Raw genomic sequence first — 134530 nt, 5'->3', positions numbered from 1 at the left:
AGTGGCTAGTGGCAGAGACATTTTTGGGTCCTCGCCAAAATTTAAAACAGAAGAGATGGATCTGGGGAATCCTGGTTGTAGGTGTATTTACCATTATTCCACTACATAATTTTCAAAAGATCGATTTCCAAAGTATTATTTATTGATTCATTCATTCATTCATTTTTTTAAAGAAACAAAAGTGTTTTGATGATTAAAAACATGCATCAGTCTCTTCAAATACTACTCTGTGAAAAATAATTGATTTAACATGACAGTTGTATCTATTTGTTGCCCACTTGAATATAAATATGTTGTAACACATATACTACTGACGTTTTAACAATGATGCAGTAATGAGAAGAGACAATTGTGAGCTGCAGAAAGTACAGTGACCTCTACCCACTGACCATGATCATATTTGTTATGGCTTGCAGAGCGGAATTGCAAAGTGACTTCCAAAACATATTAATGATACACAGCTCCATATGTTTATACAACTCCATTTTTAAAATGGAAGGTTTTTTTTTCTCGAAAGGTTCGGTTAACTAGTCGTCCATGCATCAGTAGTTTATCATGTCTACGATGAAAATAAAGTAACGAAATACTGAATACGGAATTCAACTTGCCTGGTTTTAAGAAGATGAATACAATAGTGATTTTTTTTTAAGTGTGCATAGTTACCAAGTGATTTTTTTGTCATCCTTTTTTCAAATTACTTTGCTCACTCATGCATTAATGAAGAGCATTTTAAGTTTCACCAGACTGAAAGAGGAGATTCCAAGCTTTATATCGATAGGCCATGTATCTCTTTTTTGTGAAAAAGTTATGATAAATCGACGATAATTCTCAGTTTTGTTAATTCTGGGACGCAATGTATATTCACATATGTTCTCATGAAAGAAAATATATATATATATTATTTGAAGTACAACTTTGAGAAAATATTTTTTTTGGCCCGGTATTTTTGCAATGGAGCAAATGAAAGAGTTGTTGGCAACCATTATGGCATACTGTATGGCCAATTCGAAGTCTCCTTATGTATAGTGATTACAACTTTTTACAAGTTTTACAAATTTATCAACTTTCTTAATTTTTTATCCGATGTTGTTCAAACTTTCAGCTCCCTACGTTTTTTTTTCACCCCCTGTAGGCCTATAAAAAACTTTTTATTTTGGTTGGATTACCCTCGAAACATATAATGATGTCGTTATGTGAATGAGCGTCAAGTGTGAGTCAGATACTTTAGTGCAAAGGCGGCGCCATGATATTTTGAGAGGGTGTTGGGTGCAAGAAAATGATGGCTTTTTTGTTGATAGAATAAAAATGGGAAAAGAGGCGGAGACTTCGCAATTTGGCAGTCTCCATTCTCTCTTATTTTTTCTTCCTCTTTATTTTCCTCTTCGTTTTCTCTCTTTTTTTATATTTGAAAAATAACAAGGTCACCTCTGCCCCATTGGCACTGCACTCCCCTGCACCGGTGACTATCTGTGTTTCTTAAGACATAGCTTATTCATTTATTTCTGCATAATGTCTGATTTTTAAAATCTATTTTCCAATTATTATTATTCCCCTCTGCTAATTTAATTCACTCCTCTTTTCCTCTTATTTCTCTTCTTCTTTTCCTCTTATTTATCTTCTTCTTTTCCATCTCTCTTTCTCCTCCTTTTTCTTCTCCTCGTAGCACAAAGTTCGCGATGGGTATAGGTACCAGGGACAAAAGGCCTCCGAAAGCTTCAGAAATTTGAATCTTCAAGTTGGGAACTTAGTACTAAAACTTATTTATATGAAATGAGCATCCTAAAGCTTATCCATGTTGCATCTATACTTTTCCTCTCCTTTCAACCGCTCTCTGGACGGTAACAATGCTCACAAATTTTGGGCATGCCCCCCTTTTAAAATCTCCCTTATTCATGTTGCATCGATACTTTTTTTCCCTCTCTTTCAACCGCACTCTGGACGGTAAATGCTCACAAATTTCGGGCATGCCCCCCCCCCCCTTTGAAAATCTCCCTGTCATTTTACAACATTGCTCGACCTATTGTTGTCCTTCAGACTTTGCTTCCGGTCCGGACGTTTACACGATATGGCCGGAATCCCCACCTTGTGAATTCCAGCCGATAAGTTGACAGGAACAATATTTTGCATTGGAAATGAGAAACGCCCTATTGTTCGTCTTGAGGTTATGAATTGGAATGACTTTGCCGTGTTGGTCATGGCCATGATGGCGTCGAACTTTTTTTAAACCCGCATTTTGGAAGGTTTGACGTCGTTTCTGTAAAATATCTGGTTCACAATTGTTTTCACATATGCACTTTTACTTCCGAATGAAGGTCGACATGATGACCATGGTAGTGTATATGGTCTGCATGAACAGAACCTGATTAAAATTTATATCAACAAGTGGGTCTTCCCACAAGACTAGCACAGTCATGTTGTTGGTTAACTTCCTCATTGAGGGTGACAAAATGACGAAAATTTCATAATTATGACGATATTGAATTATAAGATTGGGCAACATATTTATAAAAAAAAAAAGGTTATTTACCATCGTATATTCAAGATATGTGCTAAAATCTATTTATCAAATATTGATATATGTTTTGGTTTTCCAAGCAAGTTCCAATATATTTAAAATACAATAATTTTATTTTCAAAGTATACTTCATCATTTTTTTCAGAGCAAGAGATCCAATCTTTTTGACCAGCTGCTTGGGATTTTTCTGGGCTATAGTATAAGTGTTCAGGAGCTTTCCATTAGCTTTTTGCACACACCATCTCCAGACTTTGGTGAGCACACATCATTGTGCAGTTTTCTCGAGCCAGCCAGAAGAGAGTTTATTACATTATAATTACATGTTGAAAGCTTAATTTACTTCCGATCAGCTTTATTTTTCCTGATTTTGAGCTGCTAAACATTACTACCTGCATGAGGTCAGAATACAGGGGAGCATTTCATCAACATTTTTGTCCGACAAGTTGTCAGATCTGACATCTTTCCTTGATTCTGATTGGCCGAGAGCCACTGTTACTATGGTAACTGTCGGATAAAACAGGACTTGTCGGATAAAACGTCTGACAAGTCCTTCATGAAACACTCCCCATGTCTTTTAAAATCAATTTTAAGCCCGTTTTGCTGAAGTCATCGATGGTACCGAGGTGGGACGTGTTTACCCGAAGACTAATGGCCACTGGAGCCGAGAGTAGTCGAAAGTCGCCGAAGGACACCGAGATTCGCCGCTAGTCACCGAGAGTAACCGAACCCAAGTTCGCAAGATACGGTCGGCTATGTTGACGTATACGCTATGTCTGATTGTTTGATGTAGAACAATAAACGCTGAAAAGATTCTGATGGACAAATAGTTCAGCGATTTAGATACTGATTTTTTTGTGTATACAATGAGTTATCAAAAAAAAGTTTACACTTCGAAAAAATCTTGTAAAATTATACATTTGTAATATCCTGAAGATTTTTCCACATTTTAACATTGGTACAGATCCATTTAGGCAAATGACGATATAACTGTCGAAAAATATTTACGCTTGAGTGAGCACCAATTACTTTTGAAAAGTTAGTGAAAAATGATTTGTGCAGAACTTTGAAATAGTTATGCGAATAAAAGTAGACCTTAATCATGAAGAACACGTGGAATTTAGCTAGTAAAACTGATTTGAAGATATATTTTACCTTTTTTAACTTGTTTCCTTGCCCAAAACACTTCAAAGAGTGCGTTGCGCCCCACCCCACTACCCACACACCGAGGCCATCGTGACGGTATTTGCTTTACACTGAGCTGTGATTTACATGAAATGTCTTAGATTTGATTTTTATTTTGTTAATCATTGTCAAGCTTGGAAAAAGTGTGGTGAAACAAGAATTAAATGAAAAATGAAATGTAAACCCACTTTAAATGATAAAACTTAGTGAAAAAATGCTGGAGATGTCTGAGATTAACCTTTGTTCAGATTCAGTTGTCCTCAGATCCAGCTGGCACAAAAAGGGTAAAGGTTGTGCTTACTAAATGTTGAAATTTCAATTGGGTTGCAAAATTGTTACAAAATGCTTGTATGTATCTGTTTTATTTCAATTGGCTAAAAGTGCAAGGGAAATGTATGAGAAATGTTTCACAGGGTAAGTTTGATTTCGCCCTTTCCCCTTGACACAGCGTGAAAACGAGCATTTCTGCGCAAACAGATTTCTGCGAGCTTTACAAAAATGGACAGTGCTCACAAGTGTAACATTCTGTCAAAACTTTTACTTTCATTGGATAGATGAGACCCAAACCCAAGATTATATGTGAAAAAATTACCCACATGTTGTATATGTTTTAATTCCCAGGGCTTTTTCAAAATGTAAACTTTTTTTGATACGCACTGTATAGTGAGAAATTTCAATTGATATTGTTTGGTTTGTTTTAGTCCTTGACTGTTGTTGAATATTGACAGTTGATTTTAATTTTGGATGATGGATCAGTACAGATCCTCAGTTGATGTTAGTTTTGAAATGAGTTCAATGATGAGAAAGATAAACAATAAGAAAGAAAAGAAAATACTTTTAGGAAGACGTTGACGATACAAGAAGTGTAATTGAAGTTATATTTGGAGTTATGGTGTTCGATTGTAAAAAAGGAAACTGGATTATGCAGAGTTAAAGTGAAAATGAAATGATATGTGGTTATAGTGTCGAAGAATTTCATGAGATATTCTGAATAATGATTATGTTATATTTCAATGCGATTTAGTTGGTTACGAGCGGATCAGTAAAGGGTCCTTCATACGGAAGAAGTAATAGTCTGGTAGGGAGATAGGGTTCCCATGCACCCCATTGATACATTTTTGTAATCCTTAAGATGTCTAGTGAATGAATTTTGATGTTCCCAAAATGAAATATTGTCCCATGGGGTTCAAATCCAAGATGGCGTCCAAAATGGCCGCCATATTCATGGAATTTGGATTTTCATAGATAGATTCCGACACAAACATTCATTTGCCACAAAATTAGTGTCATATGAAAGATAAATAAATCTTCTACAAGTTGATACTATTCTTAGGTGATGAAAAGGTAATTCGACTGAGATTTTAATAAGAAAAGTGCAATTTTGGAATTTTTTTCCAAAAAATAGAAAATTTCCGAAATACATGATTTACCATAAATCTAAGGAAAATGAAGCAATTGCCTTGAAAATTCCTAGAAAACTTTTCTAATATAAAATTATTAAGTGGACGAAATTCCAAATCGATGTCATTTTTCTTTACAAACTTATAATGTCTCAAACTTGAAAATTCAATTTTCAAAAATTTAGCTTCTTTACTGCATATCGCAGACTTGGATATACTAATGTATATTGTCACATTTTCAACCCAGAAAATGAAAATAGGCCTTAATAAATTGTGAAATTATATATTATTTTGTTGGTAGAATTTTACTACAATCCCTTTATTCTTCAATTTAAAGTCGGTTGATATATTTTTTGAAAGAATTAAGACTTTTGGCCAAAATTTGTATGTTTTTCGTAAAAAAATTGCACATGCACTGATATTGATCAGATTTATTATGAATAGCAGTAATAAATGCACAATCTCAACATTCAATATATAAGAGGATGTATCAACGAGAATATTGGCAGGCTTCATGCCACCATAAGTATCTTCATTTGCTTAGATAGAAGGAAAATATGCTGAATGTATTAACCGATTTTTCGCTAAAATGAGGCCAAAAAGCAACCTTAGTGTGGCAGTCACACCCATGAAAACGATTGCAAAGTGATTACTGGTATGTCATTCAAATAATACAATATCTTTGATCAGTCTCTCGCATCGATTTTGTTGGTATGACTAACACACCGTAATGTACAGTATGTAATGTGCATGGTAATAGAAATGTATCTGATTCAGAAGGATGTAAAGACAAAAAAGGTTTTCTGTTACATCATAAACAAATTTATTTAATGAAGTCTCTTGGAAACAGTTATAAGATACACTAGCACTGCAGGTAATAGATATGAGGTTCTGACACATCAATACACAACCCAAACTGGAACATGTCAAAGCTACCCCCCCCCCCCCCCACCTTATCTGTATTTTGAATCGATGGCCTGTATTCCAAAATCAGGTTTATTTTCGAACACGGTCTAACTCTTCTAAATTTATGAAGAGCCAAAATTTAAAAATTCTGTTTATATTGTATATCTCTTATGTTTTCTACCAGTGGCGGACCGTGACCCGGAGGAGACAAAGCATTGATGGGCACTGTATTGTTTGTGAACAATGCTGTGCCCCTCCAATGCTTTGTCTCCTCCGGCCGGGTCCGGTCCGCCACTGTTTACTACTCTGTTCCTTTTGCTTTCATAATGAAGGAAAAAACTCAATTATTATTCTCAGAAAATTATGAACAATTTGGGTGTCAATAAATGGAATTGGCTCTCCACAGTGAGAGGTCATTGGGCGAAATTCTGTCGTCAATCAAAAAGTGATCATAGTCGAAAACCATATCATAGTTCAGATGACCGAAGATCTGACATGGTATCTGATGATCGTTAACAACAACAAAGAAATCACAATCAAAATCAAAAGGTCGAAAGAACTTACCGATCAGCGAAATGGACACATCACAGGATCTATCACAGATCATGATCATTATCAGTCTAAAGGCAGTCCATCCAACTAAGTTTGCATAATTTGACACGATACACACCAATGGGCCACACACAGTTGTAAATTCAGAAGGTACAGTAGCATTTGCTAACATTGACATAATAAGCCCAGAGTCGGTCAACATACGCTCTACCTAAGAGTTGACTCAGGTGCAAGTGCTAACACTATCACAGTACGTACCGCCAATGCAATATAAAGTTCAAAGTGGGAATCATTAGTGAAACAAACACCAGCAAAAAACTTGTAGCTTATGGTGAGATTCCAATTAAATGTAAATGTACACTACACATAAGTCCAAAATGGTCAACACAGACATTCTATGTAGCAGATGTCAAGGTTTCAGCTATCCTAGGGTTGTTAGGTTGCACTGACCTTGGAATTCACTCAATGCACAATTATGACACACCTACATCTAAACCTAAACCTAAACAAACACCTATCACAGATAATAAGGATCTCAAACAAGCATTTCCAGAGCAACTCGATGCTATTGGTAGTTTCAAAGGAAAAGCGATGCTTCGATGTCAAGGACATCACTTAACCTACCATAGAAGCACCACGCAAGTGCAGCACACTTGAAGGACAAGATCAAGGCTGAACTTGACGAGATGGAGCAGCAAGAAGTCACCAGGAAAATCGAGTTCCAACCGATTGGTGCAGCTCTATGACCACTGTTGTGAAGAAAGACGGTTCAATCAGAATTTGTCTTGACCCAAGGAGGATAAACAGCGCCTTGAAGAGTTGCCTACACAAGATTCAACCTTAGAGGAGGTCCAACCTATCTTTGCAGGACCCCAGTACTTCTCCAAGTTAGACACAAAGACTGGTTACTGGTCAGTTCACCTGGCTGAGGAATGCCAAGACCTCACCACATTCCGAACACCATCTGGAAGGTCCTGCTTCCAAAGATTACCATTTGGTCTATGCACTAGCCAAGACATATTCCAGCAGCACATGGATAGGATTGTGCAGAATGTGCCAACTAGGCTGCATATGCATTGCATATGACATAGCTATTGTAGGGAGAACGGAGGAGGAACACAACAAGAATCTGTACTTGTGGAGTACAGCAAAGCAAGAAGGCTTAGTGTTCAACAGCTCCAAGTGCACAATCAAGAAAGAAGCTATCAACTTCTTTGGCTCCAAGCGCACTAGATCATATATCTACCCAGATCCTAGCAAGGTAGAAGCCAACACGTTACCCAAGTACTATTACCCAAGGACAAAGAGGATGTTCAGAAATGCCTAATATTGTTCAAATACCTAGCAGCATACATTCCTAATTTCTAGGAGAAGTCAGCACCACTTCGATAACTTCTTCACAAGGAAGTACCGTTCATCTGGGACGATGATCATGAACATTCCTTGAACAGCCTGAAATGTGCAGTATCATCAGGTGCATGTCTACAATTCTATGACCCAGAGAAAGAGACAACTGTCGAGGTAGATGCATCAATGAAAGATCTAGGAGCATGCCTGCTTCAGGAAGGTAACCTGTTGCGTTTGCATCTAAGTCTTTCCACTGCACAGTCCAACTACTCAAACATAGAGAGGGAAATCTTAGTCCTAGTGCTTGGTATCAAACGCTTCCATGCATATCTGTTCGGGAAGGAATTCACAGTCATAACCAATCACAGACCACTGGAAATAATGTGGAAGAAACCTCTTAGAAGTGCACCACCGCATCTACAGCGATCGCTTATCAAAGTCCAAGGAAACAGGTGCCAAGTCAATTACCGACCTGGAAAAGACATGATCTTCCGATACATTGAGTCGACTTCCTAATCCCAAGGAAGCATGCGATGTACCGCTAGATGTCATAGTTATATCCATCTGCTCTGAGGTTAAAGATTCGCATATACGATCGACTTATTACTCTTCGGACAACACAAGAGGACAGAACTTCAGAGAGAAACGGCTAATGATCTAATTCCCAGATCATAATGGCAGATAGTTACTCAGGGTTGGCCTGAAACAATCCAAGAGTTACCGAAATCCCTTAGGCAGTATTGGTCTTACAGCTCTAGATAACATCGGATTATCACATGGAGTACTCTTCAAGGGAAGTCAAGTCATCATACCGAAGTCACTGAAGAATGATATCCTTAGACAGCTTCACCTAGGACACATGGGAATCGAAAGTACCAGACGACTTGCTCGTGAGACAGTGTTCTTGCCAAACATCAACAAGGACATCGACCAGTTGATAAAGCAGTGTGAAACATGCCACAAAACATCAAGCAATGCAGCAGAAGAAAAGAAGTGGAATATCAAGCACATTACTTCTTCTCCACACTATCCAAGATCAAATGGATTAGCTCAGAGGATGGTTCGTACAGTCAAGAATCTGCTGACAAAATGTTCTCAGACTGGCCAAGAAAGTCAAATAGCAATGATGAACCTGAGAGCAACACCAGGCGAAAGTAACCTGAGATCGCCAGCAGAAATGCTAATTGGTAGACTCATCAGAACCACATTGCATGTCACTATTTCTCGAGAGATTCTACTACCACTGATTTTCTCTTCAATAGGCAAGACAAGATTAAGGAAGTGCATTATCGACATGCAAGTTGTGATCTACCACCTCTGCATGTAGGACAGCCAGTGAGAGTTCTACATCCAAGAGACCACACTTGGATACCAGCCAAAGTATCCAAAGTCTGTGAGGAACCCAGGTCTTACAAAGTATCAAAGCCAAACGGAGGAATCTTGAGAAGGAACAGATCACACGTGAGGGAAATTCCATCCACCATCCCCACTCCAAAGCAGGGCTCGAAATTAGCAGTTGCCCGGGTGACATTGGCAACCACAACTCCAAGAAAATTCCGGATATTTTTTTTTTTATCTCAAAGAGATTAGAATTCTCCTGAATTTTGCGGCAAGCATAAATGCTTTTCCAGTCCAAAGTTTACAACTTCTGGGTCAGGAATATATCTTTCAAGATCACATTGGCAAAAAGTTTTAGCTCCAAAAGATCGCCCAAATCTAACACATGAGCCTGCCAATTAGTTCTAAGATTGACTGCCTGTCTGTCAAAGTTTTCCTAAGTCCTTCCTAAGAACCATAAAGCTTATATTTTGACATGATATAAGTGGGTTGTTGCAAGTTGTAAAATGCAATTTGCCCTTTTCCGTGGTACTGATTCGTCACATTTTCTACTGTTGCGTTTTGGCATGGTTAATATGCTCTTGCTCGTTCACCAACACAAGTTTAAATCTACAATCTTGCACCTAAAAGTGAAAATAGTATAAAAAAAAAATAGTAACACAACCATACACATCTGAATGTACCAAAAAGACCTTCCCTTTCTTTACATTGGTCAACAGAAAGAGGTTTTTTGTCATTTTTGGCACTTTAATCATGTTAATGTATCAAAATTGTTTAATTTAAATCGTAAAGAATAAAGATAACCCGCTCAATCAATATCTTATACTCAGAATCCCCTCAAAACATTTATAATTTGTTTTTCTATGATATCGAATTTGACTTTTTCGTGAGAATCCAAGATGGCCGTCAAGGTGGCGGAGGCTGGCCAGGGGACAATATTTAAGTTTTCAGAACATCAAAATAAATTCATTCAGTATACAACTCCAGGATTAAAATGGTGTAGGTTAGAAAAACTTATCAACAGGGTGAAAAGGGTTGGTAAAGATAATGACAATATAGTACATTTAAGTCTGCAAAATGCAGTAAAAAAGCAAAATTTCTTAATAATTGTATATCAGGAAAGTTTTATAGAAAGTTTCAAGGCAATTCCTTTATTGTCCTTAGATTTATGGTAAAAAAAGTATTTTGCAAATTTTCATTTCTTAGGAAACAATTAAAAAATGCTCTTTTCTTATCAAAATCTCAGCCGAATTACCTTTTCATCACCTATGAATAATATCAACTTGTAGAAAATTTATTTATCTTTCATATGACACTAATTTGTGTTCGAAGATAAACCTGATTTTGGAATACAGGCCATAGATTCAATATGCAGATAAAGTGGGGGTAGCTTCCACATGTTCCTTTGAGTTGTGTATTGATGTGTCAGAACCTCATCTCTATTACCTGCAGTGCTAGTGTATCTTATAACTGTTTCCAAGAGACTTCATTAAATAAGTTTGTTTATGATGTAACAGAACACCTTTTTTGTCTTTACATCCTTCTGAATCATATACATTTCTATTACCATGCACATTACATACTGTACATTACGGTATGTTAGTCATACCAACAAAATCGATGCGAGAGGCTGATCAAAGCTATTGTATTATTTGAATGACATACCATTCATCACTTTGCAATCGTTTTCCTGGGTGTGACTGTCACACTGAGGTTGCATTTTGGCCTCATTTTAGCGCAAAATCGGTTAATACATTCAGCATATTTTCCTTCTTTCTAGGCATATGAAGATACTTATGGTGGCATTAAGCCTGCCAATATTCTCGTTAATACATCCTCTTTCATATCGAATGTTGAAATTGTGCATTTATTATTGCTATTTGTAATAAATCTGATCAATTTCAGTGCATGTGCAATCTTTTTACCAAAAACATACGAATTTTGGCCAAAATTCTTACTTCTTTCAAAAACTATATCAACCGACTTTAAATTGAAGAATAAAGGGATTGTAGTAAATTCTACCAACAAAATAATAGATAATTTCACAATTTATTAAGGCCTATTTCCATTTTCTGGGTTGAAATGTGACAATATACATTAGTATATCCAAGTCTGCGATATATGCAGTAAAGAAGCTAAATTTCTGAAAATTGAATTTTCAAGTTTGAGACATTATAAGTTTGTAAAGAAAAATGATATCAATTTGGAATTTCGTCCACTTAATAATTGTATATTAGAAAAGTTTTCTAGAAATTTTCAAGGCAATTGCTTCATTTTCTTTAGATTTATGGTAAATCATGTATTTCGCAAATTTTCAATTTTTTGTAAAAAATCTCAAAATTGCACTTCTTTTATTAAAATCTCAGCCGAATTACCTTTTCATCACCTGAGAATAGTATCAACTTTAGAATTTATTTATCTTTCAAATGACACTAATTTTGTGGCAAATGAATGTTTGTGTTGGAATCTATCTATGAAAATCCAAAGTCCATGAATATGGCGGCCATTTTGGACGCCATCTTGGATTTGAACCCCATGGGACAATATTTTATTTTGGGTACATCAAAATTCATTCACTAGACATCTTAAGGATTACAAAAATGTTGGTTAAAAAATAAATCAATAGGGTGCATGGGAACCCTATCTCTCTCCCCTACTAAAGTAATATATGGAAAAACAAACCTAGATTTGTTAATGTAGTGGAAAGAGAAAAATGAGACATTGACATAGGCTGGTCAAAGGATCATTCAGTTGTCAAGAATTATATTTATTTTGGGTGTCTCGAGACAAGATTAATTTGAAGTTGGAACGAGTAATAGTGTTGTTAGAATTTACAATATATTTTGTTTTCTCATGGTTTTCATTGGAAAGGAATTTTTTTTCTAATTTTGTAAACAAATCAAATTCCACTGAAAAAAATTGTAAATAGTTTGATATTAAAGGGGAATCCAACCCAAATAAAAACTTGTTTTTATAAGGAAAAGAAAAATCAGACAAATTGATAGGTGAAAGTTTGAACAATATTGGACAAAGAACAAGAAAGTTATGAATTTTTAAAAGTTGTAAATATTGGTAATCACTATACCCATGGAGACTTCAAATTGGCCGCACCATAGTATGGGATGTCATAGTGATGTAAGGCAAGGACTACTCTTCCATGTACTCCAATACATATTATGGCTAAAATGTCATTTTTCCCAAAAGTTTTATTTCAAATTATATTTTTCTTTCATGAGGACATAAAACGATATACTACCTGGGTTATAATTTAGATTACTGCCCCAGGGGAATTTATACTTAGGAGAAAACCACAAATCCCTGATAATAAAGTACATGGCCTATGGGAAAGTTGTCCTTGCCCTTTGTCATAATTTACTTACCCAGTTGCCAATTTGAAATCTACATAGTATTAGTGATCTCAATTTTAAAGCAGCTATAACTTTCTTATTGCTTGTTCGATTTCTTTCAAACTTTCACCATTCTGTTTAATTTATTTTTCTCCTTCCCAACACAACATTTTACGGGCAAGGCTGGATTCCCCTTTAAATGGCACAAGTTTGGCTGAGGATTTTGATTATTTCCATGTGACAATGCAGATGATACTGCTCTTTTCTGTCGGAGGTTAAAAAGATCTGCAAAGTGATTTTGATGTTATCTGTAACTGGCTCAACCTTAATGGTATGCATTGGCATCCAATAAAGACAACAGTCATGGCTTTTGGTCATAGGAAAAGATTAAAAATTATGCTTTAATGATAAAATATAGAAATGAACCCATATAAAATGTAAATATAATCAAATTCTTGGGTGTAACACTTGACTCTGGTATGACGTGGTGAGAACATGTATCTAATACCATTGTTAAAATATCTCGTAGTATGATAGGTTGTATAAAGAGAATCAAACACCGGGATCAAACAATTCCTTCCGCCTAGGATTCTTAAGAATTTACATTTTGCAATGATTTTACCTTACATTGATCATTATATTGCTGTATATCTCGGGGAAGCTGTGCAAAAACCAAAAAAAATAAGATACAAAAACTGCAGAATAAATATGCCCGAATGATTTTTAATAAGGACTATCTAACTCCCCAACATGAATTGTTGTCTACACTCACTATGGCATACAGTGGAGGAACGTATCAAATATCAGTATAGTGTTCTTGCTTTCAATATACATTATACAAAACGATTTAGCCCAAGCCTATTTGAGACCTATTATCTGCAAACGTAATGTAACTTATAAAACACGGTATCCTAAACAATGTCACCTCCCCAATGATATGTGAACACAATAGTAATTCCACGTGTTCTTTGAGGAATAAAACTTTTTATAAAGGACAATGAGGAGAAAATTATAATATTTCATATACCATGTAATAAAATACAAAATAAATAGTGAGTGACGTCATCAGTCCCCTCAGTAGTATACCATATTAACTTATAAGAGACGAGAAACCCTACGAAAACGATGCAAAAATTAGATGTTGACACCTACTTTATTCCCAAGTCTGTGAAAAGCTGAAAAGCACCTTGTCTGGAAAAGTAGAAATTCCGTTTTTATTGTATTTCAGAGGAAGTATATAGACATTTCCTTTAATTGCAGAAATTGCACTTTTGGAGAAGAATCTGACACTTAGCCACTTATCTGATAAGCCAAACCAATGGAGTTATTACAAGTCAAAAACAGTAATATAAATTACAAATACGATGTGATAAAGTACAATATAGGGACCAACTTCTAAACTTCAATATTTATCATTCGAATATTGATATAAATAAATTGATAAATGAGTCCAGATAGAAATAATTGAAACTGCCCTTGCTTTGATGTGTAATCTGCAAGGGGAATGGCCACATTATCTATTATTGCATTATAAGCCCCTATATAACACTTATTCCGAATCAAGCAGAATTGGCCGGAATGAAAGGACTATTGTTCGACCACCAGTTTGTCATTTAAATGTACTTCGAACACATTTCGAAAATACCCCTCGAATGTTTAGAACATGACCAAAACCTTCGGGACGGCCAAAAGAAATGACAGAAATATTTCGAATGCACTCAGAATGCAGTCAGAATATTTAGAATGCGCCAAGAATGTCCAAGAATGTAGAACGAATTATCAATCTGACTCCATTGCGGTTCATTTTGACTAGTGTATGGTGATTCACCTGGTCAATTTACTGAATTTCAACTCCAGTTTGGTGAATTCATAAGTTCCTCCCAAAAATGTCTAGACTTTTAAAATATTTGTTTCGTTCCAGCTTCTGCTTGATTCCTGCTGATTCCGAATAAGTGTGATGGGGGCTTTAAAAAAACAGACCCAAAACTTTTAGTTCAGCTTCTTTAAATTATTCACCAAATAACTTACTTGCATTGATGATCAAAAGCAGTACATCTCATAAATCCAAATGAAAAGTGTGACACCTGTGCAATTCTTTATTTAATCGCTATTCATTTTAAAACAATAGTGTGTATTCCTGTCGCATACGTAAAACAAAACAAGATATAATTATAATCTGAGGTTATTACTCGTATGGAGATTGCACATGCTGACCTGACAATCGGACATTCTCCAACTGTACTAACGATTCATGCAAAGAGAAACTAAAAGAGAAACTAAAGTGCATCTAACTGAAATCCCTCCTCCCTGATTGGACTGTGCTGACAGCCAGTGACCGGTGTTTTCGTTCAACCAATAGCATAGATTGAAGTTAGAAACGTCTAGCCTCTGCACTGCACTTCCTGTAAAAACAAATAAATAAATAAACACATCAAACAATTTTTATACAGCGTGTCCCACAAAAATTTTAATGTATTCTAAATAATAATGATGTAGAACTTACTTGATCATATTGGCCCGAATTCGCAAAGGTGGACTAAAGTTATACGGGGTTAACTTTAGCCATGGGTTAACTAAATACCCGGGTATAAAGTTAGTCCACCGCGCTATTCACAAACGGTGGACTAAACTAATACATGGACTAACTTTAGCACCCGGGGTTAAATTTAACACATGGCTGAGTTAACCCGGTGCTAACTTTAGTCCATGGATTAAAATGACGTCAAATGACGCGTTTTATACCCCGGATATAACTTTAGTCCACCTTTGTGAATTCTTCTTTTGCTCTTTTTGTATTTCCCTTTTTAGATTTGAATCAATATAGAATAATCAAACAAGAATAACGCAGAAAAAAATTCATCGAAATCGGATGTAAAATAAGAAAGTTATGACGATATTCTAAAATTTAAATTTTTCCACAAAACTGTTACTAACATGCACAGCTAAGTGATATGCAAATGAGAGATGTCTCTGTCACTATTTTTTATTATTGTTTCAATTATAAAACATTTTATTTTTTTACAGATTTGACTATAATGACCAACTAGAAAGAACTGCGAAATGTTAAAAACATGTTATTCAACATGTTCTGGGAAGAATGAAAATTGCTTCACATGAAAATGAGGAGAAAATGGAAATATTTCATATTTCACATAATAAAATAAAAAAGAAATAGCGAGTGGGTCATCAGTTCCCTTGTTTGCATGCCGATCGGTATGTGAAGATATATTTAATTGATTTGTGAAATTAAGCGAAATTTTAAAAAGTCATAACTTTCTTACCTCACATCCGATTTTGATGAAATTTTCAGAGTTATACATGTTGGATTTTTCTCTTTTTATTCAAATCTATTTTCTTTTTGCTGTAGTGGATTTGTCCTTTAAATGGGTACGCCGTTCCGAAAATACATTTATATAAGTAAATAAAGAAAAACAGATTAACAGGAATGCACGTCGTCATGAATATTCATTAGGTGGACTGACGATGTCAAATCCTCACTTTCATTCTTCTTATGTTATCTACATGAAATCATGATTATTTCATGTTTTCACAATGCTTGTGTGATATATTTTGCTTCTATAAAAGAAGATGCAACAATAATTATCTTACACATTAATTTAGTTGTCAATCCAATCTTTTCATTCTCGGTGGACAAAATTCGAATAACTATAATTTCATGTAATTAGATACAAAAGAATAAGAGGGGATATGACATCATTTGCTTGTTAAATGCTTTTTCATGAAGTTACACATATATAGAACTGTTTCACTGAAATGACATAAAATTTTAAAATGTCATATCTTTCATATCCCTTTTCCGATTTTGATGAAACTTTCAATATTTTGTACATCCGATTTTACCCTGTCTCTTCAAACATTGTCTTGTCTGTAAGAACAAGACTAAGATGTACTTAAAACTTCAGTCTTTAGTTATGACCGCCCCTTAAAGACAAGAAAAAAAAACTTTTAGAGGTTTATCGAGGAAAATGTGGCTGATTTTTGTTTCTCAATCCCTCGACCCCCCCCCCCCTAATGGTGAGAGCGGGATCGGCCCCTGTGTGGCAAACATGTCCATACTAACAAGGAAGACCTTGTCAAACTTATATGAATAATTTTGCCTTAAAGGATGATAATCCTTCTACTCTTTTCACCATAGCATGAACACTCACTTTATAATATAAAGTGAAATGACTTCCAGGCCAGTGACTTACACTGCAACTCACAGTTATCATCGAAACATTTGTTATCAATCTCTTCAGTTTTTGTATTCTGTTCTATTACATTGTCTTTTTACTTTTTACATCCTAATTTGTGTACTACTACGAAATTTGCCTGTTTTACTCATATTTTGTCACCTCTTGGTTCAAATTTGCATAGTATACCGTTTGCTAGTTTTAAGCATTTTGTTCATTTCAACTTTTCTATTCTAAGTGTTTATTTGTAAAATGTTTGTAAATCCCTTACCTATTGATACTGACACAATGTTACATTTACAGTATGCTGACGACAGCAACAATTCCTCTGAATCTTGTTACTATACTCCAAACCAGTTTAATAATTGTAATATCCTTAAAAATGAAGATCCTAAGAATATGTTTTCTCTTTTACACGTTAATTGTCGGAGTGTTCCAAAGAACTTTGAAAACTTATTAGTATTTCTCAATAGTATTGACCTTGAATTTACAATCATTGGCCTTTCTGAGACATGGCTCAAACCTAATTCACATATACCTCTTTATTACTTGGAGAATTATGATATGTTAACGAATAATCGAATATGTAAACAGGGAGGTGGAGTTGCAGTATATATTAATAAATCTCTAGCATATAAACAGAGACCAGACTTAACGTACATGTTTGAATCTCTAGAAACCATATTTATAGAGGTTAAACCAAACAATAACTCACGCTCTTGGTATATTATTGGTATAATTTATAGACCTCCCTCAGGAAATGTAGATGATTTTATTTGTAAAATGAATTGTATTCTGAGTATTGTCAATAACGAGCACAAAAAATGTTATTTGCTTGGTGATTACAACATAGATCTCAATGATATGAATGCTTCTCAAACCACCAAGAACTTCTCTGATTGTATTAATACCAATTCTTTAACGCCGCTAATAACTGTACCCACACGTATTACTGGTCACACTGCAACCCTCCTATAGACAATATATTAACGAATGATGAAAATAACTTAATGAATGGAGTGTTTGTTTCCGATGTAAGTGAACACTTACCTGTTTTTATCATCACTGAAATCCCTTCCTCAATAGATAGTCTTAGCAATGCTTATTCTAAACGGTCCATTTCAGACACTTCCATTGCAACCTTTTACCATAAACTCTCTTCCGTCAACTGGCCTATTAATGATGATGATCCAAATAGTAGTTATGATAGATTTCTATCAATATTCCTTAAATTATACAATTAATGTTTTCCTATTATATCTGCTAAACATAAAAGCTCTTCAAATAAACCTTGGTTCAATAAACATTTAAAATGCCTGTCAAAGAAGAAACTAAAATTGTATCGTAACTACCTTAAAAACCCTTCCGATAGCAATAGAGAGAAATATAGGTCTTTGAGAAACATTTTTACTAAAGAACTACGCAAAACAAAGAAAAAATACTATGATCAGCTTTTCAAAGACACCAAAGGTAACTCATCTAAAACATGGAAAATATTGAATAATATGTTGGGTAAAACTAAAAGGTCAAATCATACAACTTTTGAAAATAATGGAATCACCCTTGAAGATGCAGAGGTTGCAACTCAATTCAATGACTATTTTATTAATGTGGCTCCTCTTTTAATATCAGAAAACATAGGATCAACTGATCATAATTATTGCCCTCCTCTACCAAAGAACCCATATTCTATATTTTGTACTCCAATTAAATACTCTGAAATAATTGACATAACCAGCAAACTAAAGAATGGAATTAGTCCTGGATTTGACAGTGCAGATATTTTTGTCTTAATATTGCTACCCACTCTCACCAAACTCGTAGACAATTTGATTTTCACATGCCCTCCGTCCGTACTACTTTTACCCAAAAAACTATAATGTATTCAGGTCCCAAATTATGGAACTCTCTCCCCCCCCCTACCCTTAAAAATAGTTTATCCATTAATAGTTTTCAACGTCAGTACAAAGAAATTCTGTTAACAACGTTCGCATCCAATAACTAAGTAATTGTAACATGACTATAATTTCTGTGTTTGCCTTTCTCCTACACTTATTCTCCCTAATTTCACCTGTCGATTTTCTGTGACCCTCCACATACGCTAGTCCTTTACCTTTTTTCTATCATTTTCCTCGAAAGGCAAACACTTCATTTTAACTTTATGAATGTTTGTTTTCCCTTGTATTATTTTGTCTTTGTATGTTCTATTTTGTATCCCTTCTTTTTCTTTCTTTACTGGGCTGGAACTTCTAAGATCTAACAGATCTTTAATGCCAGTCCACACTCGAAGCCTGCTCTGTACACTATTTACTGTATTATAACTTTTGTTATTTTGTTTTGTTCTTGCCATTATGTAATTCTTATTTACCTGTATGTATGTTATTTTTATCGAGTGAAATAAATGAATTGAATAAATGAATTGAATTGAATTGAATTACGGCAATCCGTTAGAAGACTGTGACATCGGCTTTTTGGTTAATATTTTTTGTTTAGGAGATAGGAAAATGCGGTTCCATGACAATTGCTCCGGCGACAATTGTTCTGCTGTAAATTCCAAAAAACTAATGGAATTACTAACTTCAACCCTAACACTAAACCCTATCCTAAACCTAAACCTGAAATAAAGCCCTATTGCAACCCTAACCCTATATATCTTAGACGAAATAAAGCCCGGAGCAATTGTCGCAGGAGCAAATGTCGTGTCACCGGAAAATGTTATGAAGGAAAGAAAACAAGTCATTCACGTTAAAAATAATCACAACCATACTCCTTGACCATATGAAGAATTTTGTTCCAACAGGCGCTAGATCCACTTTTGGTGTTTTTCTGTAAATCGAGGTTTTTTAATTCACCACTTTTCCTTAGCCACTGCTGCTTTATTTTGATATATACGATAGTACTATCATCTTAGAATAATTAAATATCGATTTCAAAAATCTAGCATTCATTATCAATTTTTAAACAATTTTGGAAATTTTATTTTTCATGGATTTAGCTCCTTTTGGAACAAAACTGAGTAGAATGTCAATTTTAGCCAATTTAAACATGTTTGATATTGGAAATTGAACACGAAACACGTGAATATGGCTAGCAGAGTACATTCCACATCTTTCCCGATGTTTGTCCACTGAAAATTACAAAAATAAAAAAACGATATTTTGTCATCTTTTCTAAGGACGGTAACTTTTCGATATAAAAGGAGCTAAATCCAAAAATATTCAAAAAAAAATTGTAAAACTGTTATTTTCACCAAAATTTGCACTGATGGTGCGAACTTGTATCCACAACATGTACCTAAAAATTGAATGCATAACTTAATGTAAAATAGGAAAGATAACCATACAGTGGATTTAGCTCTTTTTGGAACAAAACTGTTTTGGATTTAGCTCCTTTTGGAACAAAACTCAAATTTGCAATCATTTTTTACCAACCTTTCAAATTTTTTTCCAAATGCGATATGTTGCATTTGATTCCCACGTCTAAGATACATATATTTCTATTTTAAAAAAATCAATTTTGGTCAAAAGTGGATTTAGCCCCTTTTGGAATCAAGCTCTTCATATATTTATTTTCGTCAAGAATGACAGATTAAAATAGTAAACTATAATGAGATTGGGATACCATTGTGATAGGGGATTATCAGATCCCATAAATCTAGGCATAATAATAAAAAGATGAAAGCATATTTTGTTAAAAGTTTGAATTGATGAAAAAACCAAACAATAGCCCGGGTTTAAGAAGTTACAAACTTTTTCTGATTGTAGGAATGTGCCGTTGAGGCAAATGAAAATGCTGTTGAAAAGTATACACTCTAAATTCCAAGGATTTAAAATAAATCCAGATCGGATGTGAATAGTGGCTAGCCGAATATTGAATTTATTTTAAATCTTAAGGATTAACTTTTAAATCTCAAAAGATTTAAATTCAAAAGTTTTAGATTAATATTTAAATCAACAAAGTTTAAATCTAATATTCGGCTGGTCAGTAGATTCACAGTCGATCTGGATTTATTGGAAAGGCGGGCTCATTGGAAGCCACCCCAATTTATCCAGAAAATACCAGCCTATACTAGATCAGAGTGATAAGAAAGTTTAGTAAAATGGACTCGGATGATGAGTGCATCAAACAATAAAGAGAGCAAGAACAAACTTTAATCATCTTGCCCATCTTGCTCAAACCTGAAATACAGTAGTATTTTTAAATAAAGAGTCAGAGGGTTCCTTTAATGTTGTGCTTATATATTTTCGCCGGGTAAATAAAAGAAAAAGGCTACTGAGGTCAGCATGATCATACCAGCAATATTGAATTGAATTAATGAGTGGATTGGTGTGATCATGGAGCGTTGTGGCCCAGTGGATAAGTCTTCTGACTTTGAAACAGAGGGTCGTGGGTTCGAATCCCAGCCATGGCGTAATTTCCTTCAGCAAGAAAATCATCCACATTGTGCTGCACTCGACCCAGGTGAGGTGAATGGGTACCCGGCAGGATTAATTCCTTGAATGCATGAGCGCTGAAAGGCAGCTCGAGCTAAAGCCGGGGTAATAATAATAATAACAACGCGCCTCGGAATAGAATGTTTCTAGATAGATGGCGCTATACAAATGCCTATTATTATTATTATTATCATTATTCGTGAGAAGGGGTGGTCCTATTGGCTATATATGTATAAAGATTACACTGCTCAGAATGTTGCAATATGGGTTAGAAACATACGGGCTTTTCATAAAGCTTTGGGTAAGTTAATTAAGAGCGACTTTAAAGGTCAAGTCCACCCCAGAAAAATGTTGATTTGAATAAATAGAGAAAATTCAAACTAGCAAAACACTAAAAATTTCATCAAAATCGGATGCAAAATAAGAAAGTTATGACATTTTTAAATTTTGCTTAATCTCACAAAATAGTTACATGCACAACCCGGTCATTATGCAAATGAGGGAACTGATGACATCACTCACTATTTCTGTTGTATTTTATTAAATTAAATATGATATATTCTAATTTTCTCCTCATTGTCCTGTGAAACCAAGTTTTATTTTGCCCTGAACATGTGGAATTACCATTGTTTAACATTGTGTAGTTCAGTCAAGTTGGCCCTCTTTTTCAAATCTGTAAAAAATGAAATATTGTATAATTCAAACAATAAAAAAAGAAAAAGTGAGTGATGGACATCATCGACTGTCTCGCCTGCATGTCACTGAGTTGTGCATATATAACTTTTTTTTCTTTTTCTTTTGTATCCTTTTCCCTTTTTCTCTTATTTCTCTTCTCAACTTCATTATCTTCTCCCTCCTTTCCTTCACCTACTTTTCTCCTCCATCTACATGCATATACTTTGTTATCCTTTTCTGAATTCATATATTTAAAAAAAAAACTGAACTCGTATTATACTTCTAAATTGTGTTTAAAATGTATTCCCTTTTTATGAAATTACGAATATATGATTATGTGATATATTTTTAAACTAATATTTCAATTTACTTTTTTTGTATTATGATGTTTATATAATGGCTCTGTACCTCTGTAAACTCATCGCAATTCGACTTTGTCGCAATGATGTTTTTTATCAATAAACCAGTTATCTATCTAAGTGAAATTTTAAAATATCATAACTTTCTTATTTTACATCCGATTTTGATGAAATTTTCAGCGTTATGCTAGTTTGATTTTTTCTCTATTTATTCAAATCAGCATTATTCTGGGTTGAACTTGACCTTTAAAAAAGAAGAGGGAATAACCATGTGATTGAACACTTTTAAAATAACTGTGTTTAGCGATTTTGATTGAAATTCTAGCCTAAGATATTTGTTTAAAATCGTCCCACAACGACTCCTTTTTCATTCGATTTCACAGCCCTCCACTATTACACTCGCCAACTTGCAGTATAACCCATTACCCAACGTGACCAATGAGACAAAACTCGAGCCAAGAATTTGGTAATATTTCATATTTAATACTTCACAGATTTTGCATTTTCAGAATAAAATACAAAATATCGGCACACGCAGGAGGTTCATATTCCCCTCCGTCGCCTGTTAGAACTCTCTTTGTAAGTATGGAACACTATTATCACAACAATGTTAAAATACTCCATTCATAATATTCAAAATGCTTCTCTGGTGTTCACATACTAAATGTAAATATAAAACAATAGCGGTTGGGCTAATAAATACAAGTGCAAATTACATGTGTACATAAAACAATGTCCTAATCTAATATATACTCTGGCTATAACTTAAATTTCCAATGTTTATTCGATCACTAAAACGTCTTTCCAGGAACGAGGAGAGAATGAGAGTGTGGTCCTTCAAAACAAATGTCTGGAGAGAAGATGGGGAAATCGATATGAAAGTGATCGGCAGCTTGCTTGAATGAAAATATTAAAAAAATTGAAATGCGATGAAGCTGTATAAAGCTTGGCAAAATAAGCCACGGAAAATATTACTGCTCCAAAATAAAATCTAAAAATAGACAAATTCATAACTGAAATAGCGCATAACTTAGTGATATTGATTGTGGGTGATAAATGTGATTTGTCCATTAGGTTCAGGCGTTCTACGCTTAACATTAATCATGTGATCTATTAGAATGTAATAAACATAGGAATGCCAAGTAGTGCCTTTAGGTCATAAATCTCATATATGTAATATAAAAACCCCCATTAATCTGGGAATCCAGTTAAAACAAGTATACTGGCATTAAATGAACATAAATTATCTTGCATAATAACAGATCAAGCTCTTGTTCAGAGGTACACAACAAATGGAATATCATACATCAATATATTACATTCTCCGTTCCAAGTAAAACACGGCGAGAAGTTGTAATCTCAGGCAACGTATAATACAAAATAATATAAATAAGTTGAAACTATTTGTTAAGAAACTGTATAAGAGGTTAATACAATATCAATTACAACACAAAAGATGATTTGGGTATTATCATTGGAGGAGGGGGTATTGGGAAAATGGAAACAAAAATAATAGAAATCATAAAAAGCACAAAGTAAAAATAAATGAAAAGGAATATACTACACGAGCACCATAATGGTCTACAAATGTACATATCATGAGAATACAAGAAAGATATGGAAAGAGGGATATTACGATAATAAATCTACAGAGAGAGAGAGAGAGAGAGAAATATATTGTAGGATTTTACAGCAGGTAAAGATATCAAAAGGAAATGTTTATTTACTTTAAAAAATGAATTCAGAGTATAAGGGGTAATAGAATTGTAAATAAAAATAAAATTGTGTAACTTTAAATTCAGGTGCAAAATATAAGTGATGATAGATTATGCAAGCGCTTTTTAATATGAGGGGGGGGGGGTAGAGAGAGAGAGAGAGAGTAAAAAAGAAAATTTGATTTAAAAATTGACTGCTGATGTAGGGCACAGTTTTTTTTTAGATGACTGGATTGGCAAGTAAAAAAAAACAATAGCAAAAGGATATACACATCCAAATTATACACTGTACAACACAAAATACATATTACAGTTCTCTCATAATATAAGGTTATGCCTTTCATTTGCTAGAATAATTTGGAGATCTTAAATGTTACCTGTTTTATCATAAATATGCAAGTTAAAAAGAAAATGAATAGAGCAGTTTACATTGAACCATTTTTTATATAGGCCCTTGTTAATTCTATTTTTTTCCTAATAATGTTATTATCATTATGGGGTAAAATCTGGCTGTAAAAAGGCAAGCACTGTAAATGTAAATATCATGATCAAAGCTTATACTATGTTCAACATATCTATTCATAACATCAAATAGTATGGTATGGAGTATTTTAATTATTGATTGAACATTTGAAATGCTTGATCAATGTTTCTTATTGAATACTGTAAATTATGATACTCAATCCGTCTATAGGGTATCCAAATGCATCTTGAAGACAGAACATTTTTTGTCATCATTTTAAGTACCCTAGATGGTGAAAGTGAGTGTGACATTTCATGCCCCTATAAAATCCTAAATGCATGGTACGAGCACTATGAAAATGTGATGTTATGCACTGGTGTAAACCACACTTCGACATCTTTGTGCATTGATTGTTTCTTGAATGGAATGGTTCACACTACGCCATTCTCTCAAGAATGATCTCTAATACATGTGGTAAGTGTATGAGTTAAAATGGAGTAATCTATCGGTGAGACGTGTGTGAAAAAAGACCTGATAAAACAATACAATGATATGGAAGTACAAGCTAAAAATAATGGCAAAACCTTTTTTTTCTGTACAGATATACTATAAATTCTTAAAATGCCAAAGTTGCAAGTGGGCCCCCTCATTACACACAAGCCCCACACAGCTGCGCTTTTTCTGGCATGTTAAGAATTTATTGACAATATGAATAAGGAGTCCTCTTCCGATTAAGAAGAACAATTCCTCCTGTTAAAATATGAAATTCATTTCTTGTATTAATCGGCTAGTGTAAATATATATGCATTCCATTCATCAACACCTACCGGTACAGTTATGTAGGTTTCACATTTTCAAACATTCTTTGTTGATATACAAAAATATCTTCACAATCTGTACAGGAATCTAGTATGCGATGTTAAAAACAATTTTACACCTACATGGCATCTACAAGACATTTGTAAAATTCTGGCTAAAAATTCAAAGTAAATGCACAGTGCATCTTATTGAGACATCGGCAACAGTGATTTGTTTGTACAATAAAATCAGTACAGATAACATGTTTTTCTTTAAATATGAAAAGGCATCAGGTTCAAAAGATTTAGAGATACAACATCAAAACGTCAGACAGTATTCCCTTGGAAATTACTGTTTACTTGGATCAAAAGAAATAAATGATATTCTTCATAGAATTGCAAAAAATATTACAATACATGACACATTATCAATTAATCACATTAAAGCTCTCTCCTTCAATTCATTTTACCATACAATTCATCCTCCTTTTTTTCTCCAATGCAATACATAATCACAGAACCAAAAGTTACATAATCAAAACAAGATATCAACATTGTTTGTTTGTTCACTGACATAAAGATGTCATAATTCTGGTTAGGTGAGAGATTATGACACCTTTTTCACAGCTTAACAATCATTGTCAACTTTGATTAAGTCATAAGTAGTTTGACCGTTGAAGAAATAAAAATGAAAACACAAATTTATGTGACCACAGCATTGATTGAATAAATCTTTGTCCTTACAAGCAATTTTGACTGGGAGTGAATACTTTTTTTTGAGGGGGGGGGGAATGGGGGAGGAGCTTCTTTATAATCATCCTGAAGATAGACTTTATAAGAATCTTTTTTTTTTTTTACTGTCAATTTCTGATCAAAGGCGGACGTCAATCGTGTATTTTCATACAATCACTGAGAGTATAAATGCATTGTAGTTTCGCCACTACTAGTCTTCTTCCAATTAATACATTTGATCAAATCATTAATTACATGCACATGAATTGAATTCCCCTCTCATTCCAAAGACAATCAATTGGTCCCAAAATTTCACCCTTCCTGATCTTTGGAATTCAAAATACAGATCAGAAGTGATCACACTTGACCTGAGCGCTCTCATCTCAACTTTTCAAGTGAAAAAAAGTGAATAAATAATAATGAAAATGCATAATTCTTTTTTTTATATAAGAGTCTACACATAATATACATAAATCATCACTTTATAGGTGAATATCACTTCATAATATCACTTAATTTAATAGAAAAGAAAACGAAATATGATCTCTTGGCAGTAATTTTGGTGAATATTGTTTTCCATTTCAGAATTATTTACAACATTGTCATTATCAACGTCTGACTGGTGATCACATGGCAGGCAGTTTCAGTGACAATAATTAAGGTTTTGGGTTGTTTTTCTTTCTTCATAACTTCATTTGCTTGAAAGAAACCAAACCATTCAAAATCAGTCAGCAGTTGTACCTCGGCAACCTTGCAGACTCTGATAAAAAGCTCCTAGAGTTGATCTCCGCTGATAAGAAATTCCACAGATACACACAATACGGAGATCTGATCCATTCCTTTAAAAAGTTGGTTAAAATATTTTAAAATTTTCAAAATGATAAATCCAGGAGATGAGATTAAAATGGCATATCGACGAAAATTGTTAAAAGCTTGGTGATGGTGAGCAACACTTCTGGCTTTCGTCTTGTCCAAGTTGATTGCCCATCATAGCACCAAGCAGAGAATTATCTCCTTTACTAGCACGCGACTTCTGCACGTCACAACCACGAGGGGGCGCTCTCCATCCCAGCACCTTTGCAAGGCAATGTTTGCAATAAAAATGTTTTGATGGGGAAAGATAAAAAGAGAGAGGCATTGGCCAATCACTGGCACCGATTCTAACACAAACAGCTCAATGGCTTTCTTCGACCAATCACAAAGGTTGTAGCATCGCTGTTTAAATCGTAGTGACAAGCTTTGACCTCTCAGGACCTCCGTTATAATGATCAAGGTCCCGCTAAATCAGTGTCCATTTCACGACGTGTGAGACATCTACGGATCACAGTAATCCCTGCATGAACTTCTCTCTAATCTGTTACCAAAAAAAAATAGTAACAATAATAAATACATGTAATGAAAGCATGCATACATGAAATTCTACTTCAAAATACACCATGAGAGTACCTTGCTTTCTCGTAGCACTATAAAATCAAATTATCACAAAACGACCAGATAATCAAATTCACAACAACACTGAACATGCAGCACAACATAAAACAAAACAGCAAAAATACAATGACTGCACAAAATGCGGCACTTTGCTCTCCTATGCGAAACTCCTTGGGCAAATAATAGCCTTATTGAAAGTGGATACGAAGTTGAAAAACATAGACAATTTTCTCTAGTTTTTTTTGTTTTTGTTTAATTCTATTACCAAGACTAGGAACCATCCTCAGACAAATATCAAGAAATTTATTATGCATATCTGAAAGGTCTTGTAATAACATCAATTATTAAATATTTGACAGTTTTAAATTCATTCTTGTAATATCAATTCAAATTGTTTGCTAAAAAACAAATGTACTTGTAAAGAGACTCTAAAACATTAACTACAATTTATTACAGTAGAATACATTTAGAGTTGTAAAAACCATGGCATTGGTTTTATTTCCAGGTCAGATCATGTTTATTCTTTGCATGCAAGGAGGGATTTATTCTACCATTGGGAAATCTTTGGCCTTTCGAGATAACATGCTTCTTAGCTGTTAGAGATATATCTTCTGTTCCGTTAAGGATGCTAAATTTCTGAAAGTTTAATTTTTCTTTCTTTTTTTGCATTTTTTTTCCTTTTTCTTCAGAACAATTTTTCTCCTCTGTAAATGAATCTTGTTACAAGTGATCGCTAAAAAAAAAGATCTAAATACCACAAGACCGAGAAAAATAATATTCCTTCAAAACAAATGACCACACACAAATCGATATACAAAAACATGCAAAAATAGGGAAAGGATTTCTGGGGTAAAATCTGAACAGTTCTCGTGCCTGAATCATGCAAAAGGAAACTGGCCCGTCAAAACATGCATCATTAACATCAAGAAATTATCTCAAACCAGTGTTTGAGAAGGAGTGGTCTGGGAGTTGACACTCAAATGCAGGATTTTGGGTGTGTTGTTTCGACTTTTTTTCTTCTTTTTTTTTTTGGGGGGGGGGGTGTTAGTGTTTTCAATTAATCTAAAAGGGAGGCAGAAATGTCGGTAAATTGCGGGTGGTGGGCGGGGGGGTGGGGGCAAAGGTTAAGAGTTGGCCTGGATCAAACCCACATCATGGTTTCTACGTACACACTGCTGTACCTTCGTCGCCTTCATCCATAAACTGGATCTCGTCCAGGCTATTAAGACCACCTGCCGATATCTGTGATTGGGGGAAGGGTGACGACGGGAGAAGACTTTGAGGTCAAAGGTCAGAGGTCAATCGGTTAATATCGACTGGAGCATGGAAAGCTCCGATGATGTTAGTGGAAGTGATTATTTTGATGACGGAGTTATGGTTAAAGGCTGATGACGGTGACATGTGGTCAGTGAAGGGTGATGGAATATAAGTATTGTTTCCTTTTCTAATTCATATGAATTTTTATCAATTTGGTTTACCAAAGCAACGCAGCCAGCGAGAGATCGAGAAGTGGGTCAATACGAAAGGAGAAATTTTAGCAGTAGCTTTGCTGTTAGAAGCGAGCTTGTATTGGCTCTAAATTACTTGAATCTGTTGCTGAGGAAACTTCTTTACAGGGACAAGAAACTATTTCTGAGATAGTTTTTTTTTTCATAGTAATGTTCAAAAGGGGAAATGGTTAACTAGCTGTATACATGTATCATTTTCACGCTAACCGATAAACCCTTCAAAATATAATAATTATATTTTATAATAATTATATTACTTTTCTTGTTTTGGGAGGTTGTAATTTCATGCCAAATTCAAGGATATATTTTTTCCAATGCAAGAAAGGTGACGAGGGATGGAAAAATTAAATGAGAGAATTTTTTTTAACAATGCAAACTGAAAGAACTAAAAGTAAACCAAAAGATACTTTAGCAGAAAAGATGATGAAAATGAATAAATTTGCAAATTATCTTCAAGATAATTTAGCAAGCATTTTTACCAGAGTGAGCAAGCATGCTGAATGTATGAAAGATGTAAATATTATAAAGATTTATAGGAAAAAATGCTACATTTATAAATAAAATGAATGTGACAGTGGATAGATGTATCAATTAAAGAAAAATAAAATTATGAGCATGCAAAATGAAAAAAAAAGCAAACATTTATTTTAATATACAATGTACCAACAGTGTTTGAATGATAGTTAAAATTAAAAGGAACAAAAATCTTGTCTAATTCCAGTAATCAATAAAGGATGTGATTTTTCCATTCAATTACCAAAGAATTAATGAAATTGCATAACATGTGTATTTCTGGTACACTTGTGGGACATTTATGTGCAGATTCATATGGTGTGCCCAATATCAACCTGAATTTGCTCCATCTTTTTTTTTCTTTTTCTTGTACTGTGATTCCCTCTATCTAAAAAAAAAATTAACATCTACATTTTCAAACACTGTTGGTGTTTATTTATTAACTGAAATATTAGTGATAAGAAAAGGCATGGATAATTGACACAGAACAGAAAACAGTAATACAAAAAATATACAAAATATCGATAACCAAAGAAAATTCTGATTATAGAGTATTGACTCTACATTCACAAAAATCATAACTACATTGTACATAATAAAGACAACTTGACAAATCTTAAACCAACTGACAAAGTTTGCAATTATTTTTATTCTAACTCTTACAGGATCAAATCATCTTTTTAAAAATTGTCTTTTGTTTATATTGTATAATACATCAACTAGATATGTCTCCATTCACTCATCACAGTATAATGCCTATATTTACACTTCCATCTTAAAATTATCAGAGCCCCGTCTTACAAAGAGTTACGATTGATCAAATCAATCGTAACCTTATGGAAATCCATCAGTGTCATAATTTTTTCAACAAAAAAAATTAGCACTATGTCCTTTGTAAACAAAAAGGACAGTGAATTTTCAAGAAAAACAATGAATGCATGAATAAACATCATAGTAAGAAAATATTTTGAACAAGCATTCATAATAGATGTTGACATGACTGGCCGTCCATAGTTGTGATTGATAGGATCAATCGCAACTCTTTGTAAGACAGGGCCCAGATATTACATCAAATTCTCATTGCACATCATGTTCACAAAGGGATTGTAAATCAAAAAAGGGTCTTCCTACCGTTAACCCTGACTTGTTTTCACCATTTTCCTTAGGTTTTGATTCTGTGAAATTGAAACAGAGAGGGAGAAAGGAATTGATTCAGAATGTAAAATGTGCAAGATAAACCTGAAAAACATAGAATACATAATAATCAATGTTCATTTGTATCAAATTTGTAAGCTAAATCTTGTACATATATATATAAAATAATGCAAATCTGTAAAATTCAATGACTTCGTTATTTGTTATCCGATTTTGATCAAATTTTTAGCATTTTGTTCTGTGAATTATACTCTATTTATTGAAATATAAATATCTTCTGCTCGGACCATCCCTTTGAGTGCAGATAAAATAAATTCGGGTAGGTCAGGGTTGGATCTAAATACTTCATGAAATTGCCCTAATAATTGTGATTACTAAAGTCCAGGGCCCGTATTCCATAAACGAGATAAGCTTTTTGCTTAAGTCTTAGCAATTTGTCTTAGCATTTTGCTTGTCTAAGAAATCTTCCCTAACGATATTCTATAAACTTTAAGACATTTGTCTCAAGTCAGACGATATGGCTAAGCCAAAGTCTCAAAGTCAAATTCTATGACCTTCTAAACTGCTGCAGGGGTGACTGCAACAAAATAGCAAAAATGTCATTGAAGTTGTTTTTTCTTAACAAGTTTGATTTTATTGAAACTAATTACAACTATTGTAGTAAAAGAAGAGCATTCATCACCCATATATGGTAAGAATTCTTTATTCAGATTATTTTATATTTTGTTAATTACCAAAACATTTCAATCCCAAACCGAGTGACTTGCACAGTTTTTTATGTATCAGTCCCATTCATTACTTTTCATGTATTGTTTGTCAAAATCTCAATGGAATAGGGTAGATTCCTCTCGACATCTTTATTCTACTTCAGTTGAAGTAGACCTAGGGTCTAAGGGAAAACATTTGTAACTTTTGAGACTAGTCTTGGGTCTAACATTAGGCCTAGATCTAGCCTAGGCCCAAGATCTACAACTAATATCCGTCTGTTTGGAGGAGAATTGAACATTGTTTTTACTTTTTACTTTCCTGAAGGCTGAAGCAAAACGTAACTTTGTTAGTCTAGTGCCGGAGTGGAGCAACTGAGACTGAAGCTACATAGGCCTAGATCTAACGATAGACCTAGGGCCTATATTAGTATTGGTCTAGGCCTAGAACATGCAGGACTTAGCCTGGCTTAGCCTTAAGACAGAGATAGATCTATCTAGATCTACTTGTAGGTCTAGAAATAGATCTGACTTAGACCAAAAGCTTCAGTCTCCGACTGTATTTTGGTTGTTCCGCTATTTTAGTATTACGAGTACGACACTAAAGTCTAAACAGTCTAACGTTACGTTGGCCTAGTCTCACCAATGTGATATGACAGTAAATGTCAGAAACTTTTAAATAAATCCCCAGAAACGACGGTTATTCCTGTCAACAGTGCTAACGTTAGATATATCGCTATGCATTGCTTGCCAACTATGCCTAAAGTTAGATCTAGTCCTAGTAGTAGTAGTCTAGACATCTATCTAGATCTACTCCTGCTTTAGGTCCATCTGTTTGTTTGGAGTTTTTATTTTATACATTTTGAGGACTTGTTTAGATCTAGGTTTCCAGGACTAGAAAACAGGCCTAAACCTAGACCAACACTGGCAACAGCTCAGTCTAGACTAGGGCCTAGATTTATATAAGAATTTAGATCTAGGGCCTAGGCGGCCTAGCCTGTGCTTTCTTCTATTCATTCTAGATTTTATTTCTAGCCTATCCGGTAGCCCTAACGTTAGGACTTGCTGATCTATTCTACTGTTTGATCTAGAAATCTCTAACCTAGGCCTAGATCTAGACTAAATGACTTACTCACTTAGACTAAAAGTTAGACCCTATCTAGATCTAGAACTATACCAATCTAGGTGTACATAGGGTCATAGTAATAGGTCTAGATCTAGAGACTTGTAGACTCTTATCTCAATGTAGATTCTAGATCTAAAAATAGTAAATGTAGGCTAGATCTAGTCTAGTTCTACTCATCTAACGTTAGGCCTGAGAAAGGAAGTAGGCTAGGGATCTAGCATTGGATTATTTCTAGGACTAAAGAATCTTGATCTAGGCTTAGATCTAAACTAGGGGCTGTAGTTCGAAATCTTGAGGTCTAGCCCCCCCCCCCCAAAAAAAAAAAAAAAAAAAAATAGAACTAAGCCCTCAGCTACATGTAGTTCTCTATGTAGCCAAACAAATATTAGCATTGACCATTGTCTTAATCTTTTTTGGCGTATACATGTAGTTATCACACAAACACATATTTTGATGAATGAGAAAATGTGTCTTGCAGATTATTTTAGCTCAAAACCTACATTTCATGGACATATAGGCCAATGTCATAAAATGAAGAAGTAGTTCAATACACATCATGCTGTTTACACATTTATTGACCTGATATGCTGTTACCATGGCAACAAATTTTCAAATATATGTCTTGCAGATCTACACCTCAAAATCAATGTGTGAGCCAACTTTTATAAGAATTGGTAAAACTAATAAAGGGATTCAAACCACAAGATTTTCACCTAATTTCTTTATATAATATGTTGTTACCATAGCAACACGAATTCTGATACAGGCAAAAGTATATCTTAGACATCTTCAACTCAAGACTATTGTGTGCGCCAACATTTTAGGAGAATTGACCAGTTGAAAACTGATAAAGTAATTCAAATTACAAGATTTTCATCTAGTTTTTGTTATTTTATTTGTTGCCATGGCAACGCAATTTTGTATAAAGGCATAAAATATACTTTGCACATCTTCACATCAAGACTAACGTTTGTGCCACATTTCATGATAATTGATTAAAAACTGAAGAAGTCGTTGGAACTGCAAGATTTTTACATAATTTTTGCCCTAATATGCAGTTACCATGGCAACACAATTTCCGACACATGCGAAAATGTGTCTTGCACATCTTTACCTCAAGACTTATGTCTGTGGCAAACATCATGAGAAGTGGTTGAAATATTGTAAACTTGTTAAAACCACAAATTTTTCACCTAATTTTCATTATTTAATATGTTGTTACCATGGCAACACAATTTTTGTATATAGGCATAAAATATGTTTTGCACATCTTCACATCAAGACTAATGTTTGTGCCACATTTCATGAGAATTGGTTAAAAACTGAGGAAGTAGTTGGAATAGCAAGATTTATACATAATTTTTGCCATAATATACTGTTACCATGGCAACACAATTTCCGACACATGCAAAATTGTGTCTTGCACATCTTTTCCTCAAATCCAATGTGTGAGCCAACTTTCATGAGAATTGGTAGAAAACCGATGAAGTAATCTAAATTTTAAATTTTGGCCATAATATACTGTTACCATGGCAACACAATTTCTGAAAAAGCAAAAAAAAAATTCTTACACCTCCTTACCTTAAGACCAATGTGTGTTCCAAATTTCATGAAAATCGGTTAAAAACTGAGGAAGTAGCTCGAAATGCAATATAGGTATAAATTCTAAAAAAAAAATGGCCATGATTTGTTGGATTTAAACGTTGTCTTAAAGCAATTAAGACAACTCACAACTGTCTTAAAGTTAGGGCAAAATTCTTAGCCATGTAGAATTTATGAAATACAGACTCTGCATATTTAAGAAAAGTTACTTAGCCATTCATCCTAAATCTGTCTTAGTCGCGCAAAAATTCTTAGCCAAATTCTTAGACAAAATTCTTAGCCATTTCTTTATGGAATACGCGTTTTGGCTAAGAATTTTGTCTTAGACAGAAAACTAAGACAAAATGCTTAGATTTTTGACTTAAGCATGCTTATCTCGTTTATGGAATACGGGCCCAGGAGATCTGATTCCTGGTAAAGATAAAAAGGTGCTTTTATCTCAAACTGATAGTGATATAACCAGCTATAAGGTAATTTTCATTGGCTAAAGGACATTGCTATATCAAGAAAGTTGTTAAATCGATTATGTACTGGTCTAGAACAACCCACAAAACGAACAAACTAAAACTACTTTAAGAACAAACTGAAATTGGCATACCTTGTGATTCTGGTGATTTCAGTTTGTTGATTTCTTGTGTTTTATGAAGCACCCTTTCAGCTTGTAATGCATCGTCTTCTAGCGCTTTTATCCTAAGGAAAAACAGACAAAGAATCATTGGCTCATCCCTATACCGTATTCATACAAATATATTTTTGTGCAATCATGAACTTCATAATATTTAGATAAACGAAACGGAGATAAGTAGAATAAAATGAAAAGTAAGGAAAAGTGAGATGAGCAATTCAAACATGATGGGGGGATAAGACTTCTATGGAATGCTAAGATTCATATCCATTTTCAATATTCATGTCAAAGACATTGGACCAAATAACCCATTGAAATATTTGAACACTGTATTATCATTTCCTTCTTATTTCATTCGAAAATTAAGCTTTGGACCGAGTTTTCACACCAGGATTAATTTTTTTTTTTAAACAAAAATTCATAGGATAATGTCCATTTCTCAGCAATTACAAACTCTTTTTCAGAATATCTATTTACTCATAAATGAAACCATTTTGGTAGTCATTGTGGATCCTGTTCAAACTCATTTTCAGATTGCTTAAACTGGCAATTATGTTTAAACCTGATGTTAACTCAGTCGTCATTATTGTCATACCAACCCCATGTTTCTTCAACTAACCTTGCAGCTCTTAACAATGCTTTCACGTCAGCTTCTCTTGACCTGAGCTCCGATGCTGTTAATTCAGAGTTGTTATCTTTCTTTGCACCAATGGGACTAATTGATATACTGTATAGGAGAAAAGATTAATTTCCTGATCATTATCAACACACTGACATATAATTATGATTGCACCAGCATCATCATCATTATCATCCACCACCACCACCACCATCATCGTCATCATCATCGTCGTCATCATCACCGTCACCATTATCATCATCATCAATATCATCACCATCGTCATCATCATCTATTATTCTTCTTCATCATCATCATCATCATCATCATCATCATCAATATCATCACCATCGTCATCATCATCTATTATTCTTCTTCTTCATCATCATCATCATCATCATCATCATCATCACCATCATCATCATCGCCATCACCATCATCATCATCATCGTCGTCATCATCACCGTCACCATCATCACCACAACCACCACCACCAAATATCACCATCATCATCATCATCAACACCACCACCATCACTACACAAAAATAAACACCAAAGCATACACCAATGAATAAACATATAGATATAAAGAAAACACCTGAGAATACACCTTGATACACCAATAGAACACCTACCTGGCATTGAATGTATTATTCTCATCTAGGCCACCCTGTGAGTAGTTCAGAAGATCATCAGGTGACATCGTTGATACCTTACGTATATATATATACATGTAACTATATATATATATATATATATATATATACATCAAAGAAAACACCTGATCATAAACCAAGGAATACACCTTGATACACCAATGGAAGCACCTACCTGGCATTGAATGTATTATTCTCATCTAGGCCACCCTGTGAGTAGTTCAGAAGATCATCAGGTGACATCGTTGATACCTTACGTATATATATACATGTAACTATATATATATATATATATATATATATATATATATATATATATATATATATATATATATATATATACATCAAAGAAAACACCTGATCATAAACCAAGGAATACACCTTGATACACCAATGGAAGCACCTACCTGGCATTGAATGTATTATTCTCATCTAGGCCACCCTGTGAGTAGTTCAGAAGATCATCAGGTGACATCGTTGATACCTTCTTCTGTTCATCCTCTTTGATCTTCTGAAGGTCTTGATCACTGACTAGAGATACTTTCTTGGTATCTGGATAAAAACAAGGCAACAATAATAAAGAAAGGTCACAATTAGAGGTATCCCTGGAGATGAATAATACCCTCAATGCATCAGAATAGACACATGAGGTATTCAACTTATTTTTGCCATCCCATGACAAAAGGAAGCAACCCTGATTTTTTTTTAATTCTGTATATTTCCACTTAATACAATGACACATTTTCCTCATTTACTAAGAAACTCATTCCACAGATTTAATTCATGTAAAGGCAGTTTTGGCCAGACTAAGGCAAGCTCTAATAAAAACTACTATGAATATTAATATAAACATGATAAATTTTACTCTAATGGTAACATTTTCATGCAGTGGTAACTACCATGGTAGCAATGTTCAATTAGCCAATCAAACCAAATATTCTAGAGAAGTTTTCATTGGATAGCAAAGTTACAATAATACATTTTAATGCCATGGGATCAAGTTCACTTTTTTATATTATTGAAGAAATCCCTGAATTTCATGGTTGGAGTTCTCTATGAAGAGATACACGTTAAGACTCTGGATAAGTCGACCTTCCAGAAATCAAATAATGACCAAACTTGAAGCATTATTTCATGCAAGAATATGCAAAAAATGTGTTGATGACATCTTCAAAGTCAAATTTTTGCCTCCGTCAAATGAATTGGTATGGTCCCAAGAAATTTGACTCCGGCAGAATCATCTGTAGACATCAATTCTGTGATGAGGAATGAATTCAGACTCTCCTTGAACTTACTTGTCTTAGGTGTAGAATGCGACTGCTCATCGATCTGTTGTTCAAACCGTTTCCACTTGTCTTTGAAGGCTAGTTTTGAGGGCTCTGGACCGTCCGACGCAGGCTATCAAGAGGAAAGAAAACGTAAAACAAAGCGTTATTCACAGCATACATCAAGCACAGAGTGAACACTTGATTCCTGTGATCGTGGGGGGGGGGGTGAGCTAGCTAGCATGCAGGAGTCCCAGTACTCTATGCGCGACATCGCTTTGATAAATCATGTACTCCCAAACTGAACTTTGGTGGCCAGTGTGGCCTTTAAGGGAACTTTCAACCACTGCCAATTGCATACCCAAATACCGGTACGTGAGGAAGAAGTACATCAATTAATGAATAAGATGTGCTGAGATATTCTATACAGCTCATATTGAAGTTCTCACAAGCACATTGCAGTGCCATTCAAAACCAAAGCTTGCATGTTTGTTGTGTCATATTATGCGCACAGAATCTACGCAATATAACGACAAAGGCTATTGCATACGAGTAATGTTCCTTAACTTACATTAATAATATACAATCAAAGAAAAGTTTAACTTGATGGCTCTTTGCATGAACCCTCCTTGCAGTTTTATCATGATGCCAAATGATACATGTTAAATGCAGAGCAAATGCATATGGTGATTCATTCCTAGCTTGATGCATGTAACAGCCGCTCCGAATAAGTGTGCACATCATACAAGTGAACCGGCAAGGCACTGCAGTTGTAATAACAGACTAGTAATTTGTGAAAAGATGATTGTGAAGATGATATTGGCAAGCGCATTATGATGTGAGTGTCAACTAATATACATACATACGTACCACTCGTACAATTCAAAATGGTATAAAATTGATTGTTTATAGCAATGTGAGGCATTCTTAGTTCTTGGTGCATTCGATGATAAAATCTTGCTTAAGCCCCCATCACACTTATTCCGAATCAAGCAGAATTGGCCTGAATGAAAGGACTATTGTTTGACCACCAGTTGGTCATTTAAATCTACTTCGAACACCGTTCGAAAATATCCCTCGAATGTTTTGAACATGACCAAAACCTTCGGGACGGCCAAAAGAAATGACAAAAATATTTCGAATGCACTCAGAATGCAGTCAGGATATTTAGAATGCCCCTAGAATGTCCGAGAACGTAGCACGAATTATCAATCTGACTCCATTGCGGTTCATTTTGACTAGTGTATGATGATACACATGGTCAATTTACTGAATTTTAACTCCAGTTTGGTGAATTCATAAGTTCCTCCCAAATTTTTTTAGATTTTTTGAATATTTTATTCTTTCAGGCTTCTGCTTGATTCCTGCTGATTCCGAATAAGTGTGATGGGGGCATTATAAATGCTCAGAGTAGCAGGTCACGTGTAGCTATCAAATAATAAACTGGGCCCTGTATCATAATGCCTAGCGATTAATTGTAGAGCTGACTTTTATGATTGAATGTATGTAATAATCAATGCAATCAATCGTAGAAATAAACTCTCACAAACAATCACTAAGCTTCATGCTACAGGGATATGGTGACTCAAGTGTAACTAGTTTTAAAGCGTAATAATGCATTTCTTGTGTTTTATTCTAGCCTTGAGATACTCCTAAAATTCTCATGTCATATTGGTTCATCATTTAAAAAAATCCTTGCATGCAAAGTATGTGATTGAATTCAATGGTGAAAATAATGACAAAATGATATTTCCACTGTTTAATGTGTTGGATATAAATCAACAAGATGGACAGGTTCAATAAGTTCTAAAAGGTAGTAACTCCAATATTAATGTGAAATCGCACTGGACTTCAGCAAATAGGTAATGAAATACCCACTCTATCGACTCTTCCCCTCATACAAATTCTGAACAATTTTCTTACCCAATATAAACTTTTTCAACTGAATAATTCTTTTTCCCAACATACAAGGGAAAACCTGATTTTTTTTTTAATTTCTACATGGCCATAGTACCTTTTCATCTTCTGGAGGTGTGGGCTTGTAAATCAAATTTTGACAAAGAAAGACAAATTCATTTCAAATGAAAATAAACAAAAGAAGTTACATGCTATACATCAAATGTAGCATACACTAATACACACAAAAAGAATGTGGTTTCTTTTTTAAACATATATATTTTTCATATAGACATCAGGTTGGAATTGTAGTTGAAAGGGGTCAAAATTATAGAATTTAAATGATGTTGAATATTCACAAAAATTTTGAATACAAATAAAACCAGAATTCTTAATTTTTGAAAATACACCCTATAGTAAAAATACTAAAGTAGGATGAAGATATATTTTTGTATTGAACTAAAATCATGCTACTGCAATTCCACAGTGGATAAACCACTTTCAAATATCCAATAAAGAAGAGATTTGCTATACAAAGATTTACAAGTCAACAAGCTTTGAACAATTTCATGAATATTCATTCATACTAGGAATTCAAGTTGAAGGTACAGTATATACTGTAGGTATCAAATAAAAGTAAAGAGTTGAACACAACTGACTGGATAGTACATTGTCACAGGAAAAAGATAAAAGACTATAGAAGTAAAACTTGGTATACACGATCACAAGGATTGACACAAAAAGACTTTATATTACAAAGTCAAACTTAGTTCCATACACATCAAAAATGTAAGAAATCAAGAAGCCAAGTTTGCACAAAGGAGATACAAGTGTATTGAAGAAAAAATTGCATTTAATTTTAATGAAATGTGTGTAAATCAACAGTAAAGTACAATGAAATGAGAATTGGTGGCATCATACTATGATACACTGATAATGCATTCATCTATTTCAGCAAGCCAATAGCTATTATAAGATGCAAATTCGGGCAATTTTGTATTTTAAATAAAGTCATGATGTTATAGTAAGGCCCACTGTCATTTTTCATTTATTTATTATTATCATTATTATTTTTATTTAGGGGGGGGGGCAAAGTGACCTCAATTGTGCAAATAAGGCCACTGCATAAAAAGAATTGGAAAGATGTAGAGGTAAAAGCCTAGAATATCACTTGTCACAAATTCACTATGATTTACACTCAAATGAAATATCACATCAATTTGTGGGGGAAAAAGTAGAGACATAGTTTGAGGTGCATACTAGAAAGTGAAAAAAGGGTTATTGAGAGGAATGTCACTGTCAAATCATTGGTAAAATATTCCATAGGTGTCATATTGGGTTTTATATAACAGTCTTCTATATTAGACTGACATATATTCACAAGAGTGTTCCGAGTTCAACCAGACTGGGGTTTTAAAACCAGTGGCTTAGGGATCTGCAGCCAAATGTCATAAATTTACCATTATTTCTGGAATTCTGTAACAGACACAACCATTTATATCCCAATTTGTTTTCAGAGTTTGAGTTTACAGGAACGATGCTGGATGGAATAATACTGTAAGAAAATGATTTTGCCACATTTGGCTTTCCATAATCAAACCACTCATTTCGAACCATGATTTGTCTTGAAATACCTTTGTGAATATAAGGTAAGGATGGTATCATCATAGTTGTGCAGTTACTCCAGGGAAATTATGTAAAATGTGGCTTGTTCGACAAAACCTTTGTCCCTTAATTTCATTCAAAATTTAAAAAAAATATAGGTAAAAAGCCACTTGATAGGGTCAGAATACCACCAACCAGAAACAAGTGGAATGCCTCTGGCCGTCTCACCTGCATCACGCGATTCAATATAGCAGCAGTGCTGATTTTGAAAACTACTATAACTCGCACAAGATGTTCAGTGATACTTGGTTACTCTTATTTCCACGTTTTATGAACTAGACCAATACACTTATAGAGATATGATGGCAATTCAACAAATACCCCCAACGTGGCCAAAGTTCTTTGACCTTACATGACCTTTGACCTTGATCATGTGACCTGAAACTCGCACAGGATGTTCAGTGATACTTGATTACTATTATGTCCAAGTTTTATGAACTAGACCAACACACTTTCAAATTTATGGCTGTAATTCAACAAAAAACCCAATTTGGCCAAAGTTCATTGACCCTAAATGACCTTTGACCTTGATCATGTGACCTGAAACTTGCACAGGATGTTCAGTAATACTTGATTACTATTATGTCCAAGTTTCATGAATCAGATCCATAAACTTTCAAAGTTATGATGGTAATTCAACAGATACCCCCAATTCGGCCAAAGTTCATTGACCCTAAATGACCTTTGACCTTGGTCATGTGACGTGAAACTCATGCAGGATGTTCAGTGATACTTGATTAACCTTATGTATAAGTTTCATGAACTAGGTCCATATATTTTCTAAGTTATGATGACATTTCAAAAACTTAACCTTAGGTTAAGATTTTGATGTTGATTCCCCCAACATGGTCTAAGTTCATTGACCCTAAATGACCTTTGACCTTGGTCATGTGACATGAAACTCAGGCAGGATGTTCAGTAATACTTGATTAACCTTATGGCCAAGTTTCATGAACTAGGTCCATATACTTTCTAAGTTATGCTGTCATTTCAAAAACTTAACCTCAGGTTAAGATTTGGTGTTGACGCCGCCGTCGCCGCCGCCGTCGCCGCCGCCGTCGCCGTCGCCGTCGGAAAAGCGGCGCCTATAGTCTCACTCTGCTATGCAGGTGAGACAAAAATCAATTTGCAATGTTCATCTTAATCTTGGATCACACAAATTTATTCCTTGAATAAATTTTTGAACAGAACAAATTTCACTAAATTGCCCTTCAGAAAAACGATGCAACACAATAAGGAATGAACAGAAACGTTGATGAAAAATGATGAAGGTGATGATGATAGGAATAGGGGTAATGATGATACAATGAAGGTTATGAACTAGTAATAAATAGAAATTAAAGTAATTCAATGAAACAAGAATGACACAATCTCGTCAAACAGGGGTCAGGTAGTTACACTGAAGGTTATGAATGAACTAGTAATAAATAAAAATTAAAGTAATTCTGACAATGAAACAGAAATTACACAATCTTGTCAAACAAGGGTTAGGTAGAATCACTGTGATAAACAAATGTGATAAGGTAACTCAAGATCAGGTGCAGTCTACTAGCAATATAGAAAGATTACTTAAATGAGTGAACTTGACATCAACAGAGTGTGCTGGTATGATTTATGAGGGAACTATCTCAGAAAAGTGAAAGAAAACTAAGAGGCAGTGTGTGCTCATAACAAAAAGTGCTGGTATAGTGTAAAAGGTCAGGGTATCATCTAATTGAAGTAGAAAGGCTTCCAGATATGTAATTTTTTGACAGAGTCAAAACCCTTTCAACTTCTAATATATGATTTAAAAAATTAATTGCAGAAAACATATCAAAATGAAAATGAAATATCAATTGCTTTTGTGGAACCAAAATGCCTCTTCCAAAATGATTTGCACAAAAGTGAAGGATGCCAAGGAAAAATTGTTAATTTTATGGATGATATCAAGTATTTGAGTACTTGAAGATATCCCTGGTTTTGAGAGAACTTTCCATACATTGAATGAGGCATGTTTGTTATCCACAGAAGCAGGAAATGAAAAGAACTGAACTATCAGAAGGGATAGATACTGTTTTGTTCACAAGGTCAAATAATTTAACCAATTACATTCACATGTCACAACTAGACAGAAGATTAAATCATACGAGTTCAGACTATATGGTTCTATGGAAGAATGAAAAATAAAATGACAATCTGTGAATGGGTGAACTGAACATGTGGAGGACCTCAACTGGGCCCATGGTTACAGCACAAGAGCTATATAGAAGAGTCTGGATGATGATATCAAAAGCAAGCAAATACTGAGGATGAATAAAGGAGTCGGAGTGTAGGGTTACACTGAGAAGAGGAAAGGCATGATGCTGTCGAGACAAGACTCACTGATGATGTCAATGTGGTCTCTGGATTTATATAGGATACCTCAGGTGAGAGGGGAGACTTTACAGGGCTGAAGGAAGGCGGTGAGCTCGAGATGGGTGGCGGAGGTGACGCAACTTTGGCCTTTGAAACAACCTTCTGGGAAGACAGCAGCTGTGTCAGGGTTTTTGTCTTCACTTCAGGAGCAGTTGGCTTTTGTTGCTGCTGCTGCTGAAAGAATGGATTGGCTTGGAAGCGGCTGGTGTCGCGACCCTTAACCCTATTAAATTTGAGGACTTCTGACCGAGCTTCTAAACTTGCTTTAGCCTTTGCTATTTCCTCATCATCTGAAGAATGTTCCGAACTAGGGGATTTCGGGGAAAGTGGACGACGCTTTGGGGGAATGTCAGGGTACTGCTTCGGTTTTGGAGATGTAACAGGACTTTTAATGGGAGAAGTGATTGGTTTGTACTTAGGTCGCGTGTCTGTATAGGAGACAGGACTTGTAGAGTCCCTGAATGGATTAGGCTTTCCAGCAGGATTAAGGAATGGGTTGGGCTTGTCAAACGGGCCTGGGGATTTCACATGGTGAGGACTGGAACTTGCTTGTGTTTCCTCTTCTTTTGGATGAGGGTTTTCTATTCCTTGTGACTTAGGACCATGGTCTTTGGGATTTCCAGGATTGTGGTCTTTAGGGCTTCCAGGGTTGTGGCCTTTAGGGCTTCTGGGATTGTGGCCTTTGGGGCTTCCGGGATTGTGGTCTTTGGGATTTCCAGGATTGTGGACTGTGGGACTTCCAGGATTGTGTTTCATGGGATGGTCAGGATTTTCAGGATTATGGCCAACTGGAGTTTGAGGGAGGTTGTCTTTAGGACTTCCAGGATTGTGACAGCTAGTATTTCCAGGATTATGTCTACTGGGATTGCCAGGGTTGTGGCCATCAGGGTTTCCAGGATTATGACTACTGGGATTTCCAGGGTTATGACCATCAGGATTTCCAGGATTATGACTGCTAGGATTTCTAGGACTATGGCCACTGGGGTTTCCAGGATTGTGACCACTGGGATTTCCAGGATTGTGGCCACTGGGATTTTCAGGATTGTGGCCACTGGGATTTCCAGGATTGTGGCCACTGGGATTTCCAGGATTGTGGCCACTGGGATTTCCAGGATTGTGGCCACTGGGATTTCCAGGATTGTGGCCACTGGGATTTCCAGGATTGTGGCCACTGGGATTTCCAGGATTGCAATCTTCATGACTGACTGGATTATGCTGGACTTGGGGCAAAGGGTTCTGTTGCGGATGGGGATTTTCTTTTCCTGACCCTTGAAGGAGATGCTCTGGACTGTGCTCAGGGGTACCAGGGTTTTGTTGACTAGGATTCTCAAGAGAAGGCCCGGGATTGTGGTAGGAAGGGTGAGGGTTTCCTCCTCCTTTCACAAGAGAGTTATCACTTTCGTCCTCTTGATGCAACTTCTCTCTAAAAGGACTCGGTGCAAATGTTTCCAAAAGTGAATGATCATCACTAGTTCCTTTAGACATAGGACTACAGCTGACACCCTCTATGAGTGTCTGAGAAATCCGAAAGCTGCTTGTAACGTAAGAACTTGGCTCCTTCTACAAGGATCCAGAAGGGGAGTTACAGGAAGCATTGTAAAGAGATGAGGTACCAGGATTAAATGGAGATTATCCACACCAGGTGGCAGATTTTACAGTAAGTTGTCAACATCATAGGATTAACAGTCGGCCATTGACCGGTTCAAGGGATGGAAAAAGGGATGAAGAAAGGGAAGGAAAATGGGAGAGAGGGAGAGAAATTAATCCATGAAATGTATTAGTGATGTTAAAAAATGATTCTACATGTTTGAAGTTAATGCATAGAAAACCATGGTAACCAGTGACTCTAGTAAGGAGATTGTTAGGCCAAAACGATAAAATGTGAAATCTCTGGAGTTGAAAATTGTTAAAATGCAAAATGGACTTTCCAGAAGAAAAATTCAGTTTTGAATGGTGTCATTATTAAACAACATCTAAAAATTCCATGTGTGTGCAGGAACATCTTAATAAAGACTGGTGAAGACACTGCATACATCAATACCCTTAGTTCATTTCAACAAGTAATATCATATGCCGGTAAAAATACATAATACTGACAGATATAAGATACTGGATACATGATACACATTTCTCATGATATTGTAGAAAAGACAAATCGTAGTTGTGACATACATCTGCTGCATCCCATTTCGAAAAAAGGTATAAAATCGAAAAAATTATTCTCACCCATCCCAAGAGATCCAGGGAAAGGGTCATAAACATGTCTAACAAACACTTCCCCACTGTCTATTGTAAATGATATAACCTGAGGAACTGATCATGGGGATGTGACATTAATGTGACATTACAGCAGGTGATAATTCAATACCTAAATATGAAATATTGTACAGCCCTGGGGGGGGGGGGGGGGTGTTTCACAAAGATTTAAGTATGACTTGAGTCGCACTTAAATGCCGATGCATACAGGATATGCAACGCGGGAGCTTACCGATAGCTACACAGTAGTGCGCGTTCTCATGACACGATCATCTGACCAATGCGGTCAAGCCTTTCATACCGTACGCAACTCGGTATTTCAGTGCGACTCTAGGTCATGCTTAAATCTTTGTGAAACACCCCCCCCCCCCAGTCACATCAACTACAAATACATGTCATTTGTAATAAGTTATAACTAAAAGAAAAATGATCATTTTCAAAGAAATGGAAGAGGTTTACAGTTATGCACCCCCTCGCACTCTCTGCAGAAAACATAGCTTACAGCATCATCATACTGAACCAATATCAACTTTTTAAATGTCAAGTCTACCCCAGAAAAATGTTGATTTGAATCAATAGAGAAAAATCAAACAAGAATAACGTTGAAATTTTCTTCAAAATCGGATGTAAAATAAGAAAGTTATGACATTTTAAAGTTTCGCTTATTTTTCACAAAAGTTATATGCACAACTCGGCAACACGCAAATGAGAGTCGGTGATGTCCTCCACTCACTATTTCTTTTGTTTTTTATTGTTTGAATTATACAATATTTCCATTTTTACCGATTTGACAATAAGGACCAGTTTTACTGAACCATAAAATGTTAGAACAATTGTAATTCCCCATGTTCATGAGGAAAAAAACTTATTTCCCCTTCCAATGAGGAGAAAATTAAGATATTTCATATAATAGAATGCAAAAGAAATAGTGAGTGACGTCATCAGTCCCCTCATTTGCATACCGACCAGGATGTGCATATAACTGTTTTGTGAAATTTAGCAAAACTTTAAAATGTCATAACTTTACTATTTTACATCCGATTTTGATGAAATTTTCAGTGTTATGCTTCTTGGATTTTTTTCTATTTGTTCAAATCAACTTTCTGTTGGGGTGGACTTGTCCTTTAATAGTATTTGCCAAAACATTAACAAAAAACCCATTAGGCAGAAGTGGTTCATGGTACACCATGTGCAAAGTCCCGGGGCCCATTGCAGAAAGAGTTGCGATCAAACACAACTCAAAATATCTTGCGTGATTGATTTTCAGCCAATGAAGCACGCGTATTCGGGACTTGCGCTTGATATTTTGACTTGCGTTTAAACGCAACTCTTTCTGCAACAGGCCCCGGGAAAAGGACAAAGAGAAAGTGGATAGAGGTAGAGGTGAGAAAGGCGAGAAAGCGGAGGTTAGAAAGGAAAGTATCTTTTGGAATGGAATGTGGTCCTCTGAAGGAATGTAACCAGAAAGTGTAGAAAAGATTTGGTAGTAAAAACCCACTTGTTATGAAAACAAGAAACACCATCAATTCATTATGGGTGTAAATAATTCCAGTGTGTCCGTGCAATGATGAAAATCAAATGCATTGTTCATCATAAAAATATTTTAAAAAAGTAGAAGACAAACAGTGCATAAAATCAGTAATTATAATGATGTATAATGATTATCACAGATTCTATTTGTTTACATGATGATATAAACATTTGAAAAAAAATAATTCCACAGACTTTCATCAATCCTTCACAAATTTCTTTTCTCTTAATTTTTATGTTTTATTAAAACCAGAACTTCCCCTCCCCAGTTTTGAAATCGATAGAAGATGAAAAAGGCATACAAATTCATAAATAACTATCAGAAACATTAAAATGCAAAGTGAAATTGCAAAAACGTAGGGCGGGATGCATGTAAGTTGGTCATTACCAAAATGCAGCAGGCAACATTCATGTATCCCAGTGTAATATTATGCAAACAAAGTGAAATTTATATTAAAAGAAACATGTTTCTACAAGTAATGTACCTAATTGATGACACATTACCCAATAAAAATGATTAATTATTTTAGAAAATAAAACAGCTGATTTTGAAAGTTTATACAATTTACAAAGGGAGGGAACATATACCAATACTTAAAGTGTGGGAGGATAACCACGTCAAATAATTTAATTCCAGATTATCAGAATCCTAAATCATATAAGTTTTAAATAATCTTTGTAGTCTTTCAAGTTATAGATTGATTAAAAATGAGTAAATTAATTTACATCAGACTGAGTACTTATTACAATTTTATTAGATGGTTCTCATTTAGGATGGCTAGAAACTGCAAACATAAAAATTGACTACACAGCTTTACACAAAACATTTTAATCAAAAAAGGTTAGCACCTCTAGAAACCTAAAAACAAGTTAAAGGTTTATGACTGCCAAAGCTAAAAACCTCAATTACATATAGGTTAGAATATTGCTGTGCGATTTCAAATTTTTTAAACAAATATTTTAATTGTTATAGTTTAATTGGGCAATTCCTCAGGGAATTACATTTAAATACATTTTAGGATTAGTGTTAAAACTACTAGGAATATCAACAGATTTGTAAGGGCGAATATGTTTCTTTTTCAATACAGTGAATAAGCTATAGGTTGCTATTAGGTTAAATGCTTGACAAGCGCAATGACATGCAACATTCTATGTTAAAATACAAAGTCAGGCATTTAAAATACACCACACAAAACAAAACACACGGGACCATGCCAGACAGAGTGTAGTGTAAAAAGGGTGAAACTCAAGCTGCAAGGTATGAGGGATGGGGGCGGGGTACTCTACCTCAGGAGACCCGGGCGGGGTTGAAACACTGGAGGATCGGGAGGCCGTGCTGCTCGTACTCGAGTTTCGAATGCCACGGAAGGCGTTTCGGGGCCTGGGGGCCACCGGGGGCGGCGCCTTTTTCCTTGGCTGCTTGGGAGATCGGTGGCAAGTTAAGTGAGGAGGTTATCAGGGAGGCAGAATTCAAAGTAATTACGGGGAAGAAAAGGGGGTGGGGCTTCATCTATATCTATGCATGAATATATTTCTGTTCTAATTTTGATGGGTAGTAAAAACTTGATTTGTTTAAATGTATATTCATGCAGATACTGATTTAACACCATGGCTTCAATGATTAAAATAAGATATTTCAGTTATTCATCAAAGCTGATTTAGTTTATGTCTGATTATCTATTGAGAAAATTCAATGTAATTGGTCTGCAAAAAGTCATTCCCAATATTTCATCTAAAATATAAACACTGGTTTTGTTCTCTTTTTCAATCATCCGTCTTTTAACTTTTCTTTTGCAGTCTTTTTTTTTATAATGATCCTTTTAAGAAAAATGATAATATCAACCATATATTTCATAATTTACAAAGCTTTCTTTGACAAGGATTTTGAGAGCTATTTTAATGGGGGCAGTTATAATTTACTTCATGCCAATTTAATTGGTTTCAATAATTTGTTTATAATTAATATCCATGCAAATAATAGCTTGTTATAGCAAGAACACATTAAATATAGGATAATATCTAATATCTCGCAGCTATTTACTAAAAAGCACAGCAAAAATGAAGAGATGAGAGCAAAAGAATGGCTAATTTTCATTCAATCAGCTGGACATGCACAGAATAGATGGGACATGCAAGTGTGAATATAAACATAACTATTCAAAATCAGTTTTAATGGTTGCTATTTTTATTTCAACCCCAAGTCTGTTCCTTTCTTTTTTTCAATCTTAATACTTGTTCTCTATAAATAGGAAATATAAGGGTCTCTATTGAATCTATTCCATACTTGAACTAAAAAGCAATGTATATGCAAAACGCTGTGAGATGAAAAGGAAAATCCTTTTGCAACTAGGGATTTAAACTTCACCACGACAATGTTCAGTTCCCATATTTTTCTAAAAAGCTTCAGGTGTAATTTTTTTAATTTCTTTATTCTTATGCTCAAAATAAAATTGAAATTTGTGTGATGTGCTCTGCCAAATAATAATAAAATCCAGCTTGAATGTGTTCATTGCAAACTAAATGACTTGATAGACTTTAGAGCAGAAAATAAAATTGATGGCTTAAATTTTCAGTCCAAATGAAAATAGAATGGCTGCAGCTGCTAATGTCTTACAAATGCATATTGATATAGTGTACTGCCATTCTTGAAAATACTATATCTATTCTATGGCTACCGTACCCATAACGGTGAACATAATTATACAATCATATAATAAAAAAGGTCACTTTATTATTCATTGAGTTGTAATCAGGATTCATGAATCAATTGAAAACCAAAGCAGTAAACCTGTGTACATAGGGTTCCGTGTATCTACATGTACAAATAGACCTTTAAAAGTAAGGCAATGTCACGTACAAACTACATACATGTATGTGCTTGGGACTAAAATGACCCCTTTTCACCAAACTTGTTACCTATGGCAACTGCTTCTCAAATCTGCTCTAAGCATATGAACAAGTCTGTTTTCAACAGATCACAGTGAAAGCTTACAACCCGTATTTATCAAACAGGACAAGTGTGTATACTTTTGAAGATACATCTCTATCCACCTCGGAATGAGGGAACTCTTTTGGAGAATGTCCTACCTTTGCCTGTGGGAGAGGAAGATCGTCATCATCATCTGCCGTTCCGTTTTCTGTTGTTTTGGTTTGTTGATTGGACTAAAATGAAGCAGGGCAAATATGAAAATATGAGTAAAGACATGCATAAAAAAGATTTGACAAAACTGGGGTATTAAAAGAATTCTGTCAGTGAATACATTGTATAGAATGGTGTACTTATACACAAGGTAGCATCAATTGAAATTAGCATATAGTTAGTAAGAATTAATGATGCTAAATAATTTATTATATAAAAGAATTAATTATGCCAATGTTCTGTCAAAATATAACACAGAAAAGTTGTGCTAAATCAAAATAGTGTAATGTTTCATTAAAAAGTACTTGAGCAAAATTCTGAATAGGAATGTTCCTATAGTTGACTTTAAAAAAAAATTTTGATCCATCGGGTGATGTATGAGTGGGTACACATTAAAGGCAAAATGGCAATTTTTAATTAAATTACCAAAATAATTTGTTCTCAATTTCTTTTTTTAATGGTGGATGTTGAATTACTGTCAGTGATGGCTTATCATTAATCCATAGTTCCATCATACTTACTGACACTTTTTGAGTTTTCAACAGGTTGATGAACTCAATTTTAGGGGGGAATCACTAATTTCTTCTTCTTTTTTTTGACTGCTAAATATTTTCAACCTTTACTAAAACAAACACTACCAGACGGTGCAGTCAAAGTGCTGTCAATTGTTGGATAAACGCAAAGGAGTAATTAATTGAGTGTGCAGATGACGATATCAGTTACCCCAAAATGCTATAATTCACTCTTAATATGGTGTAAAAATATCTCCTGCAATTATTGTGAAGTAATAATTTTGCCTCTATTGTGTGCGCATTCTTGCACGAATGGATCAATCACTTTGATTTTCACAGAGAAGTTACTCAAGAAATGAAGGAACTACAATATTATTTTGCTCAAACATCTCCAATAAACATTTACACTGTTTTGATCTAGCGGGAACTTTGTTTAGCGTAATAGTACATTATTGTCATACGCCGTCTCTTACTTTTTGACCTACCATCCAGATCAATGACCTTTTTGTTCATAGTCTATTCTTATGATTGATATCAAACATTGACTCAACTTTGTCATATGTGCATATGATATGAAGAATGACATACTGGCTGCTGTAACACAAAGAGTAGAGACTGATCATATAACTGATATTTACGATTGATTGTACATTGTAGTCTATGCAATCAATCACAAAAAATTGTACTACAATCGATTGCTAAGTTTTGTGTTACAGGATCCAGATGTGGATCAAGATTCCACTCACTGATACAGAAAAACACAAACAAGATCAGGGGCCTGTTGCACAAAGAGTTGCAATCAATCGCAACTCTAACAATCAATCGCAACTCTAAAAATCATGCGCAACTTGATTTTCAACCAATCAACAGCGCGCATTTGGGACTTGCGATTGATTTTTTGGCTTGCGTTTAAATGCAACTCTTTCTGCAACGGGCCCCAGGTGGGTGTTTCATAAAGCTGTTTGTAAGTTACGAGCGACTTTATGAAGTCCTGGTTATCCTTTCTTGCGGCAACTGATGCACACCAGATTTATATGGGTGCTTATTTCATTCCAAAGAAAGGCTCACCAGTCGACCGTAAAGTCGCTCGTAGGTTACAAATACGAAACACCCACCGGAATTCTAAACTAGATTGGTAGTGAGACCACGACGATCGAACTAGTATGTTTTGAAACCAGGTCTTTGGTTCATATGGCAGAACATGAATGACAGAGCTAACGTGTACAACACACAGTATCTGACTAGATGTTAGCTTGAAAATGTGTTAAAAGATGTTATAAAGTGAGAGTCAGTTCACGTGCTATCTACAATCTAAATTCTATGAGGCCATTCCATTAGATGAAGAATGAAGTTTGTTAGAAAGAGAGATTAAAAAGGGGCAAGTGATGTTCAATGGGAGATGATATTTAATTTGTTGTGCTAATACACCAGGATATATCTTATTTTCTTAAATATATATCTCTTTCTTTAAGAAAACTCATCACCGCAGAAAGACTATAACTATGCCACATCATTACAAGAAATGTGAGTACTTCCCATTCCACCAAAAAGCATTTTAAGAGCTACAGAGATCAAAGGTAAGCATTCAAAATCTATTCATTTATCAATCTACTTTCCAGAAACATTAAACAGTTAATAATTTGTATAAAGGTAAAGTGTTTGTAAACTCTATTAGTTGGAGAAAAACAGTATTACACAAAGGAATCTTTGGGGAAATATTGTGGTTAATTTAGTGGCAAGGAATGTCACTGCAAACTGATGATGTCTCAAATTGAGCAAATTCTCTCTCTTGTTTTGGGTGGATTTTTGTCCCCCTCATCATTTGTTTTCATATAAAACTCACACTGATTTCAATCTCTGTATCGACCCGCAGGGGGATCAACTCTTCTTTTATCAAATCTTCTTCCGAGTCCGGACTCCTGAGGCGCAGCAAGGGCGTGTCCACCTCCTCCTCGTCATCGGTCTCTTCTTCTTCCTGCTCCTGGGCAAAGGTTTTTTGCCGGGCAGGAGGGGTAACGTTTCTCCTAATTATCTTTTGGAAGTTTTCCTGATGGCCGCGGGGACGGGGTAGTGGGGGGGGGGGGGGAGAGGGGAGGGAGAGAGATGAAATGAAGATCTAAAGAGCAGGCAACATGCAAATGTAAAATGCCAGCGTGATGTCTGCTATTGACTTATCTGTTTGAATTTCATAAATAGAAATAAACTATTAAAAAATTTGTAATTTACATTCTTATAAATATTTCTTTGTAATTATTTTTAGGGGGAGAGAAGGGATTCAATTGCAGAAAAGCTTATTTATGTCTTTAAATACCTAAAATATAAGCTTCCCAGACAGTCATAATTCTTCCCACTGCTTAAGCACAATTCAAACCAATTATCACCTGTATAACTGATGGGTCAATGTTCAATAATTTGATTTTTTTTTTAAATGCTCACTGTGTGTTAAAGGACTTATATGTGTATCTGATAATTATGGAAATTTGCCTCTTGAATTTTGAATATTTTAATAAAATTCACTCAAAACATGAACCCAAAAGTCAAGTATCAGAATTACTTCACACACTGCATACAATGTAAACTCATATAAACCCCTTTTTAATAACTTATCTGGTCTCACTCTACACACCCGTAATACACAATATTGCGATAGCGAGAAGTGGAAGCAGTACACTATAAATTCCTTTCTGAATCAAGCAAGTATTAGTGTCAAAGCCTGTAGCATACACATCACACTGGCATCATGATCATAAAAGTGCACAAATTCCACTGATACCGTAACCCCATTCACACTATAAAGATAATATATAAAGAGCACTTATAATTTGAAGGAAAAGGCAAATAGTGCATTTACACTGACACTGAAAAAACAACTAAAGTTCCATTGCTGATGTGAGACTTTGATAAACTTTTATCAGTAGTGTAATGAGCCCCCCCCCCCCCCACCTCGAAATATAGGCACAATATGACATTTTTAACAAAGTTCCTTAAAGTACTGAGTGGATGGGCAAATTTTATTTTACCTTTTTGAAATGAAAATTGAAATTTGTGCAAGATTTGGACACAACATCTTGGTCATAGAACTTTTTTAGCAGAGGCCAGGCAAAAATATATATATATTTTTATTTTCAGGGGCTCCTTTTCACAACTAACTGCCTAACTCTGTAACGTCAGATAAGCTTTATCATTGTGATGAATGGGGATTTCCAGGGCTCCTTTTTACTTTAAAGGTCCCTTTTGAGCATTTCAGGGGCTAATCGCCCCCAGCCCGCCCCCGTGTAATTTTTTTTTTATGCGAGGGCCCTCTCCCAAGTCCACTTCCCCTTCATTGTAAACCAGTGACTTGAACTTGAATTGTGTTCCTTCTCTCGTGAATTCCATTCAAGCTATGAGTGCTCTTTTTAAGTGTGAAAGAGGCCTGTGACAAAGTACTTAAAGGTCAAGTCCACCTCAGAAAAATGTTGATTTGACTAAATAGAGAAAAATCAAACTAGCATCATGCTGAAAATTTCATCAAAATCGTACATGTAAAATAAGAAAGTAATGACATTTTAAAGTTTCGCTTATTTTTCACAAAACAGTGATATGCACAACTCAGTGACATGCAGATGAGACAGTCGATGATGTCCCTTACTCATTATTTTATTTTATTTTATTTTTTTTTGCATTGTACAATATTTCATTTCTTTACATATTTGACAATAAGGATCAACTTGAATGGACGATATAGTATTAAAACAATGCTAATTCCACAGTTCAGGGAGGAATTCTTTGTTTCACTTCACAATGAGGAAAAATTAGAATATTTCATATAATTAAATACAAAAGAAATAGTGAGTGGATGACGTCATCGGTCTCCTCATTTGCATATCGACAAGGATGTGCATATAACTGTTTTGTTGAATTAAGTGAAAATTTAAATGTCATAACTTTCTTATTTTACATCCGATTTTGATGAAATTTTCAGTGTTATGCTTGTTGGATTTTTCTCTTTTTATTCAAATCAACTTTTTGTTGGGGGTGGACTTGTCCTTTAAGAATAATCATACTTTTACACAGTTGTGTATTTCAATCATCTTTTTTATCCATTAATAAAACAGCAAACTTGATGAAAATATAAATAAATGACTAACCCAACATATATCTCGTATAATAATAATAATAAACAAAGCATTTTATAATATGCACCATCTATCAAGTAATCTATTCTGAGACATATATAAACATTTTTTTCTATATTCTATTTTTGTTTACAAATACTATTCAGATTTTGAAAATAAATATAAATGAAGGCAGTTCATTCTGGATTATACAAATGTGTGTATATAATGGCGAATAAAACTTGATGAATGATGAGATGATAGTTTAAAAGAATCATTGAAGCATCAAAGTACAATGTTAGTTTATCCCATACGATATTCAACAATTGCAAATGTATCACTGTCATGAAATATATTCACCTCTGCACAGCATTCAACCCCCTTTTTACATGAATACATAAACATGTCTGCGGAACCCATTCTCAGTAATGAAAATAGGACAGATGCGTATATGTAGTGCGCACTATATAATACAAGCTTGACTGGAATAAACATGCAGAAAAAGAGGTTAGTACACAAGCAATGAAAACAGGAACAAAATATGAATATGAATCCATAACAAAAAAAATATTCAGGTCTGAACATATTAAATTGATTACAAATTTTCTTGAGTTTCATAAATAACAAATAAGATACATAAAACATTTTTATTCTTCTGTAGGTGTACTTCTTATGAAATAATTGGGGGGGGGGTATTTTGTAAAGATGTCTGTAGATTATGCAATTATTTACACCAGACCAGTGACCCTTTCCTGGGGTAATAAATAATTCAGATTCTTAATAATTTGGAAACCCATCCATTAGCTATGGATGAAATTCCCAAACTTTGTATGTTAAAATTCCAATTTTAATCATTGTTACACGGTTAAACTGAAATGCCATTCATGGGACGCCGGGAGATGGCGCTATTCTGCAAAATGCTGGGTAATAATTATTCGGATAGCAGGTTATTTTTATTGGATTTGAAGAATATGTACACCCATTATACTAGAACACAGAAAGAGATATTTCATATACGACAAGAAAGGGTCACAAGGCAACAGTAACGTTATACCTGTAGCTTAAAAAAACAGCTCCATGGCCATTTATTTTTTTTTTCAGGTAGGTATAATCCTTTTTAAACTCTCCATTAGACTTTTTTCAGGTGGTTAGTTTCTTACCTCGTTTTCCTCTGTTAATCTCCTTGTTTCTTCCTCTCGTTGTCTCCTCATCTCTTCCTAACAATGACAAATTCAAAATGGAAGAGATGTGTATGAGGAGGAATGGGGGAAGGGAGTAAAAAAGGAACAAATATGAAAGGAAAAAATTATAAGGTTATAGAAACATGGGTACGACTGGTTAGAGAGAAAACACTAAGAACAGCTCCAATATTTAAAACATAAACTCAAGGAGACAGACAATATATCACGACAATAGCGTTAATGTACTCATGAATATTTCTAGAGTATTCAAACTTAATTAGCGTTCTTTTAATGATATTGATTCTAAATTTTTCTCCTCTCATCTTGTCATTGTACACATTTCTCATCGATATACTTCAAATTTGTTTAAGTATTAGTCATATTTTCTTATCCACTTTCAATTAATGAATATTTTCATAGTGTAAATACATGTATTCATTTATCTTAAATATTTTCTCTCATATGTTTAATGACAAAAATATTGTGGTAAGTCATCAAATATGTGATTTAATCTTGGTTGAATATTTTTACTAGCATTGTAAATGATATAGCGCTTTTTCTTTATTTTTTGTTGTCAGTATAAAAGAAGTGTGAAGGTGACCGATTATACACAGTGCTCCATAAAATAGTGAAAGATTAGATTGGGATAGACACGTTTATAAAGAGTCATTAACAAAAATGAACACGATAGTGAGTAGGGAGTGGATGTGAACAAAATAATAAACAAAACACAAAGCAAATCAATGGGAAAACAAAGGTGTGGTAAATCAAAGAATGAATAAACAAATAATTATATAAGGTCATGGAGATATTTGGAGGTGGTTTTCCCCAAATGCCATTGAGTAAAATAAAAGCAAGTCTTAAAAACAAGTTTATACCTCGTATAATGGATTTTAGCTAGTATGTGAATGATATTATAATTGGTGGATATATATGCTTTCAGATTACATAATTTGGGAGTTATATTATCAATATGCAAAATTACACAACCTTGAACATTGCCTACTATGTACATATGTTTGAAACTTTGAATGACATAACAATGTTTAAAAAATGCACCATACAGTTCATTAATTTTCCTTTCCAATTCCCATATATTATCACCACCCTCTAAAAATGACATTTATAGAAAACAGGATTTGCTTGTAAGCCCTCCAATATACATTCCTATAAGGAGTGAAAAATATCAAAAAGAGAAATTGACACTTTTTCTCTCTCTTTCTCTTTCTTTCTCACACTACCTTCTAGAGCACTAAGAGACTTAACTTACGTTTGCACTATATAAACCTGAGATCGCCATTTGTGCAATGTGCCATTTTACAGTTATTCTAAATGTGCACTCTAATGTCTACAAAATATCAGAAAACTGTATGTTCTATTTTTTCATGTAATATTTTCCTTCAGCAAGAAATTTATCGATACTGTGCTGCACTAATCCCCGGATGTGCATTTTGATAATTGCTGAGCTCTCATTTTCATCTGGGTCTTCAATTGCTTTTTTTATGTCCAGAGGATAAAATGTTTGTTAATAAAGATTGCGCAAGAAAAAAATTGGTGTGAAATTATTTGCTAATTTATACTTCTCTCAATAAAAAATAATTAAATGATGATTAGGTCAAAACCAAATTCAAATTATATGTTTAGCTTAAATTATTATTTTAGTATAAATAGTGGTTGGAATTATTATTTCATAACTTTTCATTAAAAATATTGCAGGATAATGATGTAGTAAGAAATATTAAATAAAATGCATATAATTCTATTCTACTTCTTTTTTAACACTGTCCAAAAATAAGCAATGATTTATCCGTCTTAAATGACTTTATCTAAAGGTTTTTGTAATTTGATAATTACTGAAAAGTATTCAGGATAGCAACATACTGTTATTTTGGAGGTTTTAAGTATAAAATTCTCGCTCTAAGCAATAAACAAAATGGTTTCAGTATTACACAAAATTAAAACCAGTAATAAACAGGGCAATTTCAATCCAATACTTTGTAACATCTAACATTGTATGTCACACCATAAAAAAACATAATGAAGGAATACCAATGATTTATCTGTCTAAAATATTGAGTTTAAATGGATTTTGATGTTTTACATATATTAAGTACTTGACGATGGTAACATAATATTATCATGGAAGATTGTTGTAAGCAATGAACAAAATGTTTTAGTATTAAACAAAATCAAAACCAGTGAATAACATGACAATGTCAATCCAAGCTAATCTATGTGCTTTGATTGTGTTTTACCTCTCTTCGATCCTACAGAGGGGAGGGATGTAATAAAAATGAAAGTAAAATGGACAACAGATAAATAAAATGGTAAAATGATTGTTGATACATTGAGACGCTGAGGGAGGGGTGAGGTGGGTGAGTAAGGGGGAGGGGGTGAGAAGGTAATGGAGAAGGGGGCGTGGGGATGGGTGAGGAGGGGGAGGGGATGCAGAGGGGATGCAGAGGGGAGGGGAGGAGGGGGGAATATATAGGTGTGTGGGGAAGGGAAAGGGGTGAGAAGAGGGAGTGGGGAGGGGTAAAAACAGGAAATGGGAAGGGGAGAGAAGGGGGAGTGTGGGGATGGGTGAGAAGGGGGAGGGGAATACATACAAATGGGGGTGGGGGAGAGGAAAATGGTAGCACTAATATTGGGCATGGGTATGATGAATAGAAAGCATAATTTTTGCCTTGCTAAACCACATGTACTACACACATCAATTCATAATATAACATTGTAGTTTCTTTTAAAAGCATTTGTTACATCTGTTTAATTTTCCTTTCCTGAAATTTTCTTACAGCATGTTTTGAGCATATCTATCAAACCTTTTGAAAAAGTATTAGAAGATCAAATCTTTTATCACTCTGTATACATCAAAAACATGAGTACTGAAAAGTAATTCAAGAAACATTTGGAAAGTAAATGCACATGAATACAAAAATAATACACAAGATAGAGATGCTATTTTGAATGGATCAATAGACTTGGAAATCAGTGATATAATTAGATGCTTCATATAGAAAGAAAACTATCCATGACTTGAAAATAACTCTTCATAGAATGAAGAACTTTAAATAAATTTGTCACTTTCCACACGCTGGAAGGCCCTCTTCAGCAGTGTTTGAATAATTTCTATGAAACCCTTTACCAGCAGCAGCATTGTCTCTGAATGCAACTTCATATATATCTCAAAATATATGTTTGTTTATGCTATCACATGAAAGGAAATACATGAATGGTTACATTTCAAAATCAGAATGGAACATTATGAAATGTAATGAACACAATGACGGGAAGTGGGACATTTTGGGGTAGGAAAGGACAAATGCTCATGCTCAAATATGCTCATAAGGCAGAATGCACCAATCATCATTTACACTTTAACAACAATGGTGCTGAAACTGCACCAGACAACCAGTGTTTACAGAGGACCACATGTACACTAAGCATTCTACACCCATGTTGGATTCATGGTGTTAGGTACTTTACACCCGTGGGTGTTAAACACATTGTTTGTTATTTCAACACAGACAGAGATGTTATGTCCATATCCCATGGTGTATTTTTAACACTGAAATGTGTGGTCCTCTATGAACATTGACTGGTGTTGATTTTAACACCATAGCTTTTAAAGTGTAATTCTCATTACTTTGTTCACAGGCATGCAATAAATCATGCATACAGTCATGTAAGAAAAATATGCCAGCATTAACCCAATGAATACTGGATTCTGTGCATTCCATAGGCTTTACACATACATGTAGACCAACCGGCTCTACAAGGCAACGGCTTCATTATGTTAAAATTGCGGGAGAGTATATTACATCTATGTGATGCAAGGTGGGTTTAATAATATTATATATATGCTCTTATATGTATTGAATTCAATGACAAGATTGACAATATTTGCACTGGTTTTTTTCCAAAAAAATATAAATTTGCACTAGATTTGAGAACTTGCCATCAATTCAATAAATCAATCACAAGTAGACATTTCATATCCCCAAGCTGAGTAATTTGGTTTTGATTAACACATTTTAGAATAGGGCGAGATATAAGCTATATTTCACATTCCCAAGAAAACAAGGAAGTTAGAATCAACTCTAACAAATTAATACACAAATTAGACACTTTTTTTATGAAGGGTATCAGCAATTTAGTTGATATGAGCACTGCAAGCCAATCTTTTTTATGTAAGTAATGTAGCAATCTTTTCTCTATTCTTTTTTTTATACGATTCACAAATATACACGTAGACATGAATGAACATGACAAACGTTGACAATATACAAGCATGTGCTGTGTGAATACATATCACACAGGATGCTAAAAAAAAGGTCCCAATCTTCAAAGATTTAGTGCAAAAATAGAAGATTTTTAAAAATAAACATCAACATTGAACACACACTTATAATGATATGCTTTATTACAAGTGTCACACATCTCTGGGAATGGTTTTGATGTATGAGGTGGATAATAGTTGTTTTTTCTTGGGACACCCTGTATGGGGTGTGAGACAACTACATATTGGAATGGCGTAAAGGCTCACCAGTTTGGCTAATTCCTCTTCCTCAAATTCCTGGGCTTCTAACTGAAACTCAGCTTCCTAGAAGCCCACGGTGGAGTAAGGAGATAACACGCACACACAGACAGTGGAGAGTGGAGAGGAAAAAAGAAAAAAGTAAAGGGTGAAAACATACCAGGAAAAAAAAAGGAAAATAAGAGGTGGGATTGCTCTGACTTGTTTTTACTCTATAGGACTTTACAATTTTAGCACTACAAGCACTGCTGTGCAATCTCATTAAAGAAACTACCTCGAAATGTACTAGCAGACCAGAATGATCAGAATTTTATATATGACTTGGATAAATCGTACAAAAACAACAGCACAAAGACTATCTTATTCAAATCTATAATTATCATGGACATGAACGTACATTTACTTAATTTTTTGGTTTTATAAACATCATACAAAATATTTTATGCATTAAATTAAAGGGGTGTCATTTAAAATCAAGGAATCAAATCTATGAAATTCTGACCATACGTAAATAAAACGTAAATAAAACCCATTAAAATGGATAAAGAAAACAGAACACTAAGCATTTCCAAAACCAATAGTGTTTAATAAATTCATTCTTCTCTATATTATCATACACTTAAATTCATGTTGTCTACTTTACATGAACTTTTTCTTCTATTTCCTTTTTTTTATAATTTCAATTACTTATTTCACATCTCCCTAAGATCAACTAAAGGGGAAAAAATAGATGAATTACAATAATTTTAATCAAATTTTGATGAAGAAATGGTTATAAGTGTTATCAGTGCAACTTAATACAGAAAAGATTGTGCCTTTACTTGGATGGTTAGTATTCCCACACAACTCCTTAAAGATCACATCACAATGAATGGATATAATCATATAATTATCATCATTAATATCACTATTATCATCATCATCATCATATATGAATTTACTCCAAAGACTTTTGAACAATTCAACCAATAAGGAAGATTATCACCCAATGATCAGGGAGGGGGGGGGGGGGGCTAATAGGTACAGGGGCTTTGGGACCTAAAAGTAATCATTCATAAGGTCTCTCTACCTTACCTTCAGGGGGGGGGGTTGTCTTTTGTACCAAATTATCAATTCAAATCAAATAAAAAGTGAAGTTTTGACAATTCTTGCAATCATGACATAATGATCATAGAACACCAGTGGCCCATTTAATGAAGGAGTTGCAACTGTTGTGACTTTGCCATTATGGCAACTACCATGGTAACAGGGGTCAGCAGCCAATCAAAATCAAGGTTACCATGGTAGTTGCCATAATGGCAAAGTTACAACAGTTGCAAGTCCTTTATGAAACGGGCCCCAGCTTATCTTTTCGCGTCAAAATGGGGTTATCTATGCATAAAGTGTATGATTAACACCCTTCTGGCTTTCAACAAATGACATCCTCTACAAACTTTCAAATAGAGCATGCCGAGAGAGAGAGAGAGAGAGAGTGAGAGAGAGAAGTTCTTACCTGATTTAACCTGTTGAGCTCCTCGGTGGTCATGTCCCTATCGATGGAGGAGATGCTCTCTTGGCTGTTCCTCTTGCTGAGGTCCACCTGGGATAGGGGGTTGCCGGCGCACCCTGGCCTGGACTGCCAGTAGGCTACCTCACTGGGATCAAAGCCATCACATACTAGGATGCCGAGCATGTCTCCGCATCCCCGAAGGGCCATCACAGCCTCTCGGTGCCGGGAACCCAACATGCTCTGGCCGTTCACCTGGTGGTGGTGGTGGTAGTGGTGATGGTGGTGGTAGTGGTGGTGGTGGTGGTGGTGGTAGTAATGGTGGTGGTGATGATAGTGGTGGTGGTCGTTGTTATGGTGGAAGTAGTAATTAGTGGTAGTGATGGTGGCGGCAGTGGTGGTAATGATGATGGTAGTGGTGATGGTGGTGGTCATGGTGATGGTGGTGGTAGTAGTAATTAGCAGCAGTGGTGAATGTGGTGGTGATGATGGAGATAGTGGTGTCGTGTCAGTAGTGATTATGGTGGTAGTGAGTAGTAGGGGTAGTGATGATGGTAGTAATGTATGGTAGTGGTTGTGATCGTTGTGGTGGTGGTGGTAGTGGTAATAAAGTGGATGGTTGATAATGTGATGATGATGAGAAGATGAGGTAGAAATAGTAGGGAATGGTTGCATTCGTTGTAGTAGTAGAAGTGGTGGTGTTAGTGGTGTTGGGGTGGTGGACAAAAAAGGAATAAATGAAAAATAAAGAAGGGTAAAGATGGCAGTGGAGGGGAAAACAAAAACAGATTAATGGATGTTGGAAGGAGTAGATTTGAAGTACAGGATAAGACAAAAATATCAAAAGGACAGTAACGGAAGGGGGTAGAAGATATTTAGAGATGTGGGGTTGAGTCAGGCCAAAAGAACCAGAGTAGGCAAGACAGAATATTGAAAGGAAAAAGATTCAAGCAAAGAAATTGAAGGCAATTAGGGTTTTGTACATGAAATTATTAGAATGCAGAAATAGGTAATAATGAAGGAGCAAGACATTTTTGTTAAGATAGACAAAGAAGAATCGAATGGAGGTCGGTTTCATTAAGGGATATAATCAAGGGTTCGTGATAGCGTGTGATGTAAGAATTAGACGGGTATTAATAGGGAGGAGTTGAGAGAAGTAAAAGGAAGGAATAAGTGGATGTATTAGAATAAACATGGAAACATTTGAAATATGAAATGAAAATGGAAACATAAGGATACAGGGATATTCAGAAAAAGACCAGAAGAAATGGGAAAGATTATACAGGTACAGCAAAACAAATAACGAAGAGAAATAAAAAAAGAAAGAAAACAAAAATTAAGATTGATAAACAAAAATGAATAGATGAAGAAACACAATCAAAGTTATGGTAGATAATGTCCATTTGGTTTGTGTTGACAAAGGAGAGGTAACGCATACATGTATCTTATATCTGCCAAAATCTTTAACAGATCATGTAATCAGGGGTTCTGAAGCATACTATAATATTCTTGTCAAAACATGAAAATGCCAAAAAATTTAAAAGTGAAATGGACTTAGTCAACACAAACCACTTGAAAATATCACATTAAAAGGGGGAGAGAGTCAATAAAAATATGAGTGAGAAAATAGTATTTAGCATGCAAGAAGCCATAGAATGTCTACCCTGTCATGCTCGACCTGCATTGAATAAATTCTAGTTCCTCTCCTTAAAAGCAATTCAAATTTTGAAAGCAAAATATTCCAGCCAGTTCTAATCAAGCAATACACTCTGAAATAAAAAACTAAGTTGAAGCATAAAAACCCAAGGAGCGGTTTGAAAATTAAATTCAACGTTCCTCCCATAGAAGCATCAAGTGCAACAAGCACAGATCCAAGATGCCCATTCACTAAATCTACTGACATGGTTGGACTGAAATGCATCGTCATGGCGATGAGGTGGGGGTCATGGGAATCTCAATGACCTTTGGATGATGGTCTATGAACACGGGGAATATTGAAGGTCAAAGGTCGAGTGACGATTATGAGCATGGTGGATTTTCGAAGGTCAAAGGTCACTTTCAAATGACTATGGGTATGGAAACGTTTATATGTCAAAGGTCACTAGATGTCTCCCCAAGAGAATGAGGTAGGGTTGTGGAATATCAATGACCTTGAATGATGATATATGGATATGGAGATTTCGGAAAGGTCAAAGGTCATTTCCTGACCGATGGGTTTTGGTAATGCTATGCTAGATTTCGTACAATACAAGATTGACAAGTGCTTGATGTAATGATAATGAAGTAACTATATCTAAAGAACATTTACTATTTGAAACCAAACGATCATTAATCTGTAAATAATCATATCAATATTAATTAGATATCTGAGTATTCATTAAAAAATATCAACTTCATTGTAAAAAAAAATCAAACAAACAAACCAACCACAAATTGATGCTAGTCATTCAAATCACATTAAAATAAGAAAATTGCCCCTACCCGCCCCCTTTTTTTTAATATACCCAGCAAAAAACAATCGTAAAATTGGTTCAACTCCATGGGTAAAAATGCACACCAAAAAATATATATATTTGATATATAATATACAAAAAAAATTCTGAAACATACATTTCATACAAAAACAAAATACAATGGCATTTTTTCTAAAAATCAAAATCGAAAATTAAAAGGGTTTGGCTATGAGTTTGATCTGTGTATAAAACTTTGTTTCATACACGTACTGCCAAATTGAGATTGTGGGGAATATGAGAGGAAGGGAACACCCCTGTCAGTGACTTTCACTGAATAATTTACTTGCAGCCAATCAGATGCAAGGATTTTCAGTAGCTTATAACATCGGTCAGTAAAATTAAGTGACAATTTTTTTTCATGAAATGCTCCCATGTTTTCTCCTTACCTCCAATATCCTCTGTCCCACTCTTAACCTCCCGTCACGAGCTGCAGCACCAACTTCGTTGACCTGTGAAATAAAGACATGAAAATGAGCACAAAATTTGATGGAATTGTGGCTTTTTATGAAAATTAACTGATAAATGTAATGGTGAACAAAGTAATAATGATGATGCTAATGAAAATTCTCATCATCACCTTCAAATTCCATTTTACATTCATCTATTTCTGAGAGAAAAAATACAAAATTCAATACATAATATTCGTGTGACAGCATAGCAGAGAGTTAACAGATAAACAAGTTGTACAAACATAGATTAACAGCTTTTTTTTTTAATAATAAAAGAGATCATAATAATACTAATTATAAAAGAGAGATGTGCAATATAACTGTCACTGTCATTATGAAATAAGCTATTGCTAGTCCCCAGGGTAATTGTCATCAAGAACATTATTACTTCTAACATCAATATCACCTTCATCCTCATGATCTTAATCAGCATCATCATCGTTGTCATAGTCATCATCATCTTCATTATCGTTGTCGTGGTCATCATCATCATAACAACAATCATCATCATCATAACAACAATCATCATCACAATCATCATCATCATCATCATAACAACAATCATCATCATAACAACAATCATCATCACAATCATCATCATCATCCCCATCATCATCATCATCATCATCATCATCATCATCATCATCATCATCATCATCATCATCATCATCACCATCATCATCATCATCATCATCATCATCATCATCATCATCATCATCATAACAACAATCATCATCATAACAACAATCATCATCACAATCATCATCATCATCATCATAACAACAATCATCATCATAACAACAATCATCATCACCACCACCACCACCACCACCACCACCACCACCACCACCACCACCACCACCACCACCACCACCACCACCACCACCACCATCATCATCATCATCATCATCTTCATCATCATCATCCCCATCATAAAAAACACCAACAAGAAACTATCATCGTACTAGGATTACAGGCAGAACCTTACCTTTGAGATGAAAATTCCCTCATCATTTCGATCGAGGGGGTTGCCTGGATGACCCTTGTTCCCTCCCCTAATGCTGATACCTAACTTTTCGCCGGGAGCCTTGGGAACTTTGATTTCCTGAGAGAGAAAGATAAGACGACTCAACGTTGGAACATTTTGCCAATATCAGCCAACCATCAAGAGTATTTACCAAGGGTAAATTTTTACCAGTGTTAAAGGTGAAAAGTACTACCACCACTCCACACTCAAGTGATGCTAAAAGAGAGAATATACTGTACATATTTACATAATATATTGCCTAGAAGTGATAGTACTTCTCATTGTCTTAAACTGATCCTCCCTCTCCTCTCCTTCTTTCTCCTCCTCATTACCATTAATTACTATCATTTTTGTCACACATAATTTCATCACTGTATCTAATTATTCATACATGTCTTCCCCCTCCCTCCCTTCCTCCTTCTATTTTTCTTGCTGTTGTTCTTCTTTTCTATCTTTTTCCTCTTTTCCCCCTCTTCCTCATAATTTTTACTTCTCCTCTTCACTCCCCTCTCCCTTTTCTTTTCCCTTTTCTTCGTCTTCTTTTCCCTTTCTTTTTTCCTTTTCCACTTGCTTTTGCCCTCCTCCTTACACTTATGTTTTACTCTTTTCCCAACTTCTCCTTCACTTCATCATTGTGATAATCATATTTTTCTTCATCATCATCATTAGCATCATCACCATGATCATCATCATCATCACTATCACTACTACTGCTATCACTGCTAACACCATATTTCATTATTTCAGCAACAAAGATCTACATACTCTCTTCGTTCTGCAGCTGCTCCTTCCTATGTCATTCCAAAATCCAGAAAACAGGCCGGTTTCAACTCTTTTCAATCTCTTGCCCCCCGTCTTTGGAACAAACTCCCTCCATCTCTCCGAAACCTCTCTTCTCTTGACCTCTTCAAAAAACATCTCAAAACACACTTCTATAACCATAAACCTTAACTTGTCTTATGCCATGAACAGCGCTTTGTATCCTCTGGAGAAAGAGCTATATAAGTCCAATTATTATTATTATTATTTTATCATCACTATTGAAAAGACTCCAAGTACTTACTATGAGTCCCTTAGGTGGCGGATCATGCCTGACCATTAAGTGAATGTGTTGTGAGTTTGAGAGGAGCGTGTTGACAGCAAACTGATGTGTAGCGTCCTTCATCTCCTTGCCGTTCACCATGAGAAGACGATCACCTACCCTCAGATTGGTACTGGCCGCCGAACCATTCGGGACAATCTGTACAGCGATACGGGATACACATTACAATATTTTTCTAATTGACAGATAAACCCCATCTAGATCTTTACGCTCCCAAACTCAGCACTACTCTAAATGGGCGAAAGAGGTTTTGTTCATGCTGGGCCTTCACTCTGGAATTCCCTTCCTGGACAGATTTGTGATATCAACTCCACTGAAAATTTAAAAATGGTTATCAACAACAATTTACAAGCTCTTGTACAAAGCAAATAAAATCATGCTATCTTGCTGGCTCAGAGCAAATTTGCCACAGAATTTTGGGCACTGTGACTGAAATCCAGCTCCATGAAAATGAACTCTACGATAATTCTTTTGAAGTCAAAATTCCATCTCACCTTTGAGATGAAGATGCCCGGCTCGTCGCCTCCAAACGGATGACTTGAGTGATCTATACCACCGACGATACTAAGACCGAGAGGGCCCCGCGTCCTCTTGAGTAAGACCTCCTCCGTCTCAAGCTCCTCTGCAGGTCCGTTGGGACCGTTCATGCGGTATCTGAATTCTGGAGGATCGTGTTCTAGGAAGAGATAGGAAAAAGAAGTCAGAAAGTGTTGGGACTGTTTGGTCAAATTGGTAATAATAGATGTCATTGTACCATTCTACAAATGTGGGAATAGAATTATATTGCCCATGGGGAATATTTTTCTCCCCACATCTTATGATCTGCTAATTACTAGTAATATCACCATCTAACAATTACGTGACATCTGACGATTAAAAGCGAAACAAAAAATAAAGAACAAGGGTGAAACATGGTTCATTTCCACAATAAATTTCATGCACTGGGTATCTATTTGGAAAAAAAAAATTCTACAGGATTTTTGACATCAATATCTTATGCATTAAATCAGTTGTCAATCCAAATTTTTTTAAATTCATGATAAAATTCAGGAATAAATATAATTTCATAAAATAATTTAGAAAAGAATAAGTGGGGATATGACATGATCAGATTGCTCATAGCATATTCACGAAGACATGCATAGAACTTTTTCATAAAAGTAATGAAAAACTTTTTAATATGTCATGACTTTGCCATTCCTTGTCAGATTTTGATGAAATTTTCAGAGTTTTATTGCCTGATTTTACTTTATCTGTTCAAACAATATCATTTTCAGCCTGGAGTAACTCTTTAAGCATGACACCCCTGGAGTCGGTTTCACAAATGAAAAGTGAAGCTAAATCAAGATACCATTGACTTACTGACTAATGGTTCATGGTGTTCAATCTCCATGGTTTCCCTTAGAACAACCAGATCAATCTCTTTGCTCTTTGTTAACAGCGCTACGGCCATCTCGTGTCTTGCCTCTACCATTTCAAAATTGTTTATCTGTCAATAAAAACATTTTAAAAATTCTTAGAATAAATTCAGTATGGAGGAGTAGGTTGTGAAAATCACCAATCAAGCATAAAAAGATATTGAAATTGGTCATTAATCAATAATAAGAAATAGTTTTAAAAACTTGATTAAGAGTTTGATTACTAATACATCTGTTTGAAGATGGTTTTGACAAAGCCTTGGATTTGTTCTTGAGACATCAAATTCAATTTGAAAGAATGGGTTATCATTAACATAATCATCATCAACATCATCTTCAGAAATGTCCTCATTGTCAGTGCCCTCATCGATTCGTTTATTCTCATCACTATCAATATCATTATCGTCATCATCATCATCATCTTCACCACCACCACTCTCATCATCACTATCTTCATAACCATCTATTCAAAATATCCTACATTAACATGCAGTGACTTGAATTCAAAGTACACCACAAAACAATAACATATAACAGAGTGTACATTTCTTTGGCCATAGGGAGAGAATCCAACAAGAAAGAATTAAAGATTTCAATAAAGAAGTTGAGTATTACCTTTAAGACCTTGTCACCAACTTGCAAGGCACCCGTCCTGTCGGCAGCACCACCTTCTGATATCCTGGAGATGAATATCGACTGAAGAGAAAAAACAGCAATAGAGGGAAACTTAAAATCAGTTTGATAAATACACATGGACTCTGGGTAATTTCACCCGAAAGTGCTATTAAAAAGAGCCCTGAAAATCCAAACTCACTTCAATGTTAAAACATATCCCATGTTGCAGATTTAGGCAGGGTAGATAGTTAAAAATCCTGCTTACAATCATCTCTGACACTTAATCTGTTTAGCATGAGTGCTTGATAGAGCACAATAAACAAATTGAATACAAATCTGCTGTCAATTAAGGCCTCTGAATTTTGAAATAACTTCAATATTTTCTACCGTCAATATGGTTGTCGACTTGATTGTAGAGGAATGATATACATGTAGGACCAGTCTGGGATTCACAAATTTTTTCGATCTGAAGAGTCTCTAAGTGTGTATATGCTTCTCATTTTCAGGTTAAAATCATTGTCGGGCTTATCTTAATGCTTAGTTCAAAACTAGGTTGCAACGTCCTTTCTCATTCTAATCCTGACACCAATATTAAATGCCAATCGCAAACATAAAAGGTGTGTTTACGATAGGCAATTCTCCGTAGAGACAGCTTCTGGGAATGCATGAAGGGAGCATAAATTCTAAGCAAGTTTAAATGATGTCATAATTATAAACATGTTTCGCCTCTCGTATAAACAGCGCTTTGAAACATTGGTCAAAAGTGCTAGATAAGTATAATAGAATTATCTTAAAGACAAGTCCAATACTTACATCGTCAGTTCCTTTGAAGGGAGGTGAACCTTTTCCCCCTGCGATGCTGAAGCCGAGACCATTGCTATCCTTCACTAACCGAAGGGTTATTCTCTGCAGATGAGATAATCAAAATAGTTATGCAATCATTAGGATTTATCCTTCTTATATTCTAGACATCACAGCCCATATTGTGAATTAAAAAAAAAATGTAAACCATGACTGAAATGTGTGGTGTAACAATGAGATGAGTAGTCTAAATGTAATTTTTTTTTAGGTTATGTATTATCCATGCTCTCACACTCAAGGGGAGGGGGGTCACCAAGATTTAAGTTTGACCTAATACCCCACTTTAATTCCCATTTGCATTTGATGTTGACAATGGTTTGATCAAGATTGCATCAAAACTTACATTTTTTTTTTTAATGTTGACAAGGGAGGGGGGGGGGGTATTTCATTGAGATTTTAGTTTGACTTAAGATCCCAGCGTTGTTGTCGGGAAAGCATGGCCATTTAACAGAGTAGATATTGATAAAAGTTGTACAGTCATATTTTCTCTGAAAATTTTTAAGAAATGCAATTAAATCATACAAGTTGGCAGGTCTGGTTTGCTGTTAGAGATCTGATTCTTATTTTGGCTTCCAAAATTTTAAATCGCTGATCAAAACATGGGGTAACAAACTTATACAAAGTGATCAGTATGTTATTGAATGAGGTCAAGGATAATATAGTATAAATCAACAGCTTTATCATTTTCAGTTTTCAATTGGCAAGCATTGTCACATTAAGAATATGAAAGTACTGGAAATGAAAAAAAAAAAAAGGAATATGTTCAAAGAGCACTAATACTGTTTTATCTTGAACAGGAAAAAAAAAATGAGTGTCACCATTTGTTACTAAAAACATGCATCAATTTCATTTCCTATGTTTATGTGTCCATCTTCAACAGGAAAGTCACTGCCTTTTTGTTCTTTCATGCTTTAGCGAAACCAACTATATTCAAATACAGATGTACGAAAATCATGCAACAGTATGTGAAGAATAGATGAGCAAAGAAGAAGAAATAAAAACATGCCGCTGTCCATGAAACAAACAATTAAGAGTAACTTTGCCAATAATGGATATTATGTTGGCAACACCACATACATGTACATGTATGAGTCATGAAGCCAATTAGGATATCTACTCTTGGATAAAAAGTTTCTAATGGTTCACTGTTGAGACATTACATATTTGAACAATTTTTTTTAACCCTATAGGATGAATAATTTATGTAGGGTGAATTACATCATAGACATATGAAAGTAATTCTAATTCACTCACGAGGAATGCGATCAAGACTAGGGGATTCTGTCAATATGCAATACTAGGGAGCTTTTCATGAAATTTATTTTTTACATACAATCTGTTATAAGCTACTAAAACCCTTGCATCTGATTGGCTCAGAGGAAATTTGTCCATGAGAATGGCTGAAACAGTCCCCTGCTGTTCTTCCCATGGCTTAGAAAACATGGGAGCACAATTTACTACATACACATGAAATGAGAATAGAATACAGGCAATCAACGTGCACGCGTATCACATGCATACACATAACTCAATGATTGTTTTGTGTGTGTGTGTTTTCCTTTTAACAATACACTAGTCATGTGTTATAAAGAATGTGAGAAAATTTATGAATTGTTACTTGGAAAAACATGGTCGGGCTTGTGATATGACAGACACAACACATTTTCGCTGCTTTTCTTACCTCCCCCCCCCCCATTTCTTTTTCATGAATACAGCATTAGCAGTTCATGGATTTAGCTCATCATATGATATGAGACTATCAGAAAAGTAGACCAACTGCTTGTATGAAAACCAATTAGTATAAACAAATAGGACTACGGTAATGTTTCAATTCAAAGTTTGATATGGTCATAAGCAGCATTTTTTCTGGGGGGGAGATAAAATTGACAGCGATGTCAGGAGGCATACTTGCATTTTCTAAAGCGAAATTGAAGGATTTTGTGCACACTATTTGTGGATTTTGTGGAAAATTTTCAGCCAAAAAAAATGAAGTTTTCAAAATTTTGGCGGGGGACTGAACTGGCTCCCCCAGGATACACCAATGTATCTAGACAGAAGAAGAGTTTTTGACCACCATAGCCTGAAAATCACATGCTAAAGCAATCTTCTTTTTATGAAGTCTTGCACACTTGTAATACGAAAAAATGCTGCCTTAGTTACTTCTTGCATTGCAACCATAAAATTGTTAAATCTAAAGATGAAATATTAATGAATGTGGTAAATGAATCAGCTTGTGAATGGCAATGAATGTCATCAAATGAAATGGTCAGTTAGTACCAGGAAAGGTATATTAGTACACATATCAATCTGAATTTAACTCTATAGGTATATGTCAAGGGATAAACTACAATGTATTTGGCTATTTCAATATTAAAATCAACCCTAAGTATACAAAATAATTAAAGGAGAATCATATTTATGAATTATTTTTGCCCTCCCCCATTAAACATCTGTATGGCATAAAAGGAATGAAACACTGGCAAATCTACAACAATCAAAGATATTGATATGACAAATATCAAATCTAACTTGTGAACATAACTGGAGAACACCAAAACAAGATAGATAGATAGATAGATAGATAGATAGATAGATAGATAGATAGATAGATAGATAGATAGATAGATAGATAGATAGATAGATAGATAGATAGATAGATAGATAGATAGATAGATAGATAGATAGATAGATAGATAGATAGATAGATAGATAGATAGATAGATAGATAGATAGATAGATAGATAGATAGATAGATAGATAGATAGATAGATAGATAGATAGATACTGAGAGACAAGGGGGAAACAGGTCTACATATGAGTCAGAAAAAGTGAGTGAGATATAGAATGAAAGAGCTCAATGGAATCTGAAGGACAGATATACAGAATATGTAGAGACATTAAAGATAGAAAATGGAAGAGGAAAATACAAAATTGTATTGGTCAGTGAGATCAGAATGTGTTACAGTTCACTTTTCTGGAACAAAACAAAAACTAAACATACAGATAATTACTACACAATTACATTAAGAACCAATTTTTTTTACTGACACCAATCAAAGATGCACGACTTGACATATAACCATATCACACTTTATTCCTAATACGGACAAGCAGTACACATACACATGTAAGCAGCAGAGATGTTAAAGAGCATCTATTTCTTCTTTTTTTTAAACATTTATGACAGCATAACTTGGTGTTCTATCAGCACAAACGTTCACAATTTATGACTGAATTTCAAAAGGTGACACAGTGATGATCAATGTTACTTGTAAAATACAGTCAGACAGCTTTAATTTTAGGTTATTTAACTTTCCTTATTTTGTGAGGTCTATTATTCTTTCTGATATTTTTAATAATTCTATATTTAAGTGGCATCATTTGATTCTCAATATGCAAACTGCTGGGGATGTCTGATGAAATACTGTTGTTTTGAAGATATTACATAAATAAAGGTAAAAACCAGTCTTGCAAAATAACAAATCCCAATAACCAATCTATACATTTGATACTACCCTATATGCTTTTTTTTTAGGTCAGTAGATAGACAGTTAATCCCAACGTTCTAGTAAATAAGAGGTATTTTCTTCCACATCAACTGTATTATACATTGTGCAGTGAATCACCAGTGCAGAGAGACACAACAAAAGCACAGCGAGACAATGATCAGGGGCCCATTTCATAAAAAGTTACTGTACAACTGTTGTAACTCTGCCATTATGGCAACTACCATGGTAACCTTGATTTTGATTGGCTGCTGTGTCCTGTTGCCATGGTAGTTGCCATAATGGCAAAGTTACAACAGTTGCAAGTCCATTATGAAACAGGCCCCAGAAGACGGAAAAAACAACAACAACAATGGCAAAAACACCGAAGAGACAAGAAGAAAGGACAGGTATTAGAAGTAGAAGAATGCTGACTTGGCATCCAACGGCCAACTGACCTCTGTAAGATGATGGAATTTAGGCTCAGGGGCAAACTTGACTCCCGAGCGCTCGGCAGCTGAGTCATCGCCGGGATTCTCCTGGGTAGAGGGCGGCTGTGTCGATGTATTCAGCTGGTAAGTACATGGGGGGAAGGGCATGGAATAGACGGTAACCACTCATTACTTACAATATGAATACCAGTTGTAGTAACAATCTAAAAATGGGTGGTTTCAAGTTCAGTGTTGACCTTTTGTGTTGGTGTTAGGTCAATTTTTACATGATTATAACACCAAACATAATATGAAGATGGTCCCGATGGTCACTCACTAGTAGTTGAGATGTCAACAATATGATCTGGATCGGTTTTACAAACTGTGAATAAGTTTTGGAGCGAGGGGAAGCAATCCAAATTTCAACACCAACACCAAGGCCAACACCGGACTTGAAATCTATGGAACGCGGAAAGGCTAAAATTTGATCACTGTCACTTTTGATTTGATGGACCTCCGTACCAGCCATCATCAAATCAAGTGCAGCCATCAGTAAATCAAAAGTGGCCATCATCATATCAATTTTCAGCATCATATCCCTCTGTACCAGCCATCATCAAATCAGTTTCTAACATCAAATCAATGTTGTCCTTTCGGCGTTCCTGATGTGCGCGCCAAAAGGACACCTGTAAGTTGATGGCAGCCACTTTTTATTTGATGACGGTTACTTTTGACTTGATGACGGCCACTTTTTACTTGCTCTTTATTTGATGACGGTTACTTTTGACTTCATGACGGCCACTTTTGACTTGATGGCGGCTGCTTTTGATTCGATGATGGCTGCTTTTGATTTGATGATGGCTGCTTTTGATTCGATAGTGGCCACTTTTGATTTGATGATGGCTGCTTCTGATTTGATGATGGTTGCTTTTGATTCGATAGTGGCCACTTTTGAACTGATGATGGCCACTTTAGATTTGATGATGGTCACTTTCAATTTATTTATCGCTTTTCATTTGATGGTCACTTTTTGTTTGATGGTCACTTTTTATTTGATCACTTAATTTGATGGTCACTTTTTATTTGATGGTCACTTTTTATTTGATGGTCACTTTTCATTTGATGGTCACTTTTCATTTGATGGTCGCTTTTAATTTGATGGGCACCTTTTATTTGATGATCACTTATTTGATGGTCACTTTTAATTTGATGGTCACTTTTAATTTGATGGTCACTTTTAATTTGATCATCAATTCTTATTTGATGGTCACTTTTAATTTGATGGTCGCTTTTTATTTAATGGTCACTTTTTATTTGATGGTCACTTTAAATTTGATGGTCACTTTTTATTTGATGGTCATTTTTAATTTGATGCTCAGTTTTTATTTGATGGTCACTTTTAATTTGATGGTCGCTTTTTTGTTGCTCACTTTTTATTTGATGGTCACTTTTAATTTGATGGTCACTTTTTATTTGATCATCACTTTTTATCTGATCATCACTTCTTTGACGGTCACTTTTTATTTGATGGTCACTTTTTATTTGATGCTCACTTTTCATTTGATGCTCACATTTTATTTGATGGTCGCTTTTTATTTGATGGTCACTTTTTATTTGATGGTCACTTTTAATTTGATGGTCACTTTTTTGTTGGTCACTTTTTATTTGATGGTCACTTTTTATTTGTTGGTCACTTTTTATTTGATGGTCACTTTTTATTTGATGGTTACTTTATATTTGATGCTCATTTTTTATTTGATGATCACTTTTTATTAGATGATCACTTTTTATTTGATCATCACTTCTTTGACGGTCACTTTTTATTTGATGGTCACTTTTTATTTGATGCTAACTTTTTATTTGATGCTCACTTTTAATTTGATGGTCGCTTTTTATTTGATGGTTATTTTTTATTTGATGGCTACTTTAAATTTGATGATCACTTTTTATTTGATGGTTACTTTTTATTTGATGCTCACTTTTCATTTTATGCTCATTTTTCATTTGATCGTCGCTTTTCATTTGATCATCACAATTTAAGTTGATGGTTTCGGCATTCCATACATGGTCGCTTTATATTTGATGGTCGCTTTTCATTTGATCGTCGCTTTTATTTGATCGGCACTTTTCATTTGGTCGTCGCTTTTCATTTGATCATCACTTTTTACAGTACGTGCGCATAAACGTGTCGCAGTGAGCATGCACTGAGCAAATCCTCATGTACCAGGCCCCCGAAGCTCCGCCATTTTGTCGGAGACATTTGGGCAAATCCTAAGCCCCCATTTGCATATACATGAATAATTCATCAGTTCGCTGCTCCACACATCCCAATAGACTCTTTATATGACAAAGCAGAAAGTGGAGATCAGCGTCACGCATGCGCATTGAGCGAGGTCAACTTTGCGTTAATTATTCATGAAATTTAATATATTCATCACGTGATTAATCTACTTCTTACTACTATTGACCAATCAGCGTTCTTCACTACAATGAGTCATCATGCATGCATCGTTTTTCAATCCGTGCATAGAATGCAGTTTACATGCAACGTACACTAGCACCGCAGCCTGACACTTTTCTTAATCTTGTTTAACCTGGAGATGGGGGAGGGGGGGGGGGGGTGAATCAGCCTGTTTTTATCTTCTTTTTAACATCGGTGTAAATGAAAGGGGAAGATATTTACGAACTAGTTTATATCACAATAACAATACGCCAATATAAATAATAACAATGTATTTCAGTTTGAACGTTTCACTTACTGGTTTTGTAATTTGGTTCTTTCATCTAAAAAAAAATACGACCTTTCTCTGCTGTTCTCCAGATCAGAATCACTAGAGGCATGTTTCACATCGCAGTGTAATCGTTAGTAATGATATAGTAAAAACAAATTCTGAATCCAAAATTTCTTTAGAAAATAGGATTGGATTTAATTAGAACCTATTTATTTTCTGTAATTAATTAATAGTGTGTTTTTTACGCTAAGCTTTTCCAATTATTGATAATGATCATTTAATTTTTTTTTTGCAGGGGGGGGGGGTAATCTAATTTCTTTGTGTTCACTCTTTTTAACAGCACAGATAAGTGACATGTCATTACCAAACTTCATCAGTTTCAGGCAGGGCGGATCTAGTATTTTTCCAAAGGGGGGCACATTTTCTCAAGGAAAAATTTGAAAAGCAAAAAAAAGGGGGGTCTTCACTTTCAGAAGGGGGACACACTTTACATTACAATTTTTAATTGAGCCTGTCAAATTGGGGGGGGGGGGGGGCGCACTGATCGGCTTTGCCCCCCCCCCCCCCACACACACTCTGATTGGCCTAATTTTTGTCTTTAAGTCATCTCTATTCATCTTATTCCTCTTCCCCACTCTTTATAAATTGTTTCTCCCTCATTTATCCCCGCCTCCTCTCAAAATAAATAAAGAATAAAATGGCCCTTTATTGTTTCTCCTTGTGGGTAAATTGTCAATTGGCTCTGTCCACTCTCTTGTGCACCCTATGCCCCTTCACATTATTATTATAATATATTATCTATTCTTTTAATCTCTCTTCAGCTCTCTCTTTGCCATATCGCACTCTCATTATTAAACCACACACACAACTCTTTCTCTTATATTTTCCACCTCTCAGCTCTTCTCGCAATTCATTAAAAAAAGAAAATACACTGGGTGATTCCAACTTTGGCGTTGGTGTTCGTAGCACAATTTAGTTCTTCCTTCCTCCAAAACCTAATGTGAGTTTACAAAAATAATCCAAATCACATTAATAGCTCAACATCAAGTGAGATGAATCTATGAATCAATTTGATTGTAATTTTGGTGCTGTAATGATGATGTAAAACTTGTAAGACGCCACACCAAAAGTTCAACAGCAAACATGAAATCACCCATGTATCTTTCTCATTAAAAAAAATATATATATTTAGAAATTCTCTATCACATCTACATAACAGCCATGGATCAAACATTCTTTAAGGGGGGGGGGGGGTCTTTTGCCCTCCACCTTAAAGGTCCTGGTTCTCAAAAGGATTGTTTTCTATTTTATTTTCAAATTTATTCATTTTTTAAAAATATCTTTATATATTATTTGTTATGTTTTTTAATGGGGGTGATTTTTACAGAGAAAACCTGCAACTACCACCCCTCCAACCTTGATCCATGGCTGCAAAATGTAGGTCTCATTACTCTTAAATTTATGCTGCTTGTTCACTATTGCTCGTCCATTAATTCTACTAGTACTTCCAGTGTCTCCTGAAATAACTTGATTCACCTAAACTCTCAGCTAAAAAGAATTATAGAAGACTTGTTAATTCAGTGACAATGACAAAATTATTATTTCAATTCATTTTATTCCAAATACATAAATCAGGTAACAATTATTTTCCTCTTGAGTTTAAAGATCAAATTTTGATCAGAGCTCGTTCCCATCTGCTTAAGATGAAATGGTGTGAAAGAGACTACTGTCCTCACAAACACAGATGCAATGTCACATGCCCCCCCCCCCCGAATTCATTGATCATTATTTTTGTTAAACATTCTTCATTGCCAAAATTGTTACACAATTTCATGTACATATTGTATTGCTGAATTTTTATTTATCATTCCTGTTATGTCATTGTAATAAATTTATTATTCTAAGTATTATTATTATAAACATTATCATTATCTACATCCATAATTGTAAAAACTACTGCTACAATCAGCAAGTATAATTACCCCTAAAATAACCGTATCCCTCTTAAATTGTTTATGGGTTTTGTTTGGTCAGTAGTGTGGGGGGGGCGGTTACAACACTCTATTGTAAATACATGCAGTAATTCAGTTTGATATAGGATGTTTGGCATATTGTCAATGCATTATTCCCTAATTCTTCCTCCAGAAAATTATTATTGGAATTAAAAAGCAAACCCTTAATTTGGTCTTGTATTTCTTGAGTCTCTAAAACAGAGGATGTGAAGCAGAGTCATGTTCCATATCTGTTGAAAAAAAAAAAAACGACAGAAATGTTAGCAATTCAATCAAGCCATCATAAAAAAATTAAAAAAATTAAAAAATATGTATAAAAGTTTAATGAAACCACAAGCCGAATGAGTCACCTTTACAAAATCTGGTGTGGATTGAAGAATTCATGAGTGGGTAGGAAGCAAATAAGTTGATTACATATGATTTTCCACTTGCTTAGCCTAGTATATTCTGATTTTCTTATTTAATTTTGACAAGCTAGATCTACCGGTAGGTGATATTAATTGTCCCCTGAAAACATGACAGGTGAAAATTAAAATGGAGCCTGTCAATACGACTCCAGCCTAGTCTCTGAGCTGATTTTATTTTCATTTAGTCAATACAACTTATATCTTGGTCTACCATGTGAGCCCCCCCCCCCCAAAAAAAAAGGACACCTCACAAAACCCCAATTTAATGTAAAAATATGTCATGAACACATAATAATTATATAACACTAGAATCAGTATATTCTCCCAAATAATTTGATACCATATTCATATTTAGATATTTAGTCAGTATGTATTTTTTGCAGAGATGTAGATTTTGATTTGCACCGAAATAAGGCATGGCTAAAATTAATGACTCCAGATGCCAATGATGCCAAAATCTATGAGTTAGCAAATTTTCAAAGAAATTGATTTGTGTATTGACACTAAAAAGAGTTATTATCTTGTAAATTATTGAACATGGGTATTGAAATTTGAAATGGATTTTAATATAACGCTTTTAGGACAATGAAATCATTGACATCTGGACTCATTTTTGGATAAAGTCATTTGGTCTGTAAATACATGAAGTCATTCAGTTTGATAGATAGGATGATTATTGTTTTTTTTTTTACCTTTATGAATCAGGAGGGTCCTGCAGCTTAATTCGGTCTTGTAATCCTCGAGTCTCTAAAAGAGGATGTGAAGCAGCATCATGTTCTATGTCTGTTGAATAGAACAATACACGCAGACAGAAATGTCAGCAATACAAGCTATTGTAAAAAAAAATTAAAACACATAACACTTGGACTATAGCGTATATATCTAGATCTAATCACAGACTCTGGCGTACATAGATCTGGAACTAAATGTAAGTAGATCTAGATCTACATCAAAAGTAGATTTAAATTTCATTTTTGTTAAACCTACCATTCTGCGAAATTTCAATGTTATTGAATCATACAAGTGTTAGATCTAAACTAAAGGCTAAAGCTGTCTTGACCCAGGGTTTTTTTAATGGTTTCATGACATTTGCTCTGACGACAAATGCCCCGATGAAAAATCTACACGTTAGGCCAAACAAAAGCTAACCTCCAATAAATAAATCCTTAACTTAGACCCTGACTTAGTGACTGAAATAATACTAGGCCTAGCCCTAGGGCTAGGCCTATATAGATTATACAGGAGGTCGCTTTGTTGTAGCCTTGTAGGCCTAAGTAAGTTTAGTCTAGGTCTATAAACCTAAGCTAGAGAATAGATAGGATAAGAGGTAGAAAAGTTTTCTTTTAGCTTTAGCCAAGACCTGTAGGCCCTACTACTGTAGGCCTATTATTAACTTTCAAGTTTAGAAAAATTAAAAAAAAACATGAAAAGAACTATAAATAAGTTTGGACTTTGCCTTTGGGAAATGAAACATCTTTATAAAATTAAAAAATCAAGCCAGGACTAGGCTCCGGTCCTATTGATATGTGAATTCAAAGAAGGGAACGGGTTAATGGAGTGAATGTCTTTCTATAGAGTCAATATGGATGCGCGATAGATCCCAGACAACGTCTAGCCTAAACGTTAAAGGGACTATATCTAGTTCTTTCCTAACCCAGGGGTTGTTGTTGTTGTTCGGCCCGCGGGCCGGAGCCCCGTGGGTTAGTTCTTTCCATGCGCTTATGCCTGCCGAGATCTCGGTAGGCGTCGAAATTTCAGAGAAATTAACTCTCGCCCAAAAGTCTGGCGTGATAATTAATACGAGGTCTCAAATGGTAGCAGATGGAGATTTACATGTAATCTAGCCTACATTTTTAGCTCACGACGATGGAAATAGTTTTGAGTTTTCGCAAGTCGTTTGCTTCCTAATTATTCACTTTTTATAAACACAAATTAATTCATGTTGTACCCAGACTTCTCAAGATCCATATAACATTAGATCTTTTGATTTATTTTTGTAAATGAATTAAAATTCAGCGTTAATCTGACAGTACTCACCGAAAATCTTTCAAGGATATAATCTTCTTCTGTGCGGGTGACGTCATCTTTCAGCCTTTAATTAAGCGGAAGTGACGATGGGGTCAAATTATGACGTACGAATTTCAATAGAAAAATACATTATTCATAAGGTAAGGTCCAATCAAATCACAGTATCTTGCGAGTACGCAAAGAAAAAATAAATGATTCATTAGCAATATGCAAATGGAGGCTTAGGATTCGGTTCAAATGTCTCCCAGGGGGTGTGGCCGAAAGTGGTAAAAAATACGCTTATCACCATGGAGCTTCTATGGAGTATCTGTACGTTATATGCAAATGTTATTTAAATGAGGCTTTTCCGCGGGTGCTACCTTTCAGTCTATACGTATTTATTTGTCTATGCTGCGACACGTTTATGCGCACGTACTCTGAAAAGCGACGACCAAATGAAAAGTGACGATCAAATAAAAAGCGACGATCAAATGAAAAGTGACCATCAAATATAAATCGACCATGTATGGAATGCCGAAACCATCAACTGAAATTGTGATGATCAAATGAAAAGCGATGATCAAATGTACAGTGACCATCAAAGAAGAAGTGACGATCAAATAAAAAGTGTCCATCAAATAAAAAGTGAGCATCAAATAAAAAGTAACCATCAAATAAAAAATGAGCATCAAATAAAAAGTGACCATCAAATAAAAAGCGACCATCAAGTAAAAATTGACCATCAAATAAAAAGTGACCATCAAATAAAAATCGATCATCAAATTAAAAGTGAGCATCAAATGAAAAATGAGCATAAAATGAAAAGTGAGCATCAAATAAAAAGTGACCATCAAATAAAAAGTGACCGTCAAAGAAGTGATGATCAGATAAAAAGTGATGATCAAATAAAAAGTGACCATCAAATTAAAAGTGACCATCAAATAAAAAGTGAGCAACAAAAAAGCGACCATCAAATTAAAAGTGACCATCAAATAAAAACTGAGCATCAAATTAAAAATGACCATCAAATAAAAAGTGACAATCAAATTTAAAGTGACCATCAAATAAAAAGTGACCATTAAATAAAAAGCGACCATCAAATTAAAAGTGACCATCAAATAAGAATTGATGATCAAATTAAAAGTGACCATCAAATTAAAAGTGACCATCAAATTAAAAGTGACCATCAAATAAGTGATCATCAAATAAAAGGTGCCCATCAAATTAAAAGCGACCATCAAATGAAAAGTGACCATCAAATGAAAAGTGACCATCAAATAAAAAGTGACCATCAAATAAAAAGTGACCATCAAATTAAGTGATCAAATAAAAAGTGACCATCAAACAAAAAGTGACCATCAAATGAAAAGCGATAAATAAATTGAAAGTGACCATCATCAAATCTAAAGTGGCCATCATCAGTTCAAAAGTGGCCACTATCGAATCAAAAGCAACCATCATCAAATCAGAAGCAGCCATCATCAAATCAAAAGCAGCCATCATCGAATCAAAAGCAGCCGCCATCAAGTCAAAAGTGGCCGTCATGAAGTCAAAAGTAACCGTCATCAAATAAAGAGCAAGTAAAAAGTGGCCGTCATCAAGTCAAAAGTAACCGTCATCAAATAAAAAGTGGCTGCCATCAACTTACAGGTGTCCTTTTGGCGCGCACATCAGGAACGCCGAAAGGACAACATTGATTTGATGTTAGAAACTGATTTGATGATGGCTGGTACAGAGGGATATGATGCTGAAAATTGATATGATGATGGCCACTTTTGATTTACTGATGGCTGCACTTGATTTGATGATGGCTGGTACGGAGGTCCATCAAATCAAAAGTGACAGTGATCAAATTTTAGCCTTTCCGCGTTCCATAGAAATCCCCCAATAAGAGTGAATGGAACCCAATAAAATAACAAGGAAACCGTTCGCATACATGTGTAACTATAAATAAATAGAAAATTAGCAATATGTGCCAAAGGATTCGGGGAGAAAATGTGTAATTGCTGAGCAATAGCCTCCTACACATTTGAAAAGTATATCCAGTCTATCTGCATACTTGTACATGTAGCAAAAAAAGGAACCCTGACAATACACTCCCTAATTTTTGTCATTAGGTAATGAGGAAAACTTGTTAAAAGGCTATTTCATGCTATGATATACCAGACGGGAGAATATAATATACACAGAAGCAAGCATACTAGTACATGAATGAATTATATACAGGTTAAAGGATATACAGTTTACCAATGCATGAAGACCAAATGTGTAAAGAGTGAATGATTAGATGTGTATAGATACAGGTGCCAAAAGAGAAAATATGTATATGAAAACTCTGTGAGTCCACAAAATAAGTCTACAAATAATTCTTTATTGATATTCAAATGGGCATTATATTATCACAGTAATCCCTGACTTATCAGAATCTAGATAAAAGCAATAACTGTACAATAAAAACAAGATCAAACAATAATTGACCTTCATGTACCCTTGACATCCTTTGTTTATCAAGTAGAGGATAGTGAAAGGATCATGCCTTATAACAACCCTATCTTGTATAGTTGGTATATATGTATTTATTTCACAAATATATATATATATACACAATGTAGTGTACCTGAATATTCTACTACCTAGCTACTTACACACAATTATCTGATCAATCGTTAAGATTTGTATTACATATCCCTACATTTAAACCTATGATATTCATGAGATAATTTCACTGATAACTTTGTATAATTGAGCAAGCATATAGGCCCATATTCTGAACTCAGGTTTAATTAAAACTCTGGTCTAATTGTGGTTTAACTATGGATGGCCAATTGTGGTTAAATCTCTAAGGCCCGTATTCTGAAGGTTTAACTTAGACCATGGTCTAAGTCTGTGCTTAAATTATGGGCAACCCAAAAATTCTTACATTCTGTTTATATTGTATATTTCATATGTTTACTAGTTTGTTTCATTTTGCTCTCGTAATGAAGAAAAAATACTTCAAACTACCTCAGTTATCATTCCAAGACAATTTGGGTGTCATATAAGTTAATAAATTGGATGCGTATTGTTAGGGATTTGTGCCCCAATTGGCTCTCCATAGTTGAACCACAACTTTAAACCAGGGTTTAATTTAAACCCGGGTTCAGAATACGGGCCTAAGAGTGCAGGTATGATTTATCAGCTCATCTGTCACCCAGATCATTCATAACTGCCTGGGAATAATAACTAAATTAATTTTCTTCGCCATGACAGCATGCGGACAGAGAACATTAGATACAATGGCTCGTATTCTGAAGTCAGGTTTAATTTAAACTCTGGTTTAAAGTTGTGGTTTAACTATGGATAGCCAATAGCCGCATAAATCTCTAAAAGTATAATTTAAATTGTTTTGGAAGGATAAATAAAAAAGCTTTTTTCACCATTCATGAGTCAGGAAAGAGCACAGTAGACATAAGAAACATACATTGTAAAGAAACTTTTAACAATTTTGGCTTTCCATAATTTTAGCACAGAGTTAGACCATGGTCTAAGTTAAACCTGACTTCAGAATACGGGCCCATGTTTGCACATTTTCAGCTTCCAATAATTTTGTCACAGAGTTAGACCATTATCTCAGTCTTAAGAATACAGGCCAAAGTGTGCAGAAAAATTAGAAATTGAATAGAGGAATAACTGACACATCACGCAAACAAGGGAAATACGCCACAACAATTACGACACCAACATAAATCTCACACAATCCAATGAAAAACAAGCACTCTGAAAGCTGTGGTTTTCATTTTGTCCAATGCAACATAAATATGAACAATTAATATTGTTTGTTGTGTAAGAATTTTTTTACAAACAGGCTATCCCCACTTACATAAAAAATAATTCATTTTATTTCATATTTTTTAAACCCCATCAAATGTACAGGGCCCTGTCTTAAAAAGAGTTACGATTGATCCGATCAACCGCAACTATGGAAAACCAGCAACATCAACATCTAAACTGCATGTTTGTTCAAAATACATTCTGCATGTGGTGTATAATCATACATTCATTTTCTTTAAAATTTCAGTGTGCTTCTCTTTGTTTACAAAGGACAATATCCTGAAGGAAAAAAATATGACATTGATGGATTTCCATATAGTTTAAGATGATCAGATCAATCATAACTCTTTGTAAGACAGGGCCCTGATTTTTTTTTTAATAGAAGGTAATATTTCATAATTTTTCCCTATTTTCTTAAAGATTCTATTTGGTTTTGCATGATATTTTGGAGAAAGATAAATAAATGAAAATAAATAAGTGAGCCTTCTCTTTGTTATTTTCTCTCACAGCCAACCCCCATTGATTTGCGATATATGTTTCTGTAATAAAGGACCAATAAAAAAAGACAACTATTATCAGCGTTTCTCTCTGACAGAAGATCATTTCCACATGGTTTTTGTTGGATTTGCGAGCTACATGTATTTCACAGACATCTATCTCAAAGGTGTGAGCCAAGCATCTAGAAGTGATAACACATCATGCCCTAAAGTCCATGCGCATTGCACTGTGTACAACACCAAACCATGCATTTTAGGCTGAGAACAATAAACAAATTCTTGTTCTAAATGTACAGGTGTAAAGAAATAGGATAGAATAACCCAGGCTTGCTCCCCATTTTTTTACAGAATTTGTTTGTCTCATTCTTGTTGTTCTACCCCCATTCATTTCACACTCTGTTGTGATTTTGATACTCGTATTTCCACCTCTTCTGATATTTTAGAACAGGTTGTATTTATTATTTCAAACCCTGCCTTTAAATCAAGCATAGGTATAAAACATCCTCCCTGAAATATTCACTTTCTCTATAACCTCTCGAAACCAAAGTGCACAAACTGATCATTCATCATGCAAAACCAATCCGAGGACTTTTCATGAGTTTGACCACATACAAAGCACTAACTGGGTTGCACATGCAGACTAAATATTCATTCAAACTATTTCTTTCATAAATCATTCCTTTTCTTCATTCATCTTCTGACAGAATGCATGTTACAATTATTGTCTCGTCAAACTATTTTTGCTTCTGTTCACCTAAAATCCCACATTACAGGTCATAAACTATGCAGACATTGATGTAATCACCAAAGAAGGCTATTTCATAAATCTTTTTTGTTTAAGTTACACATGAATTTTAAAGTGGAATTATGAATAAAGCTAATTATGACATACATGTACCCAAATCAAACCTGGTGATCTAACAAGTGTACCTAAATTCTAATATGATTAAATACCTTATAAAAAGTTTAGAAAGAGATTCAATATCCAAAGACCCTATTTAACCTTTAGCTTCTGCAGTCAGTGAGGAGCATAAAATATGGTTCCTATCACAAGTGGTGATAACATGTGAAGTACATGTCACCGATCACCACCGGTAATTGATAGCGCAATCCATGACCAGCGAGCAAACAGTCTGAAGTCTTGCCTACAAAGTCTGATGTCTTGCCTAATATATCTCCTAGCATGATATAGCCATGCCTAAAATGTGGCTCAAAATACAAGCAAACTGTCGTAGAAATGGGAAGAATATTAATCACTTAGGCCCATATTCTGAAGTCAGGTTTAACTTAGACCATGGTCTAACTCTGTGCTAAAATTATGGGAAGCCAAGTGTCAAATTTTTTGTTAAGTTGTATGTTTCTTATGCTTACCGTGCTCTTTCCTGATTCATCGATGGTGAAGACAATCATCTATTTATACTTCATAGACAATTATGAATGATTTGAGAGCCAAATGAGCTGAAATATGTTATCTCTACTGCTAGTGATTTATGTATCAATTGGCTATCCATACTTAAACCACAACTTTAAACCTAAGTTTAAGTTAAACCCGACTTCAGAATACGGGCCTTAAAGTTGAATTCACTGTCACACTTGCTCCCATTTGCGATTGAAAGGCGGTGCACATACTCACCCCGTGTTCATCTAAGGAAGGTTCCATTGTCAGAGAGGGGGGTTGTTTTTCCTGAGCTTTGCTTTCAGAGGATACGAGCACCTCCCTGGTGACCACCATGTGGATGCTGTTCCCCGCAGCCTTCAGTGCTTCTACCGCTTCCAGATGATCTGCGTTCTCCAAGTTGGTGCTGTTTACCTGAAATAGGTCAAATATGATTCGCAGATTGAGGGAATTTGACATCATTCTTCTTATTTTTAAAACAACAACAATATTGACAATAGAAATAGTAATATGTAAATACTGATAACAATTACAATTGGACAATGCTATGAAGATTTATAGTACTCATTTTAATTTTAATTCGAATTTCAATTTCATTTCAATATCCAATATCTTGCTTTCAGTTCCAATTTTCATTTCAATCCCAATTTCAATGTCAATAACAAATGCTATGCACGTGTATATTGGTATATCATAATTGTCTATATGTGATCGTTTGATTTTCTGTAAATATGTTAATTTTCCATGCTATGTTATATAGGTTCGATACCATGTGAAAATGCAAATTTCCATTTCTTTATTTGGACAATAAATACTACCTTATGAACCTTATCATTGGGATATAAATCGCCCAGAGTAGAACAAGATATATGACCAGCATAGGTATGCACAGAGCTGCCAACATGAGTTAAAACATTTCAGTAGTTTAACAGTTGAAAATCAGTATTTCGGTTGGGAAATCACTTTTTTTCAAAGAAGTACCAATGGGTAACACATAAAACTGAAACTTTAGAAATCAGTATTTTTTTTTCATGAAACCATCAGTATTCTTCTTATTTTTCAGTACCAAATACTGAAAATCAGGACTAGTTGGCAGTTCTGTCATTGTAAAGCCACTAAACAATGCCTAATGATCTTAAATGATGTTGGCGCATCGTGGTCTAGTGGTTCTGACTCTCGCCTTTCAAATGGTGGGTCGTGGGTCGAATCCAAGCCACGGCGTGTTTTCCTTCAGCAAGAAATTGATCTACACTGTGCTGCACTCGACCCAGGTGAGGTGAATGGGTACCCGGCAGGATTATTTCCTTGAATAAACTGAGCGCCGGTGATGGTAGCTCGAGATAAAGTCAGGGTAATAAATAGCAGCACTTTGTATCCTCAGGCAAAAAGCGCTTTATAAATCCAGCTATCATTATTATTAATGCAGTTTTAATGGTAAAGTCATTATCTCACTATTCCCTGGCCTGACAGTTCCAGGGGCTCAGCAGTCTTGGCCGAAGTATTTCTCGCCGAGACACTGGGTTTGCTCTCCCCCTAAAGATGTCTCTGTTACAGGTATTTTCATTGCTTTTCACAAAGTCTGGGGTTAGCAAATAGTAATTCACTCTCAATGAAAGCCGCCGGCCATTTGAATTTAATAGAATCGTATCAAACATAGATATCGGAGTTGGTGATCGTTTTGGTAAAGTGCCAATTCTTCCACTGCCAACTCGTCTAATCACCACATTGTCTACCTTCATTTAGTCTAATGCCATTCCGTCCATTAACATTTCTTCTAACAACCATTTGGGCCAATAACCATTTGGTCCAATCAACACTTCATCTGATTACCATTTCGTCTAATACCCATTTTCTTTTCATTCATTTTGCACAATTAACACTTAAGTTTAATTAGACCAAATGGTATATGGACTAAATGGCTATTGGACCAACTGGCTATTAGACGGAATGGCATTAGACTAAATGAAAGTAGACCATGTGGTGAGTGGACGAACTGATGGTAGACCAAATGATAGTAGACGAGTTGGCAATTGGACGAATTGGCATTAGACGATTTGGAAATAAACCATCGTTTTAAATCTTAATTTCAAGATTTAACAAAGTTGGGTTTATGTAAATGTGCCAGGTCTAAAGTCTACAATGAAATGGGTCCAATTAACCTTGATTTTAAAGACATAAAATCACTGCTGCAACTACATTTATTTTAAAGATCTACTTTGATTACGGTGATTGTCGGACATGGACACAGAAGTTTTGCTTGCTTTAATTCTTTTAATCTATTTATGAATTACATTAAAAATAAATAATATTCCACATTTTATTTATATAACAGTTATAAACATTGGAAAGACATAGATCTCTAAGTGCTTTACACATGTATTATTACCCCAATTGCTGGATTCTGCTTTGCCCACACCAAATATAAACTAATTTCCACTCCCTGGGGAATATTCCAGCAAGTGCTTACAAACTCAATTGCTAGGCATACTATAGTGATGTTTTTGCATTTTTCAGGGTACCCATTTATCACCTGGGTGAAGAATGGCAGGTGTAGATTGACACCTTGAAATGAATGGATCAAGAATATCATTTTTCAGTAACAATCCTAGTCGGAGTTTCACAGAGATGTTGTTTATAAGTCACGTCACGTCAAGTCAAGTCAACCGTACACATGCCTGGAACATGTTCTTAGGTGCAAAATTAGCTACATAGGGAAATATCGTTTGGCACGAGACAAGGTCACCTGTCCTATGTTAAAGGGGAATCCAACCCAAACAAAAACTTGTTTTTATAAGAAAAAGAAAAATCAGACAAGTTGATAGGTGAAATTTTGAACGATATTGGACAAACAACAAGAAAGTTATGAATTTTTAAAAGTTGTAAATATTGGTAATCACTATACCCATGGAGACTTCAAATTGGCCGCATATGGGATGTCATAGTGATGTAAGGCAAGGACTACTCTTCCATGTACTCCAATACATATTATGGCTAAAATGTCATTTTTTCCAAAGGTTTTATTTCAAGTTATATTTTTCTTTCATGAGGACATAAAACAATACACTACCTGGATTATATTTAGGTTACTGCCCCAGGGGAATGGGTACTTAGGAGAAAACCACAAATCCCTGATAATAAAGTACATGGCCTATGGGAAAGTTGTCCTTGCCCCTTGTCATAATTTACTAACCCAGTTGCCAATTTGAAATCTACATACTATATTAGTGATCTCAATTTTAAAGCAGCTATAACTTTCTTATTCCTTGTCCGATTTCTTTCAAACTTTCACCATTCTGTTTAATTTATTTTTCTCCTTCCCAACACAACATTTTATGGCCAAGGCTGGATTCCCCTTTAAGTCATGGTATGAATTGCTTTATGAGACAGCCCCGCATGTACATTATTTCATTTTGAATTTCCTATTATTTGTTTGGCATCACCTGTGCCTGGGAGGCAAAAAGCGAACTGAATCACAATGACCCGCAGTTCTCTCCTCCCGATAAAACTGATTGGGGGAGTCTGTGCAGGTGGACCACTACCCAGGGGGTTTCCCCCTACTCTTAGATGAATAGTGCAGTGGGATTTTAATGTGCAAAGGAGCACAAATGGCTCCAACAAATGAGGAAAAGTTACTTACTGTTAGAATTTTGTCGCCTAGTGCGAGACCATTTTTGGCTGCTATTCCTCCTTCTACTACCCTGGAAATGAAGATACCCTGCAAATACAAAAGAGAAGAAAAAAAATCAGGAACAATATTAGGCACAATTGAATGTCGGTGATTTTAAAAAAATCATATCAATATGTTAGCAAATTATAATTCAATGTATGCCATCCCCCACTCCCTGGATAATCAAAAAAATATATTTACATTGTATATTTCCAATGTTAACCATGCTCATTCATCATCCTTTAATAGTGAAGAAAACTGTGTAAGATACTACTTCCAGAAAGCTCTGAAATATTTGAGTGTCAATTGAGCTGATAAATTGACCTGTACCGTTCTAGATTTGTTGCACTTTGGCTGTGCATAGTTAAACCAGAGTTGAACCCTTATTAAACTGGGTAGACAAATTTCGTCGCTACACCGCCGCACAAAATTTTTGTAACTGTGGCGCTCACTGACTTTTTACTTTCAAGTCTTGCGCATCTTTTGAGACCAAATTTGCGACTCCCGGGTACAAGGTTCTGAAATTACGCAATATTCTGTAAGCGCATGTCAGTTCCAAAATTGCTCTAAAACGTGATTCCGTGTACAAAGTCAATGCAAATTGTGTTTTTTAACAAAAAATTATAAATGTATGATTATTTTTACTTTCGCTGAATTTCTTTAATGGTATTTATGATCACAAAAGGGTCCCCGAAAAAGTTCAATAAAAAAAAAAACGTTTGAAAAAACAAATACATACAAAATAATTAAAAAAACAATAAAACACATGGGGAACTAATTATGTTTTGGCAATTTTTTTGTAGATTTTTGTTAGAAATGTAAAAACTGATATGTTCAACCAAAATTACATTCTACTTGCAATGTAAAGTGATTTAAAGGCAAAAACATACACAAAAAACAAAATTTAGGGCAAATTTCGTACACTTATTTGCATGATCAATCAAACCTGACGTGAGAATACAGGCCAGTGGTTAACAATTCTTTCTTTACCTCATCATTTCCCTTGTAAGGTGTGGATCCTTTCCCACCAGCTATACTAATACCAAGACCACTGCCATCACGGCTGAAGTTTATCACCATCTGAAAATAAAGCAAATAATCACACACGCTTATATAGGCATTCTACTCTCAAACATGAAGAAAAAAAAGACAATTGAACATTCAGCATGGCATATTGAGAGTGGTAGTCTAAGCCAAGCCTTTCCAAAAGATCCCTACATTTATAAGGAGTCTAAAAGAACCCAATTTTTTTTCTTCCTTGTTTTGCTCCACCATGAGAAAACATGTCTACTGATGAAAAACGAAACCAATCTTGGTGTTGTTGTGACCGGCTAATTTACACTCTTGTTTTACAATCGATTTTAGTTTCCTTTTGATCAATACTCAAGCTGTAATACATAGACTGAAAGGGACAAGTACTATACATGCACATGGTAAACTGCATCGACTGAATTAGCCCAACAAAATCTTTATAGCATAGACTGCAGATTGAAGTAGCCTCAATCATGCACAATAAAGTATGCAGTTTCCTCGTCAAATTTCCCTGGCTATAGAACTAATACAATAAATTTATATTCATTTAATTCATGTGACTATTATTTTTAAAGTTAACAGACTGCATCAATATTTTATTTTCATTTAATTCTCCTGATTTTTTTTTTGGGGGGGATGTACATAATCCTTTCATAAAAATGAATGATTGCATAAGTTAATAGTTGTACAGGCCATCCATTCTAGGCATTCAAGAAAATACGATGTTGTGAGTTTGGTGCATTGTTTGCATAAAGTGCTTTCATGCAGCCCACTTTCTTGACTAAAGTTCACAAAACAATCGATCAGATCCATGTCATGCACTCTTCTAATCCCGATTAGGATTCGTAAAGGGTTATACTGAAATATCAAGAAACTGGATTGTGTGACAATTGAGAAAGTGAAAGAGTGGGTGTAATAAGAATTCTGAGTCAAAGATACATATAATCATACAATTGTTTGTTTTGCCTTCTAAGAATAAGGGGGGGGGGTCAGAACAAATTTGACTCCCAAATATTCATTAATTCCCTGGAAAACTCAATTAAAAAAAATATTGATGAAATTCCCATAAGGTCCAGTGCAGCCTGTACTACAATATCGCAAAGTTTGGCTGGTGAGCTAAAAAGTAACCCTTTCCACTTTTGTTCATCAGTAACAAACTACAGTTCCTGTTATGTAACGTACCAGATAGTACACAACTGTGCAAAATATTGCAACATATGTATATCTTATCTAATTCACCAGTTATTAAAATGAAATTAATGAGGAAGAAATTTCATGCAATATTGCTTTGGGAGGGAGTAATTGATTTTGTCAATTCAAATTTAAAGCATAATACCCATGCAAGGAATAAACAATCTATTGACTATGAAGTTCTTTCATTCATTAAATGCAAAACCATGTGTATTACTGCGTAAAAATATTTCAAATGTGTAAGGTTGAAAAGTTAAACTTGAATTATTCTGAAAGGATATGCCCCACCAAAAATTACATTTTTTTCTTCTCAAAATGATTTCAGGAAGTGTGAGCATGCTTGAGAATTTCTGACCACCAACGACGAGTGAAATACACCTAGGTTGTGAAATACACAAAGGCCTTTTAACACAAAGCATAGCTATTGATCGTAGGTCTGATTTAATGATTGTTTACATTGGTCTTTATACGCAATCATTCATACAAAATCATCTTTAAGATCAATCACTAGGCATCGTGTCACTGGATCCAGGAAGCCTCTTTCAACTGATGATAAAGGAGGAAATTCATTTCAAAAGGGGCTCTGCTGGACACAACAAGTTATTCTTAAGGTCCGAAATTTATTTAAAAAGGTAGAATTCTTTCATTCATCTCAAAATTGGCATCCTTGATTCCATTGCCGTGTAACAAGAAGCTTTGCTGCTAATTGTGAGGTTGATTTCTATGATTGATTGCATTCATTAATACATTGATAATTGAGTATGATCGATTGCAAAAAACAGCCCCATGATCGATCGCTAAGCTTTACGTAATGGGGCCCATGTGTTTGTTTCCCTGTTGGTACGACACAATCAACATGAATCTACCTCTCTCATGCTTCTACTACCAAACTTTAATCTGGTTCTGTTGGTACGCTGAGCGGCTATGTAACGTTTGGAATGTTTTAAAATAGAGATTGGCTACGGAAACGGGATGCGTGAAAGAGAAGTAAACAAAAAATCATAAAGCACATTACGTTAATAAGCATCATTAACAAGTTGATAGTCACAACATTAAACAATCATACATACGAAGTAGGAAGGAAACTCAAACAAATGCAAGCAGAAAAGCAAAGCGTGCATGTATTTCATCACATCGTACTATTTCAAATCTTCAAGTTTGATGTAAAAGGAAGAAACCGGATGTTCAAATTGTGAAAATGCATAAGTTCAAGAGCACAAATAGGTGTTTCCATTTCACAGTCACCTTCTAACCTTCAGATCTTCGGCATCCATGCCCAACGGTCAAATGAATTCCCTAGACCGTCCCTTAGATATTCTTGCGATGCGATGATTTCAATCATCTAAAATTTTTACATTCTACAATTTTCTTACCTCCAGGTTGTATATTTCCTTTTTTTATCGTCGACACATCCGTCTTTCATCCCTCCTATTGAGTGACCATGCCTACCCAAGTTATCTGAGTTCCTACCTATAACATTCTCTTGCCATAACCCCTTTCTCTCTTCTTCTTTCCATCACCTCCAATGTTTCTCCATTTATCTTTCCATCTTTCATTCTCCTATTTGGAAAAACTTTTCTTCTTGTATATCCATGCCCAAACAAGTCAACAGAATTCCTATCCATAACTTACCCTAGCCAAAGCAATATATCTCCATCCTCACTCATTCGCCTCCATCATCGACTCCCTCAATCTATCTTTCCATACTTCAACCCCCTTCCTTCCGAAGTTCTTGTATATCCACGCCAAACTAGTCTACTAAATTCCTACCTATAACATTTTCAGCCATCACAATATCTCTCCTTCCTCACTCATTCATCTCCATCACCAACTCTTCCATCTATCTTTCCATCTTTCATTCTACAATCTTCTAACCTTTATTCTTTGATGTCCATGCCAAACAGGTCTACTCGATTCCTACTGATGACATTCCCTCCTTCCTCACTAATTCATCTCCATCACCAACTCCTCCATCTATCTTTCCATCTTTCATGCTACAATCTTCTAACCTTTATTCTTCAATGTCCAAGCCAAACAGGTCTACTCAATTCCTACTGATGACATTCCCTCCTTCCTCAGCATTCATCTCCATCTTCAACTCCCCCATCTATCTTTCCATCTTTCATTCTACAATCTTTTAACCTTTATTCTTTGCTGTCCGTGCCAAACAAGTCTACTCAATTCCTACTGATGACATTCCTTCCCTCCTTCCTCACTCATCCATCCCTATCATCAACTCCCTCCTTCGATCTTCCACCCATCTTCTCACCTTCTCTTCCTGGGTGTCCATGCCCACCGAACTCACTGAATTCCTAGCAATCACCTTCTCTAACAGCGCCGCTGTCTCCGCGTCCGGCTCCCCGACCATGTCTACCCGTTTGTTCTTGAGATAGTGCGGCGTGTCTCGCCGATGTAACCTGATGTCTTCCGACGTCAGCTGGTCTTCTACGTCGCTCGCAAACCCCACGTGCCTGTCCCCATCGTTCTACAAGATCAAGAGAATTTGAATGACATCTTGTATCAGCCTTTCTCGTAATTGTACACTGAAACTTATACATAAGGTCCATCTTTGTAAAGGGATGGTCTTTACTCATAGGTTTGATACATTTTCCATAGGGATGGTTATCAAAGTTTGTGGTCTTTAATGACAGACCTGCCAACCTCTGGGGATGAAAAATTGTATTCTGTGATAAAAAACTGTATTTTTCACCAAAAAAGTGTATTTCATAATAAAATGCGAGGTGCACTCGCTCATCGCGGTGCTCAAGCTGCATTTAACAAAATGATTGAAAAAAAAAAGTTACCTGAAATTACATTGATCTTATAACCATATTTGTGTAAGTTTTATGAAATAGAGACATATAGAGATGATTTTTCTCAATAAATTACGATTTTGTAAAAAAAATAATTAAAAAAAAACGTACTAAACACACCAAAAACGTACTGGTTGGCAGGTCTGTAATGATGGGTGGTGAGAAGTGAAGGTGTCTGAATGTTAATGTGGTAATTGTCAGATAATGACAACTTGTCATTACTGACAACTTTCTGGAAAGAGTTCCCAGTTCTTCATTCATTTTTACTTACATTAAATTCTCCCTGTTTTAATATTCCAGCAAAGTTTATTGATATCAAGGTTTCCAGAATGGGTTAATTCACTAACAACTCAAACTTCATGATCTATAGTGGGTGTTTCATAAAGCTGTTCATAAGTTAAGAGAGACTTTATGAACAACTGGTTCATGTAGTGTCTAAGAAAGGTTCACCAATCGTTCGTGAAGTTGGTCATAATTTACAAATAGCTTTATGAAACACCCATTAGTTCATAAGCTATGGGAATTGAAACACTGAGGAATGGACTTGCAATGTTACTTACATCCGAGTCTTCGGGTGTGAGACCTCCTGTCCTACCATCCACAGAAAGCTTATCCTCTAGCCCATCTACCAGATCTGACCTTCCTCCCGTCTCTGCGTCAGGGGCAGAGCATGTCGTCACGGCGATGGTGGGTGCAACGTTGCTGTCGAACGAGACCCCCCTGCCCTCGGCGACGGGCGAGACGTACTGCTGCTGGACCTCCACGTGGGGGCTCACCGTGTGTCCATTCTCTAAGACTACCCCACCGTTCTGTCCCGATAAATAATAAAGGAAATGCTCAAATTAATCTACCTTCACATAAACATCTAGGAATGGAGTGGGACACCTTTATGAAACAAATATCTGAGGGCATTGTGAACTAGTGGTTAGGACTCTTTCAATCTGAGGGAGGTGGGTTCGATTCCAAGCCATGGCGTGTCTTCCTCCAGCAAGAAATTCACCCACATTGTGCAGCACTCACACAAGGTGAGGTGAATTGTGACCAGGGTCCCCCCGAACAGGAAGGAAACTAAGCATGCTAGGTTGTTGTTTGCTTTTTATTTCCTTTTTTTGGGGGGGTCTTACTTACTTAGATTTGATCCCAAATCTGGTGACAAGACATTTGTTCCTGCGACATTTGCTGGGCTAAATGGCCCGAATGCACAAAGGTGGTTTTTATAACCCACGGTTGAGTCCATGGTTTATGCAGATTTTCTGTATAAATTACGCGTATTTTACCACGTATATTGAAAAATGTCCAATGCTGATGCGCACATTTGTAACAGTGCGCCAAATTGACGCCTGTTGCCGCGGTTAGTCACGCTATTTTATTCATGAGTACACTGTTCAAACAGTGGACTCATGAATAAATAGCATATCTAACCATGGTAACAGGCAAACTTTGACAAAAGCACGCATCAGCATTGGACAATTTTTTTATACATGCGCCCGATACGCGCTAAGTTAAGCGTAATTTATACAGGAAATCTGCATAAACCATGGATTCAACAGTGGGTTTTCAAAACCATCTTTTTGAATTTGGGCCAATATCTCAGAGGGCATAAGGTTAGAGCTACGATTGCAATAGAGCTTTTAGTTTAGAACAATGTGAATATAAAGATTGGAGTTTATTCAGTTTTGGATGTTGGCTTTTATGTTTGGCTTAAAATGTGGATTTTCCATGTCATGGAACCCTGTAATCTACATACCTCTGTCGGTTCGGCTTCATCTTCTGACTTGCCACCCTCTTTAACCTGGAAGTACTTGGGATGTCTGGACTTGAGATCCTTGGGGTGGGGTGTGTCTTGTCTTGAGAACGGCGTCTGTAGAAAATAACATGTGAAAAGTGATTACATAGTCTACAAGAACAGACCATAATTGGAATTAACCAACACATGGTTGATTACTTAACAGATAACACTGGATTTTACATTGTAGTCAATGCAATCAATCGTAGAAAAATGTTCTACGATCATTGCTGAGTTTTGTGTTACGGGCCCCTGGTGCTTCTCCCCCCCCCCCCCAACACCACCAATTCATAAACTTGTTATAATAACATATTTGCAATACTAGTTTAAAGCTACTGAAATCCTTCAATTTGATTGGCTGATAGTAAATCTGTCAAAGATATGGTGCATTTGTTATTACAAGACTTAACTTTACAGGATGCTAATTTGACACACTACCCAATACATCCATCAGTCTCTGGCACAGCTAGGTTTGGATTTCAGACAGCATTAAATATTTTTGACAGTGTTATTTATTCCTTAACTCTTTGAAGGCTGAATTAATTTTGGGGGGAATAATAATGACAATCGTACTGATGATACTTTCTTTGAATTTAGAGTTCAAAATGTCATCATCGATATTGATTATTATGGAATAGATGCTTCCCAAGAACTACAGCTGTTTGTCACATTCCCCGGTATTAAGGTAAGGGAAAAAAATAATAACAATTGTTGAATTTAATTTTACGAATATGCAAAATTGCAACATCAGTGCAGCAAGAGTTAAGAAATGAACATGCAAATAAATTTGAATTTGAATAATAAATATATATATACACACTCGAAGCAACAAAAAAAGCAACACTGGTTCGAATTACCTTTTACAAATTGTCCCCAAATTGAATAATATTAGCATAAACTGTAGATGTATGACAATTCCATTGTGATTGTTTACAGAATAAGCCACTATCTGTTGTGAGTCAATAAATATATAAAGTAATATCAATCTATTTTGTTTCATACACACCCATTTGCATGTTCATTTCTTAAGGAATTGTATCTAATCCATTTCTTAGATTAATTCCTCTATAATACTTTGTGAAGCATTCAAAATATTATGTAAACATGTCTGAAAAGTAATATCCTTTAGTCTATATTTTATTCCATAATTTCATTGCCTATTTCAGCTTTGCTCAAATAATCAGACATGCACATTGCTATATTTGTACAGCTGGGAATGGAAATACAGCCATGACCTATATGATACCCTCATAAACAAAGAGACAAAAATAGCTTGCATCTATGACATCACCATAATGGGTACGACAATACTAAATCGCTTTACATCAGCAGATTGACTCAACCCAGTGTACGTGTGTACACAAAGCCAGACACAGTAAATCAGGACTTTCATTTGAGGAAGAGGGGGGTTTTAATGATTATCTTCCACGTCAAACAACTTGTTGCTTGGAATTTATAGGAGGCATGTGGCGGACATCGTCAATCAGTATCCTGTGAGTCACACGCGAACGTCGGCCGTGTACACACAGGGATCATTCGTCTGCTGATCAATCTCTCTCTCTCTCTCTCACTCTCAGCTATAATACTACACATAAAGTCAAATTCTTCCCTCCCTATGTATTCCCCTCTACCTTGTCCTACTCCTTCTTTACTTCTTCCTCTTCTTTCTTTTTCTATGTCTCTCTTTCTCTCTCTTGCTCTTTCTGCTTTCTATCTATCTATCTATCTATCTATCTATCTATCTCACTCTCAGCTTTACTACACATGAAGTGAACTTCTTCCCTCATGTACTTCCCTCTACAACGTTATGGTCCTTCTCTTTCTTTTTTCACTTGACTTCTTTCTTTCTTTCTTTATTTCTTTATTTCTTTCTCTCTTGTTCTTTTTGTCTGTTTGTCCCTCTATAACTGTTTCCCACTCTCACACTAAGCCTCTCACTCTCAGCTTTACTATACACAAAGTGAAATTCTCCCCCTTCCTATGTATGCAACTCCCCCCTCCTTTTACTACTTCTTCTTTCGTGCACTTGTCCTCCTCTTCTTTCTCTCTCTCTTTAAACAAAATAATGCCCTTTGCATATCGTTTCATAATTGGATTAAGGAAAGAAGAATGACATGTATTATAGCAAACCACAAAGAATATTTATCTTTCTATATCACTCTCACTCTCTCTCACATACATGTACACCCAAACTCTCTTTCACTCTCTCATCTCTTTATCTATCTACCTCTCTTTTTCTCTGTCATGCTCTTTTAATACACTTTCATCCTTCCCTTCTTCTACTTTGACCAACCACTCACTCTCTCTTCTCATTCGTCCTCCTCCACCCCTCTCTCTCTCATTCTCTCTCTATGTTCCATTAGCTTCACTCAAGGGTGTGTGTCTACTTATGCGCTTCTCCACCTGATACTGCAATAAAGTATGGATTCTTAAAATAGGTCCCAATAACAAAGAGCTGACTGTTTATCACAAAATATAGCACGCATTGGCAACAAACCTATTTACTACAGGAATGAATCATTTGAAATTTATGAATCATTCTCGTTCTTTTTGTACCATAATATATCCTCTCTTGGTAAAGTAATGAAAATCTAACAAAATTTGGAGATTACGACATCTATTATCATAGTATCTTCTAAAATATTTTGGGGAGGTTATCAAAAAGTTAAAAATGAATTGTCTAAATGAGCAATCCATCAACACACTACATACATTGCTCAAATAATACAGAGAAATTCCTTTTTTTGAACTCTCTGGTATAATTCAACACTAAGAAATAAAATGCGAAGGCAAAACATATATTTTAAACATAAATTCCAATTTCAGGTGAGCATTTCATGAAAGGACTTGTTGGATGCCTTATCTGACAGTTACTATAATAGGATTGCTCTTCAACCAATTACAACCAAGGAAATCTGACAACTTGTCGGATGGGACGCTCCCCTCGGGACCATTTCATCAACATTAAAATCTGACAAGCTGTCAGATCGGTAACATTTCCTTGAATTTTATTGGTTGAGAAGCACTCTTACTACAGTGACTGTCAGACAAAACAGGACTTGTCAGATCAAACGTCTGACACGTCATATCATGAAATTCTACCCTGGTCGATGATGTATGTAAAATCATGCCGTAACTCCTTAATTCCATGAAAATTCCTGTTGTTTTTTTCACTTACTGATTTTCCTTCATTATCAACGACTCCATCAGCGAACATGGCCATCCTGGCTCTACCCTCTAGGTTGACTGCATCCGTGTCCAGGGCACCGATGTTCAAGTTGTCATAATCTGTTAGAACATCTGAGTTAAAAAAGACAAGAAATTGATGTTATAGTGGATCCTAACAATAATCACCATCAATATAGAGATTGTCATTATCTGTCAGAATATCTGATAAATGACAAGAAATTGATGATAATACTAATGATAATACCCTATGTTTATATCAGGGTTCCCAGCTTTTCAAGAAAACAAAATTCCCTATTTTTCCCTGATGAAGTTTAAAAATTCCCTGATAATTATTTAAACCCATTCCAGTTTCGCATGCTTTCTAAGTTTTTGCAGTTAATTACATGTATTTTCAGTATAAAAACAATAATGTTAAAGTGATTAGTACTATTACGCAGGCATGTAATGGCCTCCCTTCTCCCCATACAGCCATCCTTTCCTCACCTTATACAGAAAGGGGTTGATTCAAGGCAATCTTAGTACATATCATTAAATTACAACACACTATGTTAAAGACGCCACTTTGATATGCAACAAAATATAACAGAGTCTGACTGACTACCGTGCTTTCGACTTTTAAGCTGATCAAATTTCCCTGATTTTTCCCCTCATTTGAGGCATTTTTTCCCTGATTTGAGGTATTTTTTATCAAATTCCCTGATTTTTCCCTGACTGGCAAAAAGTAAAATAATGTTCCCTGATTTCCCTGATGGGCTGGAAACCCTGCATATAGTGCACATCACAAAATATAGCTACATGTACACTGTACATCTCTACGCACTTCAGAATACAAAGAAGAGAAAAAGATAAGTTACCGAGTTCACTTTGGTGAATTGAGGTACATTTTTTAATAAGAAAGTTTGAAGAGCAGCTCGAATGTGTCTACTTTATCAACAGTTTCCAGGGAATTTGGAAATTAACCAAATATTTTACTTGATATTAGAGATATGATTGATAAATTCTTATTGTGTGAACGAAGATAATGTGTTGGATTATAGACATTTAACTAAAGCATTTTAAGTTTGAAGGAGCTCGTCCGTAAAAACATTGCTATACTAGTAACAATATCTTAAATTGGATTCAAAACTGTGATAGTGATAGTGGATCCCATCAATATTTTTTTTTTAAAGGGGAAATAAATATGCATGCTTACTGGCGAAGTCTGATCGCTATACTTGTACATGTATGATATCTTATCTTGGTTGATATAGGAACTTACACTTTCAAAATTATCTTGAATAATAAAATAATAATACATAACATTTATAAGGCGCTTACTACTGGTGTTTCTAAGGGCACTGTTTTCTGTTTAGGGTTTGTACTTGGGATTAACAGAAAAAAAAAAGAAAAAAAAATCTTGAAAATTCTAAATCTTTTTGATTTTGGTCTATTTCACTCCTGGGTTAGGAGAGGCATCATGAGATAGAATGCTTACCCATTCCCTCTGATGGTCCCTTCTGTGGTAGAAGAAAACACGTTAAGACTTTCAGCCTCTGTGGTCCTATTTCTTCGGTCTGGAAATTCAGCATAGGTTGGGACTACAAGACAAAGACAAACAAATGTTTTCAAAAAAATGAAAATGGGGCGAGGTATATTGTACGTAAAATCAACAATCCTCAGAAAAATTTTGCTGCTAAGATTGCATTGAAAGTAAAGCCCCCATCACTGACACTTATTCCGAATCAAGCAGAATCGGCCGGAATGAAAGGACTATTGTTCGACCACCAGTTGGTCATTTAAATCTACTTCGAACACCGTTCGAAAATACCCCTCGAATGTTTTGAACATGACCAAAACCTTCGGGACGGCCAAAAGAAATGACAAAAATATTTCGAATGCACTCAGAATATTTAGAATGCGCCTAGAATGTCCAAGAATGTAGCACGAATTATCAATCTGACTCCATTGCGGTTCATTTTGACTAGTGTATGGTGATTCACCTGGTCAATTTACTGAATTTCAACTCCAGTTTGGTGAATTCACAAGTTCCTCCTTAAAAATTTCTAGATTTTTAAAAATATTCTTTTTTTTGTTTCAGCTTCTGCTTGATTCCTGCTGATTCTGAATAAGTGTCATGGGGACTTGGATTTGACATTTTCATTCAGTTCTAACAGAACAAAGATTTGTGATTGGTACCTTCATCAGCATATTTTGAGGTTTGGGAAGATAAAAGGAAAGGACTGAAAGATGAATTTTTTTTTTAATTAGAAAAACAATGTTCCTCATATAAATTTTACTGTTAAGATTAAGTTGAGAGTAAAAACATTCTTGGTAAATTTCTAACAAATTTCTGCATTTCTAACATGACCCCTAAAAAAGGTATACCTATTAAACAGTTATGTAATAAAATGAAATCACATAAATGATTGTGGCACAGAAAAAAAACCACTTAGCCCATTGACATGACAGTATAAGAAAAGGCTGATAAAAATTAAACATGCTTACAAAAATACAAAAGAACTAGTTACATGTGTAGAAAGATATTGTCAGTTATCAATTTAGTTCAATCACTGTTTTTATCCAATCACCATTTGGTCTAATGACCACTTGGACGAGCTGTCATATTTTCTAATGACCGACTGGATTTTGACCAGTTTGTTTACTCAGACAGACCAAGTGAGCATAGCATAACTGGAAATAGTTTAAGTTCAAGTTTATTTATTCAAAACCAAAAACCAAAAACATCACATCATAATCAAAATAGATATACATACATGTAAATGAGTAGATAAACATAAATCAATTAGATTATAGCATAGCCGAATTGGTTTTAGGACCCCTTTAAAAGCAAAGCTTGTGAGTAGGGCCCTGGAATACTTATGATTATTAACATAAAACATACTAATCTACAAAAAGATACAAAAGGAGAGAAAATAAATATATTTAAGGTTAAGATGCTAACAATAGAATGGAAAACTATTACAAACACACATATATACACACACCCACACACACAACCACATCCACCCACATATGCACATACATTGCAGGTCGCAATTAGGCCAAATGGCAATATATTTAATATGAACTTTTTGTACACACAACTGCATATTAATGACCAAATGGCACAAGGCATTGGGCAAAGCGCGATATTAAAGCCCAAGTGACAATTCACATTACCTGCCACCATCGCAGACTAATCACGACAGTAATTAATCTCAGGTCATTCAGTGGTGGCAACCCAGGAAATGAGAGTTAATTAAAAGGATTTATATTTCACAGGATGCAATGGTAGTAGTAATGCCCCTTACACATACACAGACATGTATGCAGACGGTCAGGTATATAGTGTGTTTATGTTTCGGTCATGCAAATGCACTATAGATGACCTTCTGAGTGATTAGCATACCTTTAAGAAGATTACAAACAAACAAACATGTACATATTGAAAGGTACATAATACACTTTGAAATGTACATTTAATAACTACATAATTGAAAAACCTTGTTAAGTTGAAGGGGTGTTCAAGAAAATTTGGAGCTGGTAATTCTTAGTTTGCATGTTAACATGGCTTGCCATTGGTCTAGTTACGCTCAATCAAGATTTTTGATTTGTTTTTTGTAGAGAAGTGAAACATCCCTGGCAGTCGCGTCTGCATTATGCAATGCAATATAGCAGGAATGTTGAAATTGTGATATTTACATATCGCTCTTTTCTTTTTCTCGCTCGTTTTTAATTCACCCTTTGGATAAACAAGTCAATAATCCAAGGCCATGAAGGGGTAATGTTATTGGTGCCCTCTCGATTGTCCACGATGCCCCCTTAGATTGTGCCCTTCCTTTTTTTTTTGGTAGCCTTTTCATTTTCCCATTTGTGTTTAAAAAAAAGTATGTGTCCTACAGCAAAATGGCACTGGCCACGAAATAAGGCCTACGTAAATTTTAATAAATATTCTTGTAAAAACATGCACATAACGTCATATACATACAGCCACCTTATCATCACACACATGCATTATGAGATTTAGGGGTATCAAAGTTATTGCAGAAAGTTTAAGGCGCCCATTCCACAGAGGGGAGACCTTTGAAGAACCTTTGAAAGGCCAAAACCTGGCAAGGTCTTAAAGCAGTCTCCAAAATCACTGAAATTTGTCATCTTGTGGAATGGCTCAGAAAGACTCCTCAAAGAACTCTGAAAGACTGATTGATACTTCTTGTCTTACTGGACTTGGACTAGTCCTATAGATATCTTTCAATGGTCTTTCAGAGATCTTTTATGCAACAAGTGATCTTTGAGAATTCTTTCCATGAACTTTTCCTTGTCTTCCAATGATCTTTCACGGAACTTTCAATGATCTCTAATGAGTCTTACTGTGATCCCCGCAAAAGTCTTGAAATACTGTTGAAAGACTAATAAGAAATTTGAAAGTTCATCGAAAGACTGCTGAAAGACCACCAAAAGACCATTTTCCTGAAAGACCGCTGAAAGACTGTTTTGAACCATTTCAAAAAGTTTTGGGAATCTCAAGGGCTACGAAGACCACTGAAAGATTCATCAGGAATCGTGAAAGACCTCAGAGATCTTTGAAAGTTCGTTTAAAGACCCTTGAAAGATCAGGCAAGTTTTATGGTCTTACAGCAGTCTTTCAGAGGTCTTGCTCTCTGTGGAATGGGGGTTTTATGTACTGTTTTCTATAATGTTATGGTATATTGTATTTTCCATCTTTATGTATACTTTTTGTCAAAGCCATTGGGAATCAACTCTCTTTGTATGCATATATTGACCAATCAAAGAATCTTGAACATACTTGAGGGATTTTTTTTTTGGGGGGGGGGGATCGCCTTAGAACCACTAATGCAAATAGGGACTTTGAGGGCAGCATGGCAGTCAAGGTGGACAACGAGGGCAATCAACTTCACTACCTCCAGTGAAGGAAAGCCCTGCAAGTAAGTGGAACCTACCTGGTTTTCTGAGAGCCAGAGTGCTTTTAGGTTGCAATTTGCCAGCTGGATGGGTAACCAGTCCAGCCGATTACCGCATACATCCAGAACGTGAAGCTCTCGTAGCTGACCCAGCTCGGGCGGGAGACGAAGAAGTCTGTTGTCTCGGAGGGATAGGACGCCGAGACGTGTGCATTTCCCGATCTGGGGTACGAGAAATATATATGTTATAATCACAATGCAAAGCACTTTGAAACAAAGTATTAATATCAATATCATAAAAATATAAATGCAACTATTATCATCATAGGTATATAAATTTCATAGATCTCTTGAAAAATGTTATATTTTTCTTCCTATATTCTGACAATACATCTCTTTTTATTCATTCATCTATTCATTCTTTCGTCAAGTCTCATAAGGAGAGGACGCCAAGTCATATGCAGTTCCCAATCTGGTGTATTAGAAATATATACATGTAGGTATTGCTTGTTAATCAAAGAGGTTATACATGTATTCCCTCTATAATCTGATTATTTATCTCTTCATCTATTCATTCTCTGGTCAAGTCTTTTATCTCAGAGAGAGAGGACACCAAGACATGCGCATTTTCCAATCTGGGGAGGTGGTGAAACAAAGTGATATACATACTATTAATCATTGATTGTGTTTTAGTACAACGTTTACCATTACACTTACAATTATTGGACATATGCTTAGTTGAAAAATCGATTTTAACTTTTATGTTACAGGACCCTACAGATTGGTAAATATAGGTTCTGCCAGTTAATTATCTCTCTAAAGGAAATGATATTCCTCCTCAAATCTGACAAATTATCTCTTTATTCAATTTATCAAGTGAATTAATTTAATTATAGCCTTAAAGGCATTAATATTGACAATGAACATTGATTTGAGCTGCAAGGTAGCATTAGTTACCTGTGTCTGTGATATTAAGCCGTGAAAACATTACACCTACAAATCATTATTCAGTGCTTCAAACAAAGTGAAAAGTAATATGACCGGAAACACCAACTCAATCTAGTACATAAACTAACATGTGTCACATTTATCTCCCTGGGATTTCAATCATGATATTTTCAGTCACGGATAAGTTGAAAATATCTTTACAATTTATTTTATTGTCTATCCATATGAATATTAAATACAACACACATCAAAGTTCAATATTTTAAAAGACCTTTTTACTGATAACCAATGTCTTAAACTAATCCCTTCATACATATATTAATTCTTTCACTTTCCTTTCACCTCTAAACCTCACTTACATGTAATCTTGCATCTGAATATCAATACTTTGTGTGTATAATTTCTCTGTAATACCCCTGGCATTATTGTTTTTCAGACTGAAAATGAGGTGATCACATAGATCTCCTATCCAACAAGAGAATATACCAATGTAAATCCCAAATGAGATCCATTTGTATGAAATTTCCTCCCTGGAAGTAAGTTTGGGTCATTCCTTCCTTTGTGTGTATATATATGACAGCACGTCACAATAGAAGGAAGCTGTCTCCAAAATGTCAAATGGAAACAATTTAAGGAGAAATCCCAATAAAACTAATGATCTAGGATCTAGCAAGCAAATTTCAACACCATTCGTATTCATTGTATTCCATTTAAAAAAGAAATTCAATGAAAATATAGGGAGTTGCTGGCATATGACATCACAAATCAAAAACTTTTTAAAAATTATTTGATTTGGGGATTTTATCAAACTTTGACCAATATGATGGACAATGGTGCCCCCCCCCCTTTCATGCAGTCACTTTTGTCATCATCAACATTATGCACGAATGCCCCTCTCCTCTTAAGTAAGCTGGGTTTTTAAAATCATCTTATATTCATTCACTGTCCTGTATGCATTTCATTTAACATTAGCTTTTTGGATGTATAACTTTAAAAACGTTATTTATTATGATAATCATATATGTGCCAAGATTTCTGTTAACATGTTTTTTTTTCAATTCATGTACGATACTGTATGATCATCAATGCAAGCACCATTTTTTAATTGAATTGAATTGAATATATTTCTATAATATTACTGCAAAATATCGTCAGAATGAAATTCCCCTTTAAGTACTAACCTGAGCAGGTAGCTGGGTTAATCTGTTTCGGTCTACGTTGAAGTTGTTAAGATGTCTCAAGGAACCGACCGTTGGTGGAACTTCCTGCAGGGGTCAAACAAGGTCACAGAAAAGACAAATTAAATGACAGACACAATATCGGCATGCAGGCAAACAAATAAAAAAAAATTTGGGGGGGGGGCTACTTTTCAAAACTTACTGCCTAAAGGCCATGGCACACCTTACGACTGTTCGCGATCCGATTTTGGAACAAATCGCATTTTGCTCGTTTTCTGAAAATGTGAATGGAACATATCATTTTATTTGAGGTTGAAATTAATTGAAAGAATACTAATATAACCATTTTGAAAGATTGCAAGCCTTCATCTTGGAGTAAAGGCCAAATTAGTTTCAAATCGTAGCCAATCGTACGACTGCTATGACGTCATTACGCCTAGATATTAAATTCGCTTTTATTCTAAGAAGGATGATAGCATAGTCACAGCTTACCTTGCCCTCATTACATACAGTGTTATTTTAAAAAACAATGGATAATGTAACACTGAACCTGGCATCTTCAAATGTAACATAATGAAATGATATTTAGCAGCAACTGGAATACAGTGATAAAAAATATTCAAGTTTTCTTTTGTGGTTGTTGTTGTTGTTTTTTTTTTTTACATGTATGAGGCAATAATATAGTCTTTTTTTTTCTGCCACAGCTGTGCACATAAACACTTCCCTTTTATACACTGCAATATGTGTGTGTTTTTTTTTTCCTCATCAGTAATCTATCAAACAATTGGGCTTAGGTAATACAAGTATATTAACACAAGCAGGGGAGCTTTTCATGAAACAAATAGTGCTTTTGACGGGAAAACTGTTATAAGCTACTGAAATCCTTGCATCTGATTGGCTCAGAGCGAGTCAATCATTGAAAAATCACTGACAATTTGCTTCATGTCATGCTCCCTAGGTGACGATAGAATGCCACCTCCGCCTAAAAGACAATGTAGAAGTCAACTCGAGGGTGAATGAAGATTTACGGGCAAATGAGTGACTGAAGGCTCTCGTAAAATTGCAATAAAGTTCAATTTCCACACAGGGGGAGAAATAAATGAGAATTTCAAATGTCGGAGTTCAAGGCAAGAAGTCTTGGAGGCAACAACCTTGAGATCTTTCATCAAAGCTATAAACAATGAAGAAAAGGTTTATAAACCACTTTGGCTCAACATGTTTTTCTATTGTTCATTCCAGGAAGGATTTCCTGATGAGAGATGTCTTTTTAATGATCACTTTCTTCTACATCCAATATCAAGCCTGTTTTAATCATAACTAGTGGTAAATGTATGGAGCATTGTGGCCCAGTGGATTAGTCTTCGGACTTTGAAACAGAGGGTCGTGGGTTCGAATCCCAGCCATGGCGCAATTTCCTTTGGCAAGAAATTAATCCACATTGTGCTGCACTCAACCCAGGTGAGGTGAATGGGTACCTGGCAGGAATTTATTCCTTGAAATGCGTGTGGGCTGTAATCTTAGTAATTACGGCTGCCAAGCTACAGCTTGGGTAATAATATCCAAGTCCTTTAGAAGTGCATAGAGACATTATTCATAATTGTGATATGCACTAAACAAGAACTGTGTATTATTACTATTATCATTATTACACTTAAAACATAAAACTTCAAGAGACCCTGGGGCCGATTGCACGAAAGGGTCCTTCCAAGAACCGCCTTTCGTATCACCGATTTATCATTATGCACTGTATGAGGTACCTTTTACAATCTCTGCTTCTATCGGGTCCCAAACCTACATGTATCATTATTTTCTGTTAAACTATGTAATATGTCTCTTGTTTGATAGGTTTAAATAAACTTGAACTTGAAATAACCTGCAAACATATTCTATTTATCCATTTAAGTGAACCAAAGTTGTTGTTAATAAATGATTTTGTACGGATGAAATTTATGTAAAACTCAGTTTAAATGTGAGCAAAATAATACCAATAGAGTATAACAAATAACAAATTGGTATTAAAAATGCACCTCATAGAATCAGGGGCATTGTGGTGATAATTTGAATGAGGGGGTGTGTAAAACATATATTTTCATCATTTAAATCACAACGAAGACATTGATCAATCAAATACATTCCACATGTATAGAATTGGGGGTATTGCTAGGATAATTTCATTGAAAGGGGGCGTATGACATGTTTTCATTACAACCTCCTCCATGGTGCATCTAATTGTGTCCCAACCCCTTCTATATGCTTTTCACACTGCATTTTCTTAACCCCATACTATCTTTAACCCCATACTATCTTCTTTTTTGGGGGGTTTCGCACTGTCTTTGTTAACCCCATACTTTTTGCTTAGCCAGTTTCATTTCACACTGTAGGATTATCCGACTAGTCCCATTTTATCTGACAGCTACCATAGTAACAGTGCTTCTTAGCCAATCAACATCAAGGAAAGTTGTCAGATCCGACAACCTGTCAGACGAAAATGTTGATAAAACGCTCCCCAGGGGCCCGTCTTACAAAGAGTTGTGATTGATCCGATCAATCGCAACTATGGAAAGCAAGCCAGGTCAACATATAAAATGCATGTTTGTTCAAAAAAAATTCTAGATATGAATGTATGTCGATAAATTCCTTTATTTCTTGACAATTTGGTGTGTTCTCCTTTGTTTACAGAGGACTTTTGCAAATTTCCTGTAGAAAAAATTATGACACTGATGGATTTCCATAGAGTTACGATTGATTGGGTCGATCGTTACTCTTTGTAAGACGGGGCCCAGATGTGAGTAGCTGAAGACTTGAGGTGGCGCTGTTAAGGGCTGCCGGTTTCTGTCTTCTTTTAAAAGCAACCTGTTCATAAAGACTGATTTTCTTGTCTCCCTTGGGGGTCTTTATGTAAAGGTATACTTGAATTATCCACTGAAACCTCATATCTCATTCCTGTAATTGCAATCAATGCCGATGATAACATCATATGGCTTTCAGATTGTCCTATCGGCCTAGACACCCTTTCCTGTGTCGGCCAAAGTATCACCAAAGACACACAAAGTGATTTAAAAGCAGAAACAGCTGCTCTTTGTTTTGTCCTCTTTGACAGTGAATGTCATGACCCTCAATACAGACTTTGGACTCCCAAAAAGCTAGATATGTCATTCCATATTGGAATTGCTTATAGGTATAATAGATTGGAGAGCGAGTGTAATACCTGGGCCTCATAACACAAACTAAGCATTTGATTGTAAACTTGTTTTTTTATGATTGATTGTATTAGCTTCAATGCACAATCAATAACAAAATTCTTATGATCAGCCACTGACGTCAAAATAAGGGCGAAATATTTATATGATATTTATATTATTTAATATGTATTTTGTGTAATTAATATTGTGTAATAAACTCACCTGTAATAAGTTCTCTGTCAGAATAAGCTCTTGCATGTTTTCACAGCTGTAAAGCAAAGGAAATAAAACAATACTAATATGATCTTAGAAAACTAAAATAAAAAACAATAGCATTATGACTACTTTAGAGCAATATAGATAATAAGAATGAGGAAAGATTCTTCTATAATCATTGTAGCTTGTCCAGCAAACAGAAGCGCCCAACAGGGCAACTGCTTGGAATACTCCCCTGGAATGAAGTCTTGATTGATTCTGATGACCAGGTTGATAATAAATCCGTTAGGCCTTAGATATCTATATTGTATGCCTTAAGCCCTTTACAAACACCGAGATTATTACTAATTTTAATAACATATCAAAGTTGAACTACATTCAACTATGAGATATATGTTTTCTGCATGCTATATACATGCCATAATGTGTCTATTTTTATAATCCTAATAGAACCAGTTTATTTTGGACACATCTCAAAAGACAATGCAATCCTCCAGAGGGCAGATTGATAAGGATCAGTGAAATAAAAGAAATGATACAATACACGAGGTGATAAATTGAAATTAAGAATGATAAAAATATAAGGTTTCATATTACAAAGACTTTATTAAATCAATGCTATCTATAGCGAACCGCTGAAATGTATCCAGCTGTTTACAGGAGCTTATTTACAAGTAAATCCACTGCAACCTTTCAAATGTTTTCATGTCATGCAGTGAAATTGCAAAGATGAAATACTGGCACATTAGGAGATAAGCTGGAGAACATAAGAGTATTTGGGTGATCTTTTTTTTCAACAAAATATTTAAATTTTCTATTTCAGGGATTAAGTAGGAAAAACCTTGTACACAACATGATTTTTATAAAAGAGACAGAAACATTTATTTGTACACAAAAACAAACTTAAGATTGTTATCATTATTATACTTAATTTTTATATTATTTATCATCACCTTCTTTATCATCATCATTATCATCATACATAAATGAATAAATAAAGTACTAAGTATTATAAATACATGGAATAAAACATACAGATACATTAAAGTGATTTCATTTTAATTGATTATAGAAACAAAGAGACAGAAAATAACATATCATTCTCTGAAATCTATTTCCCACATGCAACACAATCCTTTAAGACTTACCTCCCAATTGCTGGTGTGAGGGTAATTAGTCTATTCTGGTCTATTTTGAGGATGCTCAGCTCTTTCAATTTACCTAAGGGGAAATGTAAATACAGATATGGAATGATAGGTCAATGTACTATCACAGAAAGATTCTAAACATTATTCATTACATACATTGTTGCAGTAAACACTGATATCCGTAAAAATCAAGGTTAATTATCACTTTATCATCCTACATGTACATGTAGATGTTGCTCTGGTACTTTCAGTTACTTAAAGTGAATTTGAAATCATGAAATCTATGGTGAAATACAAACGTATGATCACACTAAACATCGCTAACACATATAAGGACATGTGGGACAGAGTATTGTTATTGTTTGGAAAAAGACCAGACGTTGCGATGGGATGTCATGCTAATTTTGCTAATTCCTCAGCAATTATACAATTTCTTCCTGACTCCCTTGGCACATATTTTTTTTAATTCATACATACAGACACTGATTGGATTCTGTTTAAACTAATTTTGAAATCATTACCGCAACTGGCATTTATCTTGAACAAATGATTCATAATTTATTCATGTTTGAACAGTTGGCACAAATGTAATTCATTGCCCTTCCTGTACTTTCTACAGACAGCTGTAGAGAGAGAGGGTGTAGAATATTACAAATTTTCGTAGTATTAATGTGATACATGCAAGTATGTGAGTATTGACAGATACCTTAGAATGTTTTCTCTACACATAAAAAGTGATAGAAAATAAACTTCTTCATTATTAATGTTCATCCTCATAACAATCATCATCATCATCATAGTACTCATCATCACCACCATCATCATCCTCTCCCTTATCATCATCATCACCATTATCATCGTCAACATCATCATCACCATCATCATCATCACCATCATCATCATCATCACCATCATCACCATCATCATCACCACGATCATCACCACCACCACCACCATCACCATCAGTATCATCATCATTATCATCATCCTCCGCCTCCTTATCATCTTTATCATCATTAGCAACAGCAGCACCATCATCATTAGCATCATCAACAATAAAATCACTTCCATAATCATCACCACAACAACCATTATCAACTGGGTCAATCAAAGAGGCGCACTTTGAGAGGCAATGATAAGGGAAGAATGACCTTGTCATTAATTCAATTGAATAAATGAATTAACAACCACTCTCAAATTTTCAGATTGTAATGCAATATCAGGTTGATGTATTACCTGATCAAAACCAAACAGATAATTTCTTTAAATTTCATCAACAGGGAAATACTCTGTGTGTGATTTTAAGACATAATGTAACAATCTATTCTTCACTCGAGTATCACTTTCCATTTCTTTATCTCTATCTATAGCATGAAACCAGGTGTAAAATATTACAATGCATTGATGTTCAAAAGGTAATTTTATTAAAATAGCACCTTGCAACCAAAGCATACAACTCTTTCTCAATACATGCGCTGAATTATAATTATGCATGAAATCTGCATAAACAATTACTTCAGCTGAGAGAATCAAATCCACCTTTGTGAATTCAGACGAGCGTGATCAAGAACTCAAGACAATAATGATTTTATTAAAGCTTAGGGCTACTAGGAGCATAACAATACAAGACGGAAAAAAAGGAAACTTCCGCAGATATGATAACCAAGTTCAAAACAAGGAAATACAAACATTCTGTCCGTAAAAAGAAGAAAGATATAATCCGAGCACGATCCATACTTCAACCCTTCCCTGATTGCCTGAAGCTCTCGTTCTTTATTCACTATTCACAGAAGAAAAGCTAAAGCCTCTTTCTGAGTATTCTTCTTCTAAATCTCAGAGGTATTTTCATATCTTCAATACCGAGGTACATCTCAATATTCTACTTGGTATTTGATGAGTATGTCCCAATTTCACACTTTATTTCTCCCCAACACTAGGCTGATCCCTTTCCGGGAGATGTAATGCCAAATGCAGCCTGGGGTGTTATCGAAATAAACAAACCACCCGGCCTTACTGAATGGAGGAGAAAGGTAGGGGGATTGATTTTGATAATACTGCCTTGGAATATTTTCACATGTAGCAAGGAGATATTGAAAATAAGGCATACCTGCCATAGCAGCCATTTTATATTTCTTGTGTGTCTTTATATCAACATGTTTGTACATATACTCTATTTTGATTTTTCAATCTGAATGAAATAAATGTATACAAATGAATGAATTTTAAATTTGTATAGTGTATTTTTTTGTTTTCTTTTTTTGTATTGAGTTGCCTCCCTACATTAACAGACAAATCAACATGATAAAATTCTACATTCTCATGGAATTAGCTGTGTCTATATTTCCCCCAAATATAAAGTTCTATTAGAGAAAAAAGTCACTTAATCAATTCTCTATTTAAAAAAATGCCCAAAATAAGCTGCTTCTTAAATAAACTTTCATTTTAGCTGCTTCTTAAATAAACTTTCATTAACTATTCCAAGCAATTCTGATTTCAGAACATGAAAATTGTATGTTGTGCACCCTGATATAAAGTTAGTTTTAATTTGAAAAAAAAGCAGGAAAAAAAAATTGGTGAAGGTTTGATGCAATTACAAAGACAATGAAAATATGAATTATCAAACTTTTATAATTTGTGACATCATAGGCGAGCAGCTCCACAAAATTTAATACGAATTCCATAAAATCCACTCTCTGAATGGAACATCATTTTTTTTTCGAAAGGGTATGAAAGGATTTGTCTGACAATATATCCCTTGTCCAATAAAATTACTTTTAATTGTTTTAAGAAAATTGCATTTTGGGGAATCTATATGATATGACACAGAATATGGAGGGGCTGCTCCTGTGACATAAGAAATAAAAACTTTAAAAAAAAAACTTTCATCAAATCCCTACCAATATTTTTTCATTTTTTAAAACCACTTTTGTCAAATCCAACTTATTGACAGGGTGAACGTCTCCCTTTCCCTTGAAAGCCAGCTTTTCAGGAGGTGGGACACGACCTACAAAGCTTTCCAGGGCTCTGTAACACAAAGGTTTGCGGTGAATTGCAAATATGAAAGAACCGCACTGATTGGCTCCCAGTCAGTATTTTAAACATAGTGCACATGCAACGATGATCTTGATTGGTCATTGGTATTTAGTGATTGATTGCAAACCTTTGTGTTACGGAGCCCAGGAAAGATAAAATGCCTACTTGATTTAGGGAATCCATACTGCACATTATTAATAACATTTTAAGGTTGACTCTCTGCCTAATTAAGCTCTCAGACAAAAAAATACATAAAAGAACATGGATAATTGATATGGCAATGGTCATAGTAGACATAAGACACATCAACAGGTCTGCAAATATTTATTGCAAAATACAGACAGGGCACTCATTTCTGTATTTTAAAAAATATATATATATATATATGAAAAGACAATCTTTGGCTGTACGTCGGATTTAAGTTTCAGTGTTGTTTTAGTTTTCTATCTCAATGGTGTTAATCGATCGGAATATGTTTATGGTTATGGTTATGATTATGTCCCATGTACTTTTTATTTTATATGTAGTGTCTTGAGTAATAATTTATCAGAAAGTGCTCGATAGAAATACTTATTCCTTATATCATTATCATAATTTTGATCAAAATGCTACAAATCTGTCAAGATAAAATTTGTTCTTTGCATATGAAATAGCACTATTTCAGGAGAAGTTTACCCTGCCATTGATATGCTATTTTATGAAACAGGACCCTGGGTCCTGTAACACAGAACTTAGCAATTGATTATAGGGCCGATTTCTAGGATTGATGTCATTGATTATTGTGTATAAAATCAAACATAAAAATGAGCCTGACAATCAAACTTTGTGTTACAGGAACCCGGTTAGTTTTATCAAAAGATCTGTCTCTTTACCTAAAATTGAATAGGTGTACCACATACCGGCACAGATTGTTTAGGAGAGTTTGACATGCTGTCAAAGGAAACAGCGAGTCTGTAAACTTTCGATTGCGTACAGAAAGCTCTGTGTATATCTTTCATCAACATTGCAATCACTGGTTCGCAAGAGGAGTGGGTGCTTTGAAATCTTGGTGTTACTAAACTAAATGCTTCCCAGCAGGAAATTCTGAAGGTAGTTCTGAGAGATAAAGATGTCCTCAATTCCTGGACAGTTCCTCTGAGCAATGCCAACACAAGGATTTACTGGCAATTCTATTCGTATTGGATCCTTTAAAATTGTCTGTGTATCTGACATCCATCTCAGAACTCCTCTGAGTTATTTCATACCTATAGGTATAGCCTAATACCTGAATTATTCTTTTCATAGAATTGAGATTCTTTGCCTTCCAGGTTTACATATTTCCTAGATAAAGCTACATCTTGGTAAATCCAGGAAATATATATTGAAGGATGTTCATTGAAAGAATAAACAAAAATAAAGTTCCCTTGATACATGTCTGTATGGAAATGAATTCGCAGCCTGAAAATAGCTACAGCTCCAATCAACATGCCTATCAAGATGCTTGATGCAGCGGGTAATGCTTCAAACTACACAACCAGAAAACAAAAAGGTCTCCTATGACTGGCAAAGGAGGACTGTGGTATATTGGTGATGGGTGTAGCTGCTTGTACGACAGGCCTAAAGGTTTCAACCTTCTGCAAATAGCTGTGTCCAATCTCGCCCCCCCCCCCACCACCAAAGTTTACGATTGAACTATTTTCCAATGATAAGGTAAAATGGCAAAGCCTACTGGAAGAGCAGTACCAATACTGGCACGGCTGTGACGGCTCCCATTGCTTCTGAGGACCAAATCAAATTCATCGTCCTTGTTGCTTACTGAATCCTTCAGGCAACTTTTCTAAGCAGTTCTATGTCAAGGTGAGGTCTGTGAGACTCTGAAGACCTCCATTTCATCTGGTAAACACAACAGGGGCCCGTTTCATAAAGCTGTTCGTAAGATACGAATGACTTTACGCACGACTGGTGACCCTTTCTTGTGCTAAATGATCTCCCTATGTAACTGATTTAGCACCTAAGAACAGGTTCCAGTCGTGCGTAAAGTTGTGCGTAACTTTACGAACAGCTTTATGAACCACCACCCAGGTTATTCTCTGAAACAGGTTGTTCTCTGATACATTTAAACATGTGAGGAAACCTAGGTTTCCAATCTCCTTGTTCCTTACCAATTCCTTCAGGTAACTTTTCTAGGCAGTTCTGTGACAAGGTGAGATCTGTGAGACTCTGAAGACCTCCTATTTCATCTGGTAAACACTGCAGGTTGTTCTCTGATACATCTAAACATGTGAGGTTACCTAGGTTTCCGATCTCCTGCAAGATGAACCAAGGGATAGGGGAAACATCAGAACATGAAGAGGTGTTGTGGCTCGGAGGATAAATCTCTGGACTTTGAACCACAGGGTTCAAGGTTCAAAGCCCATGACAGCACTCACATCTTTTGGCAAGGCATTTATCTACATTTATCACTCCAAATCCAGGTGTTGTGTTGTGATAAATATCACAACATGATCTGTATAACATCTTTGTTTTTCTTATTTCAATCATAAAGAATTTTGACATAACACCACACAATACACAAAAGAGTTGCAAGAGGAAAGTTACTTGATACTTGAATAGGGGTAATGCAAGAAACTTTAATATGTTCAATCAAAAATCAAGCTTAAGTTTAAAATTCAGACATGATTGGCCGTTGCAAGAAAGTTGTGTTGCGATTGAATGCAACTCAACAAACAAATTTGAGTTAAATCAACAGACTTAGGCCTAATTGCGCTTGATTTCATATTGAAGGTGAGTTTCTTGCTATTGCTTCCTTCTCCTATTACACAATGCCCTGTAGATTGCAAATACCATCCAATTGATCATGAGAATGACTGTAAACATTTAATTCCCAGGGCACTGGTAAAATTCCCACTTCTCATCCTATCATTCAAAGTTGTATCCCAATCTACCATGTCGTCATTGGGCTGTAAAAACTACATAAATCAAAATCAATATATGTTGAGGACCACTCAGAAAAAGCTCTGTTTCAGAGCATGACACAAGCGGCAACCTTCTTTTGCTTACAAAGGGTTCAATTACCTGAATAAGGAAACTGTTTTCAGGCAAGGTTAGTTTGCCATAATTGCCATTATTCTGAAATACTTTTTTTTTTTCCAAGATACCCTTGTTTTTTTTATTTTGAGATACAGGGTATTAACAGCTCAGCGACAATAAATATTTTGCAAGAAAGATATCTAGGATTGATTCAAGAACTCACCGGTGGGAGGATGGTGAGTTGATTACAGTCCAGCCAGAGCTCTGAGAGGTTAGGTAGAGCTCCGAGGGTCTCTGGGAGTTCCTCCAGCTCGTTGCTTCCCAGATCCAGCGTCTCCAGCTTGACCAGGAACGAGAGGGAGTCAGGGAGCACCTTAAGCAAGTTCTCCCTCAGCTCCATGGCTACCAGGTTGGACATACTGAAAAGAGACAAGCAGAAGGACTGTTTAATAAAGATAAATGCTGGTTGTGGTTTCGACTTCAAAATGAGTTCACACAGGCCAGTATTCTGAAGTCAGGTATAACTTAGTCCATGGTCTAACTCTGTGCTGAAATTATGGGAAGCCAAAAGTGTCAAAATTTTTATTAAGTTGTATGTTTATTATGTTTACTGTGCTCTTACCTGATTCATCGATGGTGAAGACAATCATCTATTTGTACTTCCTAGACAATTATGAATGATTTGAGAGCCAAATGAGCTGAAATAAGGTATCTCTACTGTTAGTGATTTATGTAACAATTGGCTATCCATACTTCAACCACAACTTTAAACCTGAGTTTAAGTTAAACCCGGCTTCAGAATACGGGCCATAGAATCTAATGAAATGACCATCCTAGTGTCATGTTTGCATTTATTATGTGCCAAAGGATTCTGAATTTTAAAAAAATGAGTAATTGCTGAGGAATTGGCATAATAGGCATTGGAAATGTCAAATGTCTGGTATCTTTAAAAGCAATAATAATATGCTGTTCCACATGTGCTTATCTGTGTTGGTTGGCAATCCACAGTGTGATCGTTTTTTGGCTTAATAGATTTAAGAATTTCACAAAGTTCAGTTTATTTAACTGTACCGGATCTAGATCATATAGTGACAATTTAATCTTAGTTTTATTGACCTACTCGTGATATTGGTGTTTACTGCAACTCCTTTCAATTATCTTTCAGTATAACTGCTTTGGAAATGATAAAACAATTTTCTTTGACAACACAATCAATTCTAAGTATTTTTTGTTCTGTCTGTTACTGTTTGTAGTTTGTTTGTAAATTACTCATTGTAGATTTGACTGTTAGTTTTCATTTAATGATTCATTATGTTTGTATATTTTCACTGCTTTGCAAGCCATAGGTTTTTAATGTGATGGCACAACCACAATGTATCATATGTAACTAATTAATGTCATAAATACAATTTTTATGAAATAAATAAATTCATAAGAACCACCCAAGGGATACCAACTAGTGGTGTATACAGAGAGGTGGTCCTTCTAAATGCAGGTGGTCACAAAGTAGTCTGCAGGCAAAGACCCTGATTGAAACTTTGATCAGCAAGTGTGTCTCCACACAAAGACTAGCACATACAAAACTTGCTGTTTCAATTCAATTCCTGAGCGAGAGTTGTCTGCTGAGCAAACCCTTGACTCGAGTAAAGGGTCTGAATTGCAGCCTACTCATGCCTTGTGTACTGAAGGCCCTCTCACTCAAGTTTTGTATGTGCTAGTCTCTGCGTGGAGACACACTTGTTGATCAAAGTTTTAATCTGGGTCTGTGCCTGCAGACTAGAACGAGAGGGCCTTCAGTACACAAGGCATGAGTAGGCTGCACATTCAGACCCTTAACTCGAGTGAAGGGTTTGCACAGCAGACTAAGTCACAAAGCAGGTTTTACTGTGTATTAATATGCTAGGAGAAATCCCTCTGGATAATGGAAAATTTTGAAGAAAAAAAATGTTTACATAGCATAAGTTAAAGTGACCAAGAACTGCTTTTCAAATAGTTAAAAGTTGGTGAAATGAACGATGCCAATTGACTTTTAAGTTTGAATAGGTTTGATGTATGCAAGGCTAAAAAAATATTTTTCAATCCTGGTAAAATGCAACAAAAAGTCACGAGTTAGATAGTTCGGAAGAAAAAAAAAGAGAAAAAATAGCAAACTCGTGGTGAGGTACTGTATCCGACTTAAACATCAAGTATGTACATTCTCACCAGATAACGCTTTCTGTCACACTGATCAGATCCCCCTTACTCTTGATCTATTCCTTTTTGCCACGCCCCCCCCCCCCACCAATCTCTTCTTCACATTTCTATCATCTGTCTCTGCATCTTCCTTCACTGTTCCCAAATAAGAACAGAACTCTCTGCACCTCTTCCCCCGGCCAAAACCACTCCACACTCCCTCTCGATCAACTCCAACCTGAAAGACTAGACTGATTGCGGGAGTATGAAGCATTTCCCATCGTTCTCTATCACTTCTAAAAACCCAATCTGCACCGTCTTTCTCCTTCAGCCATGCTCTTCTCCCATCAGGTGTCTTCTCCCTCTGACAAAGCACAGTAATTAATGTGACATTCAACGCAAGGATTAGAATGTCACCGCTATATTTATTTTCTGACAAATATGTGATTTCAGTGTCATCCAGGAGATCTTCATCCCTGGGAAATGTGTAAAGCCTGGTGGCTTTATGTAAGCCTAATGTGGCAAGCTCTTTAAAAACATGCTCTGGAAAATTGACAACTAGTCAAACATTGTAAATATGGAAAATGGCGATATACTAGCACATAAATTAGGCGGCAGCCGAGTGCACACAACAGGCCTTGAAGTCTACATCTACATTACATACATGTCCTATTATTGCTGCATCGTTTTCACACATGGATTTTCAGAATATTATATTCTCCATTGCTTTGAAACTCAAGTATCCAGTGTTATCTGAAAAACAAGTAAAAACACTCAACTGGTGTGTTGGTTCAGTTGGTCCGTCTCATAACTGGAAGGTCGGGAGTTCAAGCCTCGGCCACGTCAGACCAAAAGAGGTTAAAAGATGGGACTAGACCTGCATGGTGGTTTCAGGGCCCATGATCAATCGGGCAAAATTAATTTTCAGAGTACCTCTTTTTCATATTTCTACTTCAAACAATGAAATATGGATTTCCATTTTCATTTATATTCTAAACATGGAGGTATACCTTCATGGAATTCAATGCAATTACAAAGCAGCAACTTGATCAATAACATTTGCCTCGTCATACGAAGACCAGGGCCCTGTATTACATAAATAGTGATTGATCGTTGGGCTGATTTCTAGGATTGCTGCATTGATTATTGTGTATGATCAATCGTAAAAAATCAGCTCCACAATCAATTTCTATTAAAGCTTTACGTAACATAATAGAGCTTAGGGATCGATCGTTGGGCTGATTTCTAGGACTGCTGCTTTGATTATTGTGTCTGATCAATCGTAAAAATCAGCGCTAAAATCAATCTCTACGCTACAGGGCCCTGGCGCAAATCAGGAAATAGTTAACAATCTGGGTCCCGTAACACAAAGGGTAGCGATTGATTGTACACTTGATTTTCACGATTGATTGTACATTGTAGTCAAAGGAATCAATCGTAGAAAAATGTACTACGATCATTGCTAAGCTTTGTGTTACGGGCCCCTGGACAGGAATGAAGCTCGTACTTGGAGTGAAAGACAGTTTCTATGAATTCTGCGAGGTGTATATTATGAAATTATGTCCTTGTTGTGAAAAAATCAAGTTGAATAATTCCACATCATTTTGCTTGTAAAAGATGAAAATAGAATGAACTGAAACAGAATACATGTATCATCAAAAGACTGTTTCAAAATGTTTCGCTAGAGTGATAATGTGAAATGGTTAAATTTACTGAGGAACTGAAATATGAGATCTAATCATATACTGCATGAGCCCCGAAAAAAAAACCCGAATGGCAATACTAACCTTATTGAAAAAAAATTAAAGTTAGCAATTCCAGTGAATGTGATTCAGAATCTAATTCACAATTCAACTTTTTTTCTCTTTTACTGAAAATGAGTTAATACAATTTAAAAACATAACCTTTTTTTCTAAACTGAGTTTGCGAATAAAGTATTCCATGAATAATTGACTTCTTGGATTAAAGGCCCATTAAGCTCTGACCATTCCTGCCTGACCAAAAGGATTGCAATATTAAAATTGTATTAGCAGCAGAAGCTGTTGTTTTTATTTTGAATCCTGGACAAAGTTCCTAACCCCCTTCATCATCCATTAACTTATTAATCTTTTAATCAAATCCATAAATAAATCTATGCAAAATACTCAATAATCAAATCCCAATCTTACTTTTACAAAAAAAGCCTCTGTGTGTGTACATCCATGCTTATCATTCTCACTTGTATGAAAAATACTTCTTTAATTGAATTTTCCAGAATCCCAGACTTGTAAGGGAATTTCCCATATTTTCATGTACCTTACAGAAAAATATTCCACAAGGACTTGTAATCAGCAGTCTGAAACTGACATTTGCTTCTAAAAATACAGCAATTACTCCCGCGGCAATTGCTGTGGCAACATTTGGTCTGCTTAAGCAACCTTCGCAGAGGCGACATTTGCTCCTATCAAGCGACAAAATTTTGCTACACGACTTTTCCTCCATCGACATTTGCTACACTGATAAAAAAATATTCTAAAGGCTATATGACAATAAGACCTAATGGGTATGAGACCAACTGGTCATGATAACAAATGGGTATCTCACCAACTGGTCAGTAGACTAAATGACACTTTGTTGAATTATATAGATACAGTATATTACACAAACTGAAACAGCATGGGCCTGTGATAAAGATGTAACCCATAAGATATTAATGTTTCATTTAGATTTTGTAATTTTCCACAGCGCAAAACAGACTGGCTTTGTTCAAAACTTGGGCTGAAGAAGCCAGGTCTGATGGTGTGCATGTACGTGTCTGCATTGCATAAAACAAAACTAAAAGACATTCATTAATGCATCTCCCAAGGGTCTGTTTCGGCTACACATCACAGATCCTTCTCATTATAGTGATGATTGATGAATATATGACCAGACTTTAAATCCAGAGAGAGATTATTGTCATTCTGACATGTATCCATTTTTTGACCAGTGCTACATAAAGCCCCCATCACACTTATTCGGAATCAGCAGGAATCAAACAGAAGCTGGAAAGAAAAAAATATTTAAAAAATCTAGAAATTTTTGGGAGGAACTTATGAATTCACCAAACTGGAGTTGAAATTCAGTAAATTGACCAGGTGTATCATCATACACTAGTCAAAATGAACCGCAATGGAGTCAGACTGATAATTCGTGCTACGTTCTTGGACATTCTAGGGGCATTCTAAATATCCTGACTGCATTCTGAGTGCATTCGAAATATTTTTGTCATTTCTTTTGGCCGTCCCGAAGGTTTTGGTCATGTTCAAAACATTCGAGGGATATTTTCGAACGGTGTTGGAAGTAGATTTAAATGACCAACTGGTGGTCAAACAATAGTCCTTTCATTCAGGCCAATTCTGCTTGATTCGGAATAAGTGTGATGGGGGCTTAAAATAAAGTCGGATACGATGAGATGATCTACTGGATGACTGCATTTAAAGAAAACAAATAGTTGTTGAACCTTTTTACAATGACCTACTTTCTCGGGGACACTTGTCTCTGTAATACAGTTTCCTTTACCTTGGGTGTCAAAACTTTCAAATTCAAATTCAAATTTATTTATTTCACTTCCATCAAACAAAAACAAATTGTATACCATATATAAACATAAATATTTGTATCCGTTGCAAAAAAAAAATTAATAATACATATGTTGTGAAGAAAAAAAACACTTTGACAATTTGGGCAACACATTGTAGGTTTTATAAATAATATGTATACTATTTTTCAATAGAAATTAAATTAAGATGGAAATGGAGGAAATTCAGTTCCTGGTTTCAACATAGATTTTTATACGGGAAAATTGTATTTTGCACAAAATTCTGAATATAAAAAAAAATCATAATTCAAAGTTAGAAGTAATATTATGTTAATTGTTAAGAGGCTTTCATCCGTAGAGAGAAAAAATATATTGACAATGAGGGTCTACGACCTGCAAAACCCAACCAGATGTAGATGTAGTCCCACCTCTCAATTTCTATGTTATCATAAACCTGAATTTGGAATGCTGTGAATTGTGTGATGAGTTAATGGGGGAACTGACCCAGAAATATACCAGTCAGCCAGATGGTGTGTTAATTATACCACACAGAGAAACCATCAACCATACTACCCCTTCAAAATCAAATACCAGTATTTTATGTTTATTTTCTGTTTAAATTTGCCGAAAGTGTACGTGTAGGCTTACATGTAAATTACCAAACGAATTATATTTTAAAGAGAGTGGTAAATTAACATAACCAATAGTATGGACTATAAAGAAAGCTCCCGCCCCGCCCCCTTCACAGAATAAAGTAGACGAATCTCGTATTGCCTTCAATTAAACCAAAAAAAAAAGTTTCTTGATTGTTTAATCATCCATTGGCCCAGACATCAAATAATATCCACTTACTATATATAAACGGAGCAGAAAATTTTCTGGTCTAAAAGTGCATTCACCCCATTAGGGTTCAAGGAACTGTTGAGGGCGATAACAACAACACAGGAGGAAGGGATACATTCTTCAAGCTGCCATGACCTGATATCTTGACAGGCTGCTAATTAGGTTAGCACTTTCCTGACCTTTCGACCTCCGGGAGTTTAAAAGCGGAATTCAGTGCCTTTGACATCGAGCTATGTCGGAAGTGGATAGGGATAATTCTACCAGCGCTCCATCAATTCATATTACCGTATTGAACATGTCTGTGGATTTCCGAGAGCTCTTCAATTATGCATTGTCATTATAGTGACATTACTGAAATATATTATCCAGTCCCAGGGATTAGAGCTTTAGAGTAATGTGGAGTTGAGTGTTGCTCATCTTCTAATTTGCACAGCCACTATTAAAGTTCTTCCTCTCCTTTCTTTTTTTTCTTTTTTTAAATATTAACATTACTTTATAACTAAGATGAGCTTTATATCTTTAACAAAAATTCTGGGACCTGCAAATTGACGAAAACTGTTGTTATTCCTACATGTATGCTGAGACATCTCTGGGGCCCATCTTACAAAGAGTTGCGATTGATCACAACTATGGACGGCCAGCAATGTCAACATCTCGAATGCATGAATGTTCAAAATGTTTTCTAGATATGACGTAAATTACATAAAGTCTTTGTTTTCTTGACATTATGGTCTGTTCTCCTTTGTTTACAAAGGACATTTTGCAAATTTCCTGTAGAAAAAATTATGACACTGATGGATTTCCATAGAGTTACGATTGATTGGGTCAATCATAACTTTTTGTAAGACGGGGCCCTGCTCTCAATCCTTCCAGTATCTTTTCATTTTCAATTATTGTTTGGCTAATTCACCGTCTTCTCAAATCTACAACACCCCCCCCCCCCTTTCCCGGTATACGTAGGCCTGTATTACAGGTAGGAATATATATTTATAATTTTCTGAATTATATCAATCTTCAATCATGACCCTGTCATGAGGTCATGGGAATATTCAACAAGTCTTTTCATCATCAATAAAGGTCATACTTAAAATACGGAGGGATATTTCATGCTATGAAAAATATGTGGGCACAACTTTCATTTTTGTATCTATTGTCTGAATGTAGATGATTAAAAAAAATGAAATAATTGAAAAATAGAGAACAATAAGTACTTCAAAAATGCAATTATAAAACACCCAAGTATTATGCAATGACATGCACATTAATTCTGATTTTAATTATTTTTCACTAACAGAGAAAAGGAGAAATGAATAGACTATGACTGTACACACAGTACAGTTCAAACCAGTTGAAACAAGAAACCTCAACAAACATCATGAATAATAATCTGCATTCATCCATGAAGTATTGTAAAGCATTTTAAGAGCCTGACTGAATATCATTACTATGCGTTTCCTCGGAAACTGTAAATTTCAAGTAATTAATTTTCATTTTCAATTAATCTCTGGGTAAATAAATAAAACATTCCTACATAATAGCACAAATGCCAGTCATTCACTTTGACCTTAATAATGTGTACATGTAATTCAATTTTCTACCAAATTAACAATCAACATTTCACTTTTCAGTAACTTTCAAAAGATTGGCCATAATCACATAGAAGTACATGAACATGAATGGGATGAATGAAAGTGAAAAGAAATATAGTCACATAGGCCTGTATTCTGAAGTCGGGTTTAACTTAAACTCAGGTTTAAAGTTATGGTTTAAGTATGGATAGCCAATTGTTACATAAATCACTAACAGTAGAGATATCATATTTCAGCTCATTTGGCTCTTAAATCATTCATAATTGCATAAATAGATGATTGTCGTCACCATTGAAGAATCAGGAAAGAGCACAGTAAATAGAAGAAACATGTACAACGTAATAAAAATTTTAACACTTTTGGCTTCCCATAATTTTAGCACAGAGTTAGACCATGGTCTAAGTTAAACCTGACTTCAGAATACGGGCCATAGTCTTGCAAGAAAACCACTTTTTAAACGAAGCCCTTGACAGTGTTTGAGCAAGAGAACAGATCAATATCAGACTGAGAATACATAATTCACAAAAAATCATAACCCTATCATTGCAAAGGAATATTTGGTGACCCCTGTATGCTGAATATAATGTGAATTATGAATAGCTCCTAAACTTTGATCTGAATTCCATCAACAACAATATTTGTTAAATGAGAAAACGGTGAGGAAAAAGTCAATTCGTAGATCATATCACGAGTAGAAAAGCTAGAAATCTGCATCAAAATCATTGGGGACTCTTTTCCATAAAACTTAAGTACTAATGGCAAATAGAGAAATAATTGTAACAATGCATGCCTTTTATGCTAATGAAATTTTGCCATTTAAGCTGCTTACAGCACATTTTTCAAAAAATTCTTGCATTTCTTATTGGAAACGAGTCTTACTAGTCCCTCGTAAAGACATTTTCCAACTGCCTTTCAGGCAACGTTTCACAAAATGTAATTGCAGTCACTCTAGGACTGACATGACTTTTCAAATTTACCAAAATGGTTTCACTCCCTAACTGGAATTGGAGTAAAAAGGACAGTGTTACAAGAAAGACAAACCGAATGCTCAAACAAACTCTCACTAATTGGACGCCGCTGGAAGCTCTTCGACTGAAGGGGAAAATGAGGAGGAAGAAAAAAGTCAAATCACTTGGTTCAATGATTGTCAATACACTTGAAATTATTGCTGTCTTTGTGCCGCTGTGGGCAAGCAGACAGTATGTTATTGAAATCACAAGGAATATTACAACACGTCATTTCTACAAACTAAAAGAACAGATAATTAAAATTCAAGAAAATCTACACAATCAAAGTTGCAATTTAAGCGGATTTGGCAGATAATTTTACACTATCTTTAATCATTTTCAGATCAATATATCTTCTGCTGCAAACCATTGACATGGGCTTTACATGTAAAAAAAAAATGAAACTTAAAAAAAAGACAATTATGATGATAAATAAACAAATGATCAATCATACTTTCTAGCAGCAAATCCTGGTTTTCATTCACTTCTAGCTAAATTTAAAAATGAGGATGACCTTTTCAACAAATTTCCATTTTGTTGTTTTTTCAACTCACCATCCACCTCACAAATCCCATGCACTTAGACCTAGAATTTCATCCTCCTTCTCATATTTCTACATACTTCTATCCTTTTTTCATCTCTCCTAGAGCTCTCTTTCACATTGGACAGGTCCGCATTCATTTTTTCCCAATCCCTTACTAACTTGCCTCATTTAGAACATTGTCAAAACTGTGCACCATCATTATCCTTTTTTCGAAAATTAGTTTGTTTATTAAAATATTAAAGCCGTGTGCACCGGAATCGGAAGACTATATAGGAGCGCATTGAGCACCTAATTAAGGTGGATGTCACATGTGCTATACAAATTTATCATATGCAACATATATAGTGCTTAAATCCATAACAAGTTTCTAAGCACTGCATATTTAGCATGGCTCCCTCATCAGGCACTTGAAAATTCAAGGAATTTCTTTCTATTCTAGATACCCATTTTCTTCACCTGGGTGGAGAGTGGCAAATGTACAGAGGAATGACTTGCCTAAGGATTTGAGTGATGCACTGGGGTTTGAACCCCAGACTTATATTCATTCATTCATTCGTTTTAAAACACAGAAGTTGTAATTACCCAAAGCTCCAATTTTCTCTAAATCTTTCTGAGATATGTGTGTAATTATGTTTTGCTCAGGCGCGGATCCAGGGGGTGGCGGAAGGTGCAGCGGTCACACCCTGTAAAATAAGTGATGAACTTTCTTTTTTTTTGCTTTTTGGGAAATGAAATATAGGTCATTTTGGACTGATTACCTTTTTTCTCTCGTCAACAGACAAATTTGCACCCCGTAAAAGTCAGAATCTGGATCTGCGCCTGTTGCCGTCAGGTATTATTCTTTCCTCACACATTGGTATGCTTCTACTACAAGTACGATTCAAGATTTGGAGGCAGACTATTTACATGTACATGAATATTGTTTGGTTCGCACGCATCAAGTTTGACTTCCCTGACCTAGGGCTTGGCTGACATGTCACATCTACTGAGTTTGACGGAGTCACGTTACTGGTGTCATCTCCATGATATTATCATAAGGATGCATTAATATGATTTCAGCATGTACATGTATCACATCAAGGGGTGTAACACAGAAAGATACAATTGATATTGATCATAACTTTTGTACATGGTTTGCTTTCGATTTTCAAGTTGAGCTTGATTATACGATTGATTCCCATATTTCGTGATACTGGGTCCCCATGCTCCTGGATGTCTGGAAGAGCTTGGAGAGGATCAAGACGATACTTCCAACGTGGTGTCAAATCCCCTCCCATGAATACTGCCCACCTACATCTCATCCTGGAATACATCTGTATGTATCACTTGTATATCTCGCTAACTCAATATAGGACACAAATATGACCTTCACATATCGTTCGAACTAGGCAACCAAAGTGCTGCATTGCTACAAATTTATTGGCTCAACTAAATTTTGTTATTTCTTCATTTTCATTCATCCTTTTCTATTTTTGACCATCCCAACAATTTCGCCTCTGACAAATGCATTTTTTTTTAAGTGGATCTCTTTAATAATAAAAGATATTGTTTAGTAGTGGGAGAAGTGGCACTGAATAAAATCAAAGCTTGATCATTAATCACTTCTTAACTTACAACTTATCAATGATTTGCTGGAGCAATTACATTGCTTAGGAATTGGCTAAAATATGCATAGAGTCTTGTCTTGGAAGTGGGTCACGAACAAAGCCACACCTATGAAGAACCCAGGAGATTTCTCTTCCTGCAAGTAATATGTGACTGTGATCGGATCCCAGTGCTTATCATGTGCAGAAAGTTCCCCGCAGAAACGATTGGAACATTGCATGGACTGTGACAGTAGATTATGTGAAATTTTGAATTATCTGACTTAAAAGTCATCCAAATACTGAGACTGAGAGGAATGTTATATAATGTCTAACATGGATGAGCTGTAGAATTCTGATAATATGAGGCCACCTTTTATCAGGGTTTGTCATAACCTTCAACAATCATCACTTCCGTATTTACTACAACAACAATCAAAGACTGATTTGTTTTTCTGATGCGGGGTAAAACAAAATGGAAGACAGGAAAGCTTGTGCAAAACTTGAGCTCTCCTAACGACCAAGCAGCAGAAGAATTGGAAGCTTCCAGTTTCGAATGTGAAAGATCCCAAGGCTATTTGCGCTATGCAGCCAGTCATGAATTTTGATGGGATGGTTATGAAAATAACGCCAAGTTCAGGCACTACGAACCGGTTTCCCCAGAGCTATGTGCCTGGTCAGACATGAAATCATATCAATTCCAATTCATTACATGCTGTAAGTTATATTTTGGAATGAATAAATATCGTGCGTTAGAAGAAACCTTCTCCATGTTTCGCTAACATTTACCACAGCAGGGCTCCGTAACACATAGATTAGCGATCAATCGCTATTAAAATCTACTGACCAATCAAGATCAATGTTACACGCGCATTTGCTTCAAAATATTGACCAGGAACCAATCAGAAGTGTTCATTCATATTTGCAATTCATCGCTAAGCTTTGTGTTACGGGCTCCGGGTGACGCTTTTCAGGCAAGTGCTATACGAGATGCTGGAATGGGCTTTCAGGGTTTACAGTCAGTGTACCGCCTTCTCTAGAAGTTTTCAAGAAACATCGCCTAACTCTATTTTTTTTAAATCAGTAATAAGGTCACCAACAATATAGTCCTTTTTCTTACATGCTATTCATCTTTAATGTATGTGAAGTAATATTAATTTGTAGGAGTGCTACAATATTCAATAGCGTTCTAAATAATTTTGAGATACATCAATTATCTAGTCCTCTCACCTTTCAGCTATGCTATTTTGTTGTTATTGTTTGGTATATGTGAGTGTGTGTGTGTTTGTTTTGTCTCATTTTTGTTTTGTTTTGTTTGTTGGGGGAGAATTTCTTCTTTCCACTAAAAGTACATTTTGGTACAAATACACATATTTTTAATGTAAATTCATTAATTTTTCAATTACATACAGCAAACTTTGCATGAATTCTCAGAATTTTATTTTCAATACATAATGTCAGCCCATCCACATCTAATACAATTCCACCTGCATTCTTTAAGCATGAAAATATGTGTGAACTTAACCTACTGTGAATATGGATAACACAGCCGGCGGAGTGCAATAGGAATTATGAATGGAACAATCAATTCTCACCTACATGAGACTTCACAAGGGGCGGAGAAACTACATGATACAGTGGTAAATAATGTATGACGGGTATCTCAATAGAAGGGGTAAGTTTCACAAATAAAACATCATCAAACTTTCATATTCCTGGAAAAGCCATAAACACCGACGGTATGTATTTTAGACACTTTTAGGATGTCCAATCATGAACTTGGTGTTATGACTGTGTTTTTGTTTTTCTTTGTTTATTTAACAGCCCCCAGACACACATTAATATCATCTCAAAACCAGTATTCCATATGAGACCGATGGTTTGTGTCTTGTAACGATTGATACTAATGCCATCACTGTTTCTAATTAATCTCGATAATTCCACGGACACATCGGCAAGACCGAACCCAGAGTCTGTAACAGCTTTATTCCTATATGACATGATACCATCAGCCATTTTGGAGTCAGTTTGACAGTAGTATAACTGAAACTTGATATAGGCCTATTAGTAAATGGTGGATTATTAGCACCCCCCCCCCCATACAAGAAGCATACACATTAGAGATCGAGCTTGATTGGTTTGCAAGATGTGACCATTCTGATTCAATCTCAAATGCTTGGATTGGATTTTGTTTTTTGATTGATTGGGGTTTTCGGTTTTAGCTCAATAATTGAGAAAACTGGGGAACTGGGATGGATAAAATTTATACGTGGAGATTCATTATCAAGGTTGCAAGAAATAAAATGCATGGTAATACACAAAATGCTTTTTAGCTTGATAACATGGTGATCGACGCTTAAAGTGATTGGTTAACATTGGTTTGACTTTTAAAAAATCTGAGCTAGAAGGTCACACTTGTCACCTGTGTCTGTGATATGTTACAAAAATGAAGCGTTCGAAAATAATTATTTAGTGCTTCAAAAATTGAAATATAAAGTGACCGAAAACACCATCTTAATTTCATCCCATACACTTATGTGTACTATTTAGGCGTCTATAAGACGCCTATTTACAAAATCGGGGTTTGCCTTGTAGTTTTAGCTTTTCATTCTCAATAATGGTTGTTTTCATGGTTTATCAGTTCTAATACATGCACTTGTACACATGTTTCATCTTGGTTTGAGAATTTTTTAAATCGGCTGCTCACAAAGTTAAACAATACCTTTAATATAAGCAAAATTGCAAAAAAAAATTTCAAAATAAAAAATCATAGGGGTTTCTGTGCTTCGCGTGCATGGGAAAAGAAAATCCCTTTTCTAGCTTGCATCATCCCTTTCACATTTTTTAGCTCTTTTTTATTCTAATCGAGTTACATAATCTAAGAAATATCAAAATTAGAGCATATTAATTGAGGTTTCAGAGAAAATTCAAAATTTCAGAGTATCGAAGCCATTCTCGGGAAGGAATATTTTCTCCCTGCATAGCCTACCTGTTTTCTATTCTGTTTTGGGAGTGTAATGCGGCTAAATCTTTTGCTATCAAATCTGATCTGACCAAAGGAATTTTATACCACTTTTGTTCTCAATTAAAAAAAAATATTTTAGCTTCTGTGCTTCGCGTGGGAAGAGAAATAATTTCAAATTCCTCAATCTCTTCCCATATTTGGGGTGCTCATAATTTCTTTCAAAAACAAGTGTTTTAATCTCAGCATTTCATTTAAATTTGATAAGGGAACAAGAGACGCAAGAGACGTCTTCTTTTGATTTGAATGTGATGAGACATGCATCCTCCCTCCTAGGTAGCGCGTGAAGTTACCGCCCCCTCCAAAATTCAATCCTGAATACGTGGTTGCCTCGCGTTTTTTCCCAATATTGAGAAATTCAAAACTCCATGACTGCAACCAAAAACTAAAAACAATCATGTATATAAATATTTAAGTTTGGTTTTCCTTGAATTATACTTCCCCATTTTCACATGCATAACAGGAACCAGTACCTGTCTACAAAGTACACCTGCTCTTAAAGGTCAAGTCCACCTCAGAAAATGTTGATTCAAATCAATAGAGAAAAATCAGACAAGCATAATGCTGAAAATTTCATCAAAATCAGACGTGAAATAAGAAAGTTATGAGATTTTATAGTTTCGCTTATTTTTCACACAACAGTGATATGCACAATTCAGTGACATCCAAATGAGACAGTCGATGATGTCCTTTGCTCTCTATTTCTTTTGTTTTTTATTGTTTGAATTATACAATATTTCATTCTTTACATATTTGACAATAAGGAGCAACTTGACTGAACCATATAGTATTAAACAATGCTAATTACACAGGTTCAGGGAGGAATAAATTGTTGTTTCACTTGACAAAGAGGAGAAAATTAGAATATTTCATATTTCATATAATAAAATACAAAAGAAATAGTGAGTGGATGACATCATAGTCTCCTCATTTGCATACCAACCAGGGTGTGCATATAACTGTTTTGTGAAATTAAGCAAAACTTTAAAATTCATAAGTTTCTTATTTTACAACCAATTTTGATGAAATTTTCAGTGTTATGCTTGTCTCTTTTAATTCGAATCATCTTTTTGTTGGGGTGAACTTGTCCTTTAAAGATCACTTTTCTCATCTCTCTCAAGCAGGCTTTACAAGCAAGCTTGACTGTACTATAAACCAATAATTCCATTTGGGTGCTGTTTTGGTGACAACAAAATTTGCTCCTGCGACAATTGCTCCGGGCTTAACTTCCTTTGTCTGAGATGTAGGTTTAGGGTTAGGGCTGCAATAGGGTTTTATGTTAGGTTTAGGGTTATATAGGGACAGTGATTTTCCGCGATCGCGGAAAACGGACGGAATTCACGGAAAGGGTGTTTTGAAACGGAAAGTGTCATTTCAAACGGAAAATCACGGAAAACGTATTTTCCCTCAAAATACACAGAATAGCAACAGAAATTACTCCAAAATCACAACAAAATGAGAATATTAAATGGCCACAAAACCCCAGAAAACACGATCTCACTTCGCTACTTTCATGACAATTCACACATCGTGACTGCACTCGACATCAGCACACTTGATTGTACTCCGCACCGCACCCGTACCCTGCCGGCGCCGGGTTAATTACGTTGGGCTTCACATGCACACACATATCGTTCACTGCACGGTCGTGTGTTGCTGCCCTCTACGTTTGAAGATGTAACAGCACGATATCGTGGTCTTAAAATCCAAGATGGCGGATTGGCAAAAGCCGTTGACTGATGATAACGATGTCCAAAAAACCCCAAAATTATCGATGAAATATCATTTCACCGTGAAATAATGCTAATAATGTGAAAGGTGAGGATGTATGCATGCTAAATGGGGTTGGAAAAATAATTTATGCACCCGCATAGATCCGATTAAAACGGATTCTATTGTGTTGTTGGTACAGTAGCAGATACAAACGGAATTGTCACTTTTCCGTGTGTACAAAGTCTATGGGGGAAACGGAATTTCCGTTTTCTGACATGCTGAAACGGAATTTGAGATTTTCTGAAACGGAAAAGGCAATTTTTTGAAACGGAAAATCACTGTCCCTAGTTATAGTAGGGAATAGTGTTAAAGCAAGGGTTGAAGTTGGTTATTCGATTAGTGTGTGGACTTATGAGCGGAGCAATTGTCGCTGGAGCAAATGACATGGAATTGCTGTTTGTTTTTTTCCTAGGGGATGTTTCACAAAGAGTCAAGTGCAACTTAAGAGTCAGACTAAAGCAAGTGATATGCAACACGCAATCGTATTACAGGCCTGCATGATATTCCACTCTGAAAAATAGCCAGATAGGG

General features: G+C 35.3%; 2 protein-coding genes and 1 long non-coding RNA gene across 6 annotated transcripts; all 3 read right to left on the bottom strand.

The window, feature by feature from the left end:
- Positions 1-22709: 22709 nt before the first annotated feature.
- On the bottom strand, positions 22710-73921 carry LOC129262810 (protein scribble homolog). The gene is made up of 24 exons (XM_064104672.1): positions 73781-73921; positions 69790-69882; positions 68977-69057; positions 68306-68432; positions 67438-67619; positions 66905-67081; positions 65803-65919; positions 64752-64814; positions 61859-62107; positions 60376-60432; positions 58085-58096; positions 55809-55865; positions 52395-52598; positions 49988-50062; positions 48188-48316; positions 43082-44674; positions 39174-39197; positions 37190-37292; positions 36302-36446; positions 35238-35345; positions 34592-34683; positions 30538-30581; positions 28567-28627; positions 22710-27308 (listed from the first exon to the last, which is right to left on the bottom strand). The coding sequence occupies exons 1-24, from the start codon at positions 73919-73921 to the stop codon at positions 27304-27306; spliced, it is 3939 nt and encodes a 1312-aa protein (XP_063960742.1). The 3' UTR covers positions 22710-27303.
- A 4159-nt stretch (positions 73922-78080) lies between these two features.
- LOC135155714 (uncharacterized) lies at positions 78081-81116 on the bottom strand. Its single transcript, XR_010294900.1, has 3 exons — positions 80942-81116; positions 79597-79687; positions 78081-78727 (listed from the first exon to the last, which is right to left on the bottom strand). It is a non-coding gene; the product is annotated as an uncharacterized LOC135155714 (long non-coding RNA).
- A 3982-nt stretch (positions 81117-85098) lies between these two features.
- LOC135154797 (protein scribble homolog) lies at positions 85099-118323 on the bottom strand. Of its 4 annotated transcripts, none has more exons than XM_064102863.1 (15): positions 118131-118323; positions 117040-117184; positions 111866-111938; positions 110724-110769; positions 107323-107406; positions 105233-105415; positions 101767-101869; positions 100282-100403; positions 97065-97178; positions 95878-96126; positions 94774-94989; positions 91272-91361; positions 90252-90329; positions 86787-87028; positions 85099-86474 (listed from the first exon to the last, which is right to left on the bottom strand). In XM_064102863.1, the coding sequence occupies exons 1-15, from the start codon at positions 118305-118307 to the stop codon at positions 86468-86470; spliced, it is 1929 nt and encodes a 642-aa protein (XP_063958933.1). In that variant the 5' UTR covers positions 118308-118323; the 3' UTR covers positions 85099-86467. The 4 variants fall into 4 exon arrangements, with proteins under 4 accessions (XP_063958933.1, XP_063958944.1, XP_063958926.1 ...); XM_064102874.1 differs by having other exon boundaries at positions 85139-86474; positions 94828-94989; XM_064102856.1 differs by lacking the exon at positions 85099-86474 and having other exon boundaries at positions 86759-87028.
- Positions 118324-134530: the final 16207 nt, after the last annotated feature.

Source organism: Lytechinus pictus, chromosome 1, assembly GCF_037042905.1.
Source record: "Lytechinus pictus isolate F3 Inbred chromosome 1, Lp3.0, whole genome shotgun sequence".
Classification (NCBI taxonomy): Eukaryota; Metazoa; Echinodermata; class Echinoidea; order Temnopleuroida; family Toxopneustidae; genus Lytechinus; species Lytechinus pictus.
This window is presented reverse-complemented; position numbering and strand designations above follow the sequence as displayed.

Excerpts from the sequence above, each read along its gene's own strand:
- LOC135154797 (XM_064102856.1), bottom strand. The coding sequence starts at position 118,307 with ATGGAGCTGAGGGAGAACTTGCTTAAGGTGCTCCCTGACTCCCTCTCG. Across the intron at positions 94,990-95,877 it reads TCACACCCGAAGACTCGGAT|AACGATGGGGACAGGCACGT; the intron begins GTAAGTAACATT and ends TTGATCTTGTAG. Across the intron at positions 87,029-90,251 it reads TAGGCGACAAAATTCTAACA|GTAAACAGCACCAACTTGGA; the intron begins GTAAGTAACTTT and ends GACCTATTTCAG.
- LOC129262810 (XM_064104672.1), bottom strand. The coding sequence starts at position 73,921 with ATGCCCTTCCCCCCATGTACTTACCAGCTGAATACATCGACACAGCCG. Across the intron at positions 62,108-64,751 it reads TGGGACAGAGGATATTGGAG|GTGAACGGCCAGAGCATGTT; the intron begins GTAAGGAGAAAA and ends CACCACCACCAG. Across the intron at positions 50,063-52,394 it reads ATACAGAGATTGAAATCAGT|TCCAATCAACAAACCAAAAC; the intron begins GTGAGTTTTATA and ends GCTTCATTTTAG.